This window comes from Glossina fuscipes, unplaced genomic scaffold, assembly GCF_014805625.2.
Source record: "Glossina fuscipes isolate IAEA_lab_2018 unplaced genomic scaffold, Yale_Gfus_2 0, whole genome shotgun sequence".
NCBI lineage: Eukaryota > Metazoa > Arthropoda > Insecta > Diptera > Glossinidae > Glossina > Glossina fuscipes.
The window spans coordinates 43912670-44056848 of record NW_023998414.1 but is presented as its reverse complement, the minus strand read 5'-3'; the positions used below and the strand labels follow the sequence as shown (position 1 = coordinate 44056848).

The window sequence follows — 144179 nt, the reverse complement described above, 5'->3', positions numbered from 1 at the left end:
TAAATTAAAAAGATGAAGAGGACCGATGATTTGGCTTTGTCGCCTGCTTTTTTTCTTCCTGCTCGTTTCATATTTTGCTTTTTTTCATAAAGAACAGAGAAATAGTGTTCATCTGTACGTATGTACAGCAAAAATACGTACAGTTCAAGAATAACTGCAAATCAGAGAGTATTGAAATTGTGCAGTTGTGTAAGCGTATGCTTTCTGTGCAGATGGGAGGCCAGCAGCAGAAATGTTCTATTGCGGAAGCATAGCAAGCAAATGTCCTGTTTATAAACATAGAGAAGAAAATAAAGAAAACGCCAGGTATCGTAAAATTGCGAAGAACATTTTTCCGTTCCTCCCTGTTAGTATTTCTCTATCAATTGATGGATCTCTCTCTCTCTCTCTCTCTCTCTCTCTCTCTCTCTCGCTCTTTCTCTCTCTGTTTCTCTCTGTATGTTTTTGTGTGTGTGCATGTGTGTGTGTGTGTGCATGAGTGTGACTCTAACTGAATAGTATGTATCTAGCGTGTCCTAGATACATAACGTACATAAACACACATTGCACATAATACATAATCGAAGGTGGTTGAACTTGTGCCATCAACAGCAAAAGCAAAAACAAATACAAAAAAAAAGAAAAAAAACAGTGAAGATAGCATTGTTATACATATATTTTTGGCGCATTTTACCAAGAGATTTATAAAGCAAATTTTACTTATAATAAGTGTGTGTATGTATCCGTTATATCTTCCCAATCATTGCAACTTTGTAACTCGTTTATAATAGTAATTGTTTTTGTAGCCGCTTAACCTGAACCCATTTCCAGGCCGACCTTAATATATTTACACAATACATACATTATATATGTATGTATATTTTTCATATTTTACACATTTAGCTTTAGTGAACTCGTTAAATGAAGCAAGTTATATAGCGTTTAAAATTTTTTTAAACTGACAATACAGAATACTTTAAATTTGTGATATGTTTTTTAAGAAATGCCCACGAAATCACCAATTAAGAGCAATCTTCATATACGTACGCATATACGTATGAATAGAAGAATCAATTTTGTCATATATATATATATATATGAATAGAAGAATCAATTTTGTCATTCAGTTGAAAACTTGATAATAATTCAAAAATTTTACTTAAAATATTCAACTTAGACCAAAATAAGGAGACGGAATTCCTTCTTCTTAGCTTTGTCAGGTTGAATCGTAAATTCAACCAAATTTTTGAGTCCTAAAACTGTATATATACCTTAGCGTTAAATTTTATAATTTTTTTTCACTTATCTGTTATTATGCTTATCTAAAAAATTGAAGATGTTCTTCAACTTTTGTTACTATTTCCCCAATATGCCTTATCATAAAACATCAGAATATCAGATTGAATTACGATAACATCTGTATTACCTAATGGCGGGCGTTAAAAGATTGTCCTTAGAGGTTATCCTTACTGTAACAACTAAGATCAATGTACCGAGTCCAAGGGACATTATTTTTGTTCGTTGAGACCGTTAAAGCATAATAATAATATGACTTGGTTATATAAGAAAAAAATTTATTCAAAATATTGAACTTGTTCAAAAAGCAAAACAACAAGGCGACGCTTGAAGAAAGAAGGCTTAAAGCAGCAATTGAGATCAAAACACACACACACACACACAAACAAACACACGCATACGTGAACAATATAAATTAAATAATAAGTTATTAACATATTTTCTAGCATTGCGTATGGAAGATGTAAACTATTCTTTATTCAAGGTCTCCCATAACGGTAACTTTAATCAAGATATTGCGTTCGTGTGCTTGTACAGTTTTTGTACGTGTATGCATGAATGTATATATGTATATATACATTTATATATATGTGTGTGTTGGCGTTTGTGTATGAATATACGTATTTATCCGTAAAATATTAATTAAATCTGCAGGTGTTAGCTAGTATTGTAATGTTGACAGAAAAGATAGGTAGACGAAGAAAAGAGACCAAAATAATAACAGAATGATATAGAAGACGGGAGAAAGAAGGAAAGGCATAGTAGAAATAGGAGAAACAACCCCATTTGAATAATAAACAGTAAAAACGAATGTTACAACAACTGAATTTAAATGAATGGATGAAAATAAAAACGTGTGTACAATAATAAACACATACACGCATATGTATATGTATATATACATCGAATAGTAATTTAAAACGAATCCAAAGCTTCCTACTTCACGAAACTAATTTGACAACTTTATCCTTTTGTTTTACTTAATGATAAATGATTGCTTATGATATTTCTTTTTACGAAAAGAATCGTCAAAAGTTTTCAACAAATATCCATAAAGAACAGCAACAAAAGTGAGCGGAATTTTTGTCACTTTAAGTCACTATCATCAGACAATATCTAATGTATTGTTATTTGCGTACAACATGAAATAACTAATTTAGAAGTCTGTTAGCAAAAGATCTATAAAGAAGCTTATCAAGATGTTTGTTTCTTTAAAGGAATGCTTACAAATTAATATAAAAGAGTGTCCGCTATCGAAATATTTCACTGTATACAATATAAAAATTGCCAGTTATGTTCAGATACTAACGCTTCATCGTTCGCAAATATTTTTATCACGTAACAATAGAATTTTTCTGTAGTGTTTTTTCAATTAGATATGTATGTGTTTACGATGTGTTCTTAACATCAAATAAATAGCATCGAAACTACACTTGTCAGTAGTTCAGAACACACTAAGCTATATCTATATATGAATACATATAAATTTACGTATATGAATACACCCATATATGAACATCCATCCGTTTATGCTAATCATGGTACTAAAGAGAGACATATAGAGGGACAAGACGAGACGAAAACTGAAAATCATAATGATAGCAATAGCCAGAAAAAAAAATGCTTACTCTTTAGAGACGTTTTCATACCTATAGTTATTGAGTACTTACACTACATAATTTTTGTTTCTTTTTTGGCAAAATTCGTTTTAACATTAATAACATTTATTTACGAACATCGCTTATCCTTATTTGTGAATTGTATTTGTTTTTGTCTACATTTTCTTTTCTTTTCTCTTTTTTTCTTTTTTTTTCTTTTACCAATATTCGTTTTATTCCTCTTTATTGCGTATTGCTTGTGTAAATTCATTCTAGCAGTATTTTGTCTCGATCACACTTACACGTCCGCATATAAAATAATTATAATTTGCTCTTCACCGTCTCGACCTCATCAGAGCGAGAATGTGTATATATTCTCACACTCGTACGAATTCATTCGCTTTTCAAGTACATAAATAAGGATTTAAATATAAATAAAGTACAACACAAGCGTGTGCTTGGGTGTGTGTATGTGCATTTGTGTATTTTATGTGCATGTGTATGTTATAAACAATGAATGCGCTCTCTCTTTGCACTCACTGCTCTTGTCAGTTGTGCCAATAATGTGTTTCAGTTCTCTGTTCCTTGCCTATTTACGAGTTTTTTAATTACATTTCGATTACGTTTTGTTTATCACTCTCTAGGTATTGGTGTGATTATGGAGTACCCTTGTATGCGTATACTGCGCTTCACTCTCTCTCTCTCTCTCTCTCTCTCTCTTATAAATAAATATATAAATAAATAAAAAATAATTTATATTTACACATGTGTGTGTGTGGGCTAGTCTTATATGCAGGCGTGCGTGTTTAACAGTGTATATGTACGTGTAAATTGTATAGAGAAATAAATAATTGCTTCTCTATATCTTCTTGCCGGCTCAACTAACTGGTTTAACTAAACGGCCTGGAACGCGCTGCAAGTAAATTGCCTGACATTGCTAATACATTTTCATATGACACGTCATTTATTTATATATATGCGTTGACAAAGCAATAACAACTTAATGTAAGGACAAACTAGTCACACCAACAAGTTACCCAGTTAATGTCAAAAATGTTGTTAAGCGGGGGAGCGAAAAATTAACAACTTACACAATTTATCAAGGCTATATTGGCTCACTAATATAACAAAATAGCTAAGCGGCCAATATGAACTCCATTCTTTGCCTAATGTATGTTTATTTAATTAGTAATATTATCCTAGCTTAGTAACTTAGTAATATTATATATTCATTATATTGCATATATTATAATTTTACAGAACAGAACAGAAACAAAATAGCACTGCTAACTAAAGAAATAATATTTTCAAACTAGTTGATGATAATTATTTAGTTATGGTACGGTAATGAATAAGAACACCTCTGTATATATGCTTTTGAATGTATGTAGGTTCCTTCTTTTCCACTCTATACTATTGTCCAACTTTGCCATGACTGCCTGCAATAATTTCTTAGTTATGATGTTTTGTGACGTCATCACTTGCATAGAATTTTTAAAATAACCATCATATCTCACATTTGCCGATAATTGTAAGAACAGTGAAACAATTCAAGCGAAGTGAACACATTCCATATAAAGGTTGAAAATTTTTATTTTTAGGAAAGCTCCAATACCTCATAAATGGACTAATATTGTCGACGACGTAATGAAACTTGTGAATGTATGAATGAGAATATTGTATTGATGGCATTAGAAAGAGTTAAATTAATATTAGTATTATTATTATTAATTCAGCCAGAGAATAATTTAAGACTAAATTCTTAAAGCACTAACGCCAGCATTATTAAAAACTCTACAGCAATTGAGATTTGAACCCGCGACCATTGAGATTCGTTGCCTACTCGGCTACTCGACGGATAAGAGTTAAATTAAACATAAATATTTTTTTCAATTTTATTCTTCTTTTCACTGTTCATTATTCATTAAACTATACGTTTACTTATAGATCGAAATAACTCAACGAATTGAGTGCAATGCAAGTACTAGTGGTTACAAAGGAAATAATGCCACGTGTGAAGTGAAATCAGTCTTCATGTAAACGCATCATAATGCATTTTTTTAAATAATTTCCCGTATCGATGTTCAATAATCACTATACGTCATTCATTGAATACCTTTCTGGGTTGTGATTAGCTTGTGACGTTTACAAAAATTAGACATGGGCTTAATATTAACCAATCAATTATGTATATATGGAATTTTACTAGATTTTCGAGACATATATATAGATTTAAAAGTAAGTTTTTGCTATTCTTTAAGCATTTCTGTAACTGGATAGACAAATGTCAAATTTCCATTAAGATTTTTCTGGTTTTTATTAGGTTAGTTACCACTGTTCTAAAACAAAACTGTACTTTGTCATGCGCGAACACTTTCTTCATAAATCTCATCGCACCTCACCTCATCCGGCAATATAATTGCGCTTCTATGAACGCTGTAAACAACACATTTTAGTTGTATCATACATATATAGGTAAATGATTATGATACTAAAGGAGGATGATAATGAGTTTGAAAATTTCGCGTAGTGTTAGAATAGTATTGCAATACATCTGTATTAGTTATCGTATTATACACAAACATGAACGCATACACACATAAATATACAGACATAAATATATTCATATATATATATAAACACGCACAGAGCAGTTAACAATTCAGTTGTGTGATAAACAAAAGGCTACAGACACTAGACGTGAGGCATGTTAACAAACATATACAAGTGCAGATACAGTCATACATAGTCATACACACATATATATATATATATGCATGTGTAGAAATAGTGTGCAGATAGCAGCTAAGCAATCAGTGAATGTGATTCAGAAAAAGTTTATATCTGTTGTTCGTTTCATTCTTTCGTTGAACGTCGTTTGAGTAAAATGTAAACGCGCTTCTTCCTAAATTATGTACGAGTGGCTTGATGAGACGATAGATAAAAAACAACACACAATTGCTATTTCTTCTTTTTTTTTTTTCCTTGGCCTTTCTCTTGGTTTTCAGACGCAGTGACCAGTGTTTAAAAAAAATAATAAATAAATAAATAAAAACTGAAAACCTATTGGCTGCGGAAAAAGGAAAAGAAGCAAAATAGAAAACTTTATCACGTATTTTCAAAGAAATTCATTTGTTCACATATAATTTTTCTTAAGTCTCGGTTGTGTATTTGTTGTATGTGTTGTTTTGTTGTGTGTATTCAGCGCGCGTACTCCAGTTTATATAATTATTGTGCGTATATGTGTGTAGTTATGTATCCGTGCTTTCGCAATTGTATGTGTATGTAATATAAATAATTTTTGAATAAAAAATCGATAAAGGACTATTTGAGAAGAACATTTAAACACGCACAGCCAACAACGGCATAAGATACATATATACATATATAAAATTTGTGTATGTATACGTGTGAAAATTTACTCAGATGTATACACACAACGCAGTGGACTTGTAACGGACAACGGCCTCATGCTTGGCACTAGTTTGTATTTAACATTCAGTGAGTTTGGTTGCTAGATACGCGAGCGTCTTGTCTGTATTCCATCACTACGCCACCAAATTGCTATCTTAAATTCTGCCAAATATTAAAAAGCAATCAGAGAGAGAAAGAGAGAGAGAGAGAGGAGTGTTTATGCAAAGAATGGTTGAGCATCATCATGCAATGCTTAATGATATATTCAAAGTTCGTTAAGCCAGAAAGCAAACAAATTGTGTAATTTTTACATTCGAAAATTAAAAATACATATTTTTCAAATGGAAAGAGGCATCTTGTGGTAAATATTCCGTGAAAGAAAACAAAAAAAGGAAAAAGAAAAAAAACGAGAAAATTGGATAAAGAAGCAGAAGCAGAAGCAGAAAAAGAGAAAATTTAGAACGAGTTGTGCAAACTTATAGTATAACTTGTTTGTGCGCGTGTGTGTGACGCAGTAAAAATATTAAAAAAAAAAATTTTCCCTAGTTTTTTATTTTTTTTTTATTTTTTATTTTTGTTTTAAAGAAGAAAAAAGTCGTCTACTGTGGTAGTTTTACCAAAGAATCAATATAGAAGTAGAAAACCTCCCCTCTATAAAAAATCCGGGGCTTGGTACTTAGTTAGCGTACCGCTACTATCGACATGTCTTTGCAAACGAAACGCCAACACTGTTATTTATGCGATTTGCCGCGTATGCCATGGGCCATGATCAACGATTTTTCAGAGGCGGTGTGCCGGGGTTGTGTAAATTATGAAGGAGCAGATCGTATAGAGCTTGTGTTGGATGCAGCCCGCCAAATGAAACGATTGCATCAGGCTGCTAAGCGTAGCCATGAAAATGGCGAAGTTTCACAGCAAAGTGGCAGTCAACCGCAACCACAAAGTCAGCACCGGAGTGCCGGTCCTATTGGTGTGGGTGTGGCGGGTCAACAACAGCATCATCACACTTATCCAACACAGAGGATCGGACCGCCGCAGACTAGCCTAATGGATTTCCCAGTGAAAATGGAAGCCCACGATGCCAGTGTACGCCCGGTGCGTATTTCACACATGGCTCCGCATCATATGTCTATGTCCAATAGAGCTGTGGCTGCGGCAGCTGCCGCCGGCTCTAGCGTTAGTCCCGCACAAGTCGGTGGTCCGGTACCACCGACTTTATCAGTAAATTTGAAGCGTCCACCTTCCGAGGAGGACGATCACGGTCATACAGATGGTAGCGGACCTTCTGGCATTAAACGTTCTGCAATCGATGATCCTACACAACGACCACCACTTACACGAGGCGAATCTCTACCGGCAGCTGTCTCCTTTGTTTCGGAGCGTTCCTCGGGCTTGCGGGACAAACATCAACCAGTAAGAGCACCATCATTTGATGCCTCAACTTTTAAACCTGCTGGTAAGTATTCTGGCAATTAATAGCCTATAAATGTAGCTCTTCTCTCTATTAATACGCACTCTGTGGTCGCCTTCATTGTAATTGTTATTGTTGTTGTTATGAATGTTGGTAGTGCTAGTCCCCATTATGCGAAAGACGTAAGATTCTGGCACACATGCATAGGCCAACTTGCAATGCTTAATGGATAACAATTTAACTTATTTAAAGACTTGCAATGCCCAATTATACCATAATATAGTACGCAGCTATATATTTTGTTATCTTCTTAGGAAATCATTCTCTAGTTAAAGAAATTAAAGTATAATAATACTATTTACTTATCGCGAGCAAAGGCAAAGGCAAAAGTCAATGAAATCTTAATGAAATTACTGAAAAACCAAAAACAAAACCAGCACAGACAGACAATTTGTTCAAAATGCATTATAATTAATTGTGTTCATTAAACTACTGCATGTTTATAAATGTAACGTGCAAAGCAATGTGATTTCCAAATATGTTTTTTCTTGTCATTATTGTATAATATCAAATAGAGCCGAGTAGTGAAAATAATGTTATATACTGGCAAGTGTGAATTGAATGAATAAAATGAGACATATGGGATTTGCCCGTCTGAAGCTCAATATTTTTTAAATTATCTGATATTTACATATACATATATATGCATACACACATTGTTATCGGTGTTGCTCACATTGCCTTTATATGGATGCACATATTAACCCTAGGCCATGCTTTTAAAATCGTAAAGTAGCAGCACCACTGGCAACTAAAAAAAATTGTCATGCGCAGTTTGCTGTATTTTAAAGAAACAATATTTGCTAACGTGCAAAAATTGTTTAATACCAGCCACTGCTCACTGTTTAACTCGATTGTATATGTAATTTAAACATAGGCAACCCGGCCAAACCAGACCAGATTTCAACTCCACTTTTACCCTAAACGAGTACGAGTTGGAAGTCAAGTTTTATTTTACTATAATACGAGTAGTTTTTTTTTTTTTTTGCAAAATATGTGTACATCGTCATCAAACCTGTTTCTTTCTCTCTGGTCTTGTTCTTTTTCCTCTTTATTTAGACTCTTCCTCTCATATATGGTGAGCATGTATGCATAAGTAATGTGTTTGAATACACATTTATATAATATTATATATTTTGTTCTTATTGTAATAGTATATGCATACGATTGTCATACTTCTATAGTATAGATACAAGTTTACAGATTTCTTAATAGATTCAATCTCTCGCTCGCTCGTCTCGTTCAATAATGGTTCGTTAGATACGCTACGTAATGCTACTGTAAAGTTTTCATGTTTGTGTGCGAGAATACTATTTTGTTTAAACATGTGAAAAAGAGGAGTTCTGTTTAAAATCAAATGACACGTAATCGTTTATATTTTATATTTTGTACATATATATACAATAAATTTAAACGGTCGGCAAAAACGGAGAAATGCTTATGAAAAAGAATTTATTTTCAAGAAGAAGTACATCCGGCAGTGTTTTCGCCCGTTGTTGTTGACTTCAGAGATATAATTTAATTTAGTTTAGTTTCGTATGGTCAAAGCATTTCCTTCTGCAGCAACTCCTATTATTTAGAAAAAAAAAACCAAAAAGGCGATTATGGGGAAACATAAAAAAAAATTGAACTACTATGTGCTTAGCGGTGCTAGATTTTTAATTATGAATCTAAATACTTGAAAAATTTTGCTCCAATCTGTACATTTCTTACATTTGTCTACGCCGTTGCGCTGGAAATTTCGGTTTAACTAAAACTTTCCCTACAATCCATTCTATTTTCACTCTAAAGAAACACTGTGCAACATGCCGTACTTTAATTGCACAGCAAATCTGCAGATTCTGTTCCTATGCTTAGCATATTCAGCAACATGCGCGAGCATATTTCTTCTTGTTATTATTCTGTACGCATATATTTTAAGTATCTTGTTTTGTTCATATGGAGATGTGTGTGAATGTGAGTAACGTTATATACAGTTCTTAAGAATTTAGCACATAAACAATAAAAATTATAAAAGAATTTGCGCGTGTAACTTTTAGTTACATTATGCATGCAGCACACAAAGATAAATGCTTATGCGCATGTATGTGTAAATATATTAATGCTTATGAATACTTTCAACTCCAACGAAGGAACGATTTTAGAGAGGGTAGTATGAAAAAAAAATGTTATCGTTACAAGAGTGTTTTTGAAAAGACAACATATGTACAGCCAGACGACCTAACATCGCAGACTTGAGGACACATCTGCAATGTATTTGCAAGTGAGCGGTTTTTCTTCTCTACATTTGTATATAACTTTTTTTCATTTTATTTGTCGAGAGAAGCGATATAGATGGCAAAGGTTGTTAGATAAAGAAGGAGTAAAAGATATGGAAAGAGTCTATACTTTAGCGTGCAACCATGCCCGAAAAGGGAAGAACAAAACGTAGAAAAATTGCAATCGACATTTGTGCTTTTTTTTTTTTTTTTCTAAATCCACGTATAACCAGTCCCTTTATGTGGTATATTCTGAGAAATTATTTTTGGTTTGCAACCACATATAAAGCAAGTAAACGTAAGTATATGCAGATGTTGTGCGCAGAAGTTTTATGTATAATATCGAAAAACAGCAATGAAATTATTCCAAACGTTTTCATCTTTTTCACTTATTTCTTTTTATTTATTTTCCACTCCGTACATGTATACAATACTAATATTAATGGGCCTAACTACATATATAAAAATCTAGTCCTTTTCTACATTGTCTCACAGGTTCGTCTTAAATCGTATATATTCATAGCGTGTACAAAAAGCAAGCACGTGAGGTTGCACAAATTATTACGATATATGTAAACGTTAATATATGTGTATAAAATACACCCTACACACGTACACAAAAACAAACACACACATACATACATGCATATTTGTTTAACAAAAACCAGTTTTTCTTGACTTTGTATGCGCCATTCGTAGGTTCTTTTGTTGCTGACACCAAAAACCAGTTTATGGGAGTTATGTTCATAATAAAGTTGCTTGACTTGGTCTCTGTCTGGTGCATAATTAACCAACAACCAAAAACATTAAACCAGTTCTTATAGTATGTTGTGTTTAGTTTGCTAGTTGGAATCATTATTATTATTATTATTATTATTACTATTTGTTAGAATAATGCAAGTTTAAGTCTTGTGAATACATTCCTACAAAACTTTGCCAAAGCGGGTTACGCACATCAAAACTCATTAGATGCAAAAATACGCTAAAAGAAAAATAAGATATTTAGATTGCCTAAGTCCGTTCCCCTTCTATATATTACAGTTTAGCCAGTTAATATCTGTAAAATTAAACAAACGGAAAAAAAAAGACTATACCCGACCTGTCGACACACTTTCTTTAAAATGTATGGTAAAATCATCGACCTTTGGATAGCCCAGATGACAGCGGTTGGTAGAAACAAGCAGACAGGCACACAATTATTTCAAATTCTATTGGATAATAACTTGTATAAGGCATATATGGTTTTTTGGTGTTTAAGGGAGCAATTAATTATGGGTAATGGTTGCTATAATCGATGAGAGCGTAAACATTGGTTTGTCGACGCTAGCAGTGAGTGTCAATTCTCTTGGTTATCTCAGGTGAGGTTCCAAAGTCAATTTTTTAGATATTCCGGTTATAAAATGTGTGGCTATGATCCAGTAAGAAACCTAAAATGGTTAAAAATAGTGAGTACTGTTTGAATGTCGGGGTACATATAATTCTCTCTCAACAATACACTCATTTACGCTTATCAATGCCATGCTGCACGATTTCAAAACTAAATACAGCAGTGCTTACTGTTCCACTGTCGTTGCTTATCTTATCACGGGAATATAGCAAATGAAACAAATTGATAACCGTTATCGTGTTATATATGTAATTTTTTTTTGTCTGCTAAACAGTTGATAAGATAATGATTAATTCAAGTTTTTTCTGAATTCCCTGCTTGCTCGTACATACTAGACTCTATCACTTCGATTTTGAATGTTTGCAAGACTCATCATATGAATTGGTTGGTGGCTTCTTAAACTATAATAAATTCTTATGGGTCAATATGGTAGTGTCCGCTTATCATATATAACGTCAGCAGAAATTGCAAAGAAAGATTGGAATATGATTTTTGTTTGGCAGATGGCAGATTTTTGATCAAAATGAACAGATTTATTAAAATATTTCGAAGTAAAATAATTTTGATCGGCCAATTCGACATGCATATATATATATATATATATATATATATATTCGTATATTCGTTTATTACGATTTGTATCTATTGAATTCTGATATAAGGTTATCTATAAGCTTTCGCTTTAAGGCGCAAATAGCTTTCTGTTTATTCTTTTTGCTCCCGTCTCTAATAGTTCCTTTATCTGTAGATATTAAATGTTTTTTTTCTTTTTAAATTACTTATATTTGCTTTGTTTGTACTGCAAAAACCTTAATGTGTAAGCTTGAAAATAAATTAACCGAAAGAGCAGAGATTTTTGAAACATATGTACATTATGCTTAAGTTTTGTGGGATGTAAATAAAAAGTCCACCCCAATGTGGTTGTACCGTTTTCAATAACAATAAATGCGCTCAACGTGTCCTAAAAAAGGGTCTAAGTCAATTTATATTTGGACGCACTGCTCTTCCATTGTTCCCCCACTGTTTTCAATCGCAATTCCTCAAATATATATCATCCTATAGCATGGAATAAACTGTATTTTACCATTATAGATTCTATGACCTGGTAACGTTTCTTACATATATATATATCTTTATTTAAAATTTGTAATCTGGTAATACTTTTTTTCTTTGAATTTGCTTTTATACCTTTCAAAAATAAAACGAATAGAAAAACCACACTGTAGACAACTTAACCAAAAACCTAACTATAAAATGTTGACTAAACTAATTAATTAAACTGAATAAATTCGGAGTTTTTTTTTTTTTTTTTACTAAAAATAAATAGTTTCTTAAGACGGAACGCCCATGTTTCTTATTTAATCAAGCGATAACATTTGAGGTCAGTTTAAGAAATAATACACAGTGGCCAACAGTAGTTAAAAACTAAAACAAGTTTTTATTAAAAAAAAAAAAAAAAAAAAAAAAAAAAAAATTATTAACCTTAAATGCAAAAGAATATTCGCGGCAACAAATTTTAAAGTAAATGTTATTTTTTATATTTTGCACGATTTTAGATTTTTGCCAAATATCATAAGAAAAAAATTTAAATCTAATAGTAACGCTAAGCACGTTGCTTCAAAGTCTCCATTTACTATCATTTCGTGAATCTAACGAACGTGTCCAATTCAGAGGCTATGCGCACCTCATAAAACACACTTGTAACATACGCGTTTGTGGTTACTTAGCTAAGCCGGGAGGAGGGAGGGCAGTGCGCATTAGCGTACAACAATTGTATACTCATTTTATGTGTCTCATTTATTAATGTATAGGTTCAAATATAAAACGATTTTTCAAAACGCTATGCACGTGAAACTCATCGTAGAAGGCGCCAAAGGAATAATTAATTGTATGAAAGACTTACATCCATTTTCAACTTCTTCAAAGTTTTTGGTGCAATAATTTTCTCTTTGAGGACGATAGGTGTGAGATTGGTCCATTCTCGGAGACTAAAATAATATACATATGTAAAGCAGAAAGCAGTTTTCGATCTCACTTTCTTTAGAGTGAATGCTAAAGCTATAGTTAGTGTATTACCAACAATGTGTGCGATTGGTTTAACTGAGATTTTCTTTACAAATATTTTTCAGTTCTTAATATTTGCTGGACATGTATCCAATTACTTTTAATAATACAAGGTAACCCTTAGGATTTTTAACAGCGCCTCCTATACCAAACTCAAGTTGTGATTTCATCGAGAAACGACAGACTTATTTAAATGCAATTGTTGCAAATGGAATGAGAAAAAAATAAGAAATAAATAATTACGCCCACATCTAACAATTTTCGATCTCATATTCCACTTGTCACTTACTAAAATATTAACTTGAATGAGTGGAATAGAATAAGAAGAAAGAATTGAGATTTATTCTACCATTGATTTATTGACAAATTATTTAAGTATTTTATGCTAAAATTTAGATATATATATATATATATAGAGATACGCCTTTTTTTTTTTTGTTTTACTCTTTCAAATTCAGAAACCAAGAACTTATAAATATCAATTTGAGTATGTCAGCTGTTATTTTGTTCTTTTTACCATGTTGATATATAATAATTTTGCACTCTTCTTTCCTCACAACATTGGCAAAATATTTTTTTTTTTTATATTTTCCTTTTACCATATTCGTATAAATTTGAATAATGCAAGTTTTTCATTGTCCAGCAGACCAGCAAAAATTAGTATTGTTGTTCGAATCAAAACAAAAATCCATTCAAACATCTATTTAAATTTAAGACAACATTACATTTAAGACGGCATTACCGTTGCCTGTATTTACACGCACATAAATATGCATACAAATGTTAAAATAGAAAAATTCTCATGCTAACCGCATATATGTGTACGTATATAGTTTCGCTAATTAATTAAAATGATGTATGTAGTACTCAGGCAAGCTCCGATTTACATTCTATATATTCATTTCTGTGTATACATACGAAAAAGGGCTCACTTCGAATCGTCGCGACCTACGTAAGATTCATAAGATGCTTGGCTACGTATTTGTATATGTGACTACGCGTATCTATAAACTAACACAAACGTACCATGGTGTATGTATATATCATATATGCATGCAACTGCATTGTGAGTATACATACAAGTTTTGTTTTTATAAGTCAAGGCGCGCATATACATAAACATGTGGCTCTAATTATGACTGGGCGTGAGAGTATACATTAGTAATGAGCAACATGTACACGGCCAAACTTGTTTGTGGCTGTAATTGTAGTAAAACATGCACGATTGCATGCCAACTGCGAGCAAATATACACACAAACACACACGCAAGTACACGCTCGCATACACGCATAGAGAAGGAGAAAGACACACACATCTACGTAAATGCACCTTACTGACATGTTTACAACGGTTAACATACCATTGCCGAGCAGCCCGCAATCATGCTAAGCAGTTTGACTGGATCGATGCCAATATGCAAAAATGACGTACACAAAAAATTTGTACATACGGAGATTTATGCATTTATACGTACGATACATATGTATAGAGACAAGTGCTTAGTTGAATGAAAACTTGGTTGGCCCACACTCGCACCTATATTTTCGATATGATGTATTAAAATGGTAATGCACCATGCTATGCTCTTCTCTTCTTTTTTTTTTTTTTTGTTAACACTGCGAGTGCATGCGAATTGTTATCGTGATATCTTCTGTTGAGGGAGACAGCAAACGAGATAGAAACCGCAAATGTGGAGAGCTTAAAACAAATAACTGTGAACATACACAAGCACGTACACATACACATATAGATAGCATTTACAAACGCCATCTTTCTTGGCCTCTAAAGTAGTAGCCTCGCGTAGCTTCTCTTTGTCTTGTTTCTCTTTTTATATCAACAAACTTGGCTGAAGTAAAAAACCATCTGGCTTTTTTTTCTCTCAATTTTTTTTTTCTTATTTCATTTTTAGCAGCAACCAGTCATTTTTATTTGCACTCGTTTAACCGGTTGTTTAATACACAATACGATTGATCTGTCGATGTGCGAACGCGACGAGCAGATGTTGTGGTTAAATATTTTTTTTCCCTTATGTATGAGTGGCTGCTCTGACGTTGTTTATATTTCTCGTATATCTCGTTACACTCGTACGCGTAAAAGTAAATTTTTGGCGTTGTGTTACTACATTGTTGCGTTATCGTTTAACAATACGAAATAAGAATAGAAAATAAAACAAGAAGGCCAAACAACAGAGGGACGTATAATAAACAAATGTACGCAATAAAAAACAAAACAATAGTAACAATAATGCTAATAATTACGCTTCATTAGTAGAGTCAGTTAAATATAAAACAACATAACATGTAGAATTTAAAAAATATACACGTAAAGTTCATGTTGTCCATGCTTTGCCGCTTTTGTGCAAATGTTCCAAAGGAGGCATTGTTTCTAACTATATTGCTAAACATGATTTTATCGAATAATTGAAAAATAAGAATTCGGGAGCAAAGCAGGAATCGCAACAACAAATATGCAATATACGGGGGAGATGTTATCGAAACATGCTTCGTATACATTTTAATAAGGTGATGTAATTTTCCAATATATTCCGTTATTGTATTAATTTTACGGATGCGACACAAAACCGTATAAACAACTAACCCTTATCATATAAGCAAATTATTGCCGCGTCTGTTTAAATGCTTTTTGAGTAATTATTTGTACATAGGAGTTTGTGTTTACATATTTTTGATTTTAAACCGTTTCTTTAAACTTACTTCAGCTTAATCGAAAATGCAAAGGTGTACAGTACGTACTTGGTGGGTGAAAAATGTAAGGAGCTACCTTCTACAGCAAAACAAGTGAACTAAGTTTGATGAGACCGTGCAAGCTGGACAATTGCAATACTGGTGCACAATAAATACATATACCTATATAAGACCCTCTGCTGCGGTTAAGCTAATTACACAATTTGATATCAATTTTAGGATTTTATTGCTCAAAAGGAGGATACGCAAGCTCATCCTTTCTCCAAATTCTCATGTGTAGTCGGGTAGATAAGGATCGCGACTACCAACTTTACGTTCGCGAGTTCAAGTCTCAATGTGGTAGAGTTTTTTTTTGGTCGCAGCTATAGCGAGAGGTCAGGCATAACACTTACTCATTAGTCACACACCTCACTAGGATGTGGCCGTCTTTCTCTATCTTCACTGCTTTCTTTCGGGCACCTTATTACACGAACATCCCGAGAATGATATATACATATATATACATGTATATAAATACACACATATCTATATATATATATATTTCGTAGATCATGTAATGTTAAGCTCTCGGAAAGTCAATTATCTTCAGAAAGAGTGTCATGAACCGTCTTAAAAATTACAAAAATGCATTTTTCTTTCTACGCTATAGGATTTAATGGACTCATTTAACTACAGTCAGTACACGTCCAGGTTATTAAATATAGCTTACCGTCCGCGGATTCTCCGTGTTCATGCAAACTTGAGAGTCGCGCTTCTTATACATCGGGCTATGCAGTAGCCTTAAAACCGAAAATATTGACCCATTTCTTTTAGCAATGTCTCGTGACGTGATGCATAAAACAATCAAAAACCAATTGTAACGAGAAGTTTTGAACGAGATTCGACCGACATCATTGGTGGCAATGAAATTTGAATAGCCTATTTTCGAAAAAGATTCAAACTACTCGATCTCTGACTCAGAGCACTCCGTTTTACTTTAAAACAACCAAACTATATCACTTTCGTATTGTACACCACCAAATGTTTGCCAGTGGGACACCTCCACAAATATATTCACATACAGCAGGTGAAAGGTAAAAAGATGTCGTCTAGAAGGTATACACCATGCAATATTTACTTCAATTTCAAAGACTAATTTACTATTTTTCTAAGAACATATTCAAAGAGAATTTTCCCTATCAAAAATTGAACCAACTGCCAAAAATGGTTTTGATATTTTAGTAATAGGGCCTCGACTGTTGACGACTCGATCTAAACTCATAAAACGCATTCTTAATTTGTTTTCACTTACGCGTCCCGGGTTAAGAACAAAATATTTTTTACATTCATTCAGTCACATGAGGAATTTGACTGAACGTTTCGTGAGCGTAACTGAGACGTCCGGCGCATGTACAATTTTCAAGTTATTAGTCATATTATTAATCATTCAATCAAGATTCAATCTATTCTGATATTGCTTTTTACTCAGATCGTGTGCATTTTTTAATAACCCTCCATTCCCAATCGCGGTAGAAATGTATACACCAAATTTTAAAATCTAATCTATCTCGAAAAAGACAAGGCATAGAGAAAGATCACCTTTCACGTTCTTTTTATATAAATAAAAATCATCAGCAATTTTTAAGGCATTACATAATTCACAAGCGCTTTTCTTAAGCTCGAAACTTTAAATGAATCAAATTGTCAGGCTTGGCGTTCCACGTCATGCGTTGATTACCTTTTCAAATTAAAGGAGATTTCATCGAATCCCTTTGCTTTCGAGTTTCGAAAAGAGTTTACTTAGATGTCGTCAATTAAATAAAATAACGTTACAAATAAATTTTGTCGCATTTCCTCGATACCAGCAGCATAGCACAATCGCTGCATAATCGTCAGATAATTTCATATGATTATCTGTTATGTTATTACGCTAACATTGTATAAGCGAGAAGCAAAGCCATATACATGTATATATATGTATATGTGTATGTATGTATGTATGTATAGATATGTGCGTGTGTGTATTAAGTATTTTCATTCATTCTTTTCTTCTCACCATTCACTGCTGTACACATTTGGCATTTGTTGTTGTTGTTTTGTGTGTTTTCGAAATTGTAAATTTCTTCAAGAAATATGGAAACTGGCATATTATTGTGCCTTATATATATATATGTGTGTACGTATATATATGTATATGCTTATGCTGCATATATGTATATATATGTATGTGTGCAGGTTTAATTTTTTTTTTTTTTTTCATAAAATTTGTTTTTATTATTTTCCGGCTGCCATTCGACGGCGACGGAAAGGAGAGCAAGAAAAAAAAAGAAAAACTGAAACTGAAAAAACTTGTGTTCTGGTGTTACTTTGTAGTATTCCCAACAATACCAATTCCGGCCATTGCGTTAGGCAATTCAACGCCTCCAATCCACCACCACCACCACAACAACAACAACAACAACAACCACCACCAACATCAAAACCATCATCATCACCACCACCACCACCAACAACAACAACAACTACCACAACCACAACAGCTACCCCAACAGTCTATAACAGTACAACCTCAATTAAATCTGTCACAATTATCAACAACAACAACAACGACAACAGCAACAGTAGCGACCCAGAATAGCCACAATAACAACAACAATTGTTCAATAACACAATTATCACAAAGTCCGATGGCTAATCTAATGTCCATTACAGAGACACTGCCACCGGGCAGTCCACGTAACGGCCCAAGTCCACCGGGACCACCACCTCCCCGTACCGCATCAAGAGGCAGTCAACATTCGCCTAATAGTTCGGGTAAGTTAAGCGTCAGAGAGATAGAGCCTATAAATAAAAATATATGTATAAAAAAGAAGATCAGTGCGCAATTAAACAAAATTAAATTCGGCTTCTACTTTCAGCTGGCTCTTCTTCAGGCCGTCGATCGTCAGGGTCGCGTCATGTTTCGAGTACTACCGTAACCAGCTCAGAGGTTCAAGTAAACCAGCCACTAAATGTGGGACAGGTGACAGCTGGTGGATCAGTAAATGCTACCGGTATTAGTAGTAATGCGGCAGCTTCAGCCGGTGGTCCTTTAACCGTTAATGCCGACAACGTTAGCAATCCTGCAGCGAACAGTACGCCTGGTCAACCAACGCCAGGCCTTAGCAGTTCAGCCAGTGTTCCTCCCGGATCAACAGCCGCTGCACCCAATTCCGGACAGAATACCACCCTAAAATGTACACTCTGCCAAGAACGTTTAGAGGACACGCACTTTGTACAGTGCCCTTCCGTTAATCATCATAAATTTTGTTTTCCCTGCAGTCGAGAGAGTATCAAACGACAAAATGTAAGTTATGACAATGTGTCCTACATTAAATAATGTAATTAATTTTTGCTACAATTTCTAGGGTCTTGGAAATGAGGTCTATTGTCCAAGTGGCGATCGTTGTCCATTGGCCAACAGCACTATACCATGGGCATTTATGCAGGGCGAAATTAGCACCATTTTGGGTGAAGAAGTAAAGGTGAAGAAAGAGCGCGAATCTTAATGATCATATTATTGCAAAAAGCTTAGACGAGCTTTGGGCAATTTTGAAAACAATTAAAAAAAAAAAAAAAAAAAAAAAAAAAAAAAACACTAATCTCTCCACAATCACCCCCTTAAAGAAGACACAAATTTGTTTCCTGATTTCGCTGCTGGCATACAGAAAACAGGATAAGAACACACACTTTTTGGTAGCTGAATATAAAGAAAAAGAGAATTCAGCTTAAGTAACAAAAATACAAATTTTATAGATATTAGGATTAACCGCCAGAATTACTATCTGTGGGTGAGGTTCGGTTCATACGAAACAGCCGATTGCATAAATCCTCACTATTTTTTTCTTTGTATATATTTTACGTATAACAAAATTTTAGAAATGAAATAATGAAAAAAATAATAATAAGAAGAAGAATACTTAACTTTACTTAAGATATATTATAATAATATTGATAAATTAACTCTATACACATGCATAAAATAAATTATAATTAAAAATTTATTTATGTACATACGTACATATATGCGTGTACATATATATATATATATATGTACGTATATATATAAATAATTAAATTAAAAAAGCTACTTTCAATACATCCATCATCTACTATTGTCATACGGCACGGTAAGGTAAGCGCCAAGCAACGCTGAGAAAATAATTAAACATTTAAAATTAGCAAACATATAATATCAACAAAAAAAATTAATAAATAAATAAAATAACGTAACACAAAGGTATAAACAAGCGGTGGCATTTTGTTAACTATTTTAGCGGGTAGAGCAAAAGTATGCATTTGACGGAAATCGAATGTGGTACTTAACGACGAAAATTGACGTAACATAAAGATGATGTGTCGATCAATTGATGCTTGATACAATATTTATCGCAATTCATTCACGAATGCTTACTACGTTTCGCCCAGAAATTCACATGAATACACATACATAGAGAGACGTTCACGTACACTAATATATTCAAAAAATTAAATATTTTATTAATTAAGTAAATATGTAATTTGTTTGTATCTAAAAACGTATGCCAGTGAAGTTGCACATAATCTGTATGTATGTATGTATTGTATTTAATCTCCATGTAAGCACAGTAAGAGAGAGGGAGAGAGAGAGAGAAAGTGAGACCGGGAGAGAGAAGAGAAGAGATATCGAGGACGAATGATAATAATACACAAAAATGTCAAAAAAAAAACCAAAAAAAGTTTCTCTTCTTTTATTTCAAGACACAATTAATCGTTGCTTCTATTATAAATGTTTACCAGGATGGTCGAATCAATCACTAAAGACTATCTTCATAAGCTGCGATTAAACGCTAAATTTCTAATCAAAACATTTTACGAACACTTATGTTCATAAGATCGGCTTTCTGGAATGGCCATGGAATCGCAATATTTAGTGAAAGTGTTAATAAAACTCAACCCATTTGATGGTTAATTTAAAATGAATAATTCAATTCTATTAAAAGTGTGAGAAATTCGAAATTTCCTTTAAAAGAAAAAAAGAACAAAACAAAAGTGTTTTCTGCCGCGTCGCTTTTTTCTTAATTACGAATTGCACAAAGCACATAAACCGAATGGATGAATGGAGTGGAAAATTTGAAAGAAAAACTAACAAAAATTTACCTAAAATATATTTTCATTTTTTGCAGAAATTTATCACTCATAAATATTGAAATTTTTAAAGACATTTTCGAAAACAATTGATGCGCTCTCGAACGCGCACACGCATTTTTTTTTCGACTAATGTATACCTAAGAAATTCAAAGCCAAAGACATTTTCAAAAGTGCATATAGTTTTAATATTTTTTCCAATTTTCTATTGGGGAAGTTAATAGAAATATTTGGAACATATATAAAAATATATATAAAAAAAAAAGAAAACATTAAAAGCCTTAAGAACGTTGAATAAATTTTTATATATAACTCGATTCTCTTTTATACGAAAAGTATTCCACTATACCACTATACATCCAAATAATTAAGAAGAGACTTTAAGAAAATATTTCTGAATTTCCCGTAGAAAACTTTCTATAAAACAAAAAAAAAAACAAAGTATTGAAATGCTCTCTTATAAATACAAACAGGCGCAAAAAAAAACAAAACAAATAAAAATATTTATTAAGCAATTTTCGTGCAAATTATTGTACAACTTTGTATACTATTTGCTACTAACCGATCGTCGATTAGAAGGAATCGAATTCCTGAATCAGATTGAACATTTGGCAAATCCATAAGAAAACAAGGTATTGAAAATTTTAAAATTAACACGAATTAGGGAGATCTATTAAAATTATGGGGTGCAGTTTTTGTCGCGAAAACCGGAAATCCTTAGAAAAAAGTATTTGGGGAAAACGTATATACTTTAGAAACGTTGAGAGTTACGTTTCAAGAAATTACGTATATATACATCCTGCTCTCCCTCTCTTTCTCTTTTCTCTCTCTCTCTCTCTCTCTCTCTCTCTCTCTCTCTTTTACATATCTGCTATCTCTCTCTCTCTCCTTTTATGTATGTCTTTCCTAAATGAATGCTGCAGAACTAACTGATGGTATTTATAATTTGTTTAATAAAATAGCGTACCATGATAACAAACGATAAATTTTTTTTTATAATAAATATTTATTATAAGAAATGCTTGTAGTTTTTAATGGCAAATTATTGGTTAAAAACACATATGATTTTTTTAACCAAATATAAACATCTTTTTGTAAATGTATTTAGTATCGAGTAAATAATTGAATTAAAATTAAATACTGAAACCTAACACCAGCGACAATTTATTAGAAAAAAAAACAAACAAAAATAAAAGAAGAAAGATAAACCTTAATGAAAACCAAGAGATTTGAAATAAATAACAAAAATGTGTGTTTTAAAATAAAAAATAAACGAAAAAAAGAAAATGTGAAAAATCCACAGTAAAAAAATGGAAGGAGCTAAATTTCTAAAGAGTAAATGGAATAAAGATTCAAAAAGATAATTGCCAAACAAGAAATATTGGTTGACTTTTATTGCAGAGTTCCCGACGCGGATAACACGCACGAAGGCCACTAGAGCAAGCTATGCGAACTAACTCTCGAGCAAGCTTAGGATCGTGCTTTATTTAAAGGCTTAGTTATTTCAGTATATCCTACACTATGGACCGTAGAGGGTAAACGACTCGCGCGACAAGAATGATTATGTATATTTTATATCTGTTAGTGTAATACATAAAAACGATAAAGTAACCCTATAGAAATCATCCACGAATTAAATTCGTTATCAAAAATGTAATCTATGCACATTGCAAAAACGTATCTGGGTTAGTCTTATACCTTTACCGACTAGGCATTAGCTGCAATTATACAACTACGACAAAGTGTGCTTAAATCGTATTGACCGGCTTAGTGATTTGGGGTTATTAAGGAATCCTGCCCTTCTCATTGGCCAATAATCACAGATTTTCTCTTAACAGTCGGCCATCTCTCATTAGCATTTTCCTAGCCATATGTATACATAATTCATAGCAATAGAAAAAGTGCTTTTCCTAAGATCGCATACTTAACAACAACGGTGTGTTTGCAGAAATGAAGTAGTAGTAGAATCATTGTCCAAATTAATTTTTGTGAACTTCTATTTATAGCGATTTCGTTTTTTTTCAGCAGCCTTTTATCACCTTAACGCGCGCTTATATATTCAGAAATGACATCCTTACATTCTTTAGGCGCTTGGAAAAGTTCACTTTTCCGGCTAACCGATGTGGAACATACAGTACTAAATGATTTCCATTGTACACCTTAGATTATCTGGACCGTTTTGTCATACTTACATATATTTTTAAGAAAATACTTGCACCGAGATTTTTTGCATTAGACTTCTTAAGTGATTATTCTGAAAGAGGGTAATAGTCCTCTGACTTTGCTCCTAGAAGAAGGATTAGTTTGTGTTCCTTGATATCGAATTTCGAGAATCAGGTTGATGGTACTCGATACTGTATCATAGCGTCCCCGACATCGAGCGTGAGATGTCGTATATTAGCTCAAAAGCAAAAGAGCGATCGAGCTTTACGTCTGAAGGGGAACAAACATTAGATATCGGTGCACATATTTGATAAAATTAGTGGATATCGGAAAATTACTTAATTTCTGAAATTCCTAAATTTTGACAAGAATAATAAAATCAAATCGTTAATTTCCGATAGTTTTAGTGGCAATTAATAGAAATAATTTGAAATTTTGAATTTTTTATTATTTATATTGTAGTGAAAACACTCAAATTTAATATTCTTTAAGTCTTTATTACGAATTTGGTTCTGACCATCACTGAGGTATGGTCAGTATCTTATATAACTAATAATTGTAATGCTAACTTAGCATAATAATACAATTAACTAGTTACGACTAAATTAGGCTAACTTAACTAGGTTACGTGTCGCAATTGAAATGAGAATGTAAACTTAGCAATAGTTAATAAAATTGGAACATAGCGATAATTTGTGTAAAGCGGTAGAGAGCGGCAGCCCGATAATGCTACACCTTTCCTCTTGGGAAGAATGATCTTTAGCAATAAATGATCATTCTTGGGTCCATCAATTATCGGTGCTATTGCCTCTACCGTGGTCCTATAATGTACATATATTATAAGTATGTATATATATGAAATTATTATATTATAAAAAATCCTTTTATTTATGTAGGGTTCTTATATGTGCTTATACCTTTAGATATATTTTGTTTGTGTAGGCGCCTTACACTTATATGATTTATGAAGTTTCGTGATATGGTTTTAATCTATTTTTGTGTAATACATGATGTTTATTTTTGTTGTCTTTAATTTTAATGTTATCGTTATTCTTAATTTCTACGACTTTATACGGTCCTAAGTACTTATTCTGTATTTTATGCCCTACTTCATTTCTTACTAATACTAGATTGCCTACTTCTAGTGGAAAATTGTTACTTTTCCTATCGTAATTTATTTTTTGTTTTTCTTTTTTCTTATCTAATAGTAACCTAGCGCGCGCGTATGCTATATCTAATCTATATTTAGTTTCTTTAGCATAGTCGTCTATGTTATAAAGTGGGTCAATGGTTTTGCTGTGATTTGCTAATTGTGTTGGTGGCCTTGCAAATACTAATTCATAAGGACAGTAATTGTGTGTTGTGGAAGGTGTTGTGTTAAAACAATATTGGAAATATTTTACCCAAATATCCCAATCATTCAATTCAGGCGATATATATGAGCAAATGTACTCATTGAACGTTCGGTGGTTGCGTTCCACCGTGCCGAGTGTCTGATGGTGGTGGGCTGTCGATGTTATATTTTCAATTTTGAGGTACTTACATAAATCGTTCATTAGTGCATTCTTGTATTCGGTTCCTTGATCCGTTACAAGTGTTTTCATGGGCCCGTAGTTGAGTATGAAGTTCTCAAAGATTGCCTTTGCTACGGTTTTAGCACTTTTATCTGTGACCGGAATTGTCACTAAATATTTGGTGAGGTCGCAAATTAGTGTTATCGCATATTCATTACCTTTTTCTGTCCTTGGTAATGGGCCTATGGTGTCGACTACAACTGTATCGAAAGCAGTTGCTGGTTTTGGGGTTATGGTCATTGGGGTTTGGGTATGGGTTGTAATTTTGGCTTTTTGGCATAGCGAACATTCTTTGACATACTTGGCTATTGTTTTTGTCATTTGCGGCCAGTAATAGTACCTTCGTATTTTCCACAAGGTACGTGTGATTCCAGTGTGACCCCCTTCTATTGGGTCATTGTGGTATTTTTGTGAAATGGTTTCGATTGCGGGCTTATTGTTTTTGTTTATAATTGTCACCTCTTGGAGTAGCGCTACTCTTATATTTTTTAATATCTTATTGCCCATTATTTTAAATTTGTTCTGCGATACGGATTCGAAAATCCTCTCGCTTGGTGACACTTTGAATTTCGACAATTTTGTTATACCGGCTTGTGTTTCAAGCCTTTGGAAAAACTGACCTAAGTCGAGTTTTGCATTGGTATAAATGTCGTTTATTACGAATTTGGCAATTATTTTCCTCCCATGTTTCATGCAACATTTATCGGAGTCAAATTTTAATTGCACAAATTTCCGCACGTCATTATTATTAATGACTTTATAAACTTTGGGCGCCGCATTCTTATGTTCGCTTACATGTCGCTTTTCTGTGCCGATATCTTTCTGCCGCGTTGCAGATCTTGTTACTACCGTATATAATTTACTGTTTATTTCTTTCAGATCTTTAATTGTTATGCGGGATAGGGCGTCCGCTACGTAATTATCTCTCCCCTTGATTCGTATGTTTCCTTTCTAGTTGTTTTTTTTTTTTGTGTGTGTGGCACAAAGAATTTAATCTTTTGTGGAACAAAGAATTTAATCATCTTCAAATCTAAGTGAATAGATTCGAGCGATTTAGTAGTTCCTGGATGATTGCCAATTATTTTCAAATATTAAAACCATGCATAGTTTGATGTATTGACCTTTGGATGCTGTGCCTGCTTGAGTTGTCGTCTGTACCTTCTTTCCGAAACTTGTTCTTGGAAATCTACTGTCTCCACATCGTCCACTGATGAGAGAGGGTGGGCTTGTTCATAATATATCGGCGTGAAGGATGATTGCCCGTTGCCGGGTTCTGGGATATCGGTGTCTTGCGGGGGAGGGGGGTCTATTGCGGGCGAGGGCTCATGTGGCCTGTGTGTTTATTTGGAGGGGTTGCTCTAGACAGTTAGTGTCTCATTGGCCTGCTTTGAATATATTTTTTTTTTCTAGCCCCCCATAATAATGCAAAATTTGTAAAATAAATAGAAAAGATTAGTTTTCTTTCGTCCTTTTTCTCAATACACGGAGATATTTAAAGTAATCTGCTTAATGTTTTCTCCTTTTTATTTTGTTATGTTGTAGTGTTTATATTAACGACGTTTCTGTGTGTAAATTTTTATAAAATATAGTCCTATTCTGACTCTTAAATTAGACGCTCTATATATGTATATATATAAAAAAAAAATTTGTTTAAAAGCACTGTTTTACACTTAAATAGTATTGGAATAATTAAAAAAGTATTAAAAATTAACTTTAAATTTGTTTATAAAAAGTTATATATGTATATATATGCACTGTTAATTTATTATCCTTAAATAATATAATATAATATAATATAATATAATTAATTATAAGGTATTTGCATCTCTGCTATATTTGCTAGAGTATACTTGCGGTTGATGTATTGTTGATCCCTCGTGGTTACTTTCGGCGGCTCTGGCTATTGTTGAGCTGGCAGCTTCTTCCAATTGTGGAGTTTCTTGGATTTGAAGTTTCATTATTGTTGTTACCGCTTTGTTGTTGTTCATCAGTCGTGTTTTTAATTTCTATTATTTTTGATTTCTCGTATTTGTTTAATATTTAATTGCATATCTATGCATTACCACAATGCACCTCTGGCCACTTTAGGTTTTTTTTTTTTTCAGTTAATGTGAATTTGGAATTTATTGGCTTTCTTTTCCATGTAAGTGTTTCAAAAATGTATTTCACTTTTCCTTTTGTTATTTATGTTTCAAAATCTGATATTATTGAGTTTAATCTAGATTTTGTATTAAGCTCTTGCAATTTTTATTCATATGTTTTTTCACAACTGGACTAATTCCGTTAAACACGAAATTTCCTTTTTTTTTTTGTGTTTTATTATATATGTGTTTTTTGTTTTTTAAAGTTCCTGCAATTTTCACAATATATATATAGATTGTTTTTTTTTTTTTAAATAGTTTCTTTTTATCCTTTCTTTTTTTTTTTGTTTTTAAATTCCGTTTCCTTTGACAAGGCCTCCACAAATTAATTTTTTTTTTTTTTAAAAATTTCACCATGTAAAGTTTTTTTTCCTAGGATAATCTAGGACGCCAGTGAAAAAAAAATAAAAATTTCACCGACGTCCTGTCACGGTCGCCATGTAGTGAAAACACTCAAATTTAATATTCTTTAAGTCTTTATTACGAATTTGGTTCTGACCATCACTGAGGTATGGTCAGTATCTTATATAACTAATAATTGTAATGCTAACTTAGCATAATAATACAATTAACTAGTTACGACTAAATTAGGCTAACTTAACTAGGTTACGTGTCGCAATTGAAATGAGAATGTAAACTTAGCAATAGTTAATAAAATTGGAACATAGCGATAATTTGTGTAAAGCGGTAGAGAGCGACAGCCCGATAATGCTACAATATATATATTCGATATTATTTTCAATTGCTTCCATCCGTGCAGTCGATGAATAGTGCGCGCAAGCGTCACCGTCAAAAACAACTGTCACCATAAGTGTTGATACATTTTGTCGTTATCCATTAAATCCACTGTTTTCATCTTTCACTGAAGGATCCAAACGAGCTATTCTTTTAATCTCTTGTTTACTGTTCTGTTTCGAAACCAAACAATCCCAGCGCGAATATCATCATTCGGTCTTTTTATTTGCTTATTTCAGTAGCAGTTTTTGATAAAGCATGCTGTATACTAAAAGGCTCTTGGATCAGCAATCATTAAGACTGTAAGTACATTTCAATTTTTAACCATTGATTTTGCGCATAACAAAAAAGATTACCTTTCTATTGCACAAAAAGTGTTTGCTTACCGAAGGAAAAAAAAAAAAAACAAGGGCCGGTTTACTGTTCTCGTTATTTAGCACGTTCGATATCAAATTTGCCACTTGTGGTGATGGTTCTCGTTAATAAAAATTGAGTTGACGTTGAGTCATTAATCAAAGATAGTGAAGCAACAAAAGGTCACAATAATAAAAATATTCCGTAACAAAGATGTAATGGAACTCACTTTATTTTTTGTAAGAAACTCGAATTTGCACTGTACAAATTTATTAACTGGTTTCATATCTGCCAACATTTTGCAAGTCTACCGACTATTTTACATCCTAAGTATATTTTAACAGAGCTACCATCAATCTTAGTATTATTATTAATTTAAATACAATATGTATGCAACCACGTACAAATGATTGTTTGTATATATTATATTTAACGTAAGTTATTTAGGACGCATCACGTGAATATGTACTAATGAAAGAGTTCGTCTCACCCATATAGAGGAGCAAATAGTGAAGGCAATCGGGCGAGAGTCAGGCAATTAAAGGCCTGAAAACTGCTAAAGTATTCGAGGTTGTAACGGAAGATATACAGGAATCGGTGAGTAAACCAATGGGAGTATCAAGCAGGTCGGAAAGTGAGGCTGCTTTAAAAAATCACTTTCAAAACGCATTGCAACTGCGATGCAAATACACACGAGCTTCCCTACATAATCGAAAATTTTCGATAACAGGAAACTACTGCTTTGCATAAGTTCATCCGCACTCGAAGACCAGGATATTTACATGAGAAAATACTATTTGCAAGATCGGAACGGACGATGAATTTAATTCTGTCTGACCATAAGTATCCATCTATTAAGGCTAGTTTCAGTAGGTTAAAGCGACCATCAAAGCCGTCCATAATTTGTAAAAAAAAGGCTAATTTAGCTCTCATCTTTTACGCCTCTCTTAGTTATTAATGCATTGAAATGGAAAATTTGAGGAGAAATATTAACGATATTAGTTCCCGATTAGTCTCTTCGCGATAATCAATTGTCTCTTAAAAAAACCTGGCGATAATCGTCTGTTTACATGATTACCCTTCATATGTTTTTGTTTACATTTCCTATAAAAAAATATGGTAGTGCGGTGGGCCATTATGTTGACCACTTGGAAATTTTTAAATAAAGAACAAATTAAGGGATAACGTAACTTGAAAACAATTTAATTTTGCATTATACATGGCTTTTGTCTTTCGACATTTATTTTAAAAAACTAAAGAGAAAATAATAGTCATCCAGCAGGATACAATCAGCAAGAAAAGTATACTAACGTAAATAAAAGTAAAATTATATAAAACTTAACTTTCTTTACAACGGATTAGACGCTGTTATTAGGATTCTGCAAACTTTTTATTAACAGACGAGAAATCGTAGCACTGTGATAAATACATAACCATTAATAAAAATGCGAATTAGAAGGATTTACAATTAATTCTCTATTATACTCAAGTGTATGTACTAAATTTTCTGATTTTTGCATTCATTATCTCTCTTACTTATAAGTGATGATTATACAACTCAATTTATTAACGAGAATCGTCTCCTCTCCTCATTATCAAAACGCTTATATATGTTTATTTCTTACTGATGTTTTCCATACACAAGTATAGAATCGCGGTTTAAATTCTATTGCTCAGATTGTTATATTACATAGTTTCGAATATATTATATGAATCTCGTGCTTAGGAGTTTTATTTTATCAATTGCCAACTCTGATTTATTTTGATTACAACATGCTTTTTTATATATATACCAAAGCTGACTGCTTCAAAATTTTTAGTTATTAATTACATTGTCCGCATTTCGTGGCATTTGTGACTCAGGTCGGGTAATTTGTTGAAATCTTATTCATATTATAAAGAAAAAAATTAAGATTTGTAAGGTTTGTCTTCCAGGATGTAAGAATTATAAGTTTACTATAATAATAGTCTCTTTCTTTAATGTATTGTCGTAGATGCCAGGCGTTGAAACAATAAAATCATGGGCTGATGAGGTTGAATTTGACTTTGGCAATTTACCTCCGCCTACGGAAGACTTTGAGAATGGTTTCAAGTATGTAACTGAATATAAGTACAACAAGGACGATAAAAAGGTGAAAGTGGTACGAACGTACAAGATATCCAAACAGGTTGTGCCCAAAACCGTAGCTAAACGCCGCACCTGGACGAAGTTTGGTGAATCTAAAAACGACAAACCTGGCCCTAATTCGCAGACCACCATGGTGGCTGAAGAAATATTCATGCAATTTCTTAATATTAAAGAAGAGGAGAAAACGGCTGATCCTTTGTTGGATCCTACGAAAAATATAGCGAAATGTCGTATTTGTAACGGTGAACATTGGTCTGTAAATTGTCCATACAAAGGTACAGCCATGGACACTAATTTAATGGAGAAGAAAGCGTCAGCGGCAGCAGCTGCTGCTACCGAAGCTCCTAAGCCGGGAAAATATGTACCGCCCTTTCTTAAGGATAATCAGAAATCTGGCATGGGTATGCGCGGGCGTGATGACACTGCAGCTATACGTATATCTAATTTGTCTGAGTCAATGACTGAGCAAGATCTCGAGGAACTAATTAAACGTATTGGTCAACATACGAAAATGTACTTAGCACGTGACAAAAATACTGGAATATGCAAGGGCTTTGCCTATGTACACTTTAGGCATCGTCAAGATGCCGCGGCCGCTATAGAAATTCTTAACGGTCATGGGTACGACCATTTGATTCTAAGCGCTGAATGGTCAAAGCCTCAGAACAATTGATGTAAAAGTGAGCTATTTTAATAAAATAAATATAGAAATTATTGAAAACAGCCCGCTTTTTTAATAACCTAACTTCCAATTTAATGGCAGTTTGATGTTTCACTTGCGTATGTAATTCTTAAAGCTGGAAATTGTTTTTACATTTTAATTAATCCAAAATGATTTTCTAAATATATATAGAGTACTGGTACAAACATTCATATTTAAGTATTATCTTCGTGTCTCGAAAAATTTTGTATTTAATTTTTTATGCCTTCCATGAAATTGGCCGTAGTTTTAATATATATGTTCCTCAGTTCAAATTTTTTTAAAGGAACAATGGGAGGAGAGGGAACAGAAAAATAGAAATAAAAACTACAACTTCAGTCTAAATTCATGTTTGCATGTATTATCTGTTCTTTTAGCGTAATGATAGCTGCTTGTTCCAAATTGTTTACAACAAATCAGGGCTAATCGTTATATTCTTATGAAATTGTAGCTTGAGAAAGCGCAATGAAACTTCACTTATATACCTAAGTCTTAGACAGAAATTAATTGATTCATTTATAACATTTAATTTAAATTATTTATATTTACATATATATATATATTACTATAGCTATAAAATTCATAAAATTAACAAATTAATTTCTCCTCCACTACATAGGAATTTAAACAATGTTTCGCTATATCAGCTGGTAGGTACAAACAGACTTCTAAAACTTTGGCTGCTTCGAAGTGGTACTAAATAGTTTTGTTGCGCAAATGTTGCTAGCGAAATGTATTCAATGTTTTTGTTGGGCTTCATTTATTTACGTATTGCTGGTATTGTTAATGTAAACTTTTGTTTTACGGTGGGAGTTTGCCAGTAAAAGAGAGCAAGAAGTAAAGACCAAAACACTTTTTTAACAATTATTTCATTCGACATCGACTTGTGTTCTGAGTAGTGCGTGTTTTGTTTTTCGTCTGTGATTTTTTTAATTGTTTTCGGTGTCTTTTTGTGTGTTACTCGTGTGTTTTCTGTGCTTTTGCTGCAACTGATTGTCGCAGATACGATATTTGCTTTCGGTTTTTGTAAATATAATAAAAAAATCAAAAAAACAAAAAACATAAAAGAAAAATAAAATATTGAAAACAATTGTCATTATCCTCAGCAGTTCCCAAAACTTTTCAAGTGAGTGGTTATTTACCAATTTGCTAAATAATAGACAACCGTAAGGCATAATGGCCCCGGGGCCGCCTGATAAAAACTCAAATAGATTTCATCTATTAGCAGACGTATCCCCCAAAGAAAAAAAATTAAAAATTCCGACTTTCCGGTGTTGCCAACCAGTAGCATCGTTCCTATCGACAAAAAATATGTTGTGATTTCTCCAACTGATCCCTCCATAACTGTGCTAACTGAAGTCTTCCTCCACATTCTGAAAACTGTACGCGTAGCTTCTGCTTAAATTGCAACGATCAACACTCGGCGTTAGATAAACAATGCCCGCGTTTTATACAAATGCGTGAAATTCCAAAAATCAAAACAGAAAATTATTGTAGCATGGGTGAAGCGCGACGCAAATACCGGGAAATTAATCCATCTGGAACCCAGAGAATTAGCAAAAGCAATACCTACGCTGTTGGCGCCTCGCAAAACATACCTAATAAGCCTTTAATTCCAACTCCTTCCAATGAAAAACCTGTTCTACCATCAACCAAAAATTACATTGCCAAATCAATTCCATCGCCCGCCAAAGATAATATTGGTAAAATTAAAACAACAAACATATGCCAAAATCTAATAAACTAAATCCCCCAGAATCATCAGTTCTCAACTCTACTCAACAAATTACAAGCTGTAATGAATCCAATCTTCCATCCCTCAATCAACCTTCAATTTCAAATCATTCACGTGTGCCCACTCGTTGCACTTCAAATATACGCAAACACCTAAGTACAGATTATTCTGCTGGTAAGAACAAATTATTCACGCAAAATTCTTATAGTGACATTTTCGACGGAGACGCTGACATGTCAACTTAACCTACTTTCAACTCCATGTCACTACAATTAAATAAAGTTTTCAAAATTCTACAATGGAACATTAAGGGACTTCTTAATAATTTTGATGAACTCCGTACAATAGTAAGTGATTTCAGTCCAACCTTTATATCGCTTCAAGAAACCCATTGTAGAACCTCTTCTAATCCTATTCCACCCAAATCATATACTGGATATTTCACCAATGCTGATCAAAATTTATATTCCACACAAACGCATAAATTTAAGCTCTAATATACAAGCCATAGCGATACAAATAATAATAATTTTAATAATAATTAATTAATTAATTAATAATAATTTAGAGTGCTTTCGCTCTATATTCCACCTTCGCAATCATTTTTTCAGCAAGAACTCTACAATTTATTCTCCGTGGTGCGAGTACTCCTCTGGCAGCTTTTTCAGTGCTTTCATCGAAAATAAAAGGACTCCAATTACTCTTTCAAATTGTATTGACAGATGTGCCACCTTCCTAGAAAATTGCATATCTACCTTAGAACTTGAAAGTTGTCTCTCCAAATCGAAGGGGAGAACACCTGGTGTAGATCACATCCCTTACCAAATGATCAGTGCGCTGTCTAATTTAAGTAAAAAGAAATTGCTGGACCTATATAATACGGTATTTTTGGCTGGCCATACATGTGGAAACTGGCAGCAGTTGTTCCAATTCTAAAGTCTAAAAAAGTCTCCATCGCATCGGATTATGGCATCTAGATTATCTCGGTTTCTTGAGTCCAACAACCTGATAACAAAGCAACAAGTTGGTTTCAAGCGGGGTAGAGGGTGCATCGACGCTCTGTTACATATTGATTATTTCACAAGCAAAGCAATTTCCGAACGATATCACGTAACAATTCTCTCAATTGATTTCGAAAAAGCATTTAACAGAGTTGGTCTTCATATTATTTTAAGACTCTTGAAATCGTGGAATGTTGGACAGAAATTCTTCAACTACATCAAATCATTCATGTCGCATCGGCGGTTCAAAGTTAGAATTAACAATTATCTTTCTGATCCCTTTCCGCTAAACAATGGCATTCCGCAAGGATCTCCTCTCTCTGTCATGCTTTTCCAAATCGCCTTCAACGAAATTAGCAAAATTCTTTGCCGTATACCAAGAGTGGAACATTGTCTCTACGCGGACGATGTATACATTTTTACAAAAGAAATAGACAACACGAAAGCAATCAACATCCTCGAATCTATTGGACGAAAGATCTCTGCATTGGCAAACTCGTCAAGGGCTAAAATTTCCATACAAAAATCTAAAAAAATGCACATTTGTCGAAAGCAGATTTGCGATGCAGGAAATCTATTGATGCATATTAATGCCTTACCAGTACTAAACGTGCAGACGCTGCATATTCTCGGGCTAACTTTTTCCAACAAACATCGTTGGAAAGCACACTGTCTTCGGTTAAAAAATTTTATTTTAACAACGGTGAATTTCATACAGTATGTTGCTTGGAGAAGCAATGCGCATATTAACACTATTGCTTATCTTACCAAAATGTTTGTGTTAAGCAAGATTGACTAGGCTTTGATAATTTATGGCAATAGCTGCAAATCTAATATCAACATCCTTAAACCGGTCTACCACCAAGCCGTCAGAACAAGTTGTTACGCTTTTCGGACGAGGCCCATAAATAATATTATAATTGAAACTGGTATCCCAACTTTAGAAAATAGACTATATGAGTTAAAAGCTAAAATAGTCCCCAAGTTTCTTAATTCAAACAAATCTATTCTCGGTGAGGACGTGAGAAAGATTATTATTGCGAAGAAAATTCAAAATGTCACCATCTTCAATTGGCCATTGTTTGTACGTCGCAAAGGAATTAAATATTCCCTTAAAAATTTTCCGCTCTTTTGGTGTTAAACCTCCATGGATTTTGGAAGATTGCGCTTTTGACATCTCGCTGTCTATGCCGAAAAAAGAAGATACTCCAAATTACGTCTTCAGGAATCTAATAGCTGAAAAAACTCAGGTATTGGAGAGTACTGGTTGGAATCTTTTATACACAGACGGCTCAAAATCTTTTGGCCTGCCTCCTGCTTGTGCCGTGGTAGATGCTACAGGACAGGTTCTCCTCAATCACATTTTTCACGAAAGTACTTCAACTTTCACAACCGAAGCCAGAGCTATCCTTTAAGCTGCGAATCTTGCCCATAAAAGCAAACTCAAAACCGTCATTGTTATCGACAGTTTGTCTGTGTTACAAGCTATTCGGAACCCTTCGAATTCGAGATGGAGCACCATCAACAAATTAAGGAATATAATTACTACACCCGATGGAAAAATTAAAATGTTATGGGTACCAACTCACATCGGTTTATTGGGAAATGAGCAGGTTGATCGAGCGGCAAAGTATGCTGCTTCTGCTCCTCTATTTATGGATGATGTCATGGAAAAGTTGGATCTTCAAAGATACATTGGGAGAAGCGTTAAAGTGAAAATTGCAGAAGGAAATTTACAATACCATCGTCAACACTACTCTTCCATTAACCCTCAATTAATTCCACCTTTATATCCAACAAACGTTGAGAAAACCAAGATCCAAACATTTTCGAGAATTCGCCTTGGTCATACTATCGCAACTCACCAATGAATCTTGAAGAAGTCTTCCTTCCCAATCTGCTGTTGTGGACAAACTCTAACTATAAAGCACATTCTCTGCAACTGCCTTAAGTTTTCCTTGGCTAAAAGTATTGCACTTGGAACGACTAACCCTTTGGACATTATAAAATCAGCTTCAGAACCGAATATAAATTCTATATATTACTTTACCAATACTACTAAGCTCATTATCTAATGTACATTTATTTATATTAGAGCCGATAGCCTGTGCTGCCAGTGCTCAATGTCTTTTTTTTTTAGTCTAAGAATTTATTTCATTAGCCTAAAATTATAATGATGATAATAATAATAACAATTATTTACATGAATATAAATCTAAATGATATTTAGATTTTTCATCTAACAGCGTATTCATAAGATAAATAAATATTACTTTCAAAAAGACAAAATTTTAAATAACATTTGCATACCGCCGCATGTAACGATTCTCAGGAATTATAAATTCGTATATATGAAAAAGGTTTAATTGTGAATATTTTGTAATGAAGTTTGAGAAAACAAATTAACGATACGGAATTTGGACTATGTAGCTTTTTTTTGTAGAAAGCAAGCTTTTCTATGACGACAAAAGCCTAATTTGTAGTGCAGGCAATTGAGAAATAATGAAAGAAAATAGTTTAATTGTTAAACAATTCTTAAAATTCTTAAAAGAATCAAGTATAGTTATAAGTATGTTTTATATTAAATGAAATAATATAAATATCAAATTATGAAATTAATGAAATTAAATGAGAGTCAAGCTTATAAGAAAGTGTGTAAAGTGTTAATTAGAGAGACGAAGGCTAAGAACACTCAGGAACATCAGAAACATTTAGATATGTTTATTTTAAAACTTAAAAGTCTTTTCTTCTTAGATTTGAAACAACAACAAAAATTCAGGTATGGCAAGTATGTTTAAGATCAGATGGTTTATCACATCACTACCTTTACTTTGCTACTCTGTGTCTGTTGTTTTACGTGCCTAGAGTGAAAAATTTCGTTAGGAAAATTCATGCATAATCTCATTAAATTCTCCTATTGAGAGTAAAATTTCCTTTGCTTTATATTGTTATGAATGCCCCTTTTGATTTTTCTAAGTGTGAAATTCTACATGTTTTCTTGTGGCTAAAATTCATGTTCGAGTTTATGAAGTGCATGCATTAACAACATACATGTTCGTGTTCGAGTTCGTGAGTAAACGTTCAAAAATAACTTGTTCGACTTTCTGCTACGAATATTCATACATAAACTCTCTCTAATTCTCTTGTTGAGAGTAAAATTTACTTTCCTATACATTTCTTATGAAAGGTGTTTTTGATTTTTCTGAGAATAATAATTTTTCTCTTCACATATTTTTGGTTGTGTCTGAAAGGCGCGTTTTTGTCTATCTTGTATTATATTGCATAGATACAATTGTATCTGTAGATATCTAAATGTAGATATTTAGATAGTTCACTCAGTTTCAGTCAGTCAGTCAGCAGTGAATTTAGTTTTCGAACGGTATAAAGAGATGTGAGTTTCTTGTCGCGAGAACTTGTGCGAAATAATATACGTAAATATATATAATAAATTGACATATTGAGAAGCAAACTATTAATAATATTGTTTAGTCGTTTTAGTCGTAAGTTGAAAAACGATGAAAATGAAAGTGAACAATATATTAATTGCGACAATAAACAATACTCTCATCGATTTTGCCAGAGTTCCACTTTAAATAATGAACAAAATATGTAAATAATATGAAAAAACTCAACAATTTTAAATAAATTGCGCTCTCCTTCTTCTTGAACAGAAAGCAGCAGAAAAACGCAATAAGACAAAGCATAAAGAATGAAATAGGTAGTATCATGTTTTAATGATGTAGTTGAACTGTGTGCAAACAATTAAAAAGGGAAAAGAAGTACAATAAAATAAAAAGGGTAAACATTAATTTATTGCCGTAATACAATCAACGAAAAGTTTACTTTGAATTACTTCGCTAAGCGTTTGAAGAATTGTTAAATATGTTATAAACAAAAGTCATCTCGCGGAGAGATATTGGAAAAATACATATGTAGCTGAATTGCTTAGAACATTGCGTTTTCTTGTTTTCTTCCCCGGCTTTGTTGCGCCGAGCTTGCAAAAGTTTGGTATTTTAATTGTCATGTATAAAATTTGCAATAGGCTTAGAAACTGAAATAATCGCGCACAGCTTGATAGCTGAAGATCTTAATAGCTTTCAATAAGATGTAAATTTTATATTTTTGGGAAATTCGTGATGTGGAAAAGGGGGGTACTAGAACATTTCCTGAAATGAAATCAAGTTGTGCCAAAAAGAAGTTGCAAGCGTTTCTGATAAAAACAAAAAAAAAAAAAAAAAAAGAAGAGACCAGGTAAGCAAAATAAACATTTGAACGAAGACGTTTTGTTTCTGGTTTTTTTCTTTTTTTTTGTTGGCTTTTTGCTTTTGCAAATGCAATTTTACCCACCATATGTAAGAATTAAAACTATTAACACTTATGGTTTACAATTGCAAGATGCATATAAGTTCTAAAACATTTTAGAAGAAAATAGTTAATTTTTAAAGAAAACAAAAAGCGAGAAGATTATATATATGGCATAAATTCCTTTCTATCAAAATGTGAATCCTTTATCTATATATTTAAATTTATTTATAATAGAGAGAGAGAGAGAGAGAGAGAGAGAGACAGAGAGAGAGAGAGAGAGAGAGAGAGAGATGCTTCGTTTTTGTTATTGTTTTTCGCTGAATATATTAATTCATGTTTGGGTCTGACTGCGCATCTGTTAATAACATGTTGTTGTGTATGTAAGCGAAGAAAGCAATTTTTATTTTATTGTGAAGTGCAAATACGCGAAAAAGACAGAAACAAAAGCAAAGAAAACTTATTACTAACAAAACTAATCAAAAACGTATCGTAAACGGTGGTTCAGCCGTTTTCGGTCGGGAAACTTAGACGTTCAAGACGCTCCCCGAAGTGGACGGCCAATTAGGGAAAAAGTGAATGAAATATTGGCAAACGTCGAACAAAACCGGCATGTAACGCGCATGTAGGTGTATTTTCCATTTATTTATGTAAACAATTCATAATAATAATCAGCTGTAATTTGAAGAACATTTTCGGATTAAAATTATAATTGCAATGTGGTTGAAAGATGGGAAAATTGAAACGATATTAATAGAAAAAAAACTAGTGAAAATTCTTCGAAAACTCGGGAAGAAAATGTTTCGTAGTGGAGTTGGTTTGGTGGCGCTTGGAATAAACCAAAAAACCGTTTATCGTTGGAATATCTGAAATATTTATATAGTATTTTAGAAAAAATACAACGGTATCCGAAAGTAATAGGGGTTTGCTGGTAGAATCGTTAAGAAATATAGCGGAAATTTTTTCAGCTTTTTCCTAGAAAAAATATGTTATCTTTTTTATGTGATAAGTTTTGGTAAGCGATTATTCAAATATCAATAAGACATTTGATCATTCGTGTGTACGAAGAAAATATTTAGACTCAGCCGCTCATAACGAAACACGGCTACATATGCGCATAGTCGACCATCACAGCAAAAACATATGTGCCTCAAAAATTCCATCAGTAGCCTCTTATGCTTAAAGGATAACTGCATCATACATAGTTAGTCTTTCGGAAAATCACTGCAAAATGTTGGCGAAAACGACAGAGAGAAACCGAAATGTCTCATTGTAATGTCGAGAGTTTTCAAAATATCTTTTTATGCTTCACAAAATCTAGAAGATTAAATTGATTATCATTTTTATTATCCGCCTGACGGCCCAAGTTGGTATTCATGTAAAATATTTAAAAAAACGAAACTATGAATGGGAGAAGTCTTGAAGAGTCTAAGGGCAGTCTGTAAAGAAGAAAGAAGTAAAGAAGTATTACTTTTATCCATGTCAACAATGCGATATTGATATTAATGAAAATGAAACAGTAAAAATAACTACATATAAATAGCAATAACAACGCCAATAATAATAATAATAATAATAAAGATAACTACAAGAAAATACTAAGCCGTCAAATAAATATCACTAGTGAAATGAAGGCAAAGATAGTGAGAGAGACGGAGAATTGGAGAGAGGGAAAAATGACGGTCAGCAGGCATAAAGGCAAAATTTGGCTGTTGCTGTTGTGTTGTATATATATATGAACTGTAAAATAAACACTGGCAACAACAATAACAGTTAGCGCATTTAGTATCGTCAACAAATGCAAATAATGTATATTTTGTATGTAACAAATCTATTGACATGCACACACACTTACACAAAGGCTCATGCATACGTTTATAATAGCCATGCTGTGCATTCCATATATAAAGGCGATTTAAAGCGATTTATGCAAACCCTGTTTATTGAGCCATAGAAAAAGTAGAAGTAAATAAGTAAGAATATGCTTCAAAAAAAAAAAAAAAAAAGAAGAGGAATAACTAAAGAGTAAATAAAAAGTGTTTAGTTGTTAGTAAAAGCATTTGGGTATTTCTCTTCTCTTTCTCGCCTAATAGCTTCTAATGAAGACGAGTTTTGCCTAATTATACCTTACACGATTTGAAGTTTTTGCGGAAGTACGTAACACGCAGAAAGACTTTTATTCGGCAAGATTTTCTGAATCGATCTCAGCCTGTTTGTCTATCTGTCTGTTTGGTCGCAATTTTTGAGATACTTGGATGAATATTGGTACACTAACTTACGTTGGCCCCAGGACAAACGCTATTGAAAAGGGTTTGGATTTGCAGATTCGCTCGACCATTTCCCATATAACGCCCTATATTCAAAATTCCAAGTTTCAATATTTCTTCGAAAAGCTTACTCTGTAATAGTATTGACACATATGAATTCTAGATTGGTATCAAAAATTTGGTTCGGCTGGGGCAATTTTTCGAACCTTCACCAATATAACCCTTCCTACAAGAATTTTCTTAAAGTAAGAAAAGATGTAATTTTTAATTTTTCACGATGATATAGAAATCAATCTTAGCGAATTTGGACCATGTATGTCCATGTATTTTTTGGATACCATTGCATATTAAGATTCCTCTAATATGTGGGTTTTCCTAAGAAGTATGCCAGAACGAGTGAGGCAAAGTTGTGTAGGGTATCCAATAGTCGGTCTTGCTCGAATATAATGTTCATAATTGTTTTTTTAAGTAAATGCGCTATAATTATTTTTTTTTTTTTAGGTTAATGATAAGTTAATTTTTGTTGAAGATGAAAAAAGAACGATTATATTAAAAGCAATAAGAAACTTATCAAATAACTCTGGCAAAGCATTAAATGAGTAAATAAAACGAATTTTTCTATATCACTAACATGACCTTTCAAATAATTTTTCTATTAAAGGGGCTGGGCGGCGATTTTTTTTTTAAATTGAATACAACCGGGCTAATGAGTTTAGTTGCTCTACTTAAAAAAAAAAATCTTTTATTGCTTGCTAAAATAATTTGATGTTAAATTTTTTTCTTAAGAAAGGAAAACATTTCTAAAAAAAAACTTGTGAGGAGTTCTAAAATTGATGCAACTAGGTTTTCACATTTGAAGCGTTTTGAACGTTATTCGATGCATAAAATACAAAAGCCGCCCAGAAAATAGACAGAGTGTTAAGCCTTTTTATGAAATTCCCATGTTTACTTGAATTAATTAATTGGTGCTAATGTTTTCTTATTTAACAGTTCACTGGTAATCGCAATATAGGTTGTATGTAGAAAAATGAAAGTCAAATAATTGCTTTCGAACCAAAGCAGAAATGGGTTAGAGTTGATTGATTGACTTTGAATTTTGTCATCGGAATAATATGAATTAATTAGCAAGCGGTGTGGACAGGCCATTTTAAATCTCTCTATTCGTATCTAAGGTACTATATATATATGTAAGGATATAAGCTATTTAGCAATGCCTACCTATCCACCCATTCTTTTGCCCAAGCTAAAACTTGAATATATTGCCGCAAAGTAGGCGTGATTAGCCAAACAATATGTGTATTTATCATTTATAGCAGGTCTTTTAGATCTTAAACAAGCTACAAGTGCGGTTCGACCAGGCGAACATGGATATCCATTTCATTGTTAAATGCGATTGTGTATTTAAAACCTTATAGCCCTTTTTGCAGCGACCGTTGTGTAGTGGTTTTCGTGCAGCCTTGTAGCCAATTTTAATTTATTTTTATTTAAATTCTTTTTCCAAAAGCTTAATTTGAAAATGAAGTGAAACTGGAATGTAGACAATTGGCGACAATATGCGCTTAATTGTCAAAAAGCGGATTTAACAAAAACCAATTAGTATACATAAAATGAGCAAAACTCTTTAAAAGTTTCACATTTTTATTTATGTTGACTTTAGATGATGGCGATGAATTAATAATTTAAAATAAATTTGCTTTTATACGCACGATTGAAGGATGGAATTCGTTGTATTCACTTTGTCAAACCGTTGGGTATATGCTGAAGGCAGCTTCAGCGACTTCATTAAGTCAGAATTAAAATTTGAATTAGTATGTAATTATAAATATTAATTAATTATAATTTTTAATTAATTGTATGTTGTATGGTAATCATTTGGAATGCGGGCACATCGATAGCGACACGCCTATAGTACAAAATGCCCTTTGACCTCTGAATTTTTTGCCAGCTACTCGAAGATACAACGGTACAAATTTTCCCCCTAAGTTTCTATGGGTGATCGTTAAGTACATGCATGAAATGAAAATAGACAAAATCACGTCCTTACACCCGAATATTATATGTAATATTGAAATTTAGATCTTTTCCGTTTCATTCTTATGACAAACGTATGGGGTATAAAGTGTACGGTAGCAGCCAGAAATAACTTTAAAGCCATTTTTTTGCATCAAATGTTGATATTATTCTCGAAATCGCAGTAAGCAAATTGCAGTAAGCAATTTCGAGAATAATAAGTAAGTAATACTTTACTTAGACAAAACTTTAGTTCGACTGTAATCATTATAGCGACTAATGTATAATGTGTAGGGCTGGTGGTTTCAACTCTGTTTTAAATTGAGTATCTTACGAATCTGCAAGTTTCTAATAAGAAGAAAATGGAATCGCTCGATACAAGCAATTGTATTTGGAAGTTCACTGGTACACTTTTGTATGTACTCTGTAATGAATTCGATCCATGAATGGAGCCATGATCCTCTTAATGAAAAATGTCCACTCATGGTAAAATATTGTAAATCGCATAAACCATTTCTTGTTGTTTCTCTTATTTTTATAAATTTTTGTTAAATTTGTTTGAATTTTTATGTATAATATTGTGATCTCAAAGCAAGGATATATAGTCATTGCCTATCCGATCGGTATCGACATTGAATTGCGTAACGTTTTCTATAACGGGTGACGGGCATAAAATAAACGATTACAGATTTATATAACGGATTCGATAATCACATAAAAATTAATATGTATTCGAATGAAAAAAAAAAAATGTAATTTATTGTTTGTTTGTTTGTTAAATTACAAAAACTTTTGCTGCTGGCGCTGTTATTGTTATTATTACTATTGTTGTTGTTGTTGTTTTTGTAATCTTTTAAGAAAACAATAAATTTTTGCATTTTATTAAGAAAAACGCAGGGATGAAAGATATTTTTATTAAGCTGCGTTATATTGGTAAACATTGAAAGAAAAATTTATATATTTTAAAAACACTTTCGTCCCCGTCAACGCACAAGAGATGAACGAAACTGAAATTTGAAAATAATGCCGATTTTGAAATGTAAAAAAAGTGAAACAGTAATATCAGGGTATGGCACAGACGCACTAGCTGGCGGACCCTCGAAAAATTATTGTTTATTATATGAACGCTATACCACAGATCCCCAAGCCAAGTCAAGTGAAATTCTTAACAATACAAAACAGTTATTATCTAGACGAGGTAAGTGCTTGCGTGCAAGGATTCATTCATTCTTCTTCGTCATATATCTACAGCGTTGTCAATGTTTTCTGCATTCTACGTTTTTGTTAAAAACATATATATATGGGTGAAAAGATTCCTAAGCACTCCAAGTGGGATTCCTTTCTAATCTTATCGTTTCGTCTGATTGCAATTATCATTTATTGCAAGGCAAAGGCAATCGAAAAAAAGTAAATAGGAAAGTTACCTTAGAAAATCACAACTCGCCCTCAAGCTATTAATGGATTAGGACAAGTTCAAATTTTTGGTTAATTATACTAACGTTGGGCCGTTTGTCGATTATCTGTCTACGCCAAATTTTCTTTCGATATCTGTTCTATGATATCGTAAATCGTTACAATATTTTTAAATTTTTATCTCTTTTTTTTGGTTTCTACAAGATTTATATGCGTGTTTATGGGCGAGTTAGGCCCACTTTTAGGTTTTCAAATTTAATCTATGAAATGGAAATAAGAAGGCCGGAGATGGGGAATCTCAGTTGAACTTAGTCTGATTTTTTGGGGGAGAAGGTGGGAATGGGGAGTGGGACGATCACGGTTGATATGACCGAATTAATAATATGCGGAAAATTGCACATTTATTTCATTATTTGCAATTACTTTCGGTAAATGATAAGCTCTTGTAAACATTTCTCTAGATTGTCGGGTAAGTAGACACACAATTCTCTACCTCTTAGATTCCGCGCGCTTGCTTTCTTACTAATTGCTTCGTGCACTTTTTACGTTTATTTTCAATTATTAAATAATCAATAAGCAGTTTACATACAAATGTTATTAAATATTACGAATTTTTGCATTAAAAAACGAAAAATAAATTATCAATAATTCCCTTATCGCTCACCATTCACATGCCTACACATTGGAAGAGCCTTTAAGCTGTCATATGCATGTATGTTTTATTATTTATATAACATTTATATTGTATATAATAAATATTCTTCTCTTTCTGCCCTTTGGTTTTCTCTAAAAATGCTTTTTTTTCTTCGTTCGCTTTAGACATTTTTCAAATTTCAAACATTTAATACTTTATTCAAATAAACATTCGCCATATGTGCGTGTATGGGTCTGCTTCACAATACATTTTTATTATTTAACTTATTGTTTTCCGTAGACGAACATGTGCTTGATCTCATTGAAAAAGCTTAACAGTATCTATGAAATTTTATTTGATATTGTTATGAAGTACATTTTTTTTTTTTTTTTTTTTGAGAGAGAGAAGTGAACAGTTTTTAATTGCTTAATAAATATGCTAAAGTATCAGCTACTTTTGTAATAATTAATTAAAGTTCAATTCTGGTCATGGCAGAGAATGTCTTCTTTTACCCTTTTCCCTTTTTACATATGTATGCTTATCTATTCTATCATGCAATGACTACTGTCAACGTCATTATTATCATCATCATCATCATCATCATCATCATCATTGTCACCATTATCATGAAGCAAATATATGTTCTTCAGTAAAGAAACACAAGGTTAGGTTAAGGTTAAGTCGTTGTAATCGAGAAATGCCAACTATTCAATAACCCTAGAGCGTCGTCATAGATGATAAAAATTGCATTCCCTTTTCATGTTAAAGCTTATTTTTCATAAGAATTCTTATATGGGAGAGAGTCCGGCAAATGTGTTTATGTAGTCCAAACTTACCAATGCGATTTAGGGATTAACACGTAGACAATGTCGCTGCGAACATGTTCAATCGAAACATTCAAGTTTTTCCCGTTTCAAGTTTTTTGTAACGACTTTTATCCATTAGACAGACCGTTATATGGGAAGTGATCTTAAAAACGAACCGAATTAGTTACTTTTTCAACAATGTCCATGACCGGAGTCTAAATATCTCAACCGGCGAAATTTCATATAAAACATTTTAAAAATTTAGCCTTGTACGTTAAACAATCACACCAATTAGACAAACCAGCTGACCGAACGACTTAAATCGATTTAGAAAATGATTCTAAATCGATCAGATTTTGCCCATACATTTAACATGCACTTACCGTAGATAGTGCAATGTACAAGGAATCGATAAATCCATTCAGGCAGACAATCTAACTTACACTGCTGGAAGCAGCTTACGATGTCTTTAAGTTAAACAAAAAGTAAATGAGAAGAGAAACGGAAAAGAAACATAATTTTTTGATATCCATACACATACATGCAAAAATAGTAGCTAATGTCATTTAAAAGTTTTAAATTTATATAAAAACATTCAAACTATATTTTTAGTCGGATCGAGCAAGGCAGCGCAGAAATTTTTACATCCAATTGTTGGCAAAGATATAACCTTGAACGAACTCACGTCAATAATTTTGACGCATATTGGATAAATGGCAACTCAAGACTGGACTCGTGCGGTTTCATTTGATTGAATTTAGTCCTCGCACCTATTCAAGTATTCTTCTTCCCATAAAGCATAATTTCCTTTGTGGGACACCAAGACTATTTAATTGACAAACTTAGACGATCGTTCAATTTTAAAAATTACATCGATGTCTTTTGTGAGTATAAAGCGTTTAAAGTGTCTTAGATTTGCAAATTTTAGCAACTTTTTCTAACCAGATCGTAAAGGATTAAGGATTAAGCTTGTGTTGATGCAAGCAATACAGAGAAGGACTAATTCATTCAGAACCATTTTCTGAACGGTTTCATTATAAATCTGCTTTTGTCTGCCCAATTGTGTGGCGTGTGCGCGTGTATTTCTTTTATTTCAATTTATAGTTCGCAATTTTTAACAGGAAGAGGGTTTGATGAAATTTTTCTCTTTATTGAAAACAAATTGGACCGGACCACTATCCATGCAATAGCATGCTGTGAAAACGTCATTACATGAAAAATTCGAAAAACATATATTTTGGTGCATTACGGCAGTATGTGGGAAACTTGTATCGGAGGAGACGGGTTTTTCACCTCTCTCCCTTACCAATGTTCTTACCGAAAGTAAGCTTTATATGTGGCAACAAAATCTAAGACATTTTACATTTTCTGATAATATAAATTTACCCCACCCTCCCATATGTTAAGAGAAATAAGTTCTTATGTACAGGAACAGGGTATAATTTTTGATTTTTTATGACCAGGATAGGTGAAAAGTTCTGTTAGGCAAAGTGATGTGGGATATGCTTGACCGCACTGTCGTTAAATCGCATGAAATTATAATTTGGAATATATAGAATTTACAATCCGTGGGAACGATGTGTTTAGTGATTTAATCTGCACTTTCTATGACATTCTCTCTCCATTGCATGCATAGGTTAATGATAATGGTGGGTACTTATATAGATCCGGTTTAAATCATATATAATTTTAATAGCCGTCAAACGATCAATAGCAATTGAAGAAGCGAACAGTCGGATAAGCTAGCTCAAGCTTCGGTTCGTTCTCATTGGGAATACCTAAAGTTTAGTGAGTTCTCCACAGGATAAACAAACGAAATTGTACAGTTAGTGGAAATCATTAACTACATGGCTAGTGGATGCGGTGATGCTTTCGAGTTTTTCAGGAGGTGGGTATTCAGCTTTCGTCCTTAGGTGAATATAGTTTTCTTATCTGCTTCGTTTCATTTTATTTTCATTTATATTTTAATTTTGGTGTACTTTTTATTTATTTATTATATTTTTTTTGTCGTTTTTTCTTTTATTATTTCTCGTAATTCATTTGCGTTTTCGTCTACATTGTTAGCCCGCTCTGTCGTCCCATTTGTATTTTGCTTAGGATTTGTTGCATGCAAGTATAGGTCTACAAAGCATTCCTGATAAGTGTCTTATGTGTTATTCGATAACTACTGTTATTGATTTTTGCAGCTTAAAATTACATATGTTGCCCGAGTACAAGGAATAATAAAATCAGAAGTAATCTGCTGGTTAAATCTAATCGCTTGTAAAAAGAACCCGTTAACAATGAGACTAGATAAAAAGCTGTTAATAAACCTTTAAGCAAGCGCCCTTTGCAAAACAAAAAAAATTAAATAAATAAATAAATAAAAAAAATAAATAAAATAGATAAATAAGCAAAACATTGAAAAAAGGAGGAAAAAATTTATGGAATAAAAAATTTACACATGTTTTATTGTATGTGCATTTGTAAATATGTACGTTGTGTGCGGGCATTTGCGCTTGCGTCTCTGGCGGCAAGGGGGAGGGGGGGGGGGGTGGACGTGGAGCAAGGGGCGAGGATAAGGTGTTGTGTACGTACTCATTCATGTGTAGTCGCATTGTTGTGGAGTTAATAAGCTAAAGCATATATGTTCGGTATGTATCTATGACATACCGAGGTTGATGGTAACAATATTTTGCAATTTGTGTATGCAAGCCAGTCAAGTGCAATGCACATACACACAAACATTTTTGCATTCATATAAATGTGATTATCTTTATGAAAGAAGATAACAATCATATCGACGATGACTACAACGACGATGAAGATGATGATGATAATGTTGATAGCAATGGTAAGGATATTATTAAAATAATCTACAAAATGATGATAGCAACAAATTCCTGATTATAATAAATTCTTTGAAAAAGTAAGAAATGACCTTTGGAATCGCGTAGCCAAACACATACAAACACTTTCTTATTCAGCAACATCATATACATTCTGCTGGTATTTATACTCCAATTTCAATAAGAGTCACAATGAATACGTTGCGATGAGTTGCCGTCGCGCTTTTCTGCTTGCTTGCTTCACCATCTACAATAAAATGTTTCATTGAAGATTTCTATTAAAAATTCGCAAAGTTTTTTTCCATTGTTTTTAAAAAATTCTTTCAACGACTTATAGGCAAAGTTGCTTTCCTTTTCATTTAAGGTTCTTATTCAAATTATTTTATATATAATTTGTATATATATATATATATATATATATATTTATGTATATACATATACATGTGCGTATATATATTTATGTATATATATATATACGTATATATATATATAAGTATATATAAGTATATATATATATATATACTTGTTTTTTTGTGTAAATTTTTTAAGCTTCTGATCCATTAAGACCGCAATTTTATGTCGTATTATTATTTACTTTAGTGTTTGGTTTGACATTCAATAGCAAACATTTTCTTGTTGCTATTGCTGTTGTTGTCGTTTATCTAAAATTTTCATTATTTTGATTCTGTAAATATTTGTATTGTCGTTGATGATGATAATGTTCTTGATGTTTCTACTATTGTGTATGTAAATAAATGACTAAATAAATAAATAAATGAATAACCTACATACGTAATAAGTAGACTTTCGCATATACAATATATGCTCATGCCTCATGTAAGTATGCGCTTACATATTCATGTACATATCTACGGTATATGTATGCATAGCTTTTGATAACAATAACAGCAATAACAACAATAACTACAACAACAAGCAACAAATTTTATATCTCAATTCAATTCATTTAATAATCATTGAACCAAATAACAATACAATAACAACAATAGCAACAGCAACGGCGATGACTATATATATATGACTATATATATTAGTAATATATATTAGTAATTACCTACAAACTTATACAAGATACTGTTTTCGTGTGTTGTCGGTATATATGTACAAACATATGCTGCAGAGCATATTAAACATAAACCGATAATATGCCGCTTTAACTTCTAAAATTTTCAAATTGTTTGGCTCGTTTCCTTGGTCAGTATTCGAATGGACATCAGTAGTTTGATCTCGAGATTGTGTGAGTGATATTGACTCAATTGAGTGCGTCTGGAAAGAATAACAAAGTCTCATTTCCGCCGTATGCGGGTTAATGGGTTGAAATTGATCAATCTTCCGAGTCGTTATGAAAAACAATTTGGCCTTGTTCAGTTTTGCTTGGTGAAATTAATTTTGATATCCCTATAAACTAAATTCCTATTCATTTGCTATTCTATCGCTTTGACTATTAATTATTTAATGCCTTTTAGGCTACTTGTAAAAACACTTACGATTACTAGCATTTTTTTTTTCTCATAATTTGCTCAGCCGATCAAAAATGTTAATCATATAAGTGTTCACGTATATGTTATTTACAATTTTTAAACTGCTATTAATTTAACATATTTAAGATGGAATATACTGTAAGCTTCTTTGTATACTGCAGACGGCGTTTTTTGTTTATTCCTCGTACCCAGAAATAATGAAAATAAGTAAAAAAGCAATATAAATGAATAAAATAAACATGTTATATGGTGCGCCAATGTTATGTTCTTACTAGTGGACTACAAGTCGTAGTGCATGAGTGTGGCAGATATATAAATACAATACGATAAAAAAGTTGAATTTAAGCTAAACGACTTGCTTCGAATATCAAAAATTTAATCTTTATTCATGAAATTATTTACATGACCGTTCATGGGGATATTCATATCAAATTCAAACTCAAATCCACATTATGCCTAAGCACAGTCATTTAACTCGGTCTTGTTTATTGGCCATAAGGGATAAGGGATCGATTGAAATTAATGTCAATTCAAACTCGAATTGTCTACTGAGTGCAGCATGGTCACCATTTAATTCAACAGTTTCAATTCAGTTCCCTCTGCTTTCGGATAATGCGCGAAGTTTGCGTAGGTTTGGTGCAGCTCACAAGTATTGTACTAAAATCACCTAATCTCACTAAAGCGCGATATTGTCGATCGATATTAATGATTTCTTTAATATCCGCAATGTTGTTTCTTTTATCGTGTCCATCTCTTATTCCGCAGGTCTTCCCGTCGAGTTAAGCAAGATAGCTAAGGCTCGGTGACGATTCTTGGATGGAGGATTCTTGCATCTATGCACAACTGATCCTCCAAAATACAGAGCAAATAACGACATATAAATTATTAGTGGGCCACGTTGAAATGCAACGCAAAAAGTCTCTATTTGATGTCTTTGAACTGGCATTTGGTAAACCATGTAAACTTGCCTTCCTTTCTTTTGGAGCTCATTTCGAACCTTTTTGAATTGTGGATGCATCTCTACATATTTGGCAAGTGTGAGGCGAAGATCGATATCAAGGTAGTAAACAGTTGGCTTGGTTTTCAATAAGTTTTTGTTTTTTATGGGCGAGTACAAGCAGCAATTTGAAATAAGCTTCCATCTGTCTAGGTTCCTTTTTTTTATTTCTTAAAGATCAACTTCTCAGTAGAAGGCCCCCTTTAAGCACAGGTTAGGAGTAGTCACAGTGACAGGAGAGAGTAACGACAAAATAGTGCTTGTGAACGGCCAACTGAAACGTGGGAGTATCAGAGCGGAAAGATTTTTCTATCTGTATTGTTCGAGAAGCCGGTAGCAGCTAGCGGACGTCCATTTTTCAAAATTGCACAAATCGAAGATATCCATTGACCTTTATATGTTCTTGTCTATGAGAAATATTAGTTTGGGGAAAAAGAAATCCATTATTTTTATATGAACTTCAGGACTTTATTTAACATGCTTCGGATTGTCCGATTTGGGTCAAATATGCACCGTTTTGTTGTACGATTTGTTGCCATTTTAAAGGTAACTTCAAAATGCCTCTCTCATAGAAGAACTTTTGCGATGCAAGAAAAAGATGATAATCGCTTGGTGCCAAGTCCAGACTGTATGGCGGATGCATTAAAACTTCCCAACCAAGCTCCCGAAGTTTCTGGCGAGTCACTGTAGATGTGTGTGGCCTAGCGTTGTCCTGGTGGAACACGACACCTCTCCTGCTGGCCAATTCTGGCCGTTTCTGGTCAATCGCTATCTTCAAACGGTCCAGTTGTTGACAGTAGAGATCAGAATTTAGCGTTTGCAACTCATAATAAATAATCCTCTTCCAGTCCCACCAAATGCATAGCAAAACCTTCCTCGCCGTTTGAGGTGCTTCACCGCTCTTTGACCACGATCGTTTTCGCACAGGGTTATCGTATGTGATCCATTTCTCATCTCCAGTCACCATCCGTTTAAGAAATAGGTCTATCTCATTCCGTTTGGCCAAGGCTTCGCAGATAGAAATTCGATCCCTCATGTTTTTTTCTGTTAATTGGTGTGGCACCCAAACATCGAGCTTCTTTTTGAATCCAGCTTTGTGTAAATGGTTTAAAACTGTTTTATGGTCGATTTTTAGCTCCTGGGCGATGTTACGACTGCTAACATGCCGGTCAACTTCGATCATTTCTCCGATTTTATCGACATTTTCGACGACCGGCTTACCTGTGCGGGGTGCATTTTTAACATCAAAAATTCCTGAACGGAATCTACGAAACCAAAATTGCACATAATTGGCTGTTACAGTATCGGAACCATAAACACCATTCAAAATTTTAGCCGCCTGGCATGCATTTTCGTCTTTGTCAAAGAAAAACTGTAAAATGTACCGAATTTTCTCTTTGTTCACTTCCATTTTTAACACGCTGTAACTCACAACTGAATGCACCAAACAAAAAACAGCAAAAGAATTTTTTTTACTGCGAAATGTCACCTTTCCAACGAGCATAAATATGAAATTGTTTGATCGATACTTTACGAGAAATCTATCAGTGCAGCCATCTACCGAAAAAATAATGGATTTCTTTTTCCCCAAACTAATATGACCGTGGACGTGTTTTGCCAAATAAAAACTTTTCAGTATTGCTATCAATAATTCATACCTATAGCGCGGCGAATGAAAAATGCTGCTCAAGTTGCCCGAAAATATCAAAAACATTCACAATTCGCATGTCCTGGCCTTGGTTGATGAATGAATATAATTTTGTTCTTTGATACTTCATTACAGTTTCGTTCATTTTCTATTCGTTTAAATTGTTGCTTTTGTTCTTCATTTAAAGGTTTGTTGATCTTCCTTTTGTTATGTTTTTAACTTCATTTCTTTATTTCTTGCGTATCAAAAAACATCACTTTCCAAGCGATTCGTTATTAGTTTGGGGAAATTAAATGGATTTTATTGAAATTTAAAAAAAAAAAAATCTGAACAAAAGAATTTAACTTGAAAGTCGGCTTTCGTTGACATGCTGTGATCGCTTACAAAAGCGAAAATGATTTAGAAAAACGGTCCAACGATATTGTTGGCTTTGAGGAAACAATTCAAAGTCAAATAAATTTCCATCAAAGAAAATAAGAGAAGGTAGTAAAACCCCATTAAGTTTGGCCTTAAAGCTTTAGCTTTATACTCAATTCAATGAGAAGGTTAATAAAAGGAAGACAACATTTTCTGGGTTTTGGATTCTCGTTTCTGGGTTCTGAGTTCAAGTAATAATACATTCAGTAGAGCTTGATATACATTTTATTTTAGTATATGTCGCTGCCGAGGCAGTCATCTCAGAAGAAACTCTCCTCTTATATTCTAATCTTGACCATTTGTTTGTTCAATTTATTTTTTGTTATTGTTGTCATTTCAAATTAATTCATTTTATAATGAATCTATAAGACAGCTTTGTCAATAATTTATTGATAAGTTATTGTTAAAATTCCGCTTTGCTTAAAACAACTCCAATAGTTTGTTGCATGAAATATATATATATATATATATATATACATATACCTTTGTGATAGCTTTTGATATAATTCGTGAAATTTTCTTTTTCATCTTTCTCTTCCAAATAAAGTTTTGCTCTTAATAGGTTTATAAGCCTTTCACGAATTCACTTGTAATTGTTTATCATTGTCATACACTTTGTATTGAGTATAACGCGTAGTTTTTTTATGTGTTTTGTTTTATGTATAAATTGAAAAATTTAATGAAAAAAATTATGATACATAGCATATGCAAGTACATATGACGACCTCAACCCCGTTCCAGCGATCAAGAGAAACTTGATCTAACTTTTTCCTGAAAAAGAAGGGGCGAAATGGACAGATGAGTATGAAAATGGTGATGTGTTGATGACTTAGAATTCATGATGAGCTGCCTGTCCATTGTTCCTGACGAATTCGCGAACTTTTATTGCGGTTACGGAGAGTCACGATTCTGTCTTTTGCTCATTAAAAATAGAACTGCTTTGAGAAAGGTGAGCGACGACGTAACAGTCAAAATGATGCACCAATGCAATACACCAAACGAAACACACCTTTCATACTTTACATAGTTATTTTATATGCTTATCAAACGTACCGATGTTATGCAATTTATATGGCAGTTTTATCCGGCAAAAGAAGTCATCGCCACTTTGCTTTCATGCATATGTAACTGTCACGAAAATATAGCTTGTTCTCAAGCTAAATATAATCTGAAGGTAGGTACACAGATTTATTCGTTCATCAGTCTGTTGATTGGTAAAACGACAATGCAGAAAACCTGGTCTTACAAATCACTGATTATTTATTCAAGACACTTAATATTGGATATAAGCAAGAGTTGTCTAGCAACTCGATTATCGATTACATAAAATGCAAAACGTTATAATTCGGCAAGGCTGAGTTTTAAATGTCCTACACAGCCGCTTAAATATATATCTCTATATATATTTAAATATATGGTCTATGATGCGGGGCAGCCCTTGCTGCGTGTGACATGGCGATGGTCAGAAAAAGGCGGGTAGACAGCGAGATAGGAAGTGGCCACAGCCTGCGAGGTGTATGTTGATCGGTAAGAGTGTTATGCCCTAACCATTTCACCACGCACTGGGGCTAAGGCGGCACACAAAAGATAATTGAGGTATGCTCTGATGCGCTGGAAATTATTCTCAGGTTTGCAGAGATGATAGTCGCGTTTCTATAGCTAAGCAGCCTATGTGGAGAATGGTTGTGAAAGTGTTGTGACCCTACTTTTTTACGCTGAGTCTCATCATTGAGTCTAGGCATGTAAATGTAACCAATGGCATTAAAATATATCGAAAATTTATGACTTGCAAATTGAATATAAAAATACATGCATACTCGTCAGACGTACAGACGAACTAACGGAAAGTTAGACAGACAGACAAACATGTTTAATTCGATTGAGAATCGATTACTTTTAAACATTCAATTAACTATGTCGATCTCTTTGGAAAATATGCATTTAAATTGCATCGCAAAAATTTTGCGAAAACGAATATGCTCGTTATACCCTAAGTAAGTGTGATATGAAATTAGGTTGTAATGATGAAATTTGATGAGGAAATCTGACATAGACGCATCGACCGATCATGACGTATATATTCCTCATGCACAGGTTACACTGATTAAAAAAAATGCGGTCTATATCAGCTTGTGTATATTTTAAATCGCAAGCGAAGTAAGTGAAGTAAATATTGCTCTCGTTTTGTGTTCACTCTCTCTATTTCTCTCTTTCTCCTCTTGGCTACAAGGTTAGAGCAGTTATAAGCTAGCTGAAGCGTACGTGTGAGTATATTGTTATACGGCTAGAACGTTCCTTGGCAGAATTAAATTAACTGATGGGGCAAGAATAATGAACAACACCAAGCTAATTACAAGTCAAATTAGAATTCGATCTTGAATAATAAATTGGTGACATAGATGGGACTATAAAGGCCAGGAGGAGAACTCACTTTACTGCGCTGAGTTTAATTTTGACCATCATTTCACCACAAGTGCGCATCGAACGGTTTGAAAGTTGCCGACGACCCTCTCGGGAAAGGAGTAAGCGACTGCAATAAAATCAATCAATCGGTTATGAGTGAGCAACACTTTCATAGGCATAACTTGAGTTGGCGTATAAAAGTAATTTTCACAATGGCTTCTAAAATTTAACAAATTTATAGTGAGGCAAAAGCAATTTTATCGCGTTGCTCTCGATACACATTTCGTTCATTACTTGCTAGATATTAAATATAAATAAAATGCATTTTGGGCTTAGTTGGCAGTTGTTCAAGAGTTGTTTTAAGGTGCACTCAGCTTTCACTGGTTTCTTTGTTTATTGCTTTGCATGAAATGTATTATGATGTGATTTTTTTGTTTACTAAATTATATCAAGTTCAGCGACACTAGCGAAGTAAAAATGAACAAAATTTGTGAGCTGTTATAAAGTCCGTTAAGTTCATTAGGCCTTTTATTTTCGCGGTATTCAACGATTTGTTGTTATCATATATATAAAAAAAGCTGTTTCTTCTCTCATTCCGATATGTCTTTTGCGACTTTTTCCTTTTTTCTTTCCACCTGTAGACATTTTCCTTTTCTCTATTGTTCGTTGGCTATCTATATATTTGTTTTACCAATATGGAAATTGTCTTAATTCTCGTTACCAGAATCTTTAGGCCTTGGGACTCTATTTCACTTCATTATGAGCAAGCAAGACTGAAGGAACACACATTTAAAGTATTTATATGCATGCACACCTAAGCAATAAATTATACGTTCTATGGTTAGGCAACGATAGCTAAGCTAGCAATTATACGTGCGTCGAGTGCAATTGCTTTGTATTTGTACAGTTAAGCACCTTTCCTATCTTCGCATTCTTTATAAGTTTGCTTTTCTTCTCTTTTTTTTTGCTTCGTTATTCTACTTTTTCACTTTCTTCCGTAATTTTCCTTTTATGAGTATCTTTCAGCTCAAGCGTGGAAATGGAGAATATTACGGCAACAAAGTTATGTGTTACTTTCTGCTCACACACACCTACACACACACCGACACACACACATATATACATACACAAACAAATAAAAATTATGCGTCTTTTATTATTATGTTTTTTTCTTCAAAGCATTTAATAGGGTTTGCTTTACTATCGACTCAACCTTCAAGGTTTTGCGTAAATACAACTATATTTCCCGCTTTTAATCCTTGTGTAGTGTTTTTACTATAGGGAGTGTTGACAGTAACCCAGTACTGCGGTGCAGGCATACGATTGTTTCGCATTTCAGCGCTTCGTGACGTCCGTAAACTTATTTACTATTCACCGTTATTATTGTTTAGCATGTGAAATTTGTTCTCGCAAATACATACATTGACATGCACATACACACGTACACGCATACAAAAACTCTCTATGGAAAATTTAATAGAAACTGGATATGAATGCATGTACTTACGTATGTATGCATGTGTGTGTGTATGTAGGTACGTATGTATAAAACAGGCCTGTATGAGATTTGAATGATTGCAACAAGTTGTGCGCAGTATTTCTTTTTCCGCAAAGGAAAAGTTTGCAAATCGAATGTAATGCAAACTGTTAATTTCATTTTTTAAGGTGGTCAAACAAAAGTGTCTGCAAGCAAGGATAGCAGATAGTTAAACAATCTGAAGGCCGGTAAAAGCTATTTTCTTTTTTTCTTCCTTTCTCGTTAAACAACAACTTTCAATTGAAGGAGTACACTTAAAGCGTTAAATTTACACAATAATAATACGCGATTAAGAACCAGGCGCAGTCACGAATCTACCTATTCACACATGTGTTATCCGTGCGATAAAAAAAAGAAATGTAAACTTCTTTTGCCAAATTATGTTGAGAAAAACGTACTGAAGATAACATTTTCATCAACTTGGGGGAGCGGAGAGGATATGTGTAGTTCTCAGATAATTAGAATTTAAAATTGCAATAATTTTATTATTATTACTTTTTATTAAGCTGAAACAGTTGAGATACTTTTTGAAAAAAGCTCCTGTTAACCAAGCATATATGTACACATAGCATCTTAAGTTTAAGGAAGCATGCAAGGTTTTTTTTGTTACTTTAATTTAAAAATCAAACCACGGCTAAGATGATGAACGGGATAAACTCAAAAAATACTCAATTTCCATTGTTGGCTTAGAGGTGCGCTCTAAGAGCCTTAACTTTTACAAATATATTCGCAAATTTCAAGGACATTATCAAGTCTCTTATTCTTTACACCTTTTGGTACGCAACACCAAAAACCCGCACTAAACGCAGTAGACGCACGTTTCATTATGCCATTCCATTCTACGAAAAATAAATATTTGTATAGCAACACAAGTCTAATTTTTAATAATTGATAGTGAAAATCTTAAATCCAAAATAGCGTTATGACGTCTATTAATGCTATCTTATATAAGCGTAAGTCTTTACATAGGAGAGAAAGAGAGAAAGAAAGAAAGAAAGAAAGAAAGAAAGAAAGAAAGAGAGAGAGAGAGAGAGAGAGAGAGAGAGAGAGGGGAGATAGAAAGAGAGCCGAATTACATTATATGAAGTGATGTAGGGCATTTAACAATCGGTCTAGTTCGACAATTACATTAGAAAGGGCATTTGTTAGGCTTCTTTTTTTATTATTGCGTTAAAAAGACGAAAATGATACTCGTCTCAAGAGTAAAAAATAAACAGAAAATGTTCGCTTATTCTTAATACGTATAAAAATAATTTTATTTCTTTTTGAATTGCGCTTTTTTCGATTACTTATTTTCGAGACGTCATCTTTTAGTGCTCGGTTTTTTTTTTTTATTTAACTTAGTGCAGGAAAATAAAATTTCAAAATAGTTTTTTCCTCTAATTAATAATTAAAAGAGAGAAAAAAAATAAATATGTAAAAACTGCACCCAATATCTGTGACTTTTATTATTGTTGTTATTATCTTGATTAACGGTAATCTTTTTCTTTTTATTTATAATTCCACTGAGTATCTTTTTGTTTTATTTGATTAATTTATTTTTACTTATTTATATTTTGTGAAAATTTTTTAACGATAATAATTGTAAAAAATATTTCATATACGTGTATAGCCAGCCAGCGATTTGTATGCATAGGGATGCATAAATGCCGTCGAGTGAATGCGTGCGTACGAATGTATTTGTTTGGAAGGCAAATCATTTTCTATTATTATTATTATTATTATTTATTTCCATATTTTTTCTTGCGTTTAATTGTCTACAATCAACTGGCGTCATCAACAATCTTTAATAAACATCGTAGTGGCATATCAAGAAATTGTTTGGTATGCTGTGCTGTGTTGTGCTGCAGTAACGCTACAGCGATGTTAATTATTAAATAATTGTCAAGGTGTCGGGGGTCGTCTTTGGATTATTGTATAGAAAGAGAGAGATAAAGAGACCGACAGAGAGAGAGAGAGAGAAAGAGATAAAGAGAGAGAGAGAGAGAGAGAGAGAGAGAGAGAGAGAGAGAGAGAGAGAGAGAGAGAGAGAGAGAGAGAGTTAGAGTGAGAGAGAGAGATAGAGAGAGAGAGATAGAGAGAGTGAGAGAGAGAGAGAGAGATAGAGAGAGTGAGAGTGAGAGGGAGGTGAGCGTTCATACAATAAATAACATGTTTTTTCATTCAATGTTCACAATAATTGTCAAAAGCAACAAAAACAGCAAAACACCAGTTGATTGCAATTTAAAAGAAATGGTGCTGCTGTTGCTGCTGCTGCTGCTGCTGCTGACATTTCATACATAATGATTATGTTCATCATAACGATATTAATGTGTATTATTTGCTGGGTGCGTATTGCCTCTCTACGCCGCCGCTTTCCACCCTACTCTTACCGCTCTTACAAGTTCCCACTCTTTTCGCTCCTCCTGTTCACTCATTTCAAGCATTTACTATGTTTTTCATTAAAAGATTAATGACCAGTTTCTTTATATAACAATAAATGTAACACACATGTAACAAACATGGACTTTAATTGCATTAACGTTCATCATCTTTAAAGGCCCCAGTCGCTGTTGGTATCTATAATATAAACACTGTAATGACGACAATCGATAAGTGTTATTTCTCTCTTTTCTTTCTTTTCGTTATCATAAGAATTGCTTCGAGTGTGTTGTATTGATTGCAGTGTTCTGTTGATCTTGCTCTCCTCCGGGTCTTGTTTTTTCTCTATCTCTTACTTTTCCTCTCGCTTCCCATTTACTCACACACACATAGCTAATAATGGTCAACGAACGATCTTGACCTCCGCGTGCTGGAGTTGTAAAGGGTTAATCGTGCTGCAAAGAAACCTGCTCTTAAACGCATTGATTTATATATATGTATATGTGTATGTGTTGAAATTTCTTCAAGTCAATCTTTGGTCTGGTTTTTCAGATCCAGTTTCTGTTGTAAAATTCTCATTATGACTAAAAAAAGAAAACGAAAAATTCTGGTTTTCAGTTTGAAACCAGAGCTAAGTAAGATATCTTTGAACTACACGGCGACGGTTCTATACTATTAGTGATGCTGTGCTTTTTTTTTTTTTGTAATTTTGTTGGGTAATTGTTTTAGTTTAGGAATGCTGTCGGCATATAATCGGTTTGCTTCCTAAAGTTAATGCACATCTTTACAGGTATAATACACTAGTTTTTAGCACTTGCTATGAATTCAAAACGCGTCTAACACCGAGGACGCGGACAATTTCTTTCTATCCCTTGCATCTTTGCCCGGTATTAACGCCATCTAAAGCTTTGAATAGCCATACCTAATGCAATCGCTTTTCCTTTATATATCAATCACATTCTCTTCTTATTGAACTTTCCATTCTACTAAGTCGGTTACTGTTGTGTGCTGTTCTAATAAGCTTTAAGTCCGTATACCCACAGGCCAAAACTCATTTAGTTAAACAAGTTTTTGATTTCCTTTCGTTCCATCGTTTGAATTTAGTAATTTCGCTTCAAATAAATTTTATTCCGCATTAGCGGTAGTTATTTTTGCACAACATCAATTGAAAACGATATATAAAATCGGTTTAGAATCTTCAATTATGACGCAACTGAACGGACTGAAGATCATGGAAGGTAACGAAAACGTTTGAGAAATTCAATAAGAAGCACTCTTGATACTCTTGATACTCCTGAGCATGAGCTGACGTTCTGATCAAGCAGGTCCTTTAACTAACGGACTAACGCACTTTCTCGGTGCTTTAATCCATTTGCACTTCAATTACGGCAGAAAACTGCAAAGTCCATAGTAGATATTCATGTTTGAATCATATCATAAACCTTTATGTGGGAGCGCATATAAAATCTTTGGGGAAAGGAATCCAGAATAGATACAAAAAAAAAAAAAAAAACTATTATTATTATTATTATTATTATTATTATAAACTTAGCCAGAGAATAAATTCTAAGACTTAAGTCTTAAAGCAGCAGCATCTAAGGCTTTCGGCTTTATTAAAAACTCTACCGCACTTGAGATTTGAACCCACGACCATTGAGTTGCTAGTCGAGACTCTTGCCTACTCGGCCACTCAGGCCACTTAGGATTTATTAAAGAACTTGAGATGGTATTTAATGCAACGAACTTCCCACGGCCATCTAAGGAGTGAAAGTAAAAATATTTTGATTGACCAATTGACACGCCTACAAATAAGCATTTACTACAAGACGAAATTATTTAATTGTTTGCATGAATTCCGCCGTCGTCGTCGTCGTATCCAAATATTTAATGGAAAAAGCATGTGAGATATGCTAACATGAAGCAAACGATTTATTGCTAAACAACGTGTTTTACCGTAAATATATTCAGATAAAAACATTTATTTACATTTAAATATTTATAGGCTGTCATTGATCTTCAGATGTTTAAGCTGACGTTTCGTTGCGAAACCTTGACCGAAACTAATACGGACTTATGAGCGGATTAAAAAAAAAAAGAAAAAAAACATGTAAATATAAAATGGAAAATGCAAAATAGACAACAAATAGAACCTAACTTATTGCGCTTAAGCAAAGTCATATCGGTCTTTATCTCAGTTGAGTCAAGTAAATCGGTGCGTTCTCTATGTTAATCGCTATGCAGGCTAATTTCTAAACGAACAAGAGCCTAACTAAAGTTTGTAGGACTCTTAATGCATATTTTTACATGCTCCAAAACTAGTTAATAATATCATAAATGTTTGTTTTAAAGTAGTTTTACCTTGGTTTGTATGTCCAGTGGGAATTATGGAATTCTGAATTTATCATCTCTTGGAAATGACATAGGACTACGCGTATAATACGTGCATGTATAAGGTATTACTTATTCTTCAACAGAGATTGAGTCACGTTATTCCCAACAGACATCTGGAACTTTGCATAGATATTCTTGAAGTAATGATTCTCATCAAATTTAAATATGAATATGAAGGATTGGCCGGCCAGCAGCCCAATGGCGAAATAAAAACAAAACTTAAATTTTCATTCAAAACTTACGATTAGTAGTAGAATAGCAGAGTAAACTGGTGGTGCTTGCTTTTACACGCCCCCCACCCCCAAACAAAATTCACGTGCATTCTTCTTACATTTTAAATGAAGTGTAATTAATAGTTGCTTACATTTTCGACATTCATTATTTTTGCTACTTGATTTGATGAAATCTGCTGCTGAAGCCCATCAAACACTTTTAGAAGCTAATGATGAAGCTTTTCGATCGCATCCCATTTATTGGTTTTGGGTTGAAGAGTGTTGGTTTTGATGCCAATGACAGAAAATGGCTTGCAGTACCAGAAAAGTTCAAAGAGAATGAATTGCAGGACCTATTGGTCGAAACCCCATTTCAAATCTTCAAAAACCCTTGAAAAGCTTCGCAGTTGATGAATGAACTGTTTGTAGATGTTTACATGAGTAGGGAAAATGCCATTTCGAACAGTTTCAAGATCGCGGTTTCATTGCTTGCCACGCCGGGAAAGCCATTCCAATCAACGCCGAAGCGGAATATTCGGGGTCATAAAGTTTTGAGGGATCAGGAAGGTGTAGTGTATTATGACCTGCTAACAAACAGTCACACTGTTAGTGCGGATATCTTTCGATGTCAACTGAGGTAATTGAACGATGTATTGCCGCAAAATATACCAGCAATTGCGGCTCAGAGACGTAAAGTCCTTCTCTTGAATGAGAACGCTCGGCCACATGGCTCGAAAGGGGAGCTCCGCTGCCGAATCCATACATAGCACTTTCTGATCAAATCGACGCAACATAACTTGGTTGACATGCGGTTCCAAAATGCTGAATAAGTACGAAAACGAGTCGACAATTGGAACGCTGCCTAACCAGTGCGATATCGTTATGTAGCCAGAAAGTTAGGAAAAAGTGGTAGGAAATAATCAAAAGTATATATTGTACCAAGTTTTCTCAAGTGAAAAAACTTGCAAGCAAATATATTAATCGATAAACGTTCGCCATTTTGTTGCCATCGGAAATCCTTTTCTGTCCAACCCAGTAAGTCCAAAGTAGAAACAAAATAGAATTGTCAATTCGATTCTACTTCTTGATCAAGCTTTAGTTTCGGAGTCATAGGATGAAAGGCGTCGGTTGTTCTCAATTTTTTTGAAGGTTATCATTGGATTTATCAGAGTGCGTCCTTCTAAATTTCCAAAACAGAAACGAAGCGACACTTTCACATGTGGCTAATGTTTTCATAATACATCTTCACTGTAAATGCTATGAGCTTTTTCGCAAGCCGGCGAGGCGTTCTCATCTTGAGCGATGTGATTTAGCAAAGTGCGGCAAGTCTTTTCATAATTTTGATTCATTTTCAAAATTAAACTACGTTTGATTGAATTAGAAATAAAAAAATTGCCAAGTTCAAACTATAGTGTTGCAACCCGACTATATTATGTAGGTGGATAGGATAAAGTCAGGATTGTCGATGTTTTACCGCTCCGAAGACGTCTATAAAAACAAAGTAGAAAGAATTGAAATTGAATCGTGCTGACACTTTAAATTAAAAAAGAATTACATATCTAATTGTAATTGACAACCAGTCTATATATTCTGCTTGGGAAGCGTGCTGGATTTCTTATTTTAATGTTACACAATGAAATGAATTTTAGATTTGTGTTCAAGCGATAAGGTCCTCTTGTATTTTGGATTGCGTATATTGGTTCGGATCGAGAGAAATATTTTAAAAAGTCTTCTGTTAATTTCATATAATTATCTTTTTTCCGGTGGTGGAGTAGTGCAGCTAGTGAATCCATTCTTTTGTTCTGTAAAAAGTGCACACTAAACTCATTAGAGTGAGTGAAGTGAATATTTTATTTCTTTTCGTGTAGGCTTTTTCGCAGCCCTTGCACTCGTTAATTATTACCTTTAGGATAATTTAATTTGGAAAATGAGCAAAATGTTTTAAAAAAGGAAAGAGGAAAAACAATAATGAATAGTAAGTTTTGCAAGAAACATTGAACATCAGATAACCATTTGAGAATTGGATCCGCTTTCTTAAATCAATAACTGGAATAAATTATGACTGAAAACAAGAAAAATTATGACGTTCGAGTCACATGTTAATAAAAATGAAATTAACATAAGTATTTTCCGCTAGTGGCTTATTACTTTGCGAAAAGAACGACAGCAAGAACAAAGTTAATATTAATAATATCAAATTGCCCTTAATTACAACACAAAATGAAAAAGTGCTATTGATGATTATTCTTTGTTTCGATTCAGAAAACAAAAAAAAATGGAGTATTAAAGTTATATTTGGCTGTGGCCGAATCTCGCCTACCCATCATCATTCGCCTAAAGATAGGTATCCTTTGCCGTTGTTGTTGACCGTAAATTGTGTAGCCGGCAATGGACCGCATCAATAGTGATCAGCTTTATTTGCTAAAACGAATTACGTCAAAATTGCTGGAGCTTGCTGGCCGGCATTGACTGGGATTTACGCTAAGAAATTATCGACGATTATTTTTTATCCTTTAGCTTTTTTTTTCTTTTTTTCGAAATATTGTAATATTTCAGTTTCTCCTATTTGGTATTCCAAGCATTTACAGATGATCCGTAATAACAAAATTCAGTCCCAGTGGTTCGATCAGATTAGATTACAAGATATACTCTAGGGCTAGACGAGATTATAATGCCCTGAAAGTTACTTGCTATTCCAATTTTATTGATGCAACCCGCTGCAAATTTCTTAAAAATCCTAAAGACTTTCTTAAATTCGCAAATTCTACACCAAAAGCAGGACGATTTCCTTCTGTTATGGGTTTTCGAAATTTCGAGCCATCTGATGCGTCTGCAACAACTAATCTTTTTGCTTATTTTTTGTTCATTGTTATTCGATAAGTTCATTTGATATTTTCCCATCTATGTCCGTACACTGAAGAAGAAATATCATATAGCTTTGTCAACTGTGAAATCTTTCACCTGCCCTGGTTCTGATCGTGTGTGGCCTGCTATTCTCCAACATTATGGTGATTTACTATGTTCTCCTCTAATAGATATTTTTCATGTTTGTTTGAAAAAAGGTCACTTTTCATCGCTTTGAAAGAGTAGTTTTATTTTATCTCTTTATTAAACTAGATCTCGAAAACTTATTGAGAATTGCAGGAGAATTGGCAAACTTCATGCGCTGCCTAAACTTCTCGTTTAGGATCAATTATATCGCGCTGTAAGCACGGGTTTTTAAAAGCTAGATCACCTACCACTAATCTTCTGGAGTTTTATGATCGAATTTACAAAGTAATTTTCGAGCACAAACATACTGATGTTATATTTGCGGACTTTTCCAAAGTTTTCTACATGGAGTGGATTATAGGTTGTTAGTCTGTATATTACGTCGTCTTGGTTTTCGGTACAGTATGATTGCCTGGCTCAGGAGCATGAAACAGACATTGGTGGATTCTTGCCAACCGAGAGTAATCGTCGTCACTTCTGGTGTTCCCCAGTGTAGTCCTCTTGACCCGCTTGGGAATGTGAGAGTCCTAAAGACCCTTCGGGGGTGTCGTGGTGGTTGTGGTTTTAATCATTCCTAATGCGAATAATTAGAGGAAATGGTAGACCTCAACACTTCCCAGAGTGGGTTTATTGAGCCAGACAAAATAAACATATCTGGTTTTTCCAGTGTAGTTTAGGGATTGTCTAACTCTTGGGTACGAAAAATTAATCCGTGTGTCATCGAGTACCCCAAGATTAAAACGACGCGGTAGTGTACCCATGTCAAATCAACAAAGACATTTCATCCGCTTGACAACCTTGAACGACCTTCCTGAGTGTATGCGATATTTCCGTGTTTTAATGTTTGTAGACGACATTAATCTTTCCATGTTTTAAGATCCAATATATCGCAATAAACTTCCTCAGCCCGATCTTAGGAACCTGTATATATCGCCTCCAATCAATGGTATGGTATTGAATTCAAAAAAATGTGAACGCGTTGCTCGCTAGTTATCGTATTGACAATCACATTCTCGAAAACGTCTGCAATTACAAAGACTTAGGAGTTGTTTTCGTCTCAAAATTCAAGTGTGATATTCATACAGAAGTTTCAGTTAATAAAGCTAGATCGCTTTTAGGGTTTACAAAGAGATGCTCTAAAGAATCCAATGATCGATATGTTACCAAGTGCTTTTATACACCTTTGGTTAGACCAACTCTTGAATATTCGCCGATAGTTTGATTAAATCTCATTGATTTGCCTACCTTTGAAAAAAGGCTTGAAATGTTGGGTTTAACCTTCGTCTTTAAGTTAATAAAAGGAGAAAAAAGTGTATTCACCAGCTTTATCAAAACATTGTTGACGTATTCATATCCCCAATGGGGTCTCAAGACATTTTGTGCTGTTGTAGTGACAGCAATCCCGAAGCAATTATGGGTTTATTCAATCCGTTTTGGGATAATGTGTAAAATATTCAACGATCATTACCACTTACTTGATCTGTTCCTTCTGTCCATTAATAGGATTAAAAGTACTATCTTGCATATAACCGCGAGTTTTGTACAAATACAGATAACTCGAATCAAAAGTTTCGTTTGTAATTGAATTTTTTTTTTCTCATTTGTTAGTATTATTATAAATAAGTACATTTTCGTTCATAGGTATATAATAGTACCTTAATTTGGGGCTTTGTTGAATGCTGGTGTATATTATAAGTTGATCTTACATTTATTAATTTTTTTCTTTTCCATATAGAAATAAATAAACACGTTAATATCTTTAACGCGCCATGTTTTTATTTAAAATTTGTCTAACACTTTTTGCTTCACTAATAGGCAGTCTTAAGTAAAATTTAATCTCTCACGTCGTCACGTTCAACATAATTAATGTAAAATTAACGCACTTAGCTTGTCGCATTCCATTCGCCAAGTCCTTTCATAGGATGCCTATGACGATGGTGTTATTAAGAAAAAATTAATCGATAACGTGGCCGTGGCGTCCATTATATTTATTTTAGAATGAACGCATTTTTAGACAGATAATTCATCCCCACCTTCATCTTGTTCCAGTCTTTTATCTTCCATAATTTTTTGCATTTAGAAAAGGACAACGTTCACTTTACTTACGCTTTACTGCGGTCATGTGCTTTGATAAATTTGATCGATTTTTAATACCAATCCTTTACCGGAAACTTCCAATCTTCTTACGAAATAAGTGTTGTGACGTGTCCGCTTTTGCGCTTCAACAAGAGTCACCACATAGCACACCATTATTTTAGAATATTTCAGGAATGATTCTATCGTAGACGATCGTACCTAAGGCAAATACGGCATAGTTTTCTTTAACTTGCAGCTTCTTTTTTTTGAAATTTTCACACCTTACACCACTTGAGATGCAAGGGATGTATGTATCAAACCAAATACCAAAAAATCCTAAGATGAATTTACCTTTTACTACATTGATCGATACAGAATGTTTATCTTCATTGAGTGTCTATTTTTCTGTCCAGCTGTCCTCTGGCCTGTTCGCGTGATTTCGGCCCAGGTATTTTCTGTTCACTCCCAAAAGGCCGATCAGAACTTTTGAGAAATTTCGAAAAAATTTAAAAAAGAAAAAATCGCCTAGTTATACACTCAAACATGTTTTTGTACGGTAAATAGGGACCGCATAAAAAATGCTTCTCGCACACAATTAAAATGAATTTTTTTATGCGGTGAACCGGCATCCGGGACATAAACGTACAAAAGCGGGTTTGAGTGTAGTATATTCGAATTGATATGAAAAGCTTTTCAATCTACTTCTATATCATTTGAACTGCCGAGGCAAAAATTTTAAATAAGCCGCGCCACCCGTATTTGAGTGACGAATAGTATGTATTACGGATGATATTTCACAGAATTCCATACTCTATGTAATTGTTATAAAAATTTATTCGAAAAAATATTTACAATGGAATGCTTAAAAGCAGTCCATACAAAATTGAGATCGATGAAGGCAATCTGGACGAAATTAGGGAAACAATTATGGCACAGAGAGATGTTAACTATACGTTACTACTGAAAAAAAAAAAAAAATTGATTCAGAAGAAATAATTTTCGAGTCTCAACTTCGAGGCTTTCAATTAAACGCATGTAGTCAAGCGTTCTAAGCATGGTGACGCTTAGGAGTTCCTTTCTACGTAAACGTAACAATCTCTTAGTATGATAAGTAACTATTGACACAGTCTCTTAATGCATCGGTATTGTGATGTAGAGTAGTATGAACGTTCTTACGAAAACTAAATCTTTACATAACCATGCATAAAGTGTAATCTTTAAAATTTCATATCAAAAATTGCTCCACTACAGTAATTCCCAAGGTATTTGTTTTCAGTTTCTATCAGATCACCGCCAGATCCAAAATACCCGACCCTCTAATTAAATTAATTATATTTCTATTATATTAATTGGATCCAATTTCGATTGTATAGACCTATTTTTTGGACTGTATCACATATAAGGCTTCTCTCGAAAAGTGAAACCAAATTGTTCATACCTTATAGTGAATATAGATGAAGAATACAACCATCTTTGGCGAGACAATTAGTGCTGTTAAATTAGGATCACGTCAGGCTCCTTTTTCCGCTCTCTCTCGTGCAACAAAAATTTCATAGTCGAGTAGGCGAGAGGCGTGACTACCAAGTCGATGTTCGCGGATTGAAATTTCAGTGCGCTTCGACTACGCTTGCACGTAGCTGAAATGAGTGCCGAGTACAATCGATAAGGGCATACACGCAAGGCCGCACCTAGGCTGCGCCCACTTCCTATCTTCTTTCCGACAATGACCGTGTTACATGTGTACACAACATCTTCCGTATGATTGGTCACCCATTTTACAAATAAAGAAGAAAACATGGCCTTAAACATGGAAACAAGGCACAACCTTTAAAATACTTTATGGGGAAAATAAATAAAGACTTGCGTTCGGCAAAGTGGTATGGGCTACCTAACGGTCGGTATATAATGTCTTTACTTACTTTTGTTTATATTTAGTTTCGGCCTGCTTTAAAGATTTTACTTTCCACCACCAACTTTGTCCGACGACAATAAAGTTCCTTTTTATTATTTTACTTTCTTTATATAAAACTTTTAATGCACACGACGTAACTTCTATAATAGTAACTATGATATTTTATTTTAGCATAAATCATACATAAAAACTAAAATAAAAATAATAAGCAGAGACGAGAATCATGCAAATATATGAGGAACTAAAAAGAAAAAAAATACATTCACTTACAGATTATTTAATAAAGTTAGAAGTTGCGAAAAAATTACGCACACAACGTGTAAAAACGAATATACCACGTATTCCAATGGCGATTGATATTATAATAATTCACAATACCACAGATTTTAGGCCTACTTAATATGTTGGAAAATAACATGGTGACAAGCTTTTTTGAAGAACTCAAATAATAATTGCTTTCTGCATATCTCTCCCTAAGCTTCACGTCTCTACTTGTGCAATTTCGATTTTGGTAACGCAAAACGTTTTATAAATCATGCCAAACGTCACAAAATAAAGCTAGAAGTAACCTTTCTATCATCGTCTGACATGCTCTTGATGTTAATATCAATCAGCTCAGACCTTCGTGGCTTCAACGACAGGGATGATTATCATTAGATATATGTACGAAAAAAACAAATCGGTCAATAAGCCTAGAAATCGATCCATATTATAAATGGTATCTCTTATGTCAAACTTCTATGCTATTTCGTACTGTATTCATCGAGTGCCATAAAGTTGTAAGAACCATTGGATTGTTTCTATCGCTGTTGAGGTATGAAATAAAATTTTGGTTGATGAATGAAATAAAATTTTGTAGACCAAATATTTTTATCATGTTATCCCGGGACTTATTGATCGATTTATTGAATTAAATTACGAAATGGAAGTGATCAAGATTTTCATAACTGATACAGACTTATGAATAGCGCTGCTACCATTGTCCAACAGCTTCGTTCGACTATAGTCCATCCTCTATCAAACGCATACCATGGGCGATTGGGCGATAAAACTCCTCTATTATTCAAGTGTATTTAACGTATTAGCGAAAAACAGGTGAGAGTGCCACTTTTTATATGTAACTAATGTATGTATCCCTACGTCGGTTCTGCAGGCTTATGCTGGTAAGCCACTTTAGGTGTAACCAAGCGTGTGTATGTGTGTCTATCAGACTTAATTTTATGTAACCATATTGTTGTACCAATGTTATCTGACCAACGTAATCGTAAGTCTGGCTGTGTTCTTTTGTGTTTAAAGCTGTTATCTAAATAAATTTTAGGACAACCACTATAAGAGGAATGGAGGCGTACGAGGCATGTGTATGTGCCATAACTGAGCACGCTAGTTCTTGATATGTGGAAATGGCTTTATATCTTTGCTCATGGACACTCCTGGTACGGAAATTGTGTGAACTTACCCCTTATCGGATATGCGGATAAACCAAATCCTAACCTATCGAACGGAGATTCTATGTGTCCCTAGAGCCTTTTAATACCCATCCCGTCCGTTGGTGCATATATGAACGATTGTACTTGTCAATATTGCTCTTGTTTTTATATAGTTTTTTGCTTACATTAAAACACACACGTTAGTTTCTTACTATCGATCAATAAAAGGTCTACGTCGCTTTATTTAATAAAATTTTCGATTTATTTTCTTTATAAAATACCAATAAATACAACTTTTCTCTATGCAAACGAAGAGACCTGTTATTGGGTGCCGTTTACCTTTGGGACGGTGGTGAAAATTAATTTTTTTGTCGAAAATTTTATTCTATTCTTCACCTACTTTCGTATTAAATAACTAACAATTAGACTTTGCAGGCACATATAAAGGTTGCCATATATGCGCTTAAGAAGGAGAAATTAGGAGGCAGTTCATTTCGATTCAAATTTTTGCCCGACAACTTAGGCAACTCAGCGACTTATATCAAGAAGTTTTGAAACAAGAAGTATTTCGTTAGAAAGTCTTAAAAGTTGCCATACGTAAGTTGATCACAAAATAAGCGCACAGGCATTAGACAGGCAGAGACATAAGTGAGCAGGTTGGATAGAAAAGCTGAAATCGATTCAAAATAATATTCGAAATCGATTGATTATATTTTTTTGCTCAATATATCTTTTCGTTGCGAAAGTCGTCGGAAAGTTTGCTTCCAATAAAAGTTGAAAGCATTTAGTAAACCAAGGAATTTTTATAACATTTTTGGTCTCATTTCCGTTTTGATCTTTTTATTAATCGAACAAGTTCTCCTGTCATCCTGTCAAAATTATATTAATAAGAAAATTTTAATCAATTTGTTTAATGATTTAACAAAAAACTTTAAATGCCATAAATGTTGATTATGGGAAACTAATTGACAAACGTTAATAAAACTTAACTTTAAATAGAAAGCTGAAAAAGAAAAGTGTTTAATGAAAACTTTTTGCTACATCATTATCGGGTCTATGTCAACGATTGGACACCGTATACGACTCGCAAGTTCAATATGTAAGTAATAAATGATGAAAAGTTAGCGAAGTTTAGCGAAAAGGTCCACTATATGAAGAAAAATTTGATTGTAACACATCTATAGGAGAGAGTCAACTTTGTAGTTCATCCTGATCAGTTTGTACAAAATGGTAAATTTAATGCAAAAAATCTTCTTTCAATTTATAAGGTACCGCCATGTAGAAAGTCGATGAATTTCAATTCCTTTGCAACGTTACGGGTAACAACGCATAAAGTCAATACAATTTAGTCCCTAGTAATGTGTGTGTGTTATTATGAAGAAACATATTCCGATACGTAACTGTTATGAAAAATAAAAACATAGCGTATGAGAAGTAAAAGCTTTTTTAATAGAGCTTAATTTCTGCCCGAAGAGAAACCTAAACAAAAAATATTACCTTTAAAAGCTTCAATATTATTTAAAAAAAATCTTTTTCATGCTTCTTAGCTGATTAAAAATTTATTGATTTTGAAATATTGTTTCTTTAAAGATCAAACCACGGCTGCTTTACTGCATGCAAAATGACTGACTGCCTGTGTGGTTCCGCTTTACACTTCTTGCGTATGAATAATAATCAAAGCTATTCGCCAAGCGCTCATACGTGCCGTAAATTCATTTCGTTTCATTTCTTTTTCTGCTTCACTTATTCATCAGAAAATGTAAATAATTTTTATAATTTTCGTATGTGTGTGTTTTGTATTGTGAAAATTTTTGAAAGTAGAATACCTTCAGTTGAAATATCACCTATGCCTGAGGAATGTTTTTTCATGTATTTCATAAATTTGAGAAAAAAAAATTATTTTGAAAAATCCTTCTTCATTTTTTTCTCTCTCTTTTTTTTTTATTTGACTCCTGATTAAAAGCTTTTCAGCAGTAAACGTTTAGCTTTTTATTTCCTTGTTAAGTTGCATTTCGTATATAAGAGAAAGCTTCAGCTTTCACTGTTAAGGAGCTAAACTATTCAGTTAAGCTTTGACTTTCTATTAGTTCACAACGATTCAAAGCGGTCTAGTGGCAAAAGTAACGCATCTGTATTATCAAAAAAGTAAACAAAATATATATATGTATATATATGTATATATATGTATATGTATATATATGTATATATATATGTATATATATGGAGAGCAACACTGCTAATGAAAAGATAGAGAATATTTTTGTGTGAAGCTAAAAAGTGAAAAGAAAAAAAAAAAACAACTTGACTTCATCATAAATCAAGACATCCTCTCGGTCTTCATATGTGTGTATGTATATACGTAGTACAATACTTTAATCTGTGATTTAATTACTCATTTTTGGCCTATATATATTTATATTTCTATGGTGTTTAATATTATTGTTATATTACAACAATATAGTTGTTTGTATGTATTATTATGGTGTTTGTTGGCTGGTTGGTGACTAACCAGCCCACAGCAAAGCCAGGCGAGCAACTTAATAATCACTATGTGTATGCGTTCTACACGATGAGAATGCAAATATAAACGATACATTTATCGTAGATATCCCTCTGATTAAATGCGGTTTCGTGTATACGCATTAAGTAGTGTTTGTCCCGCACAGTTTAAACATTTAATGAAAGTCTAAAATACACCTCTAGACGCTTCCCTTGATTAGTGCGAGCTAGTGGCCATGGGGTGAGGGGTATCGTTCTCACATGCTTAAGTCTCTGCGTATGTTTGTTCCCTTCATTCATTCAGGCTTTATATATATAAATCCGAGAAACCGAAATTTCTTTAAAATATCTGTTTGCTTTAAATATCTAATATATTTATGTGTATATATATAACTTAAGAGAGAGATGTCTCAAATAAAAGAGACCGTTTATTTTATTCGCATAAAATCAAAAATTTTTCAATTTTCGGAACAAATTCAACTGAGAGTTTGAAAATCAAGTCGAAAAATCTTGTTTAATATAAGTTTTAATAACGTTTTTGTCTTCGTATCCGATTTCTAACACTTGAAGAACTTTATTCAATAAGTTTTACAGATGTACGTCAGTTATTCTCCTATGATATATAACGGGAAAAGAGAGCAAACAAAAGACATGGAATATATTTTTGTGTTTCGTTTTATCTACAAAATTTGTTTATGAACTTTTATGAAGAAAATGTGTTGCTGGTTATTAAATTTTCTTAATATTTTTAAAGGGGGTTAATGGAAGTTTTATGTGTCGGCAATATAAAATGTATATGTGTCGCTTTCTTTATTCGATTCTTGGTAATAAAAATTTTCAAAATGTATGGCTTGTTTTTAAGGATTAGTGGTAGAAACTTGTAGCGTATACTAGAAATGAAAACATTTTGAATTTTATTTTGTTTTAAGTTTCATGTTTCTTAAGGTTGAATAGATGATAAAACTACCAATTGAGAGGCAGAGTTTTAATTAAACGAATTCATTTTTAATGGCGAACAACCAACCATAGTTAATTTCAGTCAGTTTGTTTTTGACTTAAAGAAAAATCGAGAAAATCGTGGTGAAGAAAGGCAGAAAAATAAAGAGAGAGAGAAAATGAGAAAGAGAGAAAGTGAGAGAGTAGGAATGAGAAAGAGAGGTAGTTTATTAGCATAATAATATTTCAATTGAAAGCATGGCTTACGGCACCAGTTATCCAACCGAAGTATATGATTACAAATAGGATGGTTTCCAAATATTAGAACTAGGCATTCTTCGAGAAGATTTGTACCGAAAAACCGGAAAATAATTCGATATTAATTAGCCTTCTTTAAGAATATAATACAGAACTATCTCTTAATAACTATTTAAAGTATGGATATATAACGAAAAGAAAGTTGTTTAATTTACTTTCTCAGAAGTTATTCAAAAAACAATTCACATATATGTGTGCATTGCCGAGGAAAGCAATTAATACAATCTGTTGTGAAAGATATACATTCGGTAAGACATCCATCCTATCGAAAGTGAACTTGCAATATATTTTAATGCCATCTACGACTATAAAGTGTATATAGAGTTAAAATCATGTTGATTGCTTTCGTCTCATTTTTCATTAAAATGAAGCAAGCGAGTGGAAATATGCAAAAGCATAAAAACAAATATTCCGCAAAAAAGTTTGCATTATGATAAGCGCGATAAAAACGTTAGTTTATGAATGGGAAAGGAAAAATGAAAATTTTTTGAAAAATCGACATTTCTGGCCCTTGAAGAGAAAAAAAAAAAAGAAAGAAAGAAAGAAAGAAAAGCAGAAATTTTATCAAATGACACATTTACATAAATTGACTTTAATGGTAACAATGAATAAATTAAATGTGAAAAAAACTGCAGCACATATGCACTCGTATCCCATATCCACGCTTTTAATAATTGTTCAAAGTCATTAAAACCATGTTTTACATTAATTCGGCGTTATCAGCAGCAACAAGAACAGTAAAAGCATTCGAACCGTACATTGTGCTCTCAATTTTGGATTTACATAAGTATATATATAACCCAAATTTGGATATGCATATACATGCATGACCGTTTATTTATATTATTAAACGCACTTTTTATTCGCAAAAAACTTACAAAAAGCAACAGACGTGTACAAGCTTTTGCTTCATGCTCGCCTTTAGATATGAAAAAATGTAAAAATCCTTTTTTTGAGCAATGTATAAAAGAGTTTTTTTTTTGTTTGTGTCTTACGGCTCTGCGACAACATCCAATTGAAGTATAAAACATTTTATATTACTATGTGAAAGAGCTAAGCTCGAGTCGTATTTACAAGCAAGAAATTGCACTAAAAGATCCTTCATTCTATTACCTACGTACATCCATTTCGATAGCAAGTGTATATTTTTCTCGTTTATATTTTTAATAGTCGTTGGTTGGGTTACCGTATACATTGTGGTCATGTTACATATAAATGTATGCATTTGTACATAAGCATAACTCTGCATATGTATTATATAATTGAATTTTTGATAATATATAAGCAAAAATAAAAGTATGTTTTATATGTGCATCTTTTGCGTATTAAGGATTAGATCATATTGGCGTAAGGTTACGTGAGGAGAAGCTTAGGTGTGGTCGCTTGCAATTAGGTGCTATAAAATTCTTTTCATAATTTATATAGGAAAGTGTTTACATTCAGTTTGGGCCGAATCTTTTCTCTTGATTGATAATTGCATCTACAACTAGAACCATATGTATCTACTACGCTTTATTTATATATGGTTTGATTGATAATTATCGGCGAACATTTGAATCCTTAATTCACTTATTGTCTTTTCAAGTTAACCCGATGAGAAAATGAAAATTTAAAACTGTTTCGCAGACGGACGAATAGACAGAAGGTTCGGATATTTAAATCAATTACGCTTTCTCTCATTATTCGTGCATATACGTATTGGGTATACATATGTGGTTTTCGCTTCATATTTGCGAATACAATTGTTCATACTATTTGGCCACTCAAAGTAATGTGCTATATAGGAACTGGTCGAAGAGAGTGCTTCGATTCGAGCCATTTTCAATAGCGCGCGTCGCAGGTCTAAAACATATTGATCTGTCGAATTACATCGAAAATATCTTCAAAATTTGCGACAAAAATAGCAAACGGACAAACCGATGGGCAGACATACAAGCTTAAATCGATTCAGAATCATTTCCTGAATAAAAATAATAAAAGATCGGTCTATCTCAACTTATTCTAGGTGCTATGTACATTCGCACAAACTTAATACAAACTTATGCCATAACTGCTGCAGCGTATAAAATTTAAGAATCCACCCAGAATTATATTTATTTTACAAAGTAAATGTTATTATTTAAAATATTTTGCATTTTATTACAATTTACATACATATTGAACAAAATCTTCTGATCGCAGCGATAAATCGGTCAATAAAAGTGAACTTCTGCTGTTCACTGGAAGCAGTAAAGAAAGGAAAAGAGGCAATGACGTCCAACCTTTGTATATTGCTCATTATAATATGACGACAACGAGGGGCTACTAAGAGATCCTCACGTAATAGTTGCATTTATTTTTCAAGACCATATTACGAAACTAATATGTTCACATTTTTTGAAATTAGGATTTCGCTTATATCGATTATATATATATTCGATTAAAAACAAACAAATAAAATAAAATATTTATTACGTTATACACGATGCCAGATGGAAAAATAAAAGCGTTTATCTGAGTAGAACGGCAGAATCTATCTCATTCAAAATATTTTGTTTAGCAAAGAGAATACGAATTCCGTTGTCGAAAGAACAACTGGTCATTTGCGGCTATTGCCGCATGGACGGAGCATCTCGTAAATCGAGCCCATTCTAGTTCAGCTTCATTTATCTGCAAGGTTCTGTTTGTTCGCTTTTATCATAGTTTCGTTTCAATAATCGCTCTAAATGGGCATGCCAATGATTTTTTGCATATCCGATATTGAATCGGGTCCAACTTATACCAGCCGTTAGAAAGCGAACAGGTCAAGCCATATTCAACATGGAGAAATTACAATTTCGCTCATGATAGCAAATAAGGCAATGCCGTCTCTTAAAAACCGATCTGTGTAGATGTTAAGGAATTTATTACAAAAGCTTAGCTTAGAAATCGTACTAAGAGAAATGTCTCTTTACACGCTTTCATAAAACAATAGAATTTCAATACTTGCTTGTATTCTATTTATAACATATAATACATATACACAAAAATATATATATCTACAGAGCGCCAAATTACGCGCCGATTCAGGCATGTTAGTCTATTCGTTTGTCGTTGGACTACCCTACGGATGCCAGTATTTCGATTAAGCATATTAAAATCTTTTACTGCGAATCACGATGAAGTGTTGCAGCCCACAACTGCTTTGCATAAAAATTAAATAACTTTTCGCATTTTTCACACTACGCAAACAATAAAGTAAGGCAATGAAATTTTCTACAGGTATCTTGTTTTAATGTTAAGGTCTTCTTTCAATGTCATAGATAAAGCTATTTCTTCTTTATCCAAGTGCACTGAATAGAAGATTGAATAAACTAAAACCATTACAAAAAGCACGTTCCTATGCTCTATTATATGGAGTGGGCACGGGTAAATATATATATTCAAAATTAAACTTTCTGTCGCATAGGCGGGTCTTTGAAAAGTTTAGTTCATTTCCAAATTCTTTTGCAAACTTGTAAGTTATGTCTTCATTTTCGCTAGCGAGCAAATATTTACCACAAATATAATACTACACAGTTGCCCAGACAGACAGACGGGCAGACGGACATGTTTAGATGCATTGCAAATTTGAAACTGCCCAAGAATTTATATACTTTATGAGGTTTTTGAAGCTTGTTTCTATGTTTTATTGCCAAGCAGATCTTGAAGGTGTTGAAAAAAAATTACATTTTGATACACTACATAGGGTAGGCGTTGTCAATTTTTTTTCTTTAACGGGTGGTACAGCATTCAAATTTTTGTAGATTTGTATAAGCTAAAGCTTTTGTGTAAAGAGAAAAAACCAATTTCGAATTCTTTGTGAAAAACAGAGATATTCTCAGTTTACGTCGTGCTGTGCTGCTGTCCCTTCGACCGATTTGCCCCATTTTCAATACCAATCTGAGCGGAAGAGTTTCCAACTTTAAGATCGATAGCCTCATATTTGCGGCCACTAGAACGTCTACAATGGGTATTACAAAGACGGATGGATGGACGGACCGACGGGCATGCCTAAATCGATTTAGAATTTGTCGCTGATCAAGAATATATATATTTATTCGTGGGGTCTCTGATGTTTTCTTCTGAGTGTTCCAAATATTTTGACAAACTCAACATACCTCGCATCCTTCGGTGATGCATTTAATAAATAATATATAAATGCTGTTCTTTTGCTTACGTTTGTCCTTACTTGTTTAAATTTCGTGATCGTCACAATTTCTCGCAATCGGCTAGAACTGAATCGATATAAAATTAACTCAAACTCTATATATATGTAGAGCATTTAGCTCTTTACAGCAAATTGTAATTTACAAAAATTATTATTATTTGTTTTTTTTGTTTTAAGTTTTCTTAGATCACTTGTGCAAGAAATGTAAAGAAAATTGATTCATTTTTATAAACCGTGATAGAGTTGATCAGTGTTCAAAAAACGAATTGAAAAGAAAAACTTTTTTTAATTGAGAAAACTTTAAACCCTTACAGCCGGACAAGGCCAGCACGCTCTTTACCACTTTGTTTAAAACAATTCCTTATTATAGCTACGACAATAAGTTGCCTCAGGATCATTATAAAGGAGGAGGATGCATTTTTGGATTATAACCTCCATCATAAAATACTAAAAACTTGATCTTCTTATTTTTCTTGTAAACGTGTTTGTTTTATGTAAGTAGGAGGATGATCGCATCTAATGTAAATTTTCCATAGCCGGTTACGATGCCAATGTGTTGCTCCCCACCGATTTTTGTTCAGAAGTAATAAAAATTGCAAATTTTTCATATAAAAACGTCTTTTAAATAAGCCTTTTATAATAACCGAATGTCGAATTGAAACCATTTTCAAAAGTGATTCTCCTTGTTCCAAAATGTTCCAATATACCAAATTTTCTCCAAATAGCTTGAAAATTGCGGCCTATAAGTTGAACGGAAAAATGCGCAAGTATAGACATTAGACGGAGAGAGAAGTTTAAATCGATTCAACGAATGATTCTATATAGGTTGTTTCGTCACAAGGTAATCCATCCGCTCACTCTTCATATATTCTAATCATGTGTGGTGTGAGGTATAAAACAGGCATAGGCGTGTGTTGTTTTGATTAGATGACTTCGAAGCTTACATAGCAAACTATTATTTACGGGGCATATAATTGAGTTGAGATATAATTTTAATATTATCTTATACAACAACAACATTGGACAAATTATAGAACAAAAATTGTAATCTACTTATAAGATTCGTGGCCGTATGTTTGTTGTTCGATTAAGGAACTTTACAAAGAGACGTTATAAAGTCCATACAGAGCTCATATTTTTCATTTTATATGCGAAATGTATGATGAAAAAAACAAGTAAGAAAAATATATGTGGCGGGGTACAAATCTCGCATATCCACGCATTACGAATTTTGCATTCTATTCGGCAAATTCTTTTATTTGATACCCATATCACTGGTATTATTAATAAAAAATTAATCCACCAGGTCGTGTTGTCTATCATATTCATTTTAATATGAACCCATTTTTAGGCAGTCAATTGATAGATAATTTAAGGTGTGTACAAAACAATTTTAAACATTCTGTTTTTTTGCCTTATGATAAATAAGCATAAACCTCAAAAAAGTGAAAAAAACAGTACAACAGTGCGTTTCGTAAAGTAAATGTGGAAAATTTCAGCCTTCTAACTTTAATAATTTCCGAATAACGAGAGAAAATCCAAACAATTTTGTTAAAAAAACCGAGTTGCGTTCAGTTTACGCCAATTTTCAATACCAACCTGTGGGCAGAAACTTCCAATGTTTCTGCCAAATTTAAGGTCGGCATCATAATTTTTCCGACGAGGAGAGTGCCAACAACAACCAGGCGGACAGACATGGCTAAATCAACTCAGAATTTCACGCTGATCACGAACATATATATATATATAATTTATAAGGTCTTTCAAGCTTCCTTTCGGGTGTTACAAAACAAAATGAGTATACCCCTATCTTATAGTGGTGGGTATAATAATAAATTCCAATAAAGAAACATAAATATAAATATTATCATTTTTTAATACGGCAGGTTTTCTTTCTTCGTCTTCTTCTTCCTATGGGATAAGTATTCTTCATAGTTTTCATGAATTTTTATTTTCTCATCCGCTCTGTTTGTTTGCGATGATCTTCGTTCGTAAGGCAAGAACTTGACGACATATTGAAATTCTACCTAAGCTATCCGAATTCTATATAGTATTGATTTATACTCTGAATTCGATGGAGGGCGGGAGAAAAACGCGATTATTATTACACGTTTCCTTCATTGAAAATGTTACTAATGTTAAAGCAATAGTTTAATACGTTTACCCCAACACTCTACTCACACTTTTTAGAGCGAAAACAAAAAAAAAAACAAAAAAAAAAAAACGAAGAGGAAGAGGAAGAAAAATGCCATTATTAATTAATATAAAACCCAAGATTGATATTCGAAACTTTGCTTCTGCAATATTTATAACAAAACAATAATTCCAATCAATTTTGTAGACAATTTGTTTACTAACAGGAAAATAACATCCGTATTAGCAGAGATAAGAAGGCGTTTACGTAAAAAGCATGAAGAGCGGAAGAGATTAAAGTGTCAAGTCTGAAGACCAATTGAAATGAAACTGATTTTTAAATTTAGTGTAGCGAAAGAAATTTAAAAAAAAAAAAAAAACAAAGTAACGACAGAATTTTGATAGTAAAGTAATAAGTTTTGTTCTCTTTTTTCTTTTCACAAAGGACGTACTAATACATTTTATGGGAAACGCCGAAGCATACTTTTGCGCGCTACAAACATTTAACTAAACACAGACTTAATAACAGGATCTCAATGAAATGGATAAACACATTCGTATTGAATATAACGTATTGATATGTTATGCCTGCGACTTCACTCTTCTTTTTATGCATTTAATGTGAAAAATATCAATTCATATATAATTTGAATCTCAGCGAAATCAAACAGAAAACTTTTACATATAAACAAAAGTTTTGTTTCCCGAATAGCGGATTCTCATCGAAATGCGCGTAAACACACACACTTAGCCTCATTTACCCCCTTAGCCTTAAAAGAGAGAGAGAGAGAGAGAGAGATATCATCAGAAATTCTTTTGATTTTTTGCTAACAATGGTTTTGAGAATGTTGTTGTTTTTTATATTTTTTATATGTTTTATTTCTGTTTTCTTTTTGCTTGCATTTATATTTCACTTATCTGATATAAGTACGCAGCGATTTGTTTGGTATTATTCAAAAAAAAAAAACATGTTTAAATGGATTTTTCATGTATGGGGTACACACGCAGCATGTATTGTATGAATTTATAACAATTTCATGACGGATGTGTGCATGAATGAATGATGGTGAAGCGGCAGGTGCGTGAAATGTATATAGAGACGATGTGTACGCGCATCAAAAATGTATATCGTGTACACATAAGCTACTGTGTGAAACACCATTGAATGCATAAAATATTTTTTTTACGGAAATTTAATCAAATTTTTTAACACAATACAATTATGCATTTTTCCTTTATTTACATACACACGTATATATATATATATATATATATATATATTTATATTGTATTATTGTATATATATATATATACATATATATATATATAGCATAGTATAAAGGCTTTTAACAATAATGAAACTGAAAACTTTTTAATCGTAGATGTTGCCTTTACTGTTAAACAAAAAACAAAAATCTTCTAGAACCTTACACTGCCTTTAAGCAGAAATTCGGACATCCTTTAAAGCGCAAAATTGATGATATATTTGATCAGTTTTAATAGATAATGATTTCGATATTGTTTGGCCCGCGATAACTAAGGAGTATGTGTTCATAATTTCTTTTGTTCATATATTTTTCAATTTAATCTAGACATTAGTGACCCCGCTCTCCGGTGATAACATCCAGTCATATTTTAACGTACGCTAATGATGTTAAACTGTTTTCTTCCTTCTCCTTGGAATCGCAATCGTATCAGCTTCAAATTGATCTACATAAAATTGGTGCAGAACCTCTCTTTCTCAAGGTTAGGAAGTGATTCAGTACTGACTAGCTTTATCAATTCACACAAGATGGAAAAAGTAGATTCGTTCATCGTTTTTGGGCGTTCTATTGGGCCGAAGATTGTGTTTTAATCAGTAAAGCTAGGGTAGTGCTAGGATACGAGCTAGGATACGAGAAAGGCAACGTTTTATGTCAAAATCATATTCCGGCATGCAATTCGATTTGTTGCATCTCAGCACAAATAATGTGGGAAAAAATCAGGTGAATTTTTCGTTTCAACTTCGCGTTTACTATGAAATTGATTTTTTTTTTTTCTTGTTTTTCGGGCTGTTTGAGTTTTTGTATTAATTGTTGTAGATTTACACGTGTTGTACGTTTCGAAACGTACAAAAGTGAATGTTTGATTTTTACGGCATTTATGAAACAATGATTTCTGACTAACCAGCAGTCCGTCATTGCGGCAAATGAGGTTTGGATGCATGCACACCTCGCAAACGAAAATCGTGAAACAGGTGAAGCAAGACCGAAAAAGCCCCGGCATAGATTTTCAAAAATCAAGATCACGTTGACACGTTCCTCACGTTACGCGAGTGTTACGAAGGCGACGAAAGCAATAAAATTTGCGATTTAGAAAAATAAATAAATTTATTTTCATTTTATATTATAAATGAATTCACTTCATTTGTTTTTCCGACTAGTGTAAAGGTATCTAGATGTTTGGCTTCAGTAATACCAAATATGCTCGTTTAGTTTTTTAGTGTCCTTTAAAAATTCTTCAGAATTAATAAGCTATGATCAACAGAATTTTGTAATCGAGCCAATCATTTCATTCTTCATATCATCATTTCATCAAGAGATTCCGTTTAGGATAAATTTACGTTAAATTCACATTAATAAGCTTACGTTGTACACCGTAGTGCAATGAATAGGCAACCAGTAGTAAACATGATTAATTCCTACAAGATTTATGTATAGCTTGTTTTCTTCATTTAAGTATTAAATTTTGTGTGTATTATACCCGTCATCGGAGGATAAAGGTATATTTCCTTTGTCAAAATATTTGTAATATTGACAACGAAATTTCAAAAACTCCATAAAGTATATATATTCTTGATTTGCATCAAATTTTGAATCGATTTAAAAATGTCCGTTTCTTCATCTATTGTAAATATTCTCCTGGTCGCAAAAATTAAGCCATCGAGGTTAAATTTAGCAGAAACGTTGGAAGGTTGGCATAGAAAGTGGGCTAAACGGCCCAATTGAAGTGTATGTCTAGTGGATTAACTAAGCTCAGAAAATGGGAAAAATTGACCACGCCCACCAATTTCATAATCGCAATATCTGTGAAAAACCTTCTGCCCTTCGTAAAAAGGGAGATGCCGTCCACAAATTTGCAAAAGAATTTGAAAATGGTCTAAATCGGTGAAAGGACACGTTTATAATGCAAAAGCTGAGAACATCTTCACTTGCTATGCGCTTTGTTCACTATTCAAAGACTATACAGGACATACGATAAAAATTTGCACCTTTATGCAACAAGAATAGAAAAAATCAGCTCAACCTATTCAATAGTATGAAAATTCGTTTCTTAAGGGCTTCTCAGAATAACGGTAAAATGTATAAAAGATTTGGTTGCAGCCGTATATAGCATTCTTACTTGTGTTTATTATTATTTTTATTTCTAATTTTTTTGTTTTTTGTGTTACATAAAGAAGGTTAACCTTGAGGACGATAAAGACGCGTATACGTACACGTGTAATGTTTATAAAATTTTTATGCAAACTTTTTATGTTTTACGGCGAAAAGAGCGAAAAAAGTTCGTTGCTATAATTATACTTAATTGATGTTGGTTGGTATTCAGGCCAAAAGAGAGAAAGGATTAAAACAATACAAGACTGTCGTAATAAGCTTTTAATTATCATTAAAGACATGTTGCCTAGGTTAAGGCATGCAATTAATAACCGTGCGCACGTTAAGCCTGTTTTAAGATGTGTACGAATTAGCCTAATTACAAGTATGCAAGTTTTTGAAGTGAGTGCGAGTGAAAGAGAGAAAGGAAGAAGGAGAGAGAGAGAGAGAGAGAGAGAGAGAGAGAGAGAGAGAGAGAGAGAGAGAACGAGAGAGAGGGCAAATATAAATTATTTGCATTCATTTTAAATTATTTACATTCTCTTATTCAACACCGTATCTATGGGTTGATGGTCAAAAAATGTATTTCTTAAGAAACAAAAACTTGACCTAAGATAAAGCTGTAAACAAAGCTAATATACTTCAATCCCGATGAATAAAATAAAAAGTGTATATATAGCGACAATACATCACTAGCAGGTTCGAAAAAAGGACATTTAATTTATCAAATAAAGTGAATCTCTTTATATCTTTTCCTTAAAATGTGTCAAAATATATAAAAAAATGCAAAGAAATTTTTCAAGACATCAAAAATGTGGTTATAAAACTCACAAGTGGGGAAAAATTATATGCAGAAACAATGAAAATTAGTCGTTCTACTATTCAAAACTATTATAAACAATTACAATAACACAAATACCAGAGAGAGTAAGCACCGATCAGGGCCAACAAACAACCTAACATTGCGTGAAAAACGAAATATTATATGAATTGTAACAAGAGAATCTAAACCTAGTGCTGTTGATATTGCAAAAGACCTATAGATAAGGCAATTAGTAATCATCGTGAAAGAGTACGAAATTTTTTAAGATCCACCGCCCCCTAAAACCCTATAAAAACGATCGAAAAAGCGTAATTTGCAGTGACGTGTCCAAATTTAGTATATTCGGATACGATGGTAAACAAAGAATATGGACGAAACCGAGTATGCAAGCGATGTCAATCTAAAATTTATTTCTAAATCTGAAGCACGATGGCTCTGTCTTTGTTTGGGGATGCATGTCTATAAGTGACTACGAAAATCAGTTCGGAATAAAATACCAATTGGCTTATATTTTTCTAGTACTTTTACAATACCAACAGCACCAGGTTTGGGTTCATTTATTACAATGTTTTTCGTACCGTATGTAGACTTTATTCGGCTACTGTATCTATGATTCTTGAATTTAATGAGTTTCGTTTATTCTCCCATTTCAGAATTCTCGCTTGCTTAGTTGTCCTTAAAAACAGTAAGTACTTTAGTTGTCGATTTGAATTAAATTCGTTTTATTTTTAATTTTTATTTACTCATTACTCCTTTCCCTTTTTGTCCGAATTCTCTTCATATTTTCTTACGAATATATGCGTACATATTATATATTTTATTACTATTCGCGGAATGATGAAAATAACTTTATTTTTCTTTTTTTGCTTTCCGTTTCACTTATTTTTTAAGTTTGCCCTTTAACTAAATCCGAAAATATTGTGTATGCTCTCCGAGCAGTTTCTACAAGAAAAGCATAAAACTTTTCTAAAACTTTGTTTTCTTTAATAACAAAAACAATAACAATTACAAAGAAATTCGGAACGCACTTTCTTTAAGTGCATTATAGATAATTATGAGAATTAAGTATTAGTTTGTTGAGAGGAATGACTTGTAGAAATTCTTGAACATAAGCAAGCGATAAATAGTTTTTCCGAAATTATTCAATTGTTAATCTCTGAAGTTTTTCAAAAGTTTTTACCAAAACACTATACTGCTCTTTGTTCTGGTTAGTTAGTTGGTTGCCCTGTTGATTTAATGATTTGTTTTCTTTCGCTCCTTTTCTTCATTATATGATGTATTTTGTGATGGATGGAAGGGAGGACGGGTGGGGTTAGGCAGCCAAAAGGCATTTCAAATTAGATGATGAATTCCTGAAAGCGATGGTGAATTCAGATCTCCGTCATACAATTGAAGAATTATAATTGGTGATTGAATTGCCATCCAGTTGAGGATCATGTTCGTTGCAGAGAGAAATTGAAATGGCAAGCAGTTTGGGTTACTCATGGATTAACGCTGCGCCATCCCTTACAATAATTCGGTATACGGAAGTGTATTGTGAACAACTCGGGCGAATGAAGCAAAAGCTCATGAAGAAACCATCTGTTTTTGTCAATAAGAAAAGAACAATCCTTCAACATGACAACGCGAATGCTTACGCTGAAAAATTAACATAGCAAAAAAATAAGTGAGCTTGAATTAGAATTTTTACCGCACTTACCCTATTGACCAGATCACACGCCATCGAACTATTACCACATTTTCAGATCGTTAGTGCTAGAAAATTTAAAAAGGTTGGAGAAGTGAAAACGCTCATGAAAAAGTTTTTCACTACAAAATTAAAGGATCCGCGCTTTACGCTGGCAATAGTGTGTGAGAAAATGGGGGAAATTGTTTTGTCGACTAGCTAGCTATTCAGGATTTCTTTAATAAGCAAATGTTTTACCAGCCAGCAAAATAAATGTTGATTATTCTTCGGTCCCCCTAATATATATACATATATATATATATATGTATGTATGTATATTTAATGTATAATTATTGAATAATTAAAAATGTCGGCGTATTTGAAGTAGTTGTTAATAGATACATTTTTCTGCTATTCATTCTCTATCGATTTGGAAAATTTCTCTAATTCCCGTATGTAAGTTTATAAGAAAAGAAGAAGCATCAGTCGCATCAGCAGCAGCAGCAAGTAATCCCTTTTCCTTATAAAACACGATTTGTTTTCTGCTTTTGATTTCACTTTCTGAAATTGAAAGCAAACAAAACATAAAAGAAAAGGAAAAGAAGCAAAAGAAGTAAAAGGAAAAAGAAACAGAATAGAATTTCACATTTCCTTGAAAGTGAATAATGAGTGAATACAGTGCATGTTATAATGGCAGAAAGTACTTTATTTTATGATAACAATGCAAACATGCATTTAGCCCTGCATTGCATTCTCTCGCATAAAATATATCTGTATGTAAAGCTCTGCATGCTTTCAAAGAGGGAACTCCAGGGAAGAAGAGTACAACAAGCACGAAATAAAGGTAAATCCTTCTACGTTTGATTGCGTGAGTATGAGATTTAAAAGCAGCATGAGAGCAGTAAGCGTATAAGTAGTTATAACAACAATAACAATAAAAAAATAGCAATACATGCATGCATGTTTCATGTGTAGAACGTTGCACGTATGTACAAAGAAAACGGGAGCATACACAGTTTATACTTATTGTGTTACTGTGTGCCGGGAGAGCGTAACATAAAAAATCAATTCACAGGAATAAAGAAGGAAAAAGAGGAAGAAGAATAAAGCAATAATAGAAATTAGAAAATTTTAAATGAAACCTTCATAGAACCTTTCATACAATATTTCGTATAAAAAAATAAATATATAAATAAAGACTCTACCGCTTGCCAAGAGAAAGTAATAATAAAAACATATTTTAAATAACACAGCAAGCATCGCACTCCTAACTGAGTATAGCTTGCTAGCATTCACTGGTAAGTGGATTATTAAGAAATAGACGAGAACAAGTGAAAACAAAAGTACGGAAAAATAATTTCCCGGTAAGGAAACATTAACGATAGCTAGACGGGTGGGGAGGACCCACATGCTTATTGAAACGCAAAAAGCTACTTTAAATATCTTAGGCGTGTTGCAAACATATATTTCTGTAGCTTATTTAATATATTTATATGGTTGCGATATCTATTAACCTATTAATTATCACATTTTTACATCATTTTTCGTTAATTAGATCAAAGATTTTTAGAGCTCTTGAACATAAACATTTTTTAAATGTTTACGCTAAGGGCGATTTAATTTTGCTCCTGCTCTGTCCATTTCATAAGAAAATATGATAATTCACAAAATTATATTTTCAAACAGAGCACAGTCTAGACGCATATCATACATTTTTGTAGCCATCACCGAAGTATCAAAATTTTGTCAAAACGTTTGCAACGACCAGAAGTAAACTTCAGAGATCTCACAAAGTATATACTATATATATTCTTAATAAACATCAAATTCTGATTCAACTTAAACATGTCCCTCCGTCCGTCTATCCTAGGTGAATCTGAGAAATTGATCAGCATCAAATTTATCTGTTAAATTATAGGTCTTATGTTACATAAGCTGCTCGACCTGCTCAAAATAATTTCACTTCTTGTTATCCATTTATTGGGATTTAAAAGTTGTAAAAAATTCAACTTTTCGTATTCTCTTTAGATGTATAAATAAATCATTGCCGCATTCTGTTAGAATGATGAAAATCGGTAGCTAGTGATAGACAACAAACTTGAATATAAAAATTTTTTACGGAAGGATGAGGGGTATATTTGTTTTGTCAAAACGCTTGTAACGCGCAGCAGGAAGCATCAGACACCCCACAAAGTATTTAAATTCTTGATCATTATCAATTTCTAAATCGATTTAAGCATGTCCGTCCGTGTAATTCTGCTGGCCGCAAAAATGAAGCTATCGACCTTAAGGTAGGAAGTTCTTTCACGCTGATTGGTATTGAAAATGGGCCAAATCGGTCGGAGCACACGCCTTAATTTTTTGGTTATTACTCAAAAACTAAAGCAAATAAATGTAGAAAAATTTGAACGCATATTCTATGGACGATACTGTAGCAATTGTGTAAAAGTTAACCACGCCTGTCCAGTAGAATAGTGTATCAAAATGCAATTGCTATGACGCGCAGAAACAAGCTTCAAAACCCCTATAAAGTGTAAAATTCTCGGCCAGTTTCAAATTTGGAATGCACCTAAACATGTCCGCCTATTCGTCGGTCCATCTGTCTGTGTGAGCAAATGTTTAGTGTCTGCGGAAAATATCCTCCCGTTAGCGACAATGAAGCTACTCGCAAAAGATTTTGAAAGTAATCTGAACTTTTCACAGGCCATACTTACAACACCCAGACGCCTATGCGACCACGAAAATTTAGTTCGTTTACTGTTTTTGTCTTTTCAAAGATAACGATGATGGGTACAAAAGATTCGATCACAACTGAATATAATTTTCTTACTTGTATTTTTTTTTTTTTTAATAAAAAAGACCAGTGATGATTTGTCTTGTTGTAAAACGCAATCGATACAGTTTTGATGGACATTTTTTCCATTCCGTTTGTTAATAACCGGGTTGATTCGGCGGTTGGCTACGCCCATTACGGACAAGAAATTATTGACCGTATTTTTGCATTGGATGCGTGGCTATCAATTAAAGAAATTTAAAAAGAAAGAGAACAAAGACAAAAGCCATGAAGGCAGCTATATATTGTTCAGGCCAATAGTTGCATACTCATACTTCTGGGGAATATATTAAAAAAATTTATAGTAAGATATCGGTCTCGTTTATTGTTACGATAAGAAAAGGAAGCGAGAAAAGAGAAAAAAATGTTTTCATACGTTTTGGTTAATCTAACGTATAATTTACATGATTTTATTTGCTATAAGAAAAAAAAAATTGTTAAATTGCTTTAATTATTGTTGCATTTTATTTTCTTTGTTCTTATGTGTACAATAAAAAAATAATAATATTAATAATAATTAATAAAACTCACCCGAATACGGCATCGTATGCGCATTCTTGCGTACATCTTTCGCAGTGATGTGCGGACAAATATTTTTTTAAAATAAAATTATTTATTTGAAATAGTATTTGCTTTCCTTCACTTGCCTTGATTTTTCGTAATTCAATTAACTTCTATTTCCCATTTTGTTAACTCTCCCGCATTTCTTTCTCTCGTTTTTTTTCTCGTTTTTATTATTTCCCGGGCTCTTGTACAAAATGGTTTTCATTTGGTTTAATGTAAAGGAGAGGGGTCAGGATAAGGACTTTATCTTACTTTGCTTTAGGTTTCTTTGCTTCTTGATTTTTATACAATTTTTAATCATTGTCTTTAGCAGGTCGGTTTACGGATGAACGAATTATTTCAAAGTTTTTTTACTTTGAAAATTTCTTGTTTGGTTTATCCGCCTAAAATCTCGTTATATTTTTTCGAATTATTTTCTACCCTCTCCCCGATTACAAGCGTGTCTCTTCATCCTCTCTGTCTTTTTTCCATGGATGCCATGCTCGAATGCCATTTCGTGTAACTCGATATAATATTTAAAGCCGACTTAACGATTGCGACCAAATCTTTTAGTCCTATTACCCGTCACACCCTGTAAATGATTGAAAAAAGGAAAAATAATAAATTTTCATATTCTATATTATTTGATGGGCGTGGCTGGATTTTGATATCGCTGTAGGATAATCCTGTAGAAATTTATATCGTGTATCTGTCGTAGTCTATAAGGAAGGAGCAATGCGGCAAGGTGTTCTCAGATTTTGTTGCATTATGAGCGTTTCCTTTCACCGGTCTGGAATGTTTTCAAATTATTCTACAAATTTGTAAGCGATATATTCATTTTGGCCAAAGGCAGAATGCTTTTCACATATACAGACAGACGGGCAAACGAACCGACGAATATGCTTACATGCGTACGCGAATTTCAACCTGCCAGAACTTGAATAAGGGATTTTTGAACGTGATGACAAATGAATAAATCGACCACGTCTAACCAATTTTATAGTGTGTCATAATTACATTTTGTTCTCTAAAATCTTTATACCGCACAAAAGTTACGTTGCATTGCCCATAAAATATGCGTGCAATCGAATCCGTTTTTTGTGCAATTTCAACACTCCTTTTCGAAATTCATATAGCACTATATACCGGAAATGTATTTTTTCGATCAAAATCTAATACAAACTTTTGTAATCGCCTGATATAATCGGCTGGGGCATAGCCGAGTAGAACACAGTCGCAACTACCAAGTCGGTCCCTGCAGGTTCAAATCTCATACTCAGCTAGCAATGCTGAAAACCGTAACAAACATAACACTTACCGGTTCGGCGCACCTACACCGGGCTGCGGTAACACCTTAACTCCTTCACTCTTTTTTTCCGCTTCTTTCTGACCATCACCGTGATGCACGCGCGTTTAGCTGACATCCCTTAAGTGTTCTTTTTTTTTCGTATTTAAAAGAGAAAACAATTTTGTTTCTCTAACTCTAGATATATCTGTACACATAGGTAAACGGTGGCCATTCACAAGAAATATATGTCTATGCAAAACTTTAGTTTGGTTTCTTCCTTTCTTAACTCTTGCTATGGTACACATTCGCGTGACATAAATTCCTTCAGATCGAGAGAAGTTCGAATGAATATTCGTATTATTGTACGCTGAGTATGTTTGCTTGGACCTGAACTACTATATTCCGCGTTACATTAGCTTAGGATCGGCAAAATGTCATCGAAACAGAACGCAAATCATTTTTATGCCGTGATGCGTATCTACTTTAATTGCTGTCACATAAAAATTGGTTCTTGTGACACAGATTCCAATTTGCTTGTTTTTTTTCTGTGTGTGTGAATAGGTTTTTTATTTTGCAAGTTTCTTCAATTTTGATTCTTTTTGGTTTTTTTTTTATTTTTAACGAACAATAAAAAATACGAAAGAATTGCAATTTCTGCAACAGTAAACAAACAGTTTGTTCGGCAGTCAGTGAGTCAGTCAAGTCAATCAGTTGGTAAGCAAGTCAAGCCAGTTAGTCATTTTAAGTACATACATAGCACAAACAAAGCTATCTGCATATAGGCGCACACATACATCAATGCAACCCTAAAAGGATTTTTGTCATTTATAGTCTTCTTTGCCTTCCGTTTTGATTGTGTGCGAATGAACGTTTTTTTTACGCCATTTTCTGTTTTTTGTTATTTTTATTCGCTTCGCAATCGTAGATGTAGGTTGTGTCAGTTTTTGTAAGCGTGCGTGCAGATATATATATACATATATATGCAGATATATATACATACATATATACATGTGTCTATTCACTACAATTTTTTGACATAAATTTTTTTCCCCTTTATTTATACATATATGTATATAAATGTATAACGAATGAATCAACCAGAGAGAGTGACTGAAGGAATATTTGAGTGCTGGTGTTTTAATGTTTAGATTGAAAGCCCAGCAACGACAACAGAAAAAAAGGAAAAAATTATGGTAGAATCATGTGTTGGTGAAAAAATAGGATTTACGTCATTTACTTTTTCAGCCATATATATATATATATATATATATATATATATATATATATATATATAATCTCTTTCTACGTCTATCTTTATCTATCCTAAACGCACACAAACACAAATACGCACTAATGCACAATTCACAAAGGCTTATTACATAATAGTGCGTGTGCTCTCGGTTTCTTTGATTTTTCCTTTAAATTTTCTATAAAATAATAGCGAATTAGAATTTTTGTTCACATTAATAAAAATGCCAAATATGTATTTGAATTTATTTTTTACTCTCCTTCATTACGAACACTTTGGATAGCTTGAAGTCATCCTTGAATTTCATATATATTCATGGAATTTATGTTATGTAAATATACACGAACAATTACGCATACGGAATATTTATGCAAGCAGATGCTCGTAAACATACATTTGTATTGTATATGCATACAGCCACATATATACAGTTATTTATCTTCTTTGAGGGAATGGTTTTGATTTATTTATTTATTATCTTATCTCATTTCTCTATTCTTCTTGATCTTATTCGCTGGTTTTCGCTTTTTATTTATTTTTATCTTTTTTTGGTTTTTTTACCTATTTTCGTATTCGAATTTTGCTTATGATAAAGTAATATTTCCTGTTTTCATGCTATATGATTTTTTATCATTTTTTTTCTCTTTGGTTTTTGTGAATAGTTATTGAAATAGTCAGGCCCTAACTAGCAGCGCAATGACTATTTCGTGTTCCCATTAAATTTACAACTTGCGCATTAATCAGAAGCATAGTAAATTAGCAGACTGGAGTACATTTTGGATGTCGATTAGCAATAATGACTATACGTAGTATCGAATTTTAAATCAATATTTGACATAAATAACTTTTCCGACTGACAGATAGGTAAACTGTGACTGCACCGATAGAAAATCTTATACTATTTAAGAGGATGTATTTTTATAATAATCACTTATCATAATCATCGATATAAGTATGAAAATCAATTATTTGTTAATAAGTAGTTTACCATATTTTTTTCTATTATATCAAAACGCCCACAACACTCAGCAGGAAGCTTCAGAAACCCTACTAAAAGTATATGTGTGTCTTGATCAATATTTTAGCATGTCCGTCTGTTCATCCTGTGTAATGTCATTCATTCCCCTGCTTGCAAAAATTAGATTGGTATTGAAAACGGTTGAAATTGATGAAAGGACTTGCTTACAGTCGAACATATGTTGAGGACGCCGTAGTTTTCCGAACCAAAAAGGTTCAATTTTTTTTTTTTTTTTGTCAGTACACATAAATTACAACAACGACAACGTTATAAAGTTCGGGTTCATAATAGGGTGGGCCGATTCCAGGGGCCTGCATAGAACTGCAAAAAACGCCCACGCCCATCCATGATTATAGAAATAGCGCGAAATTTTAGGTTTTCGAAGACGGTGAGTATAGAAGAATTCTTCTTCACTAAGACATTGCAAAGATTTCTTTATTCTGTGTTTTAGAATACATTTTTTTTAAATCTTTAAAGTAGCGTTAAGCTAAGAATTCGTACATACTTGAATAGTTTCTCTAACTTTGGCAATCCTGATTCGTATGAAAGGTGAAAATAAATAGAGAATTGATTGACATTATGACAATTGTTTGTTCAGTTGAAAGTAAACCGGAGAATCTATGTCATTTTGTTATGAAATCGCTGCGAAATAATTAAACATGAAATTGGCTACGGATTGGAGAGAAATTTCGACATTTGTGCGGTAGATGCATTCGAAATTGAAGAGAGATTAGCATTTGCGCAAAATTGCACAGAGTTGTTGATCAATGTGTACCATATGTTCATTACAGGGGTGAAGGGAGTAAATTATTGAAAATGAATGAGAGAGACAAGTTGATGAAGAAGAATTAATTGTTATTTTATTTATTAGCTTTGTGCATCTCCACTCAACAAACAAAAAAAAGACAAATTTTAATTTTCTCTTGTAAAGCTAAACTTAAAACGATTATTATCACAGTCGGGCTATTCATAATTCTTAAATTCGAGCTGGAACGCCATACTACGAAGTCAAAAACACCACTGCCGCATATGGGCAATGAGCGGGCCGAGTGGAAAAGTTTATCTTTGCAAAGTATATTAGGAAAAAAATTGAATAGAAAACTGATGACAAACAAACGACAATATTACCAACCACACTACTCGCATGTTAATCCTAACCTTGTTCCATCTCTGTAACAAATCAATGTCGGAAACAATCAAGATTAAAATATTTGCAATACTCCAACTTGGACAGCACATCAGTAGATCGTCAAAAGGTAAATGCCAAAAACTTTCGAATATTCGAAGATTAATTTTTGAAGCATTGAAACTCCTCGAACATGTTCAGAACTGAAACTTGCTAAACTAATCTCTCATCTGCTTTAAGAAAAAAGAAAAAAGAACCAATAGTCCTAGTTGCTAGTTGATCTAAACGCATTAAAATAAAATTTTGTAATTAATTTTAAATTTAATTCATTTGCAAAAAGGAAAAAGAAGAGAAAAAGTTAAGTCTGTTACGTTAAACTCCAAACCATATGTAAGAATTGCAACTTTTTCTTTTCTGCGCCATGAGCAAATTGTAAGCGACAGTTCCTGCCTGCTGTGATTGTAGTTGAGTCAGGCCATTTTGAAACTTGATCTGTTGCCGTCACCTATATATATATATATATATATATATATATAATACATATATATATATATATATGTATATACATTTACGAAATTTCAGCTTGTTATTCGATTTTTGTGGGCGTGAAAATAGGGCAACAACACGGAACGCCTATTCGGGCGTGTGAAATTTCCATTTTTGACAAGCGAGCTCCCAATAGAAAATTTTTCTTTCTACATTTAACTTTAATTTGTTGCTTGAAGGGAATGAATCCCTTAGAAAGCATGCCTTAATCAATTGTTAATTTCATGTCTTGCAACTGCCACGTTGAGATATATCTCTCGCTGGTTACGATATAATTTTTTTTTTATTATGAAAGGATTCAATTAATAACAAATTTAAAAGAGAAAAAAAATACACTTGCTTTTCTAAAATATAGAGAAATTTATAAAATCACAAAGTTTGTCCATGGAAATTAAATGGATGCAGAAGGACACTGATATGTGCGTGTTTTTATATATAAAAATTGTGTAATTTTTATAATTAAATTTTTTTTTTTTTTGATTTTCTTAATTGATAGAATCAGGAAAAAGAGTTAAATGAAAAAGTTAAAAAATCATTATAATAACTATACGGAAGTATAAGAGATTTTAATTCAATTTAAGTATAACATATATGTACATATGTGTGCCATTGTGCAGCATCTGTCACGATAAGGTAGGCGCTCATGTAAGCTCATGTGTCCCCAGCAGCGTCGAAAAGATAAAATATGATCCACTACTATCACTGTCACTAACGCTTTCCTTACCGTACCTATTCAATGTTATCCATGCATACATATGTACATACATACATAGATAGTTCACTTATAGTTGCCATTTCATCTTTCTTACTAGTTTTGCAGGCGTATCTCTATACGTATTTCGCATATTCGTTTCGATTTCGTAGTTAGTTATAATGGTGATGTTTTGCGTATGCTGACGCATATAACCCAAAAAACCAATTACGACAAACATTATGCCGTAAAGGATAAGCAACATGAGTTTGATTATCTTCAACGTCATTTTGAAGAGATGTTGCATTGTGCTACAACGAACGTATGGAATTTACGTGTTCAATTCAGCTAAGATACAGCAAGTTCTGTTTATTGCTGATGGTAATGCCTGAGATATGACACGTTACAAATAAAAACCCTTGAGTCCTCTACCAATACATAAAGACTTTTTTGTCATATTTAAGGAATTTAGGGTAACTTATCACTCAGTTGCAGTGAGTGAGTAAGTGAGTGAGTGAGTGAGTAACATCGCACGTTTTCCTTCCTTAAAAGTTCATTAAGTTTTGGGGGAAAAAATAAATAAAAAATGTTAAGAGGATGGGAGGAACACTAACTATCGCTTTATTCAATTAATATTTTAAATAATTGCGAGTATTTTAAAGCTGGCGCTCTTTAATGTTTTTCATAGTTGTTTTTCTGCTTGACTTAAATTATTATTATTATTTGAGGATTTTTTTTTTTTTGCGCGCTAATAATAAGAGATATCGCAATCAATTTGTATCTGCATTTATGAGATAAAAAAAAAAAAATTCTCATTTAGGCAAACGTTTTTATACATGATATGAATAGTGCTGTAAAATTTCTGCGATGCTGGCGACGGCGACGGTGACGATGATGATGACGATGGTAATGGTAATGATGTTGCCAGCACAGTTAATTGAAGTCTGTCTACATTAAAACCAATAAAATCGCGTTTGGCTCAGCGGCCAACGAAAATAATAATTTTGAAAAACATTTCAATTTGAATTTATTAATAGAAAACATGTTGCGAAGCCAAGGATTTACGAGTATGTGTAAAACGGAGATAGACGGAACAGTGCGAGTGAGAGAGAAAGAAAGTGCAGATACAACAATATCTGGGAAATAGTACGATGGCGTGTTAATTGATTTATGGTTCATAGAGACATAGTTGATGCGTATACGAAAAATTGCGAAAATTTTATACTCTTGAAATCGAAGAAGTTTTTTTCTCAAAACATTTGAAATAATGAAATACAATTTTTATCAACAAAGAGTTTTCTATAAAACCCATTAAATTACAAAACAGGAAACAACAAAATAAATGCATTTTGTATTAAAGCAGCACATAACTGAAAATTTATTGAAATAACATATGAAGGGTAAAAACGAGTGAATTTTTTTGACAAATATAAGAACAAATTTGACATAACAGGACATAGGATAGGAGTACATATGTAGTTGGCAGTTTTTGGTATAGTCATCTGTAAGCAAAAACATATTCAGCCATCTACGAATACTATATATGTAAACATGTCAAAGGCTGTACCTTCAATTTCTGGCACTCGGCTATGATTTTGCGTGGATTTGTTTTCTGTTTATGTGTGTTATTGTGGTTTCCCACTTGTGGTCGATATGCATACATTCATTCACAATGCATTCTTTAATAAATAACTTGAAATATTGAACTAAGAACTCTTTGACAATAACCACAAAATCCACACAATAATACTCCACACAATGTTGTATAGAAATCTATATAATATCTATGAATGACACGGGCAGGAGAGTGTCGACTTTACATATACCACAATACCAGTTGAAAGTCGAAAATGAAAACCACAAATGTTTTGTAATTTTTTATTAAGATTGCTATTAAGGTGGTCGGAAACTATTCACTCTTGAAAATTCGTACTCCATCCATTATTCAAGTTCAGAAATTTATAACTCTCTGATTTCGCAATATGAGTAAATGAATTTGTCGACTTTCTTTTTTTATTTTTTATGTTTTTTTTTTATTTCCAACTTTATAGCGCTTTTTCTTTTCTTTACAGATTGACAGAAGCAACGCACAATAAAATATTACGGCATTTTAAAGAAAAAAAAAGGAAAAAAACAAAAATGAAGAAAATAAAATACACTTTATATTAACAATTAATGCAAATTCTTAAAGTATAAAAAGAAAAATTGAAAAAGCCGTCGGACACGGCAAGTCGGGGGGAGAGCGGGAACACGTGAAACTCTCTTCCAATGCATATTTTTTATGCTCAACACTAATAAACTTCGAGAACAACTATTAGTTGGTGTTGCTTTGATTTTTGGGATTTAGTGCGTGTATAAATGTACAAGGACAGCAGCTGCCGTAGCAGTCCTCAGCCGCCGCCTACAACGAATGTTGCTGAAGTTGCTTCGGACTCAGCTAGCACAGCATTACCAACATCGCATCTCCAAAATCGGCCACAACAGCAGCAGCAGCAACAATCGTCTTACCCGCCTTTACAATTTTCCTACGCATATTCACAGGCTACAGTAGAGGACGACGAAGAGAACGGATTCAGTTGTCCGTCTGAGAGCAGTAGCGAGGCAGAATACGAGATCAGATCACGTATCTCGACGGCAAGTACTACTTCTACATCTTCTTCGTCTGTCGCGGCCGCTACGGCGGTTGGAGCCCCTCGCCCGCGCCTACAGCGCCGCTTAACGGGTAGTGTACCGGATCATTCGCATGCTCATGTGAATTCCGATATACACTTATTGCGTAAAATCGGTCACATTGCAGCACGTGTGCGATTCTTATCTAAACTATATGGTGACTTCAAGCTTGTAAATCCCTATAGCCCTGCTAAACAGAGGCGTTTACTGCAAGAGATTATACTTAAACATTCAATTATAGATCCGGAACGTGAAGGCAACAGAGTAGAAGTGAAACTTCGTTCTGGCACTTCAGGCAACGGTTCGTTGCGTAGCTCGACACCGGCCAGTTCGGTGGCAAGTAGTTATTGCTGTTTGCCGCAAACAGCGGAGAGTTCGTTTGACGACGACTCCGTAACGAGTACAGTGCGTCGTAAATCCTCAACCCCCATAACAGCGACTGGTTCGATTGTTTTACTTGAAGATTTGTTAATACAATTGTATGAAGACCGTCGCAATAAGGTCACCGTGATACGTAAACGTTATAGTAGGCGTAACAGTGCCGGAGGGGCGCTGGCTCTAACTAAGATACCACGCAATCATTTAATCATAATGAGCAGTAAAACAGCTAGCAGCAGTGTTGAACGTTTACTACAATTGGATAACGAAGAAGACGGTGGCGTTAACGGTGTCAGCGGAAGTCCGAGTACCGATAAATTGCCAAAGGTCGGCACATATTTAATTAATGCAACAGCGTCTAGTCATCTACAACAGCACGTGCAACAACGCACTAGCAACGCTTTCTTACAACCTATACCGGGTGATGATAATCTAAGGCGGCGACGAGCTAGCGACTGTTCCACACATATAGGACAGACGCTTAGCAATCAGTTGCAAATAACATTGAAAAATAATAATTGCACGAAATTACCGTTACATCGGGGTAGTTGTGGCGCAGCCGGTGAGCATCTATTGGCTGCTAATTCTATAGCCAATCGGCAAACTTTAATATTGAGCAAGTCATGCAGTAATGTCGACGCTAGCACTGGACAAAGTAATGCAGCTTTTTATGCCAGCAGTGATTTGCGTACCATAACGGGAGCAATAGCCGCAACCGGTAGTTGCGGTGGTTCTTCGAGTATCGGTACCGCGACGACCTCAGCAGGTATTGGCGCTGCTACTGGTGGTAATGGCATTGGCAATGCTAATGGCAACAACGAATACAGTATTGTGCAACTCAACAACACAATCATACAATGCCACTTTAATGATGACGATTTTCGTGCTTTGATCAAGGATCTTAAGCGAAAGATCGAATACACGGAACGCTTGAACTGGTTATGTAAGTAGCATACACGAAAAAAAGTTTTTTTTTTTTTTTGGAATAATTGCATCTTCCACTCGTTGCATTTACCAGTTTCTTTTAAAGAATCGAATCATTGTTATTTCATCGCCGCCAGCTATCCTGGAAACGATATTCACAAAATGCTTGTTTTTATGCCTTAGCTGAAAGTTTTTGCACTTGAGGATAGAACTTCATTTTGCTGAATAGCTTTGTGCATTTTTTTTAGCTTTAATGCTTATATTTACTGATTTCCCGTTTTCAATTTTTTCGTTCTGATAATTAGCTATTCCCGCATCACTGAATATTTCAAAATGTTTCGCCAACGACTGATTGTATCTAGGGAAGGTTAAGAAAATGTTCAAAACTTAAAATTCAATAATTAAAAAACTTTGAGAAATAAACTAAATATAAAAAGTTTTTGTATATAAATCCTTACATTACAGGAATAATCAACGGTAAAGTTTTTTCATTTTGACACTTTAGACATTTTTTTGGCTTGAGCTTGTACTGCGCATTATTACGATAAATGGCTTGTTAAGACTATGTTCAGTAAGTTTCGTATTAGATTTGCCATTCATTCTAAACCAATTGTGGGTAGTTGGTTGAAATTTTCAAATGGGGAAATTATACGTGTTCAAGAAGTTTTCTATAGTTTATTAATCATATTTTAAATTATTAACAACTATTTAAATCTCGGTCTGTAGAAGTATAAGTAATTTCTGGAGAAGTCTGTAGAAAGAGTAACGAAATCGGTTGACAACTTTTTTTTAAATTCTTTATTCAATTCGTTCCTTAATTAATTATTTTCAAAGACAATTTCTACGGTCATAATCGGGCAAAGTTGAACTTTACTAGTTCTACGCTAACTATTTCGTCTGATACAATTCTGCATCACTTTACCCCATAAAACATCAAACATTAAATCTTTTTGCCATACGAAAGCTTATCCTTACACCTATCTTGCATTAATTTTCATCATAAAATGTTCAAAAATCCTTGTTATGTGCGGGGCAGAGGTGTGCAAAATGGGTTTATGAAAAAAAAGTCAATTTTCTCAAAGAAAGGAAAACGGTCCGGAACCGGAGCTAGTGAGTATAGTGAATATTTCATATTTATGTATAATAAATAAATCGAGGCGAATAAAAAAGGAAAAGAGGTTGAGGCAAATAAAAAGGAAAAAAAAAAGACTAATCCATTTTCAATACCGTTTATATTCGGGTATAGGTTGAATATAGAAAGCGGACAGACGGACAGACATGGATAATTCGAATCGGGAATTCGAACGAAATGATATATCAAAGGTTGGGCCTATTATAAGTTCTGGTAACTGGTGTGGAATATAAAAAAATTTGAATACATTATTTTATGCTTAATTCCTTAATACATTTAAAAGTTTGCTGCTTGTTTGTTATCTATCTATTATTATTTGTCGACCATTGTTTAAAAAATTTAAACGCATTTATTGCTTTCAATAACTTTCAATTCATAATAAATTGGATATATATAAATATATGTATATATATTTGTGATACATACATGTTTATGAACAAGGACTTTTTCAAGACAAAAGAATTCTCTGTAGACACTTACGATGTCCACGATATACATGAGGCGATAGTTGTTACTTAAGTAACATTTGTACGTATACGTATATTACCAGTAAGTTGAACATTACGATAATAACAGTAAATAAATGGGTGAGTGAACGAATCATTATTAGAAAAGACAAAAGTAAAGGAATGCACGAGCTGCACAAAATTCCCAAATGACAAAATCCAAAAGAAAAAGAAGAAGAAACAATGAAGCCATGCTGCTTGATTTGGATACAAATCTCAAGTAAACGAACGTTTAGACAAAACAAATTCCTGTAAAACAAGTGCATGCTTGAGTTGACAAAAGCAAAAAAAGAAGAAGATGAAAAAACGCAGACTTATGTGCAAATCAACAATAAAAACGAACACAATACGAACGATATTTTTACACTTCCAAATCAATAAAAAGGAAATACTAAATGAAAGACGTGACGTGACGTGACATACGTATATACATGCGTGTATACATATACATACCTACATATATTGTATTGTAATGCGTCCGCATGCTTGTTTGGTTTTATTGGCGGTACGTGAAAAAACGCAAGACTTATCTATCTATAAAGCGAGGAGGGGCAAAAGAAATGTTTAACATAAGTAAATTTGTGGAAAATGCTTGTTTATATATATATTTCTTGCTTAACATATTGATACAAGAGTTTATAACTTAATCTTTTGCACTGGTTGTAAACATATCAATAAGGGAATCTGTGCTTTTATTAATAGAATCTTTTGCACGTATTAACTGGCAACAGCAAAGAAACATTAATATGTAGTAATTAGATGTAACAAATGTCATTTTAATGCCAAAGTAACTTCGAGACGCCTTAGCGTGGCTGCGTTTAGTCTGCATTGAGAGGATTGTCTTATCAATTCTTACATTGTATATTAATATGAAAGAGCAGATGCGTAGGTATGAAAAGGCTAAAGTCATTTAAGCAGCATATGTACTGCCCTGGTTCCAAATCTTTGGTAAAAGGTAACTGCCATTTCAAAGAATCTATTATGGCAGATGCCTTTTGATCTTTCGACATGTCCAATCTCATTTTCAGTAAAAATGCTTTTATGGGGGAGACAAAAAAATGACCAAATATCATCCGATTCTAGGTTTATTGTGAGAATGAGAGAATATTACCTTTCACCGCTTCTTGTCGCGGAATATTAAAACTTGGTAGTATTTTTCATATAGCGAGCATTCTTTTTAATGAGCCGTCATAACCATTTCCATTTAAGTTCGTCTGTCAGCCAATCATCAGAGAATCAGAGAATTGATCGATTCATATTATTAAATAGGGATTCATAATATTTGAAGACCTGAAGTGTGTTTTTCCATATGTCCACATAAATTTAATATACCCCTGTTAAATGGAAAAACTTATTAATACTGTTACTTTTAATAATTTATTTACATGTTTGCTAGTTCGACGAAGGCATTTTTTTCCAAAATGCCACGCAGCTCATATTTTCAACGTAGTTATCATCTATCTCTAGATGAGAATAATTGACAGAAATTGTAAATTTGAAAAGCGAAAATCTTTTCAGATCTGTCGTCGCGATATGTTACGTATTATGAACGAATTTCAATTTCTTCATCGAGACCACCACCATCATAAGGCAGTCAAACCTATACTGAGTGAATTTGACAGTCAATGATTGAGAAACTCAACTTATTAAAAATTCAAAACCATTTAAAGTAGACAGAGCCCAATAATTGTTTGCATATGTTGTCTACGCTGTCTACGGATATAAAAAAGATTCGCACAAACATTTTTGTCTGTTACTAAAGAAGTATGCTACACGCTGTGCATTCACTCGTGTGTATTTTTTTTTTCCTTTAATTTTGCTCTCTCTGCCTTTTAATTCATTTATACGTTCGGAGATATACACGGATAGCTTGGTATACAAAACCATAGTGGGTTTGTAGTAAACTTCTTATCTTCGTCTGCTGTTAAAAAAAATAGAGAAGAAAAAAAAAAAAAAAAAACAACGTGCCAGAGATCACACGCACATGGTGCCAAGGATTGACTGACATTCGTTAAGTTCGTTTTTTCTTGTCAATAGAGAGAAAAGATTTGTAAAGAGAGCGAACAGTAAGTAAAGTGTCGAAGGGAAATGAAATTGAAAATGAAATAATTAAAGCTTATGCAAGAAGAACAGTAACGAGAGAATAAAACGAAGAATACACAAAGCTTTGTGGTCCCTTTAATTTTCCCTTGTCTGTCGAATATCTTAACTTTCGCGAAATTGGACGCGTAAAAAATCAAGTCTATTAGTTAATTTAATCGCAAATGTAAACAATGTGGCATATATGCTGCTTAATTCCAAACGTAATCCTCGGTGCTGGATACTAAACTGTAAGGAAAACCAGTGACTCTTTACAAACACGAAGAAGGCTATTTATTTCAAGAAAGTATATAATGGCTACAAGTTTCAAACCAATACGTTGTTGTTAAGGTTGATCCAAAAAAAAAAAAAAATATTGTATAAGATCGCCCAGGGGAGCTGCAAACGAAGTATTATCTAGCATACCTTTTAATTGGTGCAAAAAAAACCAGTTAAAAGACTATAGTAGTTCACGCCCCATTATTAGACACAGTCTTTCATTTAACAATGTTTCAAAATAAGGGAATATGGGAAACAGTGGAAAAAGTGGCCCCTTATGAACCATTGTCAAGAGCGTTCGTTCTTGGGCCGAAACACGTTGGATCACTAAATTTTATCAATATATCTCAAAAAATGCCACCTACAGCTTGAACGGAAGAATACGGACAGACGAACAGGCAGGTTTAGTCTATCTTGAGTACTCCTGGGTGTTGCATACCAACGCACAAAGCTATTATATCCTTGTATCACAAGTGTTGTGGGATATAAAAAGCTCTATTTTCTACAAATGGAGTCCGCTACCCTTGATCCATGTTTGAAATACAATTGTCGTCTGTTTAGCAAATCGGTATGAAATTTCTATCAACATCCTTTTATTAATCATTTCATCTATCTTCATGACCAAGCAACGTACTTTTATTCACCGAATCTCTAGCAAAGAGCTTAAATGAATTCATTTTTTAAAGGTAATAAAAACTTCCCAAAGCATAAACGATGTTCTCCATAAAACAGCTGAGAGTTTGGAAAATTTAGAATTTCATTTAGTCGATAAACAAAAGAGCTTTGCGTATTGTGATATCTGGTGTGAGTGTCGGTTTTACTTGTTTGATTGCCGGTGATAAAACTCTTAAAGTGTAGGGAATCGCGTTATGCCCGCTTATATATACGATAGGTATTAGGGCGGAGTGTGCCAAACTTTCATTTGAAAGGAGAACTCTAATACAGTTAATAAGAATCGTACGTTATTGAAAGAATACAAGGATCAATATCGAAATGAGTAAAAGGATGGAAGTGTTCGAATCTCGGATATATCAGAAATTGAAAAGCTCCAAAATGGTTATCGAGCAGAACATTGCAGGAAGCTACTTGAAGTGGCCAAAAGGAACGTGCAAGAAGTTAAGAAATTGATTGAGTTAAGAGACAGAACAGAATTAACGAAAGAATCTTTTACTATAAAGCAATAAAGTGAATTAACGAAGGCTACTCTCAACAAGAACGCTGATCCAAAGAAATTAGAAATTTCCAATGTTCCCTGCAGGAATGGACTAATGGTGTAATAATTAAAGTTAGCGGTAATGACGAGAGGGAGAAGGCTAAAACGTCTATTGAGGGTGCTACACACAGGCATTAGGGTTCCGACCAATCTCAATCCGCGATCCCAAGTGATGGACTTGAGTGTCAGCTAAACTAATGAAGAACTTGTGAATAAACTATATTTTCAGAACCCATTATGAATGATAGTGGTCGTGGTGTGCGATCATATACGGTATCTAAGAACGGCAAGACCCATTACAGTGCGGTTGTCGTAATCAATTGTGCATATTTTTCCAAACTTCTGACGAAGGAAACATCGTGCTTTACCTGTAAAGCTGAAGTGCAGACCTTACGATGGCACAGAGATGTCTTTGTGCTGCAAGTGCAGATGACAGGACTGTACTAAAGCCCGAAAATAACGGTGTAGCTGTATACTTTGATGTTGATGTGCAACTGTTCCGATGAAGTCTTCGGCGCGTTCGACTAGGTTTCTGTTTCCTGCGAAAACGTAATACTGTATGGCGATTTTAATGTTGATTTGCTCTTGAATGACTTGTGTGCCAAGCAATTGTACGATATATGATCGCGAAATGTTGTTTCTCACTATGAATATCCACATCAATCATGACACTGGCAAACTGCCGTTTAGTTGTAGAGATTTCAAGTCGATTCAAATGCAAGGTTTAATGGTTGTCTCCTCTCATATCGATGGGGATAATGTCTTAACTTTTGTTCTAAACATCTCTTGCTGCTATTTAATGATCATATTCCGGAATACGGCATATAAGGAATGGAAGAGTTGATGCTAATGCGCTAAATTGAACAGTCCTGAACCACATAATAACTTATACATTTCTTTATGACTGGAGAATTGCGCCGATAACTGCCATTGGGAAAATACCATTTTCAGTTTTTCCTGAAGACTTTTGTCCAGTTAATATTATTCGTACAATATCGAAAAGTTAATAACAAAACAGATTGGTTTATACTTGAACACCGAGAAATTTCTTTGTGTTAATCAATCTGATTAAAAGCCTGAGTACAGCTGTTGCACAGGCATACTTAAATCGCTGGTTTTAAACTCAATTCCCTCTTTAGCGTTGATGATCATGCTCACTTCACGGTAATGCATATTCTTAACTTTCTGCGGACACTCAAGGGGGCGTTTTTCTTACGTTCCTAATTTTGCCAAATTGAAATTGATCAATTGTCTAGTCGTGCCACTCAACGTTTACGGCAAATTAGATTGTGCGTCTAGCAATAAGTTGCAGGGCGCCGTTAACAAATGCGCCAAATACGTCCTCAATAAAAGAAAGTAGGAAAGAATATCTTAGTTTTCGCTTAAGATTTTGGATTTCGATCTTTGTAAGCCTTGTCTTTCTTTACATGCTCATCCGCTCCCGATCATCAGAACGTTTATATAATGGGATTCTGCTTGCTAGAGCTGAACGGACAATCAATTTATTTCTGTCCGACCGCAAGTATTTGTCATTTCCAAAACTGCATTTTATTAGCCCTGCGAACATGTGGAACTCAATATCGCTCAATATTAAGATGCTTGTCAGCCCAAGTAGATTCAAAGAAGCTATAAAATCCTTCTGCAATTTACATTTGCATCTATAAGTAGGCCTAGTTTCTATACCGCACAAAACAGTTGTTATATTTATATCAGACATTACTGAGTTCACAATCGTGCCATAAGTGACTTTTACCACATTTGATATATAAATTTCGATCTCGAAATTAGTGCAAACTTTTGCTTCAATCTGGCCAGCTAACCCATTTTTTAAAAACGAGATATTTTATGATTTCTTTATGCAGATACTGATTAACCTCAAGGTGAACGAAGTTTTTCTACTCTCAACCAAGAAAAAAGAAAGGAAAAACAAAAACACATAATATTTCGAGAAATGTTTCTTCATTTAGCCTAAAGAAAAACCTTTTTTGTCGTTTTTATTAAATTACAAAGACTTGCTTTTGTGAAGATAAAAGTACTAAAATCCAATAATGAGATTACTGTGGATGACACTTTGTCTGATGTGATTTAATAGAAAATAACCTCATTTTTTTTTCTTTTCCACAAGCTTTTGATAATATCTGTGTAATGACATATAAGCTATACCGTGGCGTTATTTAATTTCGATTAACATTTAATAACTTTTATCAATTCAATCTTTTCAAAGAACAACAACTCTATACATAACCTAAGCATGGTATGGTATACAATACGGGCATAAAAAAAGTAAGTGAGTAAATAAACTAAAAATATTGTATATGCAATCATCATTCAAGCATTCATTTTTTAAGTGTTGCTTTCATTTCGAAAATATTGATTGCATTATATTTGAATTTGCCTTTCTTCACCACCTCTTTTAGTGGTTGTTGGTGAATTCATTGATTTAATTAACAAAGTAACTTGAACATTAATAAAAATAATTAATTCAAGTTATTAATGGAAATTAAATCGCTTTTTGAACGAAAACAGTTTATCTGTACAATAAAGCGAAAAATAGCGGATACAAGAGAATGATGTTAACGCTTATGTAATTGCTGGATTTGACAGGTCACCAGAGAACAAAAATGGACAATATGATGTTTAAAGCATATATAGTTTCTATTTGATCATTCTTTTAACTCTCGTCTCTTGTCTCTTTACATACATAATTCCAATTAGGCGATTTACCAATTATACGTTTCTTTATATAAGTCCAAATATTTCTTTGACACGGTAAGGTAACGAAAGAAGCACTAATATATTTGTCTTTACAGTAAAACAACGTGAAACGCTAAAGTAAAACAAGGACGGCGATTAAATACATAATTATTTAACTTATTACCCTTTATCTGTTCTCGTTGTAACATACTAAAAGTTATATCTTGTTCTTACATGGGAAAGGGACAGAAAAATGTGGCCAACGTGGTTCAAGTTAGCAAAATTTGATTTGTTTGTTAAGAAGCTAATTAGTCTTCATGCATTTTTTTCGTAGAATATTAAAGCCTATATTTTTTGCTGTCTATCCATATAAGCTCCTCTTCTCATGAAGAGAAAAATTTTTTCAAAAAATGAAATCGAAAAAACTTGTAAAATGTAAACAAATACTTGATTTTGTTAAAAACGTTTGACATAAGTTTCTTCCAGGACGTCCATATAAATGTAATATATAAGTTGTGATAGAATTTTAAATTCACATTATGATGGTACACTTATGCGTCGGATATCAATCGTTCTTTCTTTACATTCCTCAGGCGAAATACCGTAATAACTTGGATTAAATTATTTCCTCGAAACCTTTTCATGAACAAAGTAATTAAGTAGAAGGATCCTAATTAAAATCGCATTCACATAAAAACTACGAACAGACCTTTAAAAGAACTGACCAGTAATAGCTATGTACGCTCGCATAGAGAGCAAAACGAGAGCTTTAGATGTAACATCAGCGAAACTGAATAACTATATCAAATAACCTTTAAAAAAGAATAAAAAAAAAAACATAATATAAGCGACTTGGGATAGTAAACCTTTGAAGGTACAATTGTAATTTAAAAAAAAAAAAGCATGCGATAATGACTTTCCTGAGATAACGTTTCATTTTGATCTAACTCTTCTAATAATGAAAAGCGATTTCTTTGAATATGATGTTTGCCTAAGGCGTCATCTAATTGTAAGCCTATTTCCCTCTCTCCTATTTTTCTAACATTAAATTTGAAAAAACCGCTATGGACGTACTTTCAAACTAATTTTCCTTATTTTTATTACAAAGTTTATCAAATATCGTTCAAATTGAGTGTAGACATATTCGTTGATATACGACAAAGAATTAATAATTAGGTGAATGTACTGCATTGTCCGTATCGGTAATTCACACGGGGTTAATTATTGTCATCTGAATTGCAAAACAAGTTGGAAGAATTCCTTTTCTTTAAATTACTACCTTATGTGCTATGGCTAACATCCTTCTTAGGCTGCGTAACATGTGTATATATAAGCTATACGCCCTTAAAATTTGAATTATTTTTGTTTTTATTTCAAAAGGGTAGCAAAAGATATTTATTCTAGGTTTTGTTAATCTCAAGCTTTACCGAAGATCCGCCAGTTTTCTAAAATAATCGATTCGTTGTTTTTTCTTTTTTGGTACTTTTTTATAATTTTACATATCAGAGAGCTGCTGGCTTGAAGGGGAAAGTACACATCATGCGGCATCAATGCAAGCAAGTAAAAGTTAAGTCTAGCGAGTGAGGCAATATGTCCCCTCCAAACGTTTACGCCAGAGAATCTCTTTGATCCCTTCAAAGATAATCCTTTTTTTGTTTTTCGAAACGAATTAGTTTCGCTATAGAGAATCTTTATCATACTATGTAATATTCTGTCAGATCGTTTACAGATATTTTATTATCAACTCTTGCGCCTGCTTATCCTCTTCATCCAACATGTTTGTAATTAAGCATTTCGAAGATCCTTTGCTGCTTCTGGTGGATTGTTATCCTTCATTTTGAAATTACTAATTTGAAGTCGTCGAGCCTAGATTTCAAATCTTTTCATGTGTAAAGTATATTCCCCCAATTGGGCACAAAGTCGACTTTCAATACAAAAAATACATCAGACTTCCAGATTGATTCCTAGAAAAACATTCACGAGTAAGTGGAGTAACCCGTATTTATTTAGTGAAATATTGCCCCAATTCGAAAAATTATCCACGTCATTTGGAAAAGTATAACTGCGGACACTGGAGTTAGATCCCTGTGGAATTCGGTTACTTAATGGATACATGTCGGACATTATGAGATTGAGTTTGAATGAATGAAAACTACTCTTTAAAAAGTAATTTTTAAAAAAAAGTGAATTGTTGAGCTTGACCGAAGTCAAGAGCTAAGAAAAACACATGATTTCGTCATGGATAGATTAGACCATTTTTATATCACCACCACAGAATTGTATCCTTAACTCTGCCTCTTTAAATTGTAGTTGTAAAGATACTTTATACCCTTGTCAGTAAAAAGTTTTTTTTTTGCATTAACCTTTGATTTATTAGCCATAATGTTTCAAAGATTTCATATTTTGTTTTCTTTGATTAGTTTTTATTTCAGTATGAGTAAAATAAGATTTTATTTTCCATCCACGACAGAGCAGTTTAAGCCTACAAATACAAAAAGCATTTGTGTAAAAAAGTGAAAATAAATTTGTATAAAAAAGTTTTATGACAGGATTGACTTGCTAAGGAACGAAGTGCGGAAAATGTGCTGAAAAGTAACAAAAATTATAAATAGGCAAGCGTGCGGGTGCTCCTAAAACATTATAATGAAACTTGGACTTGTACATGAGCATGTGCCCTTGGAGCAAAGCTTCACCTATCGATACAAAATCGTAAAGTGGGAAACGATGAAAACTGCTCGCACTATGGGAATGAAAACATACTTGACTGCACTAGGTCTTGACCCAGTGTCGCACAAAATGAAACTGATCCTATTAAATGCTCACAAGAGAACGTACGTACAATACAGAGTCATCCTATTGTATACAGTCCCCTCCTGCGACAATCTATTTCAGAGTATCGACATATTATCGACTACATTTCAAAGTTGCATAGAAAGCAACACGCGATCAGTCATGAAAGTATATAATGGAAACTTAAAAAATTGCAAGTAATTAATAAAACATCAATCGCAGAATTTTAAATTAAAATTATAAATAAAATTTCAATAAATAACTGAATCCTTTAAACTCAACCACGTAATGTGAAATTCTTAATACAATATTTTGCTTTGAGTAGTCAACTGAGGGTGCGTCTTGAATGTTCTTTGCACTGAAACTTTTCTACGTGTTTACAAAAGATTTGATCTACTTTTGTAGAATTTTTCATGATCATGAAAATGATTGGAAAATGGGAAAATGATTTCATGATCGGAAATGATTTACAAAAGATTTGATCTACTTTTGTAGAATTTTTCATGATCAGGAAAATCTGGAAATCTATATATTAAGATTCTTTTTTTTTTTGTCAAACATTCCAATTTTTTTCGCGAACGCATTTCTAAAAACGGAACGTCCGCGGAGATTTGTGTTAAAAGTCAATAACTAAACGAATATCCGGTGGTTTGCTTGTCTATCAGAATTGCACTTGAAAACAAACAAAAGCTTGCCTTAAGTAGCACTTTAAAGACTCGTATATGTAATAAAACATAATATATTGTTGCCAAGCATACGTCAATACTAGGAGAGAAAACTCTAACCGTTAAACCCATGCCAATCTAATATTTAATTAAATTGAAAACAATATCTTTTTTAAATTTGCTAACAAAATGCGGCAAAAAATTTTATTAATTCACCTCACCGCGTTCCTAGGAAACTTTTCACTTATGTATATATCATAGGTGATAGATTGATCTCATTATTTTAGCATTTATGAACGACAAGGAAACCTTAAATATATATAACGAAAATCACTTAATAAAGTCGCATTAGACCTCGGCATAGCCGAATAGATAAGAGTCGCAGGTACCGAAGCGGTGTTTGCCGACTTCAAGCTCAAAGCAGTTTGACCATACCTCGTCGTGGCTGTAATGAGTGCTTACCCACTCTCAAATCGATAAATGTTTCGTACATTCAGTTTCCGTTTGACTTCATTTCAGTCCTCTTCCGTTTTTCAAGTATTATTTCGTGAAGGTGGGTAATCAATTCTTGATTGAACGTTTTAGAAAATTTGTGAACACCTTTGTATTTGCTTTTAGTTGCGTGTAGATCCTTTTGCAAAGATAATACGTTCTGTATCGCCGTGCCTAAATATTTGCTTGATCGAGATCTGGATAAATCAATTTGAAATGTATACAAGGATGCCGACTTTCGCCTGTCGCTCGCACTTAATTTAGAGCGGGAGAAATAGCACACATTCCTTGCAATCAGGAGTTTGTTGCTATTTCTAACCTTTCTATGACTATATTTTTACCTTACCTATCTTTCTGTGAATTAAAATTTTGCAAATAATGTTTTATTAATTATTACATTGCCATTAACTTGCTTGCCTTGTTTACGTTTCCATTATCTATTATTTTCATGTATTAGGCTTGAAAAAGGAAAATATTTTCATTTAATTTAAAGTTTCATTATTTCCGAACGCTTTCCTCTCGTACTAAGTTTCTATATTTGTCGAAAATGCTTCGCTTGACTTTTTTGCTTATAATTATAATAATCGCATACACACAAGCGGCTAAGCCATTCGTCAAAATTTTTTTGAAAAATCTTTCAATCTTTGCAGCTTTGAGTTTGATTTCGATCCAAAATTTACATTCTTAAAGAGAGTTTAAATGTAAATAATTGGATTAAGGAAAAAAGTCATGACGGGTTTTCAGCCATCAAACATTCAAGCATATTTTCCTTGTATTTTACATAAACTTTGTTAAAGTTAAAAATGTGCCGCTTTAACGAGTAAATTTTTAGCGTTTGTCTGGCAAAACTGTTATGATATCAGGATTTTTTGGAATTCTAGGTGAGAACCAAGTGACTTTATGGTCGTCTTTTGAAAAAAGAATTGTATCACTATGACAGTTTGCACAAGCCAAAATTCGAGTTATATTTACGGACAATTTGAAGCTTGTCAGCCAAGCAATCTCAATGTTTGCCGCATCATTAAAGGTATTTGCAGTCCAACATTGTCATAACAAAAGCCGACGCTTTCCTCATGGATCCACTTTATATCGTAGTTCTTGTTTAAACTAACCGCGTTAGTTGATGGTGGTAAATAAGGAAATCAAGTGCCTAGCGAAACTGGTTGGACCAGCTTATAAAGCTTCCAATCCCATCAAACGTAAAGCATTATGCTACGTGGTATCAAGCCGAACTTTGCCCTCATTTGTAAAGCTCCTGCTACGAAATTTTTGCATGCCATTAGCATGCGTGAACCGCCTTTCCACACCTCCAACAATCATTTGCTATCTATCTCTTCCAAAATGGGGGTTCTCGTTCGAGGGGTAGTAACACGCATTTTTTGCGAAAAATGCTACCAAGTATTTGCTTTACTTAACATAAATACAAAGTGTAGACAGTTGCGAACCAAGCGAAATCAAATCAAAAATGTTGATGTAGCTTTTTTTCAACACGTAAAATCCATCATGCCTCTAAGATACCCCATATACTGTCTTAGTGGACGAATGGTATTGTTGTATCACTCGCAAGCATTTCGGAGACAGATTTCAATCAACTTATGAAGTATATTTATGTCCTAGATCGGTGTAGGTCAAGCGATTCTTGCAATCAAATCGTCGAAAAGATTTCATGACGCCGTTGACCTTGAACTTTAACTCTCGTCTGACTTTCATTCTATGCGTTGACGTTTTGAGTTAACGCCATTTCCTAGAACGGGTCTCAAATTGCGCAGAGCTTTATGCAAATATCGTATTCGTTACGTTTGTCTTCGTATTATGGGGGTTTCCGCGATAGCCATTAAACTCTGGCGTAAAAAATAAAATTCGGTATAAGCGCCAGGAACACTGCATTTTTGCTTTCCTTCAACGTCACTTATACGCTCTGTCATCGAAACGGTTTTCGATGTTTAAAAAAACGTACGTGTATTTGGCATAGAACGGAATAAGTTTTAATAACATTTTTAATTATATTGTTTTTATTAAATAAAATGAAATATGTATTATAGAATTTAAAAAGCTTGTAAAAATGGAATTAAACGAATTTCCAAGAAAATCTATTCGAATTTTTTTCGTGTTTTTTACTCAATAAACGCGCTGCACCGTTTGAAATTGAATTAATTGGAATTAATTTTAATAACAATGACTATTTGTGAGCAAGCATATGCACGCGTACGCCTTTTCAATCTTCTCTATTGCGCAAAATTAAATTTTACATAAAATTTTTTTAAACGCATTTCATTATATCAAGGCAACTACGCAAGAAAACCTAGAATTTTAAAACAGAACAGATGTCGCGCTGTTTTTGCCAATCCCAGGGAGTTAGAGTACGAGAATGAAGAAAATTCCTCCAACTTATAGGACGAACGAAATACAGTCTCAAAACGTTTTTGAGCAAAATTAATTAATTAACAAATTGTAATTAATTATTTAAAAAAAATAAGACAATAAGAAAATCACGAATATTTCAAAATATTTTCTTCTCATCCGTTTCTTCTAAAGTCGATTAATTGCGTGCAGTAGGATTTCTCTTTCCCTCCGTATATATTTTCATATAAATTATCATACAAATTATTTTAGACTTGCTGTTTCGCACTTCTCTCTCGCTACATCATTCTCTCTTTCTCTCTCTCTCTCTGTCACACTGTCTCTCTGTCTGTCCCTCTTTCCGCCATACAGCAATTTTGTAAATTTTCTACTTGCAAAGCCCTTAATTAAGTTGATATTAATATGAGACTGACATTAATTAAATGCTTAATTAATCACAAAGTAAATACAATAAAGCGAGAAAAGAAGCGACATCAATATTATTTTGCATGAAAAGATTTTTGTAAATAAAATAAATCATTTAAATCAAAGCACACACAACAAATTCATACTTTCAAAATCAATTAATTAATTTGATTCAAATTAGAGCAAAAAACAAAAGGAATTTTAGCTCGAAAAATATCTCTTTTATTATACTCATTACCGGCGGATAAGGCGTCGATTCATTTTTTCAAAACGTTTGCATCCCCCGAAAGAAAGTTTCCTACAAAATATATATATTCTCGATCATCATCAAATTCTGAATCTAACCATGCCCGTCTGTCCGTCCGACCGTCTGTTGAAAAGATTCTCCTGGCCGCAAAAATGAAACTATCAATTTTAGCGTTGGCAAACTCATTGGAGGTTCTTTCACCCAGATTCGTCTTGAAAATGGGCCAAGCACCACGTAAACTGAAAACGCCTCGGTTTTTCAAAGGTTTCTGCTCATTGCTCATAAATTACGGCAGAAAAGGCTACAAAAAATTTGACCATTTATTTTGTATGCGTTGTTGTAGTACCCCTACAAGAATAAAAAGAATCCGCCAAACCTACTTAATTTTATAGTATGTCATAAATTCATTTTCTTTTTTCAAAGCTTTTATAACGCGCGGAAACACGGTTCACAAACTCCATAAGGTATCTAAATTCTTGGCCAGTTTCAAATTTGGAATGCATCCTAGCACGTCCGTCCATCTGTCCGTATGTGCAAATGCATAGTACCCGTGGTAAACATTCTCCCGTTTGCAAAAACGAGCACGACTACAACGCCCATATGTCTACGTAACTAAAACTGTGCACAACTTTTTTTTCCGTGTTTTCTGCTTACTATTTCCAAAGTACGAGATAGATCAGGCAATAACACGCCAATGTGTATGGAAGTGTGATCTATAGATCGCATACATATGCATAGATATCAGACGGACAAATAGACAGCAGACAAACTAGCTTAAATCCTTTTGCAAAGTGATTATGAATCTAATGGTATAATAAAAGGTTAGTCCATCTCATCTTCCTCGACACGTTATATACATCTGCACATATTAATACACGTTTATTGTAAGTGGCGTAGGGTATAAAAGCCGAAAGGGAAGTCTACACAATGCAAGTGAAAAAATCGGTTTTCATAGTTCACCCTCTCGCAAAATCCCTTTGATAAGCGGAAAGTATATTTTTGAATATATTGGGCAACACTTTTATTTAGAAAACTTTTATCTCTTCACACTTCTGCTTCGCTCTCTGTTAATTGTCGCTTCGCTACAAGAGTACGGGACTATGCGCATAACGATTGGCGGAATGTAATATTTTCGCATTTTAAATAAATGTGAAGCCTTTTTCCACAAAAAAATAAACGTGTATAAGGCGGCAAAGTCCAATTTTTAGTATTTTATGATGAAAATTGTTCCACAAGATAGCGCCTATTCCCCCTAAGGGCATTATTAAAGTAATCATTCATATACTAAGAAAATGCATTTTATGAGAGAAATAGGCGAAATAATAATATACAATATTAAATAGTCGGAATCACTCGACTATAAAATTTTAAAATATTTTTTAATAATTTCACAATGTGATGTAATGTACTCGCAAAATTTAATCGATCTATTGCAGAGTCATGTGAATACTCGGATTAATTCTCATTGAAAATGGCAAGAAATGTTTCTTTTAAATTAAAATGAAAAGAAAAAAAAACGCAGTTATACACTCAAGATTTTTTTGCTGAAAAAGAGACGAAGAAGAGAAGGAATCGAACGATTCAAAAATATTTGAATTGAATTTTGAATTTGTATTGTCAATGTCCCCTCGTCTCGATGGCTATTATTGATTGCAAGTGTTACGACAATCAAAGCATGGAGAAGAGATGTTGTTAGCATTAAATCGTATTCTGATTCTAATGTCAATAGCATTTGCGTAGCAATAACCAAAAACCGATTCTCTTAAATACGCGGCATCGTATATGAATGATGAATAATGAACAGGGAATAATGTAATGTAATGCAATGTAATGTAATGTATGTTTTTATGTGTATGGTGGGTTAAGCTTCTGATAATATAAGATTAACATATAAAATATACCCTGCACATGGTTAATAATTTGTGTGTGTGTGAACGTGTGTGCGCTTCCAATTGTACTCAAAAAGGTACTTATTGCAGTTTATATAAATGTTCATGAATTTGCAAAAAAAAAAAAAAAAAAAAAAAAAAAAAAAAAAAAAAAAAAAAAAAACACGAACTTTGAATGGAATTGAAAAGAAATGAATACAAAAGCTGTTTATCATCTATGCATTAAATTTAACTTATCCACATTTGTGTACACATGAGTGTATCTTCTATATATCCATATTCCACACAATATTTGCATAAATACATGCATACCTCTACACATGCACATGTGCACGTGTATACTCAATATTTTGTAACGCGTATACGATATATGAAAGGGTGTGTGTTATGCCCCCATCAAGAATTCTGTTGTATTTCTAAATGTGTTTATTTGATTTCTTTTCCCTCGTATTTCCATTGTACATTCTTTTCATATTTGTTTAGGCTCTCTCTCTCTCTCTCGCTCTCACTCTCTTTTTCTTCGCAAGATAAACAGGATATTTGCTTTCCTGACTGACATGGTTGCTGTTTCTTTGGGTAGAGATAATAGAAATGCCTTATACTTATGTTAACCGGCGATAACAATTATTTTTTCTTTGTGCAGCGTACGAGCATCTTTTAAGAATTTCTTAAACTAATATAAATAAAAGAAAAAAAAAAAAAAAAAAAAAAAAAAAAAAAAAAAAAAAAAAAAAAAACTAATGGCGTTTATGTAAATATTAGTCTAAGAACCTTCTCTGGCCTCAGACAACGACAGCGGTACGACAGCGTGCTTGTAAAACTGCATAACATTTAAATTTAATTTCCGCTTTTTATTGGCCCCAAAACTTCCTTTTATTATTATAAACATATTCACGTGGAAACAGTTAGAATCGCACATTTAGCTAAACAGAAGGTCCATAACATGAGTTTTTAGAGCATCCTGTTGTGCTCAAGTTCATTCATAGTAGAAAATTAAATTTCCTGTTAATGGTTTTTTTTTTTTTTTAGTTTTGCTTCTATAAAAAAGAAAAGAAAGAAAGATATTTTTACATGGTTTTACATTATTTCAGGTCTCTCAAAACGTCCTATGGGCCCACCACATCGCAAGAGCAGTCTACCAAAGCATCAGGAAGTCAAGAAACGTTTCCTGGAAATTTGCGATACCACTCTATCGGAAGAAGTGCGTAATGCTTTACGTTTGCCTGCCTTTGATTCGTACGAATGGAGCGACGCCGACATCATACACTTGATGCAAACCATGTTCACCGAATTGGGATTCATTGAAAAATTCAATATACCGATCGATATCTTACGCGAATGGTTATATGAGGTCTACAAGCATTACAATGAGGTGCCATTTCACAATTTCCGGCATTGTTTTTGTGTAGCGCAAATGGTAAGTAAGTAAATAAGGAGTAAATAATGTAAAAAAAAAAAAAAAAAAAAAAAAAAAAAAAAAAAAAGAAGGAACAAAGAAAGCAACGCAAAACAGGCAGTCGTCAATCAACCAAACAACGACTTGTAGAATCCTTATCACTCAACGATTGTCAATTTGAAATTAGTTTATATGCGCTATTGATGGCAGCCGTCTTGGCAATGTCGACAACGATGTTAATAGAAAAAACCAAAAAACAAAAAAAAAAATTAGAGAAAATCATATTATCGTGTACAGAGGAAATCAGATTGAGGTTGGATGCTATATAATAATGACGATGTGCTTAAATTCTTTTTATTGATAATTTTTTTTTTTTTCTTGTTTCTTCGTTTGCCGTTTACTGACTGTCAGAAAATATACATAAAACGATTCATAATTTAATTTATGTGTGTAGTCAGTCTTGCGATATATAGTACAAAGTTTCGTTATTTAGACTAGGAAGGAAGGAGCTTTTAACTTTTCTTTCTTTACAATAAATCAAAACTTGTTATTTAAAGTCTCTAATAGAGCTTTAGATATTTCAAGAAAGAGCAAAAAGAAAATCTTAAAAGATGGCGAACAGCATTCAAACTGACATAAATGCGCAATTTATCTATTTTGTTGGCCTTACAATCAACCTCACGTTTGTTGATGAGTTAAAGAAGGATAAAAATGAAACAAAGGAAAAAAGATACGCAACATCGCACCTCAAGACTACTCGTTTTAGTATAGTTTAATGAAAAGTGCGCAACGAACACATGGATAGTGCACACGCAAACATACAAATATACCGTGTTCACTTCGTGCAAAATCTCGGCTACTCATGAAAATCATAAGAAAATTTATTTATTTTATAAAATAAGCACAACTTTTTGCTCATTGTTTGATTTTCTCAGAGTGGACGAATGTCAAAACATATTTGTGCAATAATTTTATAATTTTTTTTTTTTAAATATTTGTTTGTGTCAAATTTTGCGTAGTTACTTAATGACGAAAGATTTTTTTTTTTTACCTCATTTCGGATGACGCTCCATCGACCAATTGCAACAAAGGATGGACAAGCAAACACAATCAAAAGCTCACTTACTTATCGAAAGTTCAAAACGTATTACTGCATTTTTGCGATGAGGTGTAAAAATTACTATACACACACTCTCTCTTAATAATAATGAACGGTTAAACAAATTGTTGTGCAGTCGTCACCTGATTCGCCCTTTCAAACACATCGGTTGTTATTCATCTCAGCATAATGTGGATATACACAGATGAAAATTTCGTTATCTAAATTGTTCACTGTTAGTTGATGTCAGGCTTCTCTTTTTGCGTGTCCAAGCCTAGAGAATTATCGCAGAACGGACCTTTCGAAATTTCCGGAGCGAATCAAAGCCAAACATCTTCCTCCCAAACACTACAGATATCTCCTACCTGCGAAGCCTTATCATCCCGATCAGAGTGATATTGTAAAATGTGTTGGATTATTCCCGGATTGTGTCTCAATTAGCAAATGTCACAAGTTATTTTTCTTCTTTTTTTTTCTTTTGTGCTCAAAGTCATAATATCAGGTTTAGAACACTGTAATTTCCTACACGTATCCTTGAATTAATCTCAAATAATCTAAGAATTAAACGCTTATGTCAAGTTAAAAAAAGAAACAAAAAGATTTGAAGCCAGAGAGAGCACCGGAACATTAAGCTTTCATTTCAAAGGCTAAAGTTCTTTGCATAATTTTTTTTATTTCACGCATTATTTTCAAGCATTTGTTTTTTGAAGAGCTTACGGCTCGTGTCAAATTTATATTGACCTAATAGTCATGCGACCACACATAATGACTGCATAAATTTTTGGAAAAATCTAAATTCAATTGGGGATAGAAATTCTAATGCGTAACAATTGCAGTCTGTATTTCAATAAATATGGACGAGTTTTTAGTTCGCTCTCGTGCATATACGTATGTGTGCAAGCGTAATGAAAACAAAATAATCATCATATATGTTAACAGCCCTCTCAAATCTCTTGCCTTTAAAATGTGTTATTATAATTTATAGTCGCACACACGCTGACACTAGCGGTGCCAGCGACGATAATGACGATAATGACGATAATCACGACCATGATGATGATGATCGTAATGATTATAATGGTGATGATGTGAATGATGATGACGGTGATGATGGGTATACGTATGTATATTGTTTACCTAACATTTATTATTAAAATATAATTCATAAATATTCAGGTCAACATACTATACTATAATGCACACTTTATGCACACATATGTATGGGTGCAATTGACTATATATATATATATATATATATATATATATATAAATGTGTGTGTGTGTGTGTGTGTGTGTGTGCGTGTGGATGGGGCGCATGTGAACGACCAGTAAAACGTTAATCATATGCACACAATAATGAATACGGAAAGCGAGAGTGCGTCGTGAAGTGCATATGTATTGAGGAACAAAGAAATTCCTGTGATATAAGTAAAACATGGCACAACTGGTCGCTTACTTGGTTACACACTACATACACATGTACATGCATATATCTTTCATAACATACCGTGTGTACACATGTAGCTATGTATGTATGCATAGGCATATGCGTGCGTGCATTTAGGTCATTTAGGCAATTTAATATGTACACAATGGCTTATAGTTACAGGGGAAGAAAATTTAGAACCAAATTGGAATAATCAATAGAACGTTATCGAGCGTATGCCTGTGAAAGCATGTCAACAGAGTAGAAATTCACTTTTCATTGGTTGTGCCTGGTAATAGTAATTTTTGGTTAAATAAATTAAAGAAAAAAAAAAATGATGTGCCACTGTACGCGTTGCGTTAAAATTGGCAACAATACCCCGAAATGTATATATATATGAGTTTGTAATGACTTAAATAGGGGCATTCACGCGTCTAGGTTTGAATAAACAGCGTCTCATTTCAATGGTGTGATGTAAAGGAATTATATGTATAGGATGAATGGTAACTTTACGTAAAATTGCACAATTCAAACTCATTCTTGCACGCTCTTCAAATTGCGAGCGGGACTCTTGAAAGTGTTAAAACCATAAATAGGCTTCTTTTGCCTTTACCTATGGCGCATTCTGTGCAAGAGAGGTAAATACCATTGATTCTAGCGTGCATGATCTTGCTACTACTAAACAAAAAAAAATTAATTGTTTTTTGCGCCAAGACTAGGAAGTTTTAATTTTTTTATAGCCATCACCGAAGGATGAGGGGTATATTCACTTTGTTAAAATGTTTGCAGCGCCCAGATGGAAGCATCGGAGACTCCCCAAAGTATATATATATTGTTGAACAGCGTCAATTTCTAAATCGACTTAAGCATGTCCGCCTGTGTAACGTCTGTTGTAAACATTCTCCTGGCCGCAAAGATGAAGCTATTGGCTACAAATTGGAAGCAGCATTGGAAGCTATTGCACGCAAGTTGGTATTGAATATGGGCCAAATCAATCGAAAGATAAGCCCACAGCGCAAGTTGAACTGAGAACACGTCGGTTTTGCAAAGGAATGAAAAATTGGTTTTTTGCTTATTACTCACAAACTGTAGCAAACCTACAAAAATTTGAAAGCATATTCTATGGGCAATGATGTAGCATCTGCGTACAAAAATGGAAAAAATTGACCATGCCTACTCAATATTATGGTGTATCAAAATTGAATTATTATTGAATACCCATAAAATATACAAATTCTCGGCCAGTTACAATTCTTAAATGTACGTAAACATGTCCGCCTGTTAGTCTGTTCATCTGGCTGGTTGCGAAATTTTCTACCATTATCGGTAAACGTTCTTACGCCAGCGAAACTAAAGATATCGCCTGCAAATTTTGCAAAACAATTTGGAATTAACCTAAACCTTTCGAAGGACACGCTTACAACGCCCACATATCTTTACGACAAAAACTTTTGTTTTGAAAATAGAAAAAATCAACTGCGTCCGCTCTATGTTATAGAGAATGAGCACTTTGTTCTTTTACTTGTTTTGTCTTTTTTAGGATAACGGTGATGGATATAAAAGGTTCGCTCCCGACCGAACTCAATTTTCTTATATGATTTATTTTAAACACAATTTTACAAATTTTGCTTTCCCTTGTTTTGCTTTTTTAATGCATTCGTCTTCTTTTACTACTTCGAGAGTTCCCTCTTTCTTCATTTCATTCGAAACACATTTCATGTTTAAAGAACATTTTTTACTAATTATGTACAATTCGACAATAATTAATTCTTAACCTTAACAAAAAATAATATAATTTAGTTCACTCTCTTATTCAATCTTCGTTTCTCTCTAAAAACAGTTAAGAAAAGTGGTGAATTAATGTATTTATGTTTATAAATATTGCATAATGAATGTATACAGATGTAGCTTTCATCTAACGGTAAATAAAATTAGAATAGGAAAGAATAGCCTAAAAATAATCTCACATTAATTTTACAATGTTTATGTGACCACGATTTGGACCACAATGTGTTAAACGATTTGGCAAGACTTTGTCGCCCGCCATTAAATTGTAAATCTTGATTGTAGTCACCTTTGGAATTGTATGAGGATACGTTAGGATCTTTCGGATTTTGCTCAACGCATTTTAGACCCATTCTACTGGAAACCCTATAACTGTGACTTTTCTAAAGGTTTTGTAAAAAAAAAATCTTGATGACGAGTCTTTACCTCCGTTTCTTTTTCAAATTTTTCGATTATTTTGAACGGTTCAGCTGGTGAAAAATGTTTTAAATTTTTTTCGCATATAACTCAATGCAAAGCAAAATCGGAATCGTTAACCAAATAGATGTGTCCGCTTAGCAAAAATTTCTTGTCAGTTAACTCAGCTTTTATTTCCGTACTTTGAGCAAGGTTCAATAACTTTACGGGGCAGTTTCGATATACTTTATTAGACATGACTAAATTTCTTGAGATCCACGAGATACTTTAGCTTGTCGCCAAACAAACATGTGGCTTGTATTGTTTTATTGAAATCATGGCAACTGAAATTATAATGGATGTGATCAGTTTAGGGAAGCTCAAAGGTTTGAACATTTTTTCTGATACTGCGATCCAGTGGGCAGCCAGCTAAATACAAGCCTGTTCATTCTCCACTAAGTGAGTTTTCTTGTTAATTTCTGTCATCTTAATTCCCTCATCGTTTGAAGATCACATTTTTATTTGCCAAGAATCGTTTATTGCAACGATTTACATAAGAGTGCGGATATTCAATCAAAATGACCTCTGAAATAAATTATTTATTACTCAGTTGCTAAGAAAATGTTGTCGATAAGTGGTGTTAATCTTCCTTCGTCAGGAATATTATTGTTATCAGAAGAAGTTAACGCTAGATCAAGTCTGTCGACAATTGAGTTGAAAATTTTCCAAAAAGTGGAGTTAATCGGTTTATGCAGTGCTAGGTTCATATGTCATTATTAAATCGCTTAAAGAGGGTCAGATAGGGAGGGTGGGAGGAGACCTAATAGAATTGCGAATGGCAGCATGTGAGCTGAGATTTGCGGTCAGTGTTGGAAATGAGTATATATCTAAGAAAGAAGAAAGAGGGAAAGAGATTTTTTTACCTCATTTAGATAGGGGAAGGCGGGGGAAATCAAGCAAGATGGGATAGCAACATTGCATGTCTCCTCTTAAACAAGCAAAATGTTGTTCGTGCAGAGCAGACCTTATGAGCAACATGCTATACATTGTAGCGTATAAATCTGCATTGATTTATTTAATGGCGTGCGTTTGGGTCGTTTAATTTTTCATGTTTAAATAAAGTGTGCCAGTAATTATCACAATTGGCACAAACACAACCTACAACAGTCAAAAAAAATGAAACAATCTCAAAAATATTTTGCAATATTTTATCAAGCAACAACAAGAGGGACAGGAAAAGGTTTGCGACATTTTTGCGAATAGATTATTTAAGAGCAGTGTAACTTCAGCAACATTAATCCTATGGAATCATACTACAGCGCATATGAAAACTGAGCACTCCATGCTTGACTAAAAAAAAAAAAAAAACAAATTAAGCAAATTCTTTAAACTACGTTACAAGTAATTACGTTTTGAAATTCTAAAAATTCATTATCTATTCATCCGAGGCAATAATGCTTCGCAGATTTTGTGGAAAAATTCGGACATTTTATGTGTAGTGAAAATACGTTCTCAAAATGAGCATCATGCGAATGCTGCATTCGTTTCCGCCTAGGAAATTTCGATGTTAACGGCACGCCGAATTTTGGTCGACCCATCGTTTATGTGAAGTTAAGAAAATTGTTGAAAAAATTGAAGACGGCTGCGGCTTAAAACACCCTGGTTGAACATCATATCAATCTAACAACAACAATCTAACGGCTAATCGCCGGAATTTTTATCTGGGGGTTACTACCCTTCAAATGAAATCCGTCCCTTTGGAAGAAATGGATTACAGATGCTTGCTGCATGTGTGAAAAGACGGGTCGCGCACAGTAACGACATGCGAAAAAATCATAGCTGAAGCTATACAAATGAGGGCAAAGTGCGGATTAATATACCACCTGGAATAATGTTTCATGTTTGATGGAATTGGAAGCTTTATGAGCTGGCCCAGACATATGATTTCGTTCTCTAGTCCCAACAACTAACACAATTATTGATAAACAAGGTGTACAATATAACATGGACCCGTTTCAAAGGCGACAATGCCGGGCAACAAATATGCGAAAATTTGATGGGAGTGCCATTTCTTTCTGCACTTTTTGTAGAGCACTTTTCATCATATAAAAATGGCTGTGAACGAGGCGTGGAAAAAGAGCTTAATTTTAATTTTTTTGGCAGAGATAGCCTAATGGTTTTACTAAAGTACACAGTAAAGGTTTATCGAACAAAGCGACATATATATATGCGATTTAGTAAAGTTAATTTAAAATATAAGGAAAATGTGTTTCATGAGTGTGTTGTCGAAAGAACGGCATGAAGTTTTTTCTGAATGCTTATTTAAAACTTGTACTAACAACATTAAGCGGCAGAATGAAACGTTGAAATCGGAAAAATGGTTGTTATAATATTTCGATATAAATTTTAAAACTGAAAGCAGGCGATGTAAACGATGTATCGTGTAAAATATTTATTTATTTGTTCTCAGTTTATTCAGAATAATCTGTTCTTCGAATTGCAACGTTAAACGCTATGCACATGGCATTGAAAAAGCGTAAGAATTAAGAGAAGCATGAAAACAATTTCCTTAAATATTGGTATAGTAAATGGGTGAGCGGGCGAGTGAATGTAACTTTAAAGTGGAAAAGCATTTTCTCTGCTTTCACACACCTATATACGTTAACTTAGTCAAGATAAATGTCGACATTGAAGAAGATATGAATTGTTCATAAGGCACACGAGCACAATGAAATTTATTTCAAAGTTTCATTTGCTTGTCTCTGATATTTGTAAATTACTTGTGTTCGACCGAGCGACAACAACAACAATCACAACAGCAGCAACAGCAACAACAGCAACCCAATGATTACCAAGTCTTCACTAAAATGAAAATTTATTTCCGTAAAGAGTATGCGTTTTGGGGTTTTCTTTGTCAACGACAAAGCATACAAAAAGTGGTGAAAAAGTTTCCTGTTAAACAAATTAAGTGGTTTTTTAGTTAAAGTTGAAAATCCTTTTAAAATTTGAAAAACGTTTTTTCTAAAGATTTGTTCTTTCTATTTTTTTTTTTAATTCTCCCTTTTTGTCTTTCTCTCTCTCTCTCTCTCTCTCTCTCTCTCTCTCTCTCTGGTTATCTCTATCTCTTTCTTCTATATAAAAATTTTTAGATGTACGCCATAACGCGTCAGGCAAATTTATTGCAACGTTTAGGTGATTTGGAATGTTTAATACTGTTGGTGTCCTGCATTTGTCATGATCTCGATCATCCAGGCTATAATAATATCTATCAAATTAATGCACGTACCGAATTGGCACTTAGGTAAGCAGAAAATGGAACATTTGAACATATATGTACACACATGCACATATGCAACATATGTATATATATATATATATATATATATATATATATATATATATATATACCTAAGACACACACATATACATATACCTAATAATATATATGTATATATATATATATATATAAATATATTGCATATGGGCAAGTGTGTACATATATACATTTGTGCATATGCGCATATGCGCATATGTGCTTAAGTGCTTAATTTAAATTAAATGATTGAATTCAAGTCATTAAAGTTGAAAATAAAAAGGTACGCATTTATGTCTTGTTCTTGTTTTCTACATCCGTTAGGTATAATGATATATCACCACTGGAGAATCATCATTGCTCGATTGCATTTCGTTTATTGGAACATCCAGACTGTAATATATTTAAGAATTTTAATCGTGAAACATTTAAGTGAGTATCGAATAAAATTTAAAAACAACTTGATCTTAATCGTATTAAGATTTAACTTAAATTAATTACGTCTATTGATAATTAATCTTAAGACCCTTTGGACTTCGGCGACCTGCTAGGTTTGACAAGTACATACATATGCTTCTAACTAGGCTTCGAACGAATCATAAAATGTACGGTATTGATTTGAGCATTTTCATTGATCAACTAAAATCTCGATGACCACTTGAAGAGCGAAACCTACTTCAAAGATTTTTCTTGTCTCTTTCTTTGGGCATAGTTTGGCAAAACAGCTAAATTGATTCACGATCTAGTCCAGAGAAATAAAAAATTCTATAAATAATATTTTCTTTTTTCTTTGAAGTGTTAAATTTCTTTTATTACCTCAAAAATCAGGTAAATTGGCTCAGGGGTATTGATTGATTCGTTCGCATTCATAACATCGTATATAGAGTGTAATGTAATGTAGGAGAATATATTTTACGTTATACGATACGATACGATGTACGAGACCATATACGATATGCAATATATCACATGATTTGCGATGTAAACGATAGAATATACGATACAACATACGATAAACGATATGATACGATATAATATAAATAATACGTTTGTATAGCACGATGTACGTGAAACATGAAATGATATACGAAGATAAAAACAGATGATTACATATTTTCTCTACTTTGCCAACAAATTGCATTTCACTTCAAGTTAGTATTGGTGGTATTGGCTCATTCGCCTCAAACAAAAAGTATAACTCTTCTGCTTTTGAAATTAAATTTAAGTAAGAGAATGTTGAGTGATTACAAACTTATCTGTAATTTAAATTATTTTCTCATTCATTAGCAGTAGTTCGACATATGAATATAATAATTTGTTATTACAAAATTAAATTTTAAAGTGCAGGCAAAACATGAACGCAATAAAACATATACACGCATATAAATAATGTATAGAATTGTCTTATGCTTCTTAATACAATTTCAAAAATATTTTCCAATAGTTGCCGTCAATTTTGCAAAATTCAATTCATACAAAGGCTAAATATTAGCAACTAAACATTTACTTTTTAAATCCATTGAAAGTAATTAAAAAAAAAAAAAATAATAAACAGGAAGGAACTATTTATTGAAAGCCTAGAAGTGCGCCTCGGAAAATGTTTCTTTTTCCTTTTCTTTTAAAATTTTTTCTTTTGCAAACAATACTTTATTCAAGACAGCTACTGAAAATGTAAAAAAAAATTGCAATATAACGCCTGAAATTCCCTGAAGCATATCCTCGATATGTTTGCCAAACTCCTACTAACTGCGGCTCCTATGCTTACGTATGCACAGATGAGTGTATTTGAAATTTAATCTTCGTAATTGAAATTGTGTAATTTATTTTACCGAATGAGTGAGTTGGTGTCTACGAAAAAAAGAGGGGAAAAAAGATTGCTCTGTCTCGCTTTCTTACTGTCCTTGTATTGCTCCTCAATTAAATCTAAAAGGAATTGATTGTTGGAATTTTCCTACTAAGCTACCCATATACGTATATATATATATATATGTGCATGTGCGTACGGACGAAGGAATACCTTCGCATGCTCACATTTGTTGGACGAACGAAATGCAACAGCAGCACTAATGACATTTTGAAATATTTCAATTTTCTTTTATGACAGTTTGTGTCTTCTCTCTTTGTTAGTTTGTGTATATATGTATCTGTGTGGGTGCACGTTTTGCATTATGTGAATTTCTTGGCTGGTCGTGCAGTTTATGTCGTTTCCTAACAAACTGTTATTTTATTTAAATCCTATGTGTATTTTTTTCTTCCACTCTATCTTCGAATACATACTCATAAGCAAATGTTTGTGTGAGCACCTGATGTTCGTAACGAGTAAAGCGGTTTTTTGAAATAAAAATCATTAAGAAAATGTTTTAACAAAATTTCTTAAAGATTTTTCAAAATATTTTAATACAATTTTTTTTTTTTTTTTTTTTTTTTTGATAAATGAAATTTAAAGGTTTTCTTAACTTAAATTCAAAATGTTTCTCTGATATATGCTTTAGATTAGTAGATATTATCGTTCATGGCAGACGTCTTGTCATAGGTGTTTTACTAAGAGAATGAATAAGCTTCTTAAAATTAATTTAAAACATAACTCTCTTCATTCCTACCATATTCGACACTTCTCTTCCGGGTGCATACGTGAGCCGGAGCGACATTTGTAGATGTCAGAAAATTCCATAAAATTTCCCACAACATTATTAACCCGCTCTTTATGTGCAGCGTGGATGGAATTACTAGTTTTTACCCCACTAGAGCCACACCAAGTTTGAGCAAAACTTAAGAAAAACAATTTCAAATCGTCCACTTCAAAACTCGAACTCATTTCGTGGTCGAGAAGGGTTTCCAATGCCAAACGCAAACCCTCGGAATCGGCTATATTCTCATTAATGGTTAAAGCATCATTCTTGTAACGCTCATTTAAATAGCAATTGGAACGTACACCATATTTTATAATTGCTTTGACACCCCAACCGTTAGCCACCGAGCCTGCGGCATCGTAATTCAAACCGTCATAATCGAAACCATGTATCAGTTCGTGCGCTACAATGTAAACAAAGCTTCCATATAACTTGGCGGGCTTTAGACATTTATCATAAAGCGGAGCACGCAACAGGCCTATCGGCAATTCAATTGCGTTCTTTTTCAAACGATAATACGCATTTACATCTAATGGACCATAGGTATAGCCAAAGGATTTTAGAACATCAAGATAAAAGCTCTCTAAATTCTTTTTAGTTAATCTTTCTACGTATACCGATAATTCTCGTTGAATTTTTAATTTCCATAAGTTAATTAGATTGGAATCGTAATTGTCTGAAAGCATTGGAAGGAGTTTTGCTGGTGCTTCGTCTGACGATGGTTGCCCGATCTCTATTTTAGGTATAATCAAATACATATCTTTCAGTTTTTGTAAACTTAACAGGCGCGTCTGGTTGTCTCTCTCAAAAACTACGCTACTGTTTAACATCTTTTCAAATTGATTTTTAAGATTTTGAAAAATCTGCTTCAAATGTGTTTCCGATTGTTTTAGAAAGCTCTCCGAATTTCCATATTGCAGTTGCAGATATAAATAAGAGAGTTCATCGGGCAAAAAATCATTAACCAATTGCAAGCAATCCATTTTCTGTCTTGTGTAAGTGTCTTCATCATGCAGATGGAATTCAAAATGTATAAGAAATTGAACCAACACATATTTGCCTGTAATATCGCCATTGGTATGATTAAGAAAATTGGCCAGCTTTTTAAGGAAAAGATAATCACTGACGATTAAGATTTGCTGAGACCAGTCACGCGGTAATTCAAAATCTTGCAATAAACTGGAAAAGTAGTTGCGAAAGTCAATTAATGGCATTTCGCGGCTTAAACTCTCAAGTGTTTGAGGCTCTCTAAGGATCACTGATTGATCGTTCGTCACCAAACTAAACAACTGTTTTTCGAAATCGATCACTTCTAAAGCAATTTGGTTCGCTCTGCGTACCTTCACCCCCAAATCCATCATTAGCAATTTGATATAGCGCTGGTATAGAAAAACGGACTCTTCGTTGTATGTACTGTCCGACGGTCGTAGCTTTAACCATTCGAAGTTAGGCGGCATCATATAAAAAATCAATTGTTGCGCCAATTGCCAATTAGGTTGTACCAAGACTTTCATGAACGCCTGCACTCCAAAACGACGCACCTCGCCTGCTACACGTATCCAATCGTACGTTTCATTTCGACTAGCAAAATCTTCCGTCAGTATCGGCCATTCCACTGTAAGCGATTGTAAGATCTCGACATAGTATTGTATACGTTGTTCTTCAGTCGCTTTCGCTTTCCACGTTCGATTATCTAAACAGGATTTGTAAAAGTTCACTATACTTTTCGTTGTGTTATTTTGCTCCTTCTCGTCGTAGGCTTCAAAATATTGTATCAGCAAATGTTTATTGGCCGCTTTAATAGCTGTTAGTGTATCGCCAGCCTCTAGCATACGCAGTTGATAGGGCGCTCGCCAGTTGCCGCAAGCGTATTCATAGAAATCATCGCATGGCTGTTGGGTAACATCCAAATGTTTCTCATATTCTTGTTTCTGTGATGACCAAAAGTCCGCAGGACATGTTGATTCTTTTATTGATGTTGCAAAGGAACTAATGGTTGTGGTAGTAATACACAGAATTATCATGTATATGTATATGTAAAATTTAAACGGCGACAACAATGACATGTTGTTGCTGCAGATGTTATCATTGCCGTTATTATTACAGAACTGCGCTGGCAAAGTGAATTAAAATCTTAAAAACGTACAATCTGCATTAGACAGTCTAGCTATCGATTAACTTATAGAGCGAATAAATGAGAGGGCTGAGTATTATTTTCAAATGCACGAGTGAGGCTTTGTGCGAGAGAACAACGGGCTAACAATAATTGATAGTATGCTAACGATTCGCGTATTTCTTGATTATTATTATTGTTGTTGTTGTTGCATATTCATTTTTGTTGATAAGCTTTTTAAATGTTACCAACGGATGGATTATAGAGCCGGGCCTTGTATTTAATATGAAAATAATGCAAAACTTGGAAATATCGACTAAAGTTGCCGGCCGAAGAAAAAAAAGCAATTTATAGAAATAAGCTGCAAATGATCAAGAACTTCTTCTACATGAATTCCTGATTCGCTAACACTTGGAGCAAAAACTCTAAAGTTCATTGGTACTCCGTTTGGCAACTCTGCTTTGACGATTCACTCATGTCAGTTTCAGACTATTGTTTATAGTTTATATAATTATTTTTTCGCATATTAATTGATTGTGATAAGCATGTCATCCAGGCATGATTTGTGTTATATTTCGGGTATGGTGAAGTGGTGTGGGCGTTCACAAACGGATTTGTGATAGATTCAGCAATTGAATCAGAATCATTTTTTGTCTAAAAACTAATCAATTTTTTTGTTTTGTATTCAGGCTCCGAGTCGCAATTTATATATTGTTGTTACATGTCGCAGAACGAAACCATCAATTTTATAATTTATTGCCAATAACTCTCTTATGGTGACATGCAAGTTTTCCAATTTGTGTAGCAATGGTAAAGAATTTCTCATTTCTCTTTCCATGTAATATTATCGATGATCATATGATGATGACGGTGATGATGATGTTGATGATGACGGTGATGATGATGATTGACGGATTGTTTCAGTATTGCTCGCATTTGTCTAGCTAAAGCTTCCTTGTTTCTGGTCCAATATCTCATGTGAAACAAAAAAATTTTTAAATAAATGGATCGAACACACAATCAGCAGCACAGTGTTCTGCAAACCAATATTGCTTGGATTCTTTAATTAAGCTTAACCCTAAAGACACATTATCGTTCTCTTGTAAACAACATAGAATTTCATGGCTTGGTTTTTGCATTAAAAAAATACTTTGTTAATATTTGGGCTGAAAAATGGAAAGAAATATTTTACGAGTCATTTTCCTCCATTTGCTCTAATTATTATTATTGACGAAACTTATTTAATTATTCAGCTGTTCTTTTAAATCTAAGGCGACTGTGAGAAACGATTGCAGCAGTCTTAAAAAATCGCGCTGCCGCTGCTGCTGCTACTACTACTACTACTATTACTACTGCTGATGACTTAAAACTCTAACGTTGCAAAGAACACCTAAAGTTCTTAGAATAGTTAGTCTTTGAATAATTCAAACCCCACTTGGTTTTTTTAAAACTTTTGTTAGGTAGATTTTCCTACCATACGCACCAGCAGGGGCTTGTGTAATAAGATTACTTGCTTCTCTCAGCGCTTGTCGCTCAATTGTCCGTGCCTGTTACCTGGCGTTATAACAGAACCTACTAACCCTACTGAGCGTTCTTCAACTGCCTGCCATTTCAGGCACACACAAACATTTTTCCTTCGTTTTCTATCTGTAACTTCTTCTGAGCATTATCGTTCCTACATATTTAGTGGATACCTTGAACATGTATATATAAAAAAAAAAAAAAACGCGAAGGCAAGATTTTGTTTCGCGACTCAATACTTTTGCCATTGGTAGGGGTTAAAAGCATAGCTTAAACATCCCATGGGGTATAGGTACTTTCAACTAATCCAGAACTCCAACTTAATTTAATCAAGCCCGCTTGACCATTTGTTGTTCAGTTACCGATATCACTGAAATTATGAAAAGTTCAGAAGTCGCTGGATGTTTGCTTGGTTTAGGTCCACACCACCAAGCCGTCGCAATGAACTCATACATGATCACTATATCATATTTTGCAGGACCATCCAATAATTTACAGTTCATAGCAGATGGCAATAAAGACTTCGACATAATGGGAATTGTGCACTTCCTGCATGCTATGCATATGCATGGCATATATATAAATTTACGAAATTCGCTTTTGTAAGATACAGTCCGCATCACTAGAACGCGGATATTTTGTTCAAGAGAAGTACAGTTCAAAGTTCTTTTACAATTATGTTACTTAAGGATTATTCACAACTTATTTTGGCCGTACTCTCAATTTCTATGTTCTTGCCCGACTAACTCTCCCTTCCACAAATCTTCTATTTATATGCACTTTCACAAGCAGGTTACTATACCCAAATTCATAGTTTTCATATTTAATCCCTGTCTGCTTTTCCCGCTAATCGTTTCCATCGACCAGCAGCTGCATGTCGCGCCTGCGAATGTGCATTTGGTTTTTCCTTCTTTAGGGAATTTTTTTTTTTGGGAAAAATTACTTAGCTGGAATTAACTGGATTTGGAATTTTCGTAGCAACATATTGATGCTTGTGAACAGTAATGTTGCCAAATGTGCCTACTCATAGTATAACGCACATATGCATACTGATAGTAATGTACTTAATAGACAATAATATTATATAAAGCTTACTACATAAACAACGTCGTGAGATAGATTTTTAATGTCCAAATTTTTCAATACTCAGGACGAGTCTATAATGTAATTATGTTTTCGAATTTAATCTCACATCACTGAAAATTCAGAACCAAACGTTTTGACTTAACTAAAGCTTTGCGCACAGAATTATGAATTTAGCAGCTAAGTACGAAGCCCAAGAATCTTGGTGATTGCACTAGAGACCATATTTTAAAAAAAATTTTTTCTCATTTCCACAATCAGTCAAGCATACGAAATTCTTTTAAAAATTTTTTTTTTATTTGCGCAGTCGGTAAATCCACCCTATCAAATACCTTAATCGGACTCATCTACCACAATTCCTCACCTATCTGTGTGAAAAACTATGGCTTATACCTATTACAAACACTTATTTGTCGTTAGAGGTCCTTATACAAGCGAAGGCCTAAAACTTGAAAGGCTCGAATTTTTTTTCACTCAAAATAATGCCATTACTTATCATTCTTCATGTAGTTTTTTATATCGACCACCGTAGCATGGGGTACACTTATTCACCCGACAGAAAGCTCCATAGACCCTTTAAAGTATGTATATTCTTGATCACGGTGAAATTTCGAATTGTTTTAGTCATGTCTGTCCGTCTGTGCTGTGTTTGTTGTTTGCATTCTCCTACTCGCAAAAATAAAGATATCGAATTCAAATTTTGCAGAAGCATTGAAAGTCTTTGCACGCAGGTTGGTATTGAAAACGGGCTAAATTGGTCAGAGGGGCAGCCCGCATTCGAGTTGTTAAACTGAACGCAACTCCGTTTTTCTTAACAAAAATAATGTTGGTTACTCAGAATTTATAAAATTTAAAAGGCTGAAATATTGTCATATTTACTTTACGAAAAACTCAATTCTTCATCGGCCATGCCCACACACAATGTTACAAGTGATTAAAATTTATTTTTTTCACGTTTTCGAAGTTTTATACGTATTTATTATAATGCAAACAACGAAGGATGTTAAAAATTATTTTGTACATTCCTCAAACAATCATGTATTATCTGCCTAAAAATGGGTTAATTCTAAAATGAATATGATTAATAGACACCGTTGCCTGATAAATTAATTTTTTCTTAATAATACCATCGACATGCGTATCAACTAAAAGAACTTGGCGAGTAGAATGCGAAAAGCATAGTGGTGGGTAGGTCCGCCAGCCGCCGAGTATAACTTTCTCATTCGTTTTTATTCATAAAATATGAATAGTTATACATAGCTGCCGTGTAAGTGCTTATTTCTCATAAGAGTCTTTATATGTGGGAGGGATCCAAAATACATATCTGTACGGTTTAAACTTAATGCAATAAATTTAGATACGAAAAAAAGATAATAAAAACTAGACGATGTTGCCGTATAGATACTTACTTTCTAACGAAAAGACGAGGGGTTACCAATCGCAACTCAATTTCCCAAATTCATAAATTAAAATACCATTTTGCATCGATATTTCTAAATCCAACATTCTATCGCCAGTCAAATGGTTCAATGTAAGCCATTGTCCGTGGGCGAAAACCTGCCAAGACACTTAATTTCATGTCCCAGGCAGCAGCCGAGGAGACAGACAGCCAGCAGATGAACTTCAAATAATTGTGAATTGAGCCCTGGGTGACTGTTTTAATTATTAAAAAAAAAAAGAAGAAGAAGAAAGGTAATAAAACGCTTCAATTGTAGATGATAAGTATCCACATATCGAAAAGCAAAAAAAAAAAAAGAATTCGAAAATTTTAATAAGAATACAAAGCGACACAGAGACGGTATCTTAAAGATTACTAAGAAATAACTGATCTCTGATTTATATTTGTGCAAATGACACTTAAGACAATCGTGACTTATTGCTTGCCGTCAAACAATAATAATCTCACCCTTCTGTCTTTGGAAGTTGATAAATTAAATGCAAGCTTTAGTTATTCTTTCCCTTCTTATCGTATTTCACCAGTTCAACCGTAAAATGACTATAAATATACATATAAATGCATTTAAACGCATTTACACAAACTGTGAAGTTCATTTCACATTCTTGTCTGTATGTGCGCGTTTAAATAGCATACGTATTACCTATTATTAGACATTCCTTGAGGGAGACGAGCTCTTGTTACTGTAGGAACCTTCCTTACACACAAGAGACTTGTGCTAAAAAGAAAAATTGTTAAATTAAAAATTTAGAAAGAAACGTTAATAAATGCTAACAATAATACTTTTGTGGTATTAAGAGAAGAGAGAAGAGGGCATCAAAATATCTACCCCTTCGAATTTTTCATCTATAGAAAATTTTAGTAATAATCAAAAACCATAATCTGCTTGGAAATTATTAAATGAATAAAATTTGAGAAATGTACTTCGTTTTTGATTAAAAACGCTTTCAATGCCTTTGACTTCAACTTCACGTTTCTCATTCTTCATTTTTAGCCAAATACGCGAAGGCATTATACGTTGCATTTTAGCCACAGACATGGCCAGACACAATGAAATTTTAACTCAGTTCAAAGATATCACATCAACATTCGATTACACCAATCGAGCGCATATAAATTTGGCAAGTTGTTAATCTCTTTTCGTACTCGATTGTGAAGATCTTATTCATTATTAATTTTCTTACATAGCTTTGCATGATTTTAATTAAAGTCGCAGATATCTCAAATGAAGCACGTCCCATGGATGTAGCTGAGCCTTGGCTTGATCGTTTACTGCAAGAATTTTTTGCTCAAAGTGCAGCAGAAAAATCAGAGGGCTTACCGGTTACACCGTTCATGGATCCCGACAAGATTAGTAAGCCCGGTTCGCAAGTTCGCTTCATTGGCTTGGTGCTGTTGCCTCTATTTGAAGCTTTAGGCGATCTGGTGCCCGAAGTTACGGAACTTATTATAATACCAGTACGAATAGCTTTCGATTATTACAAGTATGTCAATAATAAGTATTCATTATATTAGAAATTTATTATTTTCTTTCAGACGTTTAAATGATGCTCAAACAAAATCCCGCAAATCTATGGCTGATACAAGTTCGGCAGGTCCTTCGGGTGATAACAGCGGTGCTTCGGATAACAAAGACAACTCTAACAGTTCTGCCACAGTAGGTGGTGGCATGGCTAATGGTGCTGACACGACTGCGTCCGCACCGAGTGTTGGCAACTCTGGCGGCAGTATTTCACCCCAAATGCCACGCTCACAGTCAGGCATTAGTGTGAAGTCCCGCCGGAGTATACCATCACAAAAGTCAGCATCACGTACTTCAGTTGATGAGCCTGGTGGCATTCCCGCCGAATTACATGATTTGCCCGAAGGCAGTGAAAGTGGTGATTCGGAAACTGCAACCGAAGTCGATGTAAATATTGATTTTGATGGTCAAATTATTTTTTGCTCCCGCCTTGTAGTTGTGTTTTTACTTGAATAGATCGATCCTTTTCCCTTTCTTGCTTCTCCTCCCTTAAACTTGACTTTTTATCAGGCCTTATTTTCTTGTGTATGCTTGTCAAAGATAAAATATGCTATATAGTCACCGGTAAATAATGCAAATGCAAGTTTTAAAAGTATGGCGTCCTCTGTAGAAGATCAAGTACTACTACTTTGCTACTTTAAAAGAAAAACAAAACAGCATGTAATTCATTTTCGTTTCTCATTACGCTCTTTTCCATTTTCAGACACCCATAATAATCGAAAAACCGAACCGAAATAATCTTGGAAATATCGAACACGTTTTCAATAACTTTGTAGCTGTAGCATATGTCGATCTAAAACTGTGAACGAATCTATAACAAAACATAATATCAAAGTTGTTCCGCTCCGATTGTTGACAAACCTACTGCTCAGCCACCAATTTTAAGATTATCTTATTTATGTTTAATGACAAGTATGCAACAGTCGTACATTTTCGAGCACATTGTTCTTACACATGTAGAGAAAGTGATTTGTTTATCAATTCTTGGCTGAAAAAAAAGGTTTTTTTTAGTCGATTCGTACGTTCAACTAAGCGCAAAGGGCAATTCGTGATAGAGGCTAGTATTTTAAAAACTTTAAATGCAAATGCAGCCGTTAAGGCTGTTTTGCTTAGATGAGTCGATCATTGCAACTAGATTAATGCGTTCCCTCTGCGATTTTGTATTATATTTAATCCAATAGCCTTTTGAAATAAACGAGAGGACATATTGACTTTTCTTTTGCTTTGCGTTTCTATATTTTCAAGGTTGCCGAAAAGACTTCAAAATTTAAAGTCGACACCGAAGGCAGTAGTAATCGTTCAAAGTCGTCGCATTCCACGTCACGCAAATCATCACGTGAGAAGCGTCCATCTATGATTGGGGAAATGTGCAGCAGTGGTCAACGCATACGCAATTCTTATGGTAATATTCATGGCTACCATGCAAATCGAGGGCATTTCAGTTCAAATCGTGCGGTCAGCTTGGATCAGTATAGCACAAATAATCGTCGTTCATCGGATGGCTTGCAGCAGGTCATATCTGATAGTAATGTCTTTTATAATCGTCACAATCGCAGCAGCTTGGAAGCTTCAACGGTCATTTGTCGCTTGGCCGAAGATATGAACATGAATCAGCAAATAAGTACCGCAAATGGTAACACTAATCACACATTGAGTGATACATCTCAGCTAGTGCCAAATTTGGAAGGTTCTATTAGCGATAGTACCACCGGAAGTAATGTCACCACCGCTGTCAATAACGTGGCTCAGCCTGCATCGTTGACACTACAGACTACAATCACTGCCACAGCCAATCAGCACAATATTATTAATATGTCTACAATGTCCTCCAATGGTAATATGTCGCCTACGCAAATATTACAGCCCAGACAGCATATTTGTACAACGGCAACGTCTGTCGCTGCCAATAACACATTGAACGGTGTTACGGGTCCACACAGCACTGAAATAACCGCACCACCGAAATCGTCGTGGAAAGCACGCCTTAAACAGTTCTCCGAATATTTTAGTTTTTCCTTTGACAAGAGTTCCAAACGTTTCGGTAGCACACGCAGTAGCCCTTGCTCGATGCGTAACAATAATACAGCTCATGCTGCCACCATAACTGGCCCACGTAGTGGAACGTATGTAGATCCACTTACGGGTAAACCTACTGGCATTTGTTGTACTATCTCAAATAACCTGCAGTCGCCCAGTTTAAGGCAAACGCAACTTGTTCAACATCAACAGGACTTAATTGCAGCGGCGGCCGCAGGACGTCATCGTGCCTACAGTTTAGATGTACCCTGTAATCGCAGTAATCCTCGTTATAGCAGCAGTAGTGGCGGTGGCGGAGACAGCAGCCGCAAAAGCTCTCGCCATGATGGTGGTGGTCTGGGCGACGTAAACAACAGTAATAACACTTTACACAGCAGCAGTGGAACTGGCAGTGAGATGCCTACTTGCATGCCTCCGCCTATCCGAATAGGCAGTGTCGATGCTAGTGATACGATACTGATTACTACTGGTGGCCTCTCTAGCGTACTTACGCCAACTAATTTAGGCGACGCCGCCGAACCTAGTCTTAGTATTGATTTGGGCTCTTCAGCGACTGAACCACCAAAAATTTGACAACGCGGTAGCTCAGAGACGACCACTAACTCTTTGTCGAATAATGGCGCCTTGGCCGCCTTGATGCAGAAGCATCAAGAGCATCAGCAAGGTCTGCCGATGGCAAAACCAATGACTAAGTCAGCCGGTGTACAGACTTCTAGCTGCAATATTTCCTCTTCGATGTCGATGACTGTGTGGTCAGCTCTGGGCCAGAGATTAAGCGCTTTGGTATGTCACTGTTGTGAGCGGAAATTGCCAGAGCCGGAAAATGTGTAGAATGATGATGAAACTATATTGACAGTGCAGTTCAAAAAGAAGCAAATATTGATATTATTTTCGTTTTAGATTATAGCGAAGCTCCCAACTTAAATGTCACATAAAGTCAATATGTGTGTTTATTGTTGTGTGTGTTTGTGTGTGTGTGTGTGTTTGTGTGTGTGTGTGTGTGTGTGTTTTTTTTTTTTTTTTTTTGCTCTGTGAGCTGGAGGTAGAAAATCTTCGAAAGATACTGCTGGGTCTTAGTAGCAGCATGCACGATTCGCCATCCCTGGCGCATACGTACTAAAAACTACCCCCCCACACACACACTCCTTCTACCACTCTCCCCCGCGGAACCACCGTTAGGTATTACTTCGCGGGGGCTGGTTGTCGCTAGCACGCTCCTGATGGTGGGACCTCAGTGGAATGCACTATCGGCTTCCACTCCCTCTGCTCTCCACCCGTTGCCTCTCCAATCGCCGCAACTCCACGAGAGTATTGCTGGCGAATGCGTCTACGGCGTTCCAGGCTGCTGGACTGCCAACCATTGCGCTTGTTATCTCGTTAGGTGGCACTTGAGGCCGCCCATTCTCGAACCTGTTGCAGTAGAGCATTACGTGTTCTGCGTCCTCCTCCATATCCTCACATACCGGGCAGTTAGGCGAACTGTCGTGCCCGAATCTGTGTGTGTGTGTGTGTGTGTGGGGGGGGGGGGGGGGGGGGGCATGTGCATGTGCATATGTATGTCAGTGTAAGTAGTATATTTTATAAGTAAGTAAAGTATAACATTTCTTCACCTTTCCGCCCTGTATATTTATATTGATTGTACAAACTAGACTTGTGAAAGGATGCAAGCATTGCAGAAAATTGTTTAATACTCTTTTATTTAGAATTATTATTTTGCACTCTTTTACTTCAATTTTGTATAAAATTTCTTTAGTTGTTAAAACTTTTTCTAGACATTTGGACAAAATAAAAAAAAATTGAAAAAAAAGCAATTACACTAAACTAACTTTTTGTGTAAATAAAATTAAATTCTTCCCTCTTTTTTCAAGTTTTCACGATATCTTCACTCCTAAATTGCATGTGCGTTAGCAAATTACAAAATCGTTTAGTACATGTCTGCCTGTCTACCTGCCTATCCACCATTTGCACATCTATTAGTCCACATTGCAAAAAATTGTAGATTACGATCAACAAAAGTAAGAGAGTAGACTACACTTCACAGCTAAGTCACGTTTAAAAAATAACTGGACTTACGGCGCACAAATCTATAATACTTATCTTAACAATCTTCCATAAAATGGAAACTATAAATAACTTTATACCGTCACCACACCCTTACAATTGTTCTTCTCATATTTTGCTCCGGCCGACATAACACAACAAAAGGAGTAAGAAAATTATATTGCTTCGGTTGAGACCGAATCATTTATACTCATCAACATTATCCTATTAAACCCTAAAAATAACAACTAGAAAACTCAATTCCCATACTCTATAATATTAGCATGGCCGACTGTTTTTTCTGTTCTGTTTTTTTAGTAAAAGTATGAATTTATTTTTTGTGTTGTGTGGTGTAGGTTATGAGTAACGATGAAAAAATCTTGGGAAGCAACCATGTTTTCGGTTTTTGTTGCATAGACGTGTGGGTGTTATAGGCGTGTCCTTTGACCACTTTGGATCATTTTCCAACTCTTTCGCAAATTACTAGCCGATATCTTCATTTCAGCTGACGAGAGAATGTTGACCACAGCTTCTACATAGTTTGGTAAACGGACAGATGGAGAGACGAACACACGGGCAAGTTTGGATGCATTCCAAATGTGAAACTGGCCAAGAATGTATACACTACAAACTATCGTATTTTTCAACATAGCTGTCGCATAAAGGTGCCGGAAAAATATGAAAGCATGATACAGTATAAGGTTTGGTAGGCTTGACCAATTTTTTCCAATTTTGTGGAGATACTACAGCAACTCCCATAGAAAACAGCGCCATGTTTTTGTACATTTATCTGCGATCGATCGTTCGTCACGCGACGTTCGCGTCGCAAGTACTTGAGGTCATAATTCGACAAGTTTTTTACCTGTTAGCTGAATCTCCAGTGAAGAAACTTTTACGAGCAAACTTTTAATACAGCCAATATTGAGAATTTAGAAAAAGGCATGAAATTATCGGTTTTCGATAATGATAGGTTAACGAGGATGATACAAAAAAAAAAATGAAGATTAAGTTGATTGTTCTAGGCGTTTGGCAGCGTAATTATGGTTTCTATGGACGGACAGACAGACAGACAGATAGGAGGCAGACGGCAGGCATATCTTCATATCGATTCGCTCGTTTTGCTGATGTCCCCATATGTCAATTTCATCAAGTCTCGGATAAATATTTGTGTACGTTGTCAACCTGCTTTGAAAGCATTTAGAAGGAGAAGTGCTAAGAAAGCAAAAAATTCTTTCTACCATCTTTTTTGTTGTTCTCTTTTAAAATATGTTTTCTGTTTAACGTATTACGTCATACAAATATTATTATTAAAACGATTTCTTATTGCGCTACTTTCCGCCATCATCAAGAATTACAAAGAAATGTGCGATTATAATCAAACGTTCGTTTGCATCGGGGAATCCGGGAAAACCGCAACCGCGTTTTATGCTTGATTTGAATATGATTAGAATATAATTACCATTTGCCTGTGTTTCCATGCGGAATATATGAAAGTAGATGCTCAGTAGTTTGTCAAATTTTTAGCCACCCAAAGCAATTAATTTTTCTCACATATACCTATTTACGATTATATATTTTCCTTTTTCTGTAAATCGATAAAGTTTTTATTGAATTCATTTTCCATTTTTAGTTTCGTTTCAAACTAAAGCAAGAACTCTTTCATTAGTTCACATTTTATACGGCATTTTGAGCTGGCATTTCCGGTAACAACTAGGATAGCTTTTGGAAAGAAATGTTTTTGTGTTCCACACACATTTCTGACGAAGTGACTGCAATTACAAAAAATTGAATTCAAATGGAAAAAAAACTTTATATGAAATATTTTTACTTTGCTATGATGATGGCATGAAAATTAAAAAAAAAAATGATTAAAAAATCGATGAAATAAATAAATAAATAAAAAATGTATTAATAACAACATATCCTTATTATATATAAATATTGAAAATCATATTTCAAAAATTGTAATCAAGCTGGATCTTGATTCAATCGAAATAGATGAATATGCAATCTCCACGTATGTTTATCAATACGAATACAAATTACTTGAAAATATTTATAAAAAAAAATAATGCAAAACCTCCATAAATATCAGTAATAAACATTTAAATCTTTATTAATTTTATTTATTAGTGTATGGTTAAAAAACAATAATAATAACAATAATAATAATGATGAATATATGATAAAATTTTAAGTAAATATAATAAAAAATTCTTGATTAACTCTCAGTTTTAATGTGCGATAGCAAACGCAATTCTGTTTGTATATGATATGTCCTTACAACTTGAAATTCTGAACACCTTTTGCCGAGGTCATCTAGAAATGGAAGCCTCAGTAATGTTAGCAAATGTTTGTTTTAGAGAAGATTAGTTTTAGCAAATACTTTAGAGAATTGATCCGATCGAGGAGCGAAAGTGTGACGCTTTCTAATATGATAAGCGATCTTAACTAAACTTCATTTCACCCAGCCTTCAATCTGATGTTAATGATGAGAACTCATTTGCGCTTAAAGGAAAATCAGAGATATTCACTTTTAAATGCTTTTTTTCTCTCTCTCTCTCTCTCTCTCTCTCTCTGTCTCTCTCTCTCGCTCTCTCTCTCCGGTTCTCAGAGAGTTTCCACTATTGCCTTTTTATACCCATCACCGAATGAAAGAAGCTTCAGAGACACAGCAAAGTATATATATTCTTGATCAGCATCAAATTCTAAATCGATTTAGGCATGTCCGTCTGCCCGTTTGTCCGGCAATATCTGTTGTAGATATACTCCTGGCCGCAAAAATGAAGCTGTCCACTTCGCATTTAATGCAGATAAATTGGAAGTTCTTGCACGCAGGCTGATATTAATAATGAGCCAAATCGGTCGAAGGACTCGTACACATTATCAAGTGAAATGAGAGCACCTTTCCAGTTTTCAATGGAATAAAAAATGAATTTGTGCTAATTACTCATAAACTACAGCAGAAAATTCTACGAAAATTTGATCGCACCCATCCAATAGTAGTGTGCGGTTTATCGAAATTTAATTTTTTTTCTATACCTTTATAATGCGCAAGCCACGTAGCTTCAGAAACCCCATAAAATATATAAATTCTTGGGCAATTTCAAATTTGACATGCACGTAAACATGTCCCTCTGTTCGTCTGTTCGTCTATCCATATGTCTGTCTGTTCGTTAGCGAGTAACAAGATATCGAATTTTGGAAGTGAGCCTATAACGCCCATACGCTTATACGAGAGAGCATGAAAGTTTAGTTCTTTTATTTTTTTTGCCGTTTTTAGGATAACGGGGATGGGTGTAAAGTTTTCGGTCACGACCGAATAATATTTTCTTACTTGCTTCTTTTCTTACTAAAGAAGTCCATTTGGAATGACTTTAGCTTATGACTAAAACAATCTTTATCAAATCAACAAAAATATTGATTTACGAAAGGTAATTACAACTGACCAGCAGTTGATTTGGTAAGCAATCATGTTTGGCATTGTCATGGATCGTGGCAGAAAATGCTTTTTTGATAGATAAAAATATCGCCAGTTAGTGTTTTGAAAAGTTTGAATTGAAATGCACGAACCTAAAGAATGATGATTGAAATACAAGCAGACTATTGCAGAGGCATTCAACACGACTAAAGAAGGACCTTTCTCCGATAAATACATGAGAAAGTTGATAGTCACTTTTTATCCCTGCTGAACAACTATAACTACAGAGAAGTTACACAAAGAGATGCAATTGAACACTTTTTATATATGATGGATTTAAATTTACTGCTCATCTCCTACTTTTTATTGTTTTCATCAATATAAGGCTCTTCCGTGTTTACCATACAACTGCATCGTCGCGTTCTTAATGAAGATTTGATCGAAAACGTGATCGTATGCTTAATAAGAAAAGAAAAGAACAGTATTATTTTGAAAGCAACATGACCGCACACACAAAGATGGGGCTGCTTGGTATATTAAAACTATTCAGAGTAATCTGCAGAAATTCAGAAAAGTCCGATATATGTCTGGGCGTTTTGCCCATTTAGAACGCAAAAGTAGTCACTGTTACGTGAAGATTTTTAGAAGTCTATTCTGTTCTTTTCTTATTACACTTTTTCCGATTTTGTATCAACTTTCGTATTCCGAAAGAAGAATAATTGCAATAAAACATTTAAATACCGACTTATAGTAAAGTCGATGAGATATTAAGTCAAAGAAGCCACCAAAAAAGGGAAACCCTTGTGACTTATGATGTTTTTTTTTTTTTAGAATACTACGTTTGATCACTAAACACAAAGATTCCATTAAATGTTGCAGAATCGAAATACGATTTTGTACGTGAAACTTATTTATATTAATGCGACACAATTTAAACTGAGTTGTGTTGAGTGGAACCTTTACCTGACAACATGTTCCCATCAATTGCTTCAAGTATTATGCGAGAATTTCTAACTCATTTATAACTCCTTGCAAGCGTACTTA

The 144179-nt window shown here is 33.7% G+C and overlaps 4 protein-coding genes and 1 long non-coding RNA gene across 11 annotated transcripts; 4 read left to right on the top strand and 1 right to left on the bottom strand.

Moving 5' to 3' along the window:
• Positions 1-5736: 5736 nt before the first annotated feature.
• Positions 5737-19787, top strand: LOC119632783 (interferon regulatory factor 2-binding protein-like A). 6 transcript variants are annotated; one of them, XM_038025894.1, is made up of 5 exons: positions 5737-5787; positions 6873-7743; positions 18526-18966; positions 19071-19498; positions 19560-19787. In XM_038025894.1, the coding sequence occupies exons 2-5, from the start codon at positions 6990-6992 to the stop codon at positions 19698-19700; spliced, it is 1764 nt and encodes a 587-aa protein (XP_037881822.1). In that variant the 5' UTR covers positions 5737-5787; positions 6873-6989; the 3' UTR covers positions 19701-19787. The 6 variants fall into 6 exon arrangements, with proteins under 6 accessions (XP_037881822.1, XP_037881833.1, XP_037881812.1 ...); XM_038025905.1 differs by lacking the exon at positions 5737-5787 and adding an exon at positions 5796-5985; XM_038025884.1 differs by lacking the exon at positions 5737-5787 and adding an exon at positions 5995-6148.
• Positions 12935-18384, top strand: LOC119632806. The gene is made up of 3 exons (XR_005246826.1): positions 12935-15678; positions 15773-15990; positions 16188-18384. It is a non-coding gene; the product is annotated as an uncharacterized LOC119632806 (long non-coding RNA).
• Positions 19788-30105: 10318 nt separating the features above from the next.
• LOC119639862 (eukaryotic translation initiation factor 3 subunit G-1) lies at positions 30106-31134 on the top strand. Of its 2 annotated transcripts, none has more exons than XM_038037556.1 (2): positions 30106-30202; positions 30280-31134. In XM_038037556.1, exon 2 carries the CDS (start codon positions 30280-30282, stop codon positions 31084-31086), a length of 807 nt encoding a protein of 268 aa, XP_037893484.1. In that variant the 5' UTR covers positions 30106-30202; the 3' UTR covers positions 31087-31134. The 2 variants fall into 2 exon arrangements, with proteins under 2 accessions (XP_037893484.1, XP_037893475.1); XM_038037547.1 differs by having other exon boundaries at positions 30106-30207.
• A 41043-nt stretch (positions 31135-72177) lies between these two features.
• On the top strand, positions 72178-138676 carry LOC119643631 (high affinity cGMP-specific 3',5'-cyclic phosphodiesterase 9A). Its single transcript, XM_038043011.1, has 10 exons — positions 72178-72330; positions 84867-84898; positions 97246-99164; positions 116989-117314; positions 125149-125300; positions 125637-125744; positions 135110-135236; positions 135304-135599; positions 135652-136024; positions 136883-138676. Exons 3-10 carry the CDS (start codon positions 97532-97534, stop codon positions 138245-138247), a joined length of 4380 nt encoding a protein of 1459 aa, XP_037898939.1. The 5' UTR covers positions 72178-72330; positions 84867-84898; positions 97246-97531; the 3' UTR covers positions 138248-138676.
• On the bottom strand, positions 127776-130032 carry LOC119643639 (neprilysin-1). The gene has a single exon (XM_038043021.1). The coding sequence runs from the start codon at positions 130006-130008 to the stop codon at positions 127909-127911; it is 2100 nt and encodes a 699-aa protein (XP_037898949.1). The 5' UTR covers positions 130009-130032; the 3' UTR covers positions 127776-127908.
• Positions 138677-144179: the final 5503 nt, after the last annotated feature.

What these genes read in the sequence shown, in the direction of transcription:
- LOC119632783 (XM_038025894.1), top strand. Translation starts at nt 6,990, where the DNA reads ATGTCTTTGCAAACGAAACGCCAACACTGTTATTTATGCGATTTGCCG. An exon ending in ACATTCGCCTAATAGTTCGG is followed by an intron (nt 18,967 to 19,070) that starts GTAAGTTAAGCG and finishes TTCTACTTTCAG; the next exon opens with CTGGCTCTTCTTCAGGCCGT. An exon ending in AGAGTATCAAACGACAAAAT is followed by an intron (nt 19,499 to 19,559) that starts GTAAGTTATGAC and finishes TACAATTTCTAG; the next exon opens with GGTCTTGGAAATGAGGTCTA.
- LOC119639862 (XM_038037556.1), top strand. Translation starts at nt 30,280, where the DNA reads ATGCCAGGCGTTGAAACAATAAAATCATGGGCTGATGAGGTTGAATTT.
- LOC119643631 (XM_038043011.1), top strand. Translation starts at nt 97,532, where the DNA reads ATGTACAAGGACAGCAGCTGCCGTAGCAGTCCTCAGCCGCCGCCTACA. An exon ending in CGTACCGAATTGGCACTTAG is followed by an intron (nt 125,301 to 125,636) that starts GTAAGCAGAAAA and finishes TACATCCGTTAG; the next exon opens with GTATAATGATATATCACCAC. An exon ending in ATAGCTTTCGATTATTACAA is followed by an intron (nt 135,600 to 135,651) that starts GTATGTCAATAA and finishes ATTTTCTTTCAG; the next exon opens with ACGTTTAAATGATGCTCAAA.
- LOC119643639 (XM_038043021.1), bottom strand. Translation starts at nt 130,008, where the DNA reads ATGTCATTGTTGTCGCCGTTTAAATTTTACATATACATATACATGATA.